At 35.9% G+C, this 144,179-nt stretch overlaps 1 protein-coding gene across 1 annotated transcript; it reads right to left on the bottom strand.

Annotated features, from left to right (window-relative positions):
• Positions 1-57,798: 57,798 nt before the first annotated feature.
• TACR3 (tachykinin receptor 3) lies at positions 57,799-142,089 on the bottom strand. The gene is made up of 5 exons (XM_047856119.1): positions 141,274-142,089; positions 106,085-106,273; positions 103,104-103,254; positions 60,682-60,878; positions 57,799-58,288 (listed from the first exon to the last, which is right to left on the bottom strand). Exons 1-5 carry the CDS (start codon positions 141,819-141,821, stop codon positions 57,976-57,978), a joined length of 1,398 nt encoding a protein of 465 aa, XP_047712075.1. The 5' UTR covers positions 141,822-142,089; the 3' UTR covers positions 57,799-57,975.
• Positions 142,090-144,179: the final 2,090 nt, after the last annotated feature.

The following is a 144,179-nucleotide window of genomic DNA, read 5'->3' as shown; positions in this document are numbered from 1 at the left end:
GATGCATAGGGGCACTTGTACCCCAATGTTTATATCAGCACTTTCAACAATAGCCAAATTATGGAAAGAGCCTAAATGTTCATCAACTGATGAATGGATAAAGAAATTGTGGTTTATATACACAATGGAATACTACGTGGCAATGAAAAAGAATGAAATCTGGCCTTTTGTAGCAACGTGAGTGGAACTGGAGGGTGTTATGCTAAGTGAAATAAGTCATACAGAGAAGGACAGATACCATATATTTTCACTCTTATGTGGATCCTGAGAAACTTAACAGAAGACCATGGAGGAGGGGAAGGAACAAAATAAGGTTAGAGAGGGAGGGAGCCAAAACATAAGAGACTCTTAAAAACTGAGAACAAACTTAGGGCTGATGGGGGGTGGGAGGGAGGGGAGGGTGGGTGATGGGTATTGAGGAGGGCACCTTTTGGGATGAGCACTGGGTGTTGTATGGAAACCAATTAGACAATAAATTTCATATTAAAAAAATAAGTTTAAAAAAAGGAAAAAAAATAAAGGATAGTCTTCTCTCATCTTCCAGGGCTGGCTAGATTTTATATTAATATCTAAAAATATAAACACGTGGCTATCCTGAATTAATATATCTCTAATGGGAACAAATCACAACATTTTACATACATATTAAAATTTAAACTTCATGAAGCCTTAAAAGAGTAACAACAAAGAGTGCTTAGTTTTAATTTTTCATCCTGTTATTCTATCATTGGCATTAAGAAAACAGTTTGATTTCCTATAGTTGACTTGTTCTGCTGTCAGAGATGAGACTGTGTTTTAGATTACTGATTTGAACGTTTTCTTCATTGCATTCTTCCTTACATCTCTGGAGTATAGAAAATAATTATTATATAATAATTGCATTGTGTGCTATTTCTTTCATTGTTAATGTTCAATGCAAGCTCCATGAGGGCCAGAACTACATCTGGCATGACCCTTACCTCATTCTTGGTATCTACCATAGTGTTTGGCTGATTGGAAGCACTGATATTTGTTGAAGAATTAATCAAGATCAAGCTTTGTTATTATTTTATTTTTATTATTTTGAGTTCTTTCTCAAACAAGATTTTAAGTTCCTCAAGGAAAGATGCCTTAATATATATATATATATATAATATATGCCTTTATATATATGTGTGTGTGTATATATATATATATATATATAATTTGACTAAATATATGCCTTATGCCTTAATATATATAATATATGCCTTTATATATGTGTGTGTGTGTGTGTATATATATATATATATATAATATATATAATTTGACTAAATAAATCAATGAGGTATGAGATCACTTTCCATCTCAAATAATAAAAACATAAAATGGAAACCCTAAGGATACATAGTCTTTGTTTTTTTCTTCCAATCTTTTATTATGACTTATTTCCTCTTGAGCATTAAATATTTGTGGGTGTTGTTTATGTTTTCAAAGTAATTTATGGCTATTTCTTTCCTCAATTTCATAAAGTAATTTATGGCTATTTCTTTCCTCAATTTCATTCATCACTATTTGATTATCCACTTCAGTCTTTGCTATTCTATTAAAATTGTTCTTCTGAAAGCACTAATAACTTCTTAATTGCAAATCTGAAGTCCTATTCTCAGTTTTTATTATGTTTTATTTCTCATCAGCCTTTGAACAGTAGACCACTCACTGAAGACCTTTCCTCTTTTTTTTTTTTTTTTTTTTTTTTTTTTTTGAGACCACCATATACCCTGGATCTCATTCACTTATAACAATTGTTGAACTCTGTCATTTTAGTGTCTCCTTCTGCTTTTTTCTTTTTCTTCTTTTTTAAAATTTACTGATCTCATTCTCGGTGGTTTCTCTAGTTGAATCAATCCACTTTCATGCTTTCAATTGCCACCTTGCATTCTGAAGATTCATAAGTATGTATCTACGTCCCCGTATTTCCAATTGTTGCTATTGAACAATTTCAGTAGATACATTGTATGAACCTCAAACTTGGCATGTCAAGATGGGAAGTTAATATCATCCCATATTCAACTACTCTTACTTCAGTATCCATCTTGGCACTGGGAATGGCATCTGTCCAGACTCCCACTCTAGAGATCATTCCCCTCTCATGTCCAACAATTAATGTGCTGCCTGGTGATGGTGTTTTTACCTTAGAGATATCTTAACCTCAGGTTTCCTTTCTTCCACCGTCACTTCCATTCTGTTTTCCAAGATAACGTTGTCTTTTGCAATAGCCTTCAAAATGATCTACTCCACCAATTTCTGCCCAGTTTATCCTTCACCCTTTACCAGAATTACACTGCCAAAACCCAAAATAGAGTGTATTGTTTCATTAGTTAAAATATCTGTTCATCCCACTTACTGATAAAATATGAACAAAAACCATTCTGGGATACTAGAATGGGATACTAGAACATTTATGAATGTTTTTAAGCTATCCCTTCTGTCCTATCTCTTATTTCTGACTGCCTTTCCACAGGCAACTTACGTGCCACCTGCACTGAATGTCTACCATTCTCCATATCTGCCAGTTGTTTTCAAGATTCTGAAATTGTTTGTTTCCTCTCCCTTCTCCCTATCCCATGTAGGCATGTTCTATTATTTATTTATTCATTGCTTGATCTGGCACATATATTATTGTATGACACTATGTGACAACTACTGTAAAAGGTGCTTATAATATAATGATGAGCAAAAGTAAGTATCACTCCTCTTGAAGTGAATTTATAACATAGTGGGCAAGGGGAGACAGATATTAAATAATGACCCTAATGAATGCAAAATTTAAAACAAAGATAAATACTCTGAAGGAAAGGGTTAGGGTACCACAATAGTGTCTTTAAAAGATTCCTGATATATCCTGAGAGGAGAAGATAGTCAGAAACGTTAACATATGAGAAAAGAATTAACTAGGTAAAAAATAGAGGGATGAGCATTCCTGACAAAGCAATTAACATTAACAAACACCTCATGATGGGAATGAAAACAACCTGTTTGAGAGACTGAGAGAAGATCTGTGTGGTTGGAAAACAGAAAGAAAGGGGACAAGAAGTAGGCACTGAATTTGGACCGTCAGGCAAGGCACCAGCTACCAAGGGTCCAGGTGTCTGGGATGAGGATATTGGCCTTAATCTTAACATCGGTGGAAGCCATCAAATGGGATTAAGCATGGCAGGAATATGTGTGACTTGATCGGATTTGGGTGCATTATATTGAGGTAATGGTAACTGAATGAGAGTGGTCAGACTCAAGATGGTGAGAAGCAGAACTTTCCAAAGATATTTAGGAGGCAAAAATCAAAAAGACTTGTTGGTAGATTGGATATGGAAAGCATGGAAGAAGGAAAAAAAATTCCCTTTTCCTTATCTAAAAAACTGCTTCTTACAACTCAGTTCAAATATTATCCATTTCAGGTTCACATTTTCTAACTCTCCTAGTAGTATTAAAAAGAGGCTAATGTCCTTCAAGTTCTTTTGGTACAATATTCAGATCTCTGTGTGGCACTTAAAATAACTTCTCTGCTGAATAACTGTCTCTTCAGACAGGGATTCCTGAAAGCAGTGACCGCACTTTATTTCTTCTTTGTGTTCCAACATGTGAGATCATAACTTTGACATAATAGATGTTAATTGAAATCCTATTGACTGATAGAATAAATTAAAATATCCCAAATAAATCCAAAATTCATTAAATCAGCACATATATTTTTAATAACAAATACAGTTTCATTTTTTGGTATACAAACTACATAGAGATAGGCTTATTTCACTGAAGAAATCAGGAGATTGTGAAATTTGAACTCTTAGGGCTGCCTGGGTGGCTCAGTCAGTTGAGTGTCCAGCCTTTATTTCAGCTCAGGTCATGATCCCAGGGTTGTGGGATTGAGCCCCGCATAGGGCTCTTCACTGAGCTTAACATTCTCTCCCTCTCTTCCTCTGCTCCTCTCCCTTGCTTGTGCATGCTCTCTCTCTCAAATAAAAAAAAATCTGGACTCTTAGAAAAAATATTTAGTAGTGTGTAATTTCAATAATTATAGAAGACTCTGCAAACTCCCAACTTTCAGTTTTCATTTATTATCCCATATCCTTTTCTAGTTCTCTTCAAAGAACTTTTTGGTTAACTGCACAAACTATATTAGCAAATATATTGACACATGAATTTTTTTAGAAATGTATTAATAGTATTTATTTCACTGAAAAATGATGTATTTCAAAGTTTTAGTAGAACTATATTTTGAAAATGATTTGTGAATACTAAAATTATGAAAATGAAATAAATGAATGAATATGTTGCAATGATGCTTAGTTTTTCAATATCCATATTCTACTTCATTGTTTTCCATACAAATTAATTATACTACCTTTAAGTACTAAATATTTTTTATATTAAGCATTTTTGTAAGGGATTTACATAATTTTAGCTATTTTTTCCATGCTATGTAAAGTATAAGTTATTGAATAGATTGTTAGATCTTTTTTTGACTGTTTGATATTTATTATGAATTTTATTCGGTATAACTTATTGAATGCCTGTTTTGTGCAAGGTGCTATTTAAGTGCTAGAGGTTCAAAAGCTTGGGAGTCTCCAGGGGTAGGAAAGAGAGACTTCCCATTTAAAGGTCAGATATTAGAGCAGGGCAAGTAGAAATGGCTGTAGGAGTGTAGAGATGGAGGCGGCTGACTAACTCTTTCTGGGGAAATCAGAGAAGCTGTCACAAAGACATATATCTTGAAATGTCATGAGGAAATAGATGTTTAGGAGGTAGAAGGAGCAGCATGGTTGAAGGTCTAGGTTGTGAACTATGTGTGCCCAGTAATTAGGAAATGCTAACTATGACAAGAGCAAAATGTTCATATGGCTTAGTGTCAGAAGATGAGGCCGTGTGTTCTTTGGTCTTCCAATAACATGAACAACAACAACAACAGAAAAAAAGAAAAAAATAATCCTTACTATTTAATTAAATAGTATTAATCCTTATCATTCAAAGAGTTAATAGTAACAATGGCAAAGATAGTCTCAACTCCAAACCATTGACCATCAGCTGAACACCGAAAATAATTAAGATATTCTAGATAGAAAATGCCAACATTCACTAAACATGCACTGTTATTTGTAGTATTAATGAAATGTGGACCCATATGAGGCAAAATGCTATGGAATGATTCATATCCTCTTAGAATCTGGGTATGGTGGTATCTCTAAAAGTAAGTGCTGTGCTTCTGAAAGATTTCTGTAACACTCCTTTTCCTAGCTTTGAGCAACAAGATCTGAGGCATAAAAGGGCTCTGGAAACATGGCAGGGTCTCTAAAGAGACTCAGCTCTACACCACAGAAACCACAACATGGCTGGGATGTGAAGGGGAGGGAGCATGTCACTGACACACCATTGTCATCTGCAGTGTAGCCTTTTACTTGAAGGAGGGCTAAATGCGGGAAGGAGGATAGTGGTGAGTGAAGAAGAGAGGATAACAGCCCTAGGTTCAACATGAGAGTGTGATTTAAGGAGCTTCTGTGAATTTACCTCCTCAATTCTGAAAAACAAAGTGAGTTATGACCCTAGGCAGAGGACAAAAGAGGTTTGGTAGTAGGACATTCCCAACTACAAAACCAGCACTGTCATTATGAACCTTTCCCTGCAGCCCACTCTTCCCATGCTAATCCCACAGTTGTGGAAATAGCCAAACAGATGTCCAGATGGAGCAGGCCCTATCTATAAAAACAGAAGGGAAAATAAAATGAAGAAAGGAACGTTAGCAGAGGCATATTTAAAGTCAAAGATAGTGATTTTATTGTCTAGCTTTACAAAAGTGATATACCATAAGCAGGTCTCACTAACATTGCTGGGGTATATATAGTGAGATTAGACTTTAGGGTAGGGCACATGGTTTGCTAGTCATTCTTTAGGTATTAATTAATAGTCCATATTTTTATGTGTTAAAAGGCAAGTCCTATCTAAATTGAAACTTCAATCTCTCTTCCATTGCAAACTCCCACTGTGTCTACCCCCAGCTCAGGCCGGCCCTTTCAGTCCAAGAGAGAAAGAGGATGTGATCTGTCTTCCCTCTTTTTTACCTGTTCTTCCACTCCCTCCTCACCTGGCTGCATTCCTTTACCTCCAGTGTCAGGGCTGGGGGAGGCCTAAGAGGAAATGCTACTATCGTTACTTGGCTTATTGTTGGCTTATTATAAGCATTGTTACTTTGGCCCTCTCTGTGGCAGACACATGAATTTTAGCTTCTCTTTGTGGCACATTTTTGTTATTGGAGAACTCTCCCCACCTCAGCTGATACCTTTGATATTCTCGTTCCTGATGCACTGACCTCCACTAGCTTCTCATGGCTCTTGTTCAATAGCTATTGTTGTGGCCTATGTCATGCTTTTTTCTGCTTTGTTCTCATAACTGCAGCAGGTTATTATCCTGGGATAGTGTCCTTTAAAAATTGACCATGCCTGGCTAACTTCTAGAGTATCATTTTGGCTTATGGAAATTATGCATATTCATGCTCCTCTATCAATCTCTAGAAGTTCATGCCTCTTTTTTCTGCAGCTTTCTCTCTCTTGTTCAGCAACCAGGAGCAGCTCAGGTCAGCTTCTAGCCTTCCAAGTCTTCCAGGCAGAAGTCAAGCTCTAATTTTTGTACCTCATCTCTAAGTTTCTTCAAAGCCTGTCATACTATCTCCTCAGTAGTAGCAGAACAAAGGCTTGCAAGCTTCTGTCCTCAGCAAAAATCCAGTCTGTGGATGAGTCTCTCTTCAGGCAAGTACCTTGCTCTCTCCTGGAGCTTCTTATTCTCCTCTGACTTGGAGGGCAGCCCACCCTTCCTCTGAGGACAGGAGGGAAGGAGAATCCCAACCTTAGCACATTATCACTACTAAGCCTATCACACCTTCCTGCAAATGCCTACCCCTGGTAGTTCTTAAACATAAATATAAGCTGGAGAGGGCAATAAGGAAGGGTCACAAAGCTAGGAGGGTCCTCTTTTTAGCAATTCTAACATTAATAGCCTATCTTTCAGTCTTAGAAAATACATTTGTTTTCTATTATGATTGTCACCAATTACCACAAACTTAATGGCTTAAAAGAACACAAGTTTATTGACTTACCATTCTTTTAATTAGAAGTCTAACGTATCTCACTGGACTAAGATCAAGGTGTTGGCAGAATTGTGTTCTGTTTTGGAGGATCTAGGGGAGAATCCACTTTCTTACATTTTCCAGTAACAAAATACCATAGACTAGGTGGCCTAAATATTAGAAATTTATTTTCTCCTGGTTTTGGATGCTAGAATTTCAAGATCAAGGTGCCCTCAGGTTTCTGACCTTTCTTCCTGGCTTGTAGATAGCCACTTTCTTTCTATGTCTTCACACAGTTTCTTCTCTGTCCATGCACAGAGGTGGGGGGAAAAAGAGGGAGGAGGTAGGGAGTGAGGAGGGAAGCGGGGAAGGGAGGGAGGAATGGTGGGAGAGTAAGGGCAGAGAAAGAGAAGGAGAGACAAAGGGAGACAGAGAGAGGTCTAGTATGTCTTCTTTTTTCTTAAAAAGACCCTTTTCCTATCAGATCAGGGTCCCACCCTTAGGACCTCATTAACCTTAATTATCTCTCTCAAGTCCCTCTCTCCAAATACACTAGGGATTAGGGCTTCAACATATAAGTTTTGGGAAACAAGTTTATAACTTGTCATATCTCGTGACTTTCTGTGACTAGGAAAGAAACATCCTCTCTTTTTAAGAACTCGTAGTGACTGGATTGGGCCCACCCAGATAACAAGGGTAATCTCTCTATCTCAAGATCCTTAATCTTAATTACATCCGCAGAATCTCTTTTGCCTTGTAGTATATTCACAGGTTTGGGGGATTAGGGCATGGAGACATCTGGGGGCCATCATTCTGACTACTACAAGAAATTCTAGATATGGGAAATGTCCAGTTGAACATTCTATTACATATGTTCTAGTCCAGTGAACACCATTTTGGGGTGTATCAATTTCATTGTCCCTGAACATTTTATGTTATATAGGGAATACATCATCTGGAGAGGATGTTTTAGGCCTGGAAGGTAGAAAATCATACTATATTAAGTTATTATATCTGTTGTATTTAGTAATTGTGCCTTTTTTATGACTCAAGGAACGTTTTCTCTCAGTTTGTGAGGCGTACGATTAGCCCACTAAAAGCATCCACTACAGGAAGCAAATAACTTCAAAAGAAGGCAATATCAAAGAACAATGCAATTTTGGAAGAGATGTGGAAGTTTGCAGTTTTTATTGAAACTAGGTTTCAATATGCACTAAACTGCGAAGCAGAGGATATAAAAGACACAAGAGGAAAACATTTTCTGCCAAAGTACTCAGCAAAACTTAAGGAGAGTGTGGTAAGCAATAGAAGAAAACATCTTGATTTATAGGGGTGTGTAATGGGTCACATATGTAAATTATCAAAGCAACAACTATGTAGATACTTGGCAGTCCCAACTTACCATCACTCGGGAACAATTAATGATAAAAAGAGAGAATTTATTGAACTACATGTTTCTGTAATTACATGGTAGGTTTAATCCTCTGTTATGTCTTGGGGATATGAACTTGCAGCTGGCTTTGCATTTTTTGGAAGGCAATTGGAGAGTGCCAACAAGACATTTCTGAAATATCTCTACGACCCATACCCTACAATGCCTAAAATTTCACTATTGTGTAGTTGCTCTTTTGGGAGTGAAGTCTTGCTCTCTCCAGGGTGTGGTAATGAGACTTTTAAAACATAAATATATTAAGTTATGAATATCTTCACCTGAAATTTAGCATATTGCTGACTTTTTTCAGGGGGGTCTAGAAATAACAAGAGAATACTATGAATTTGTAAGGGAAGGACTTCTGCAAGGGGAGATGATATAAAAAGGAGAGCTGGAAATTACTTGGGACTTTGCCTTCTTTCTTACAAAATGGGGAAACAGTGCCTTGGTTTCCGAGCTATTCAGTTTCTCCTCACTCAAAATTCAGAGCCGTGAGTGAAACTCTGAGGAGTATAGAATCTAACAGTTTCCATGTTCTTTCCTAAAACTAGAAAAGTACTGGGATGTGGGTGTTGTATTGGACTGGAAAGTGTGTTTGGATACTGGCTGAAACAAATAGGGAGTATGAATAAAGATGGAGAATTTATAACATGACACTTATTTTTCCAGCTATTTAAAATAGCAACACATATGGACAAGGACAAGATCATAACATGGGAAAAAGAAAGGGGTTAAGTTAGGAGCAATGTTTTACTTTAAAAAAATTTAAATTGTTATTATTATTTTTTTTACAATAAGACAAGAAAAAATGTTTGAGGGGTGAATTAGAAAAATTGAAATTCTCAACAAATTCAGTTTTTAGAGGAAAAAAATCACCTATATTAAATTCACTTATCTAAAGGAGATGGCAGAAGACAACTAAATATGTCTAAATAAAATTTGATTCTTGTTTTTCCTGCACTGTAAGAGCATAAATCTGAAAAAACAAAAAAGACTTTTGGTATTGGTCATGATTTCTTATAAAAATACTTAGACAAATATATATTTTGGAAGATCTACTACTGGAGTTCAGTTTTATTCAGTAGAATTGTTTCTGATTTCCAAAATATGAAACATGCTGTGGAACATGTCAGGCAGAATCTTGAAAATAGTATGTAAAAGAAAAGTGAAATCGAATTTTCTTCTAAAACATGTGTTTCCACCAACAATGAATGAGAATTCTGTTGCATTGTATTTTCAGGTTTTTTTCTTTTCTTTTTTTTTGATTATAGGATTTTGATAGATGCATACATGTGGTATCTCATTGTTTCATTTGCATTTCCTAATGAAAAAGGATAGCATCTTTTCATATATTTGTTTGTTATATGCATATCTTCTTTAGTGAGGTATCTGCTCAGATATTTTGCCTATTTTTAAATTTGGATTTTTATTTTTAAATTTGGATTTTATTTTTAAATTTGGATATATATACATGTATATATTTGCATTATATATTTATATTATGCACATATATTTTAAGATATATATATGTGTGTGTATATATATGTGTGTGTGTGTATATATATATATATATATTTAAGATATATATATGTGTGTATATATATATGTGTGTGTATATATATATGTGTGTGTGTGTATATATATATATATATATGTGTATATATATATGTGTGTGTATATATATATGTGTGTGTGTGTGTATATATATGTGTGTGTGTATATATATATGTGTGTATGTGTGTGTGTGTATATATATATATATATATATTTAAGATATATATATGTGTGTATATATATATGTGTGTGTGTGTGTGTATATATATATATATCAGCACCTGGGTGGCTCATTTGCTTAAGCAACTGACTCTTGATTTTGGCTCAGGTCATGATCTCATGGTTCATGGGATTGAGTCCAGCATTGAGCCCCACATTGGACTCTGCTTGGGATTCTCTCTCTCTCTCTCTCTCTCTCTCTCTCTCTCTCTCTGTCTCTCTCACTCTGAACCTCCTCTACTTGCACTCTCTATATCTCAAAATAAATTAATAAACTTAAAAAAGTTATATATGTATAGATAGATATAGATATAAATATATATTTTTTGGATACAAAAATTCCTTGTTTATTTTGGGTCTAACCTATATTGGATATTTGTTTTGCAAATATTTCATCCAATCTGTGGCTTGTCTTCTCATTCTCTTTACAGTGTCTTTGGCAGAGCAGACTTAACATTTAATAAAATCTAACATCAATTTTTGTCTTTCATGGATCATGTTTTTGGTATATGTAAAATCTCTTCACCAAATCCAGGGTCCTGTAGAGTTTCTCCTATGTTTTCTTCTAGAAGTTTTTATCATTTTTCCATTTAACATTTAACATTTAACCCTCTGATCAATTTTGAGTTAATTTTTGTGTACAGTGTAGACTTGTAAATTTTTGACATGGACAACCAGGTGCATAATGGTAGTGTATACTAAGATGAGAAAGACTGAGCAAATCAGTTTTGGAGTTGGAGGTTGGAATCAAAAAGTTCAGGTGTGGACACCTGGTTCTATTTGATAAACGTAGTTATGTCAAGTAGGCAGTTGATAGAGAAGAGTAATGGATTTCCACATTCCAGTAATATTGGGAAGTCCAGGAACATGATTTATACGTTCACCAGGTATAAATCAGGTATGAACACCAGGTATAAATCCAGTATGAACACCAGGTATGAAGTCAATCCTTCCTCGCCTCTCCTTCCTCCTAATATATATTGAAAAGATTCCAATTTTCTGTTTTCAGGAATTTTGTTACTTATATAAAGTATACATAGGCTAGAGCCTCTCTTGTCCGAGTCCTATTTTTATGCCTAGTCTGTGATGGAGAAGTACTATCTAGTTGGTGAAATTTGGCCTTAGTGAGACCTATTCAAGTTATGGAATAAGAGCAAAGCTTCCAGATACTGTGACACATTTAACCCATGGTGTAAACTTTTAAAGTTCTGCTCTTCCATCCGCTGGTGAGGAGACAAAAATGGAAGTTCTAGGAAAACTGTCCAGGTGCTTTTGGATTCAAATTCTTTCTATCGCAGTGGGATTTGCTTTGGCAAATAAAGAGATAACATGTATGAAGCACTTAGCATTGTACTTGGCATATAGTAAGCACTTGTTATTTATTTTTTATGGTTTTATTTATCTCTAGTTTATTCTTTATTTTTTCAAATTTTTATTTAACTTCTAGTTAGTTAACATATAGTGTAATATTGGTTTCAAGAGTAGAATTTAGTGATTCATCACTTACATGTAACATCAAGTGGAAAAGAATGGCGTAATAGATTTCTGATCAATTTAATGAGTACAGTGAAGAATACTAAAAGTTTAGCTACAAAGATATAGCAAAGAAGCTTGCTTTTGGCAACAACTGGGTATTTAAAAAGAATATTTTGGTAAAATCATGGAATTCCTACAGCTCAATTATGAGTAAGAAGCAAAGTATAATTTCTGTTGCTGTTTATGTATTAAATTAAAGAGGTACTCTCATATAATTAATTAATTATAACACATATTTGTATGGTTGTACCAATGGCTTGATTTATCACAGCTTTTATTTTTAAGGGGTTATCAGAACAATAAAGGCACTTTAACTATAACTTAAACTGTTCCAGGAATACCCATTAGTAGAAATAGTGTGAGAATGAAAAGATACATTTCTTCTTACAACTCAGCCAAAGAAGCATTTTACTGTAAGACCTCATCTCAAGAATTCCCGTGGCTTCAATTTTCTTCTATATCTACTACATTCAAATGTTTATTTCTAGCTGAAATCTCTTTTCTGAGCTCTATACCTATATAACTGCATACCTAATAAACATCCTCTACTTGAATTATTCACATGCACCTTAAACTTAATCTGGGTAAAATGGGACTCATGATCTTGCTTTTTATAGTTGCTCTTCCCTGTCTTAACAAGTTTCATGACCATTGCCATTCAGTTGCTCCAACTGGAAACTTATGAGATAGCACTGACTTTCCCACTCCTTTCGATCTGTCACTTACTTCTAATTCTTGTGTGGGTTATAAGGCTCTGCATAAAACATCCCTTTCCAATATTTCCAGTTAGAGTAGACTAAACTACTCTGACAAATAGACCCCTAACCTTAAGAGTTCAAATTTATTTCTCAATCTTATAAGAGTCCAGGGTTAATGTTCCATGTGAACAGGTGTTCTGCTCCACATTGGGACCCAGGCTGATAATCTCAGCAATCTTTAATACTTGTCTTCCAAGGCTGTTCTTGACATTGCCTGACAGTCATACTGAAGGAAGAAAAAAGAGGATAAAAGGCAGGCATGGGGTATTTTATGGGTAAGGTATCAAAGTGGAACACAATTTCACTGTCACACCAATGGAAAGAACTTAGCCACATATCACACTTCATTGTGAGGGAGGTTGGCAATTGTGATGAGCTGGACACTCACATATCCAATAACTATGGAAGAAATGGAGAAGAACTTTGGTGAATCACTAGCAGTCTCAGCTCCATTTATTGTTCTTTCCTTCTTCCTTCTCTATGGTCCAGAGACACTGAGTTTTAGTTTCTTGATTGTTCTTTTCTTCCCTGAGAGTTTTGCTCTTGCCATTCTCTCTGCTTTATATGTATTCATCATTTTCTTCACAGCTTAAAGTTATTATTCAGTCCTAAGAATATGTTATGTTCCTATGGAAAGTTGTTGTCTCCTTTGTAACACTAGGAGAACTTGTAATCACTTTAATGACTGTCTGTCACATTAGAGTATAAGTCTCAGGAGTAGAGGAACTGTCAGTCTTGTTCTTCACTGAATCCCCAGGATCTGGCACATAGCAGATGCTTAGTAAATATTTCTTAAATGCATACATGGATGGATGAATGGATGGGTGAGTTAGTACAAATACAGGTAAACTTAGAGATGAATGGGAAATAAACTGATACAACTCCAGTGTGAGTGAAGCCTTTGGTTTTCTCTCTAAATGCTATCTGTAAAAGCAGGGTAGCTATTTGCAGAAAGAAAAAATTGAGGATTTTGATACCATTTTGGATATATCGACAAAGAAAAATGATGAAGGGAAATTGAGAAAAAGAAAAATAATTGTTGAACAATGTTGAATATTTAATTGTGATTGAAAACCATAGCTCTGTAGTGGTAACTAACCATTATGATTTTCTCTGGCATCTTTTAGTTTCAGAGAAAATGCATTTTGGTATAAGTTTAGCGCTTTACATGATAAGGAAACTGAAGATCAGAAAAATTTAAGTAAATGGCCTGAGGATGTACAATTACCAATCAGAGGAGCTTTGGTTTATACCCAGTCTGTCAGAATTCCAGGATAGAGATTGACAAAGCAGGCTGGAAGAAGTGTGAATGTGACAGGAAACTAACAGTGCTGGGGAGTGTCTTTGACTTGAGTAAAGAAGGTCTCATGGATGTTTAATCAGAAAAGGAATAGATAGTGGTAGAGGTATAAAGATAGGTGTGCAAATTATATTTTCAAATCTCAGATCAGGAAATGAATTTGGGAAGATGATGAGACCTGGAATAGAGACTTTAAGTGTTTTGTCAAAGCGGAATGAGAGTGAGGTTTGTTAGATGGCTGTCCACAAGGATATTGTTTTTCAGAATAATGACTCTGTGGAAAGGCTATAATCCAGATACCAAAGTCCTTGATAAATGTGGCATAAAGAAGTGGCATAAATGATGGTGATAATGACGAGGAACACAGAGCATAGTTTAATTTTCAAGGACTCACACAAAGAGGGGTTTTTGGATGAGTATCAAATGTAGTGAGAATGAAATGTAATGAGAACAAATACTGAAGAGTAAGATGAACATATATCCTCACTATAAAATGCAGGGAGAATTAACAGTTTCTTTTAAGGAATTATTGAGCAAAATTATATCATTATAGGAGAGCCAGGTTACAGTTAGGGCTAAGAGGTGGAGGAAACTATTAAAATCATAGAGAAGTTTCTTTGAAATAGGATGAGATTCAATGGGGTTCCAGTGAAAAGATGTAGAAGTAGAATCAGCAAAAGAATGATAGCTCTGAGAAGGAGAAGATATAAATTAGAGGGAAGGTTTGAAATGTGGATTATAGATCAAGGGCACTAGAAAGGCAAGTAATACAGAGGAAGATGGAACATACTTGAAAGTAACTAGCCTCAGGGTTCCAGCTGGGCTTTGATGGAAGTTGTATTCTTGCTGCTACGTATCTGGATACAAGCATTCCTGGGAGCTGAAGAACAAGAGATGAATTGTAATATAATACTAAAGAATCTAGAGTGAGAAAAACTTGTATAAAATGTGAATTAAATTTTAAGTGGAATTAAAATTTAAAAGGGCATGGTAAGTTTGAAGGAAAAATAAGAAAAATAAACCATCTATTTTATAAATTTATCTTTTGTGTTACTCATTGACTTTACAGTGATCAAGGTGGCCTTAATGTTCTCCTCAGCTAGACAGAATTTAAGGCAGGGTTCTTTCTGTCTCTATGCCCCTCCCTCTCACCCTGGCCCTTACAGAATCTACACCCTAGAGGGCCTTCCCTTCCCTTTTCTTAAAGCATTCAATTTAGAACACTTGTAATTATAAATTCTTCCTCTGCTCCTTTGAGATGTAAATATTTATTATTTTTTTACTATTTTTCTTCACTTTTAAAAAAATTTTACTATTGAGCTATAGTTTGACATACAATGTTATATTAGTTTTAGGTGAACAATATAGTGATTCAACTACTTTATATATTAGTACTCGCTATGATAAGTGTAGTTACTGTCACCATACAATGTTAATTATAATATTATTGATGAGATTCCCTATGCTGTACTTTTCATCTCTGTGACTTACTTATTTTATAACTTGAAGATTGTACCTCTTAATCCCTTTCACCTATTTTGCCCATCCCCAACCCCTTTCTCCTCTGGCAAACACCATTTTGTTCTTTATATTTATGAGTCTGTTTCTGCTGTTTGTTTTTTTAGGTTCCACGTATAAGTGAAATCATATGGTATTTTTCTTTTTCTGACTTACTCTACTTACATTAATACCCTCTAGGTACATTCATGTTGTGGTAAATGACAAGATCTCACTTTTTTTTTATGGCTGAGAAATATTTCATTCTCTCTCTATATCCCATCTTCTTTATCCATTCATCTATTGATGGACACTTGGGCTGCTTTCATATCTTGGCTATTGTAAACAATGCTGCAGTAAACACAGGGGTGCATATATCTTTTCAAATTAGTGTTTTCACTTTCTTTGGATAAATACCTGGTAGTGGAATTACTGGATCATATGGTCATTGTGTTTTTAATTTTTTGAGGAACCTGCATACTCCTTTCTGCAATGGCTTTACATGTATATTTACATTCCCACCAACACTGCATGAGGGTTCCCTTTCCTTCACATCCTTGTCAACACTTATTTCTTCTCTTTTTGATACCAGCCATTCTTACTGGTGTGAAGTGATTCTCATTATAGTTTTGGTTTGCATTTCTCTGATGATGAGTGATGTTAAGCATATTTTCATGTGTATGTTGGCCATCTGTGTGTTTTCTTTGGAAACATGTCTGTTCAGTTCCTCTACCCACTTTTTAACTGGATTGTTGTGGGTCTTTTGGTGATAAATTGTATAAGTTCTTTCTTTCTCCCTCCCTCCCTTCTTTCCTTTCTCTTCTAAGATTTTATTTAAATTCAAGTTAATTAACATATAATATAATATCAGTTTCAGTACTAGAATTTAGTGATTCATCACTTACATATAATGTCCAGTGCTCATTACAAGTGCCCTCCTTAATACTCATCACCCTTTTAGCCCATTCCCCACCTACCTCCCCTCTAGCAACCCTCAGTTTGTTCTCTATAGTTAAGCATCTCTTATGGTTTCCCTCTCTCTCTGGTTTTATCTTTTTTTTTTCCATCCTTTCCTCCATGTTCATCTCTTTTGTTTCTTAAATTCTACATAAGAGTGAAATCATGTGGTATTTGCTTTTCTCTGACTTATTTCACTTAACATAATACACTTTCTAGTTCCATCTACATCATTGCAAATGGCATGATTTCTTTCTTTTTGATGGCTGAGTAATATTCCATTATATATGTATCTAATTTACCCACATCTAATTTTTCTATTCATCAGTCAGTGGATATTTGGCTTTAAATAATTTGGCTATTGTTGATAGTGCTGCTATAAACATTGGGGTGCATGTGCCCCTTCAAATCAGCATTTTTATATCCTTTGGATAAATACCAAGTCGTGTCATTGCTGGATCATAAGGTAGTTCTATTTTTAACTTTTTGAGGAAATTCCACACTATTTTCAAGTGGCTTCACCAGTTTGCATTCCCACCAACAGTGTAAGAGGGCTCCCCTTTCTCTGCTTCCTCCACAATGTCTGTTGTTACCTGAGTTGTTAATTTTAGCCATTCTGACAGGTGTAAGATGGTATTTCATTGTGGTTTTAATTTGTATTTCCCTGATGCTGAGTGATACTGAGCATTTTTTCATGAGTCCGTTAGCCATTTGTATGTAAGTTGTATAAGTTCTTTATATATTTTGGATATTAACCTCTTATCAGATATATCATTTGCAAATAACTTCTTCCATTCAGTGGGTTGTCTCTTTATTTCCTTTGCTGTGCAAAAGCTTTTATTTTGATGCAGTCCCAATGCTTTATTTTTCTTTTGTTCCCCTCACCTAAGGAGGTGTAAATCTTTTTAAATGCCTGTTGCCAGTTTTGACAGTACCAGAACTATCTTATTCAAGGACCTGGGAGCCATTTCTTTGAAATGTCATCATTACAGAAGATGGCGCCCCCATCTCCTCCTCTCTGTAGGAAGGTGGGTGCCTAATTTCAGTGCATACTTTTCTCCAAGTTATAAAACTGTCTCTTATCATGAAGAGAAGAAAAAGTTTGCTTTTTCTTTTGGTGAGATCCACTGGCAGACACCGATGACCAGTGTTTTCCCTCTCACCATGCTAAAAAATGGCCCCACCCTTTGTTTCAGGGGGTTGAGCACAGACTGACTTCTGATCTCTCATCCTTGTTACAATACACTTAACTAAAGTCTTCCTTAATTGTTTAATTTTGTTTGCTGGAATTTTTTCCAACAATTATAAATTGTTTCTGTCATTACTCTAAAGACTGACTTTTGAAAAGTAGACAGTTTCTTAACCCTGGGCAGGAAAAAACAACTCAAAATATCTTAGGAGATTTGATTGCTCAAAGAAAAGTTTCCAAGCCTGCTAGAATTTCTGGAAGCTATTTTCACAGGAAAACAGGGTATGTATGTATCCAAGTAAGCTTCTTTTCCTGGGCATGTAAGAATGCCACAGAATACTTACTTACAAAGTCAAGAATAGACATTTGCCTTTGGATTACCAGTATTGACCTCCCACCATTCAGTGAGTCATCTAATGGGATGATTACACCTTCCCCCAAGTCGGTCTCTAAGAAATTTTGTTGCTTTGCCAGTGGACACCACTAACGATGCATTATTTCTTTTACAAATCACCCTCACCTTTATGCTTTTCCATAAATGACAAATCAGGTATTTTGCCACTGCTTGACTGTGACAGCCTTTACCCTGTTTATAGAAGCAAAGTTTAGGGTAATGTATGTTAGAAAATTTATCAAAATTTATCAAAATTTTGATGGAGATGGTTACATTAGGAAGCTTCTTGGAATCCTTGTCTTGGAACTTTTGAAAGTGTGATTTCGATATTTTATAGGTCATAAGTGCTAGTAAAACAACTTTCATCAATGGACGTTAATTTTCTTCTCAAATGTTTTCTTCCATTGAGATAATATATATATATTGACATATATATATGTCCCTTTGTTAGGGACGATGAAGCTTATATGTACTAGATATTAATTAGGGAAATGATTTAATCATCAAATATTTGTGAACATGTAAGTAGTCCTATTATATTGATATGAACCTTGTCCTTAAAGAAATAATAATCATAATAACAACAATACCTATGAAAGAATGACTATACATTATGTTGTGCTAAGTGCTTTACACATATTATTTAACTTGCACAACAGATACTTGAATCACACATACACACACACACACACACACACACACACACATTATATAATATATTGATATTTTTCCAGTAAGAAAGCTGAGGTTTAAAGAGGTCATATAAGTCACCTAAGTTTACATAACTAGGAAGGAAAGGCTGAAAACACAGGTCTATTTGATGAAAAGTTGGGCTCTACATAATGCTGCCTACCTGGGGTTTATATTTGAGATACAATGAATAAAGAGGTAAATAAGTATTTATGTTTCTACTTTAGAAGTATGTGCTTTTGCTTTCCCAGCTTTGGATCATTAATGCTCCATCAGCCAAGTGCAGCATTACCATCATCTGACATCAAGTGGGAGTCCTGGAGGTCAGGGTGCTTGGGATAAGAGCATTACTCACCTGGCTCCCATGCTTCCATTGGTAAGAGTGAAGAGGAGGCCTCACAAATACAAGATTCTAGTCTCTTCCACTGCAGACAATTGTAAACTCCATGAGTTTTTTTCCCTTCTTCAATTTAGCTCGAAGAGGAGGCTAGACACCCATTGCCCTCTCGCTCAAGAGGCCAACCACCATAATGCTCTCTACTTATACAGATTTTTTTCATTTTTATGTAGCTTGAGGTTGTCAAAGGACCTGTTTGCATAGCTCTTATTAAGTTTGATGTGCTTCTCACAATGATTCATCCATTTTATCCAGCTTTGAGGCATCAGCTGAAATGTCAAGATAGCAGGAAAAGGTCTATTCTATATCTCAATGCACTTCAGTTGTAAATCTGTTCCACCTTATCCTCTAAATACACAACCGTGCTTAATTTCCACTTCATTTTCTTTAAATATAAATAATTCACAAAGGGAAAAACTGGAAAAGAAAAGATAAAAAAGAGATTAGAATACAAACTCACACTAAAGCAAAACAAACCAAATTTAAAACTAAGCCTGTCAGTCTATGAATAAAATGTCACAGAACTGGAAAAATGTCTAAGAATAAAGGATTAGGTTATAATCTTTAAAAGCCATTGAGATATTATTTTAATTGTTTTTTAATCCTTTCTATCTTTTTCTATCTTTTGTTCTACAGGGTTGAGTTTTATAGAATTCTCCCACAAACCAGAGAGATTAATGTACTTGGAGAGGCTAAAAAATCAAACTCTGGGTGTGATCTCCCTAGGAAACCATTTGGAGCAAGCTACTGGTCTGTTCTACTGTGAGAGGTTTTTTTTTTTTTTGTAGGGAAACATGAGGGTCAATTTCTAAAGCAAGTCTGATTCAAATTTATTTGAGGGACACCTGGGGGCTCAATCAGTTGAGCATCCGAATTTGGCTCAGGTCGTGATCTCCCAGTCCGTGGGTTCCAGCCCTACTTTGGGCTCTGTGCTGACAGCTGGAGCCTGGAGCCTGCTTCGGATTCTGTGTCTCCCTCTCTCTCTGCCCCTCCCCCTCTTGCACTGTCTCTCTCTCTCTCTCTCTCTCTCTCAAAAATAAACATTAAAAAATTTTTAAATCTATTTGAGAACATTAGCTGCTTTTGATTCTCTTCAGACTCAAAATGAACTCAAAAAGCATTTATTTTCTCTGTAACTGCCTTTAGGTTTATAATATTTCTATTCTGGTCTTCCCAGTGTCCTGCGAGCATGACTACACAGGACAATGGGCCCCAATTAGGACTACGTGACACTGATGTCTGCATCCATTTGGGATGAGATTTTGACTACTCTGTGTGTGAGCATAAGTTTATTTCTCTTGCATAAATAGCCAGGAGTGGGATTAGTACGTGTGTTTTAACTTTTCATAAAGTTGCAAACTGTTTTCCAGAGCGGCTAAGCCTCATGCATATCCTCTGTTACTTGGATTTTTTTCTCTGTACCAGTCATATGCTGAAAACCAGGACCTCCCAAGAATAAAAGAATTATGTTAATAAGGACTATGCTGGCAGTGGGATGGAATTAGGAAGAAACAGCTTTCCAGAAGTGAGTTCCTTAAGCTGCAAGCAGTATAGCTGTGGAATGTATACATCCCTGATTTTCAAGTTAGTCCAAACTTCAGGTAGGGACATAGTCACAGTGTTCAACATCCAAAAGAATGATGCAAATTTCCTTTTATAATAATAAATAGCACAAGAAGTGTCATCAAGTTCCATGTATTGTTATTCTTGTTATTCCTGTGTAAGAGTATATTGTTTTTTAATTTAATACCTCAAGGCTTGGTTCAAGATCCCACCATACATATTTAGCAATAATTAGGGTTTATCTTGGGATTTATTAACCCAAAGCATTAAAAATTTGTAATTATAGAAGTATGCGTCATTTATAACAGTGTTGCTTTGCATGGAGATCCTTTCATTCAAATTAATTAGCGTATGTATAATGTTCAACAGTTTTACTCAAATTAATTAACATATGTATAATGTTAACAGTTTTACCATACAAAAAGCTGTTTGGTAATGACCTCCTCTCATAGGAGAAGAAACATTTTGGCTCAACATTACTTCTCCCTGGGAATCCTTTAGCTCTGGAGGTCTTAAGATGCCCAACATGAGGTCTAGAGAAATGAGAACTGAGTACCAGTTGTTTGAGTTGTGCTCTCATCTATGGGAAAATCTTGATAATGATTTCTGATAATCTGCCGATTGGGGTTTAAGGCACAAACTTAAGGCCATCAGCATCCTTAAACCTTTTACTTGTTTTTACTGCAATTTTCTCCCAATTCACTATGTTTATTTGAGGCTTCAAATCACTTTGTTCTTGTTGCACTGATGCCTTCCCCCCCTTCTCTCTGGTTCATTCCTTATTTACCATGTTTGAGGGCAGAGCCCAAGTGAAGCTTCACAGTGAAGCTTCCAGTAGCTTCTCTCAATCATATTCGGAATAATTTATTTTGTAAACTGATCATGTGATCTAACTTTGATATCCATTTAGTGAGATTATTAAAATACTATGTAGTAAGGACACATAAAAACTAGCCATAATGCGCATATAGAACTAAAGAAAAAATACTTGCTTCCAATAATTTTTAGTCCTTCCTTTTTTTCTGCATAACAGCATGTTGGATTTGGCAAAAAAAAAATGTTGAGAATAGGGACTATGTCAGTCCTACATTTAGGTTTTGCTGCATAATGTGGATATTTAAGTTTAATAGCTTTCCCTGTCTTGACTGTTTGACTTCGTAAATATCTCTATTCTATCCTTGAAAACCCATGATGATTCTAGAAAAGCTACTGACTCGAAATGGCATAGTATTTGGTACTTCATTCTAAATTCAGCTTTTCTGTGGCCACTGTGGCTGCCTAATTCCCTTCCCTCTTCTTTGTGACTCTCCTAAAGGCTTTTGGCAAACTGCGTCTTTACCCCAATCTCCTTAGAGTCACATTAAGTTTAAATAACATAAAGCTCTTTTCCCCAGCAACTATTTTCCCATCTCAAAATTACATCTTTTGCAGAATGAGGTTATCTAGGGAAGTATCTGTTAATACATATCAGCTCAGATCAATATGCACACTTAAGTAGTTTTCCTAAGTAATTAAAGGAATAACTTTTAACTTTCTGTGAAGAAAATAGTTGCTGAGTTAATTTGATTAGATACAGGGAAATAATTGTGTTTGCAGTTATTAAAATTTTTCCATGTAGTAAAACTATGATTCACAGATCTGCTTAAAAGTCCATCATATAGTTCTCTTAGTAGAAATTGTTTTAGTACAAACTAAGTATAATACTGATCCTAGTGATACAACATAAGTTAATCTGCAAAGATCATACATCTTAGTTCAGTTTTAGGGCATCCCTAGCAAGATGGTTTTGATTGATTAATATCAGCTCCTTGGCATTAGCTCTGGAATTTAGTGCTCTGGATTTTAAATGCCAATAATTTCTTGATTTTTGAAACATCCAGTTTCTCTGCTCTAACTTTTATTTGTTTTTCTGGGGGATAATTTACTTGGTAGAATGATAATCTGTAAATATTATTTTCCTTCAATAAAACTGCTCTCCTGCAAGAATAATTATTTTTAATTGGGGGTTATAATCCAATGCTAACATTGTTTATTTTGTTGCTCAAATTTTTTATCTTTAGTCATTGGGAGCTTCTTCAGGTTGTCTTCTGTATATTTTTTGAAATATCAAATTTTCCAAGCTAATCTTGAATTTTCCCTGACTTCAGACTTAGCATCAGGTCTTTTCCAAGGGGAAATAAATTCTTCATTTTATTGGAGAATGATATTTAGAGAGCATTATCTGGGCACTGGGTGTGCTCATTGCTGTTGGGGTGTACTGCTACTAAGGTCTCTAAACGGACAGAATAAGGAAATATTTGTATGTCTATGACTATGTATACACATATATCTGTACTTGTTTGTCTTTGTGTTTATATAAAATAATTATGTATTTACAGTAATATATCCAACTCTAATGCAGTACCAGAGGGTTTATTCTAGCCTTCCTTCTTGCTTATTTGTAACTTTTTTTTTTCTGACAGTGAGTACCCTGACTCTCATTATCTACAGTTTATTTAATTATTATTTATATATTGATATACATACCTATACATGGCACATATATATTTGTGTGTATATATACACACACACATATATACATGTATATGTATACATATGTATATGTATATATGTATATGTATGTGTGTGTGTGTGTGTGTATATATATATATATATATACACTATACCTATGTAATATACCTATTACACTGTGTGTGTGTGTGTGTATGTATATATACATACACACACACACACACACACACACAGTATAATAGGTCCAGAATTGCTAACCTGTATTCCTGTGAGAATCAAATTTGTCATTGATAATATAGTGTTTAGGGGTACCTGGGTGGCTCAGTTGGTTAAGCATCCAACTCTTGGATTTGGCTCAGGTCATGATCTCGTGGTTTGTGGGATCGAGTCCCACCTCAGGCTCTCTAGTGACAGCACAGAGCCTGCTTGGGATTCTCTCTCTCCCTCTCTCTCTCTGCCTCTCCCCTGCTCATGCGTGTGCCTGTGCACATACTTTCTCTCTTTCAAAATAAATGAATAAAGTTAAAAAAAAAAGAATACAGTGTTTATATATAGTTTTTTGGGGTCTTTAGTCTTGCAGTATCCAGTCAATATGCTCTTTTCCAAAATTACTTAGATAAGCTTCTCTCCCCCACCCCAATCCCCAAATGCCCTTCAGTGAGGTTACACCAGATATTTGCAATGCAGTTAGATTAATTTCACAGTCTGCTTTCTATCCTGGGATCTCCCAGCAGTCTGTTAATTTTTTAAAACATTGTATAAAGTAAAGTTTATTCTTTGTGGTATACTGGTTTCTTGAGGGGGGAGGGTGACAAAAATACATTAAGAGATGTGTGCACCACCACAGTACTACACAGGACAGTTCCATTACCTTAAAATTTCCCTTGTACAGCCCTTTTATAGTGGGAATCTCCCTCTCAACCTCTAGCAATCACTGATCTGTTTTTCATTTCCATAGTTTTGCCCTTCCAGAATGTCATACAAATGGAATCATGTAATTTGTAGGTTTTGGGTTTGACTTCTTCTACTTTGCAAAATGCAGTTAAAGTTTCTCCATATTGTTGCATGAATCAATAGTTCATTTCATTTTATTGCTGAATACAGAACTCCATTGTATGGATGTACCACAGTTTTAGTTTGTTTGCTTTTACTTTTGTTTTTATTTATTTATTTACTTGTTTTTATGAATTTACCTGTTAAAGGACATCTTAGTCATTTTTAGCTTAGGGCAATTATGAATAAAGCAGCCAAAAGCATATGTGTGTAGGTTTTTGTGTGAACATAAGTTTTCAATTCACTTGAGTAAATGCCTAGGAGTGAAATTTCAGGTTGTCAGATAAAGGTTTGTTTACCTCTGTAAGAAACTGTCAAATAGTTTTCCAGTTACTCTATTGGTTTGTATTTCCACCAGTAATGAATGAGAGTTCTTATTGCTCCATACTGGCTTTTAAATGAGTTAAAATTCCTTTTATTTTATACTGTGCACAGTCTAAAATCACACTGCAACTAAGCTGATATAATATTATTAAAAAAATGTTTTATTGAGTAGTGCCTGGGTGGCTTAGTTGATTAAGCATCAGACTTCGACTTTGGCTCAGATCTCATGGTTCTTGAGTTGAAACCTCACTTTGGGCTTTGCGTTGACAGTGCAGAGCCTGCTTGGGATTGTCTGTCTCCCTCTCCCTCTGCCCCTCCCCCACTTGTGCTCTCTATCACGTATGTGCTCTCTCTCTCTCTCAAAATAAATAAGTAAACTCAAAAAAAAAGTTTTATTGAATAAAACGACACAAAGCAAGGTAAATTATTAATATCTATAAAACTAAGGGAAAGGTAACTTGCATCATATTTTTGTGTTGTTATTTATAGTTTTATCCAGTTTCTTTGGAGTGGGCTGCTCTCTTTTAAAACTAATGATCTATAAGAAAAACTTTTTTTTTTAATTTTGGAATTAAATATTTTTAAATCCTAAAACAATAGCAGCTCTACATAAAATGTAAAATTTAGAAAAGTTTCCAAAAAAATTAAAAACTATTTTTACAAAACAAGATTAGGCAGTAAACTTGCTTGTTTTATTTCTATGTAGGAAATAAAAAGGAAATATGAAAAAATTTGGAGATTTAAAAGTAATGATTTACTGTGTGATAATGAAGTTATAGAGATTATGGCATGTATAATCAAAGAACATAGTAAGAATACAGTAGAGGTACTGAGAAAAAAATGAGTTATATCTGAACACGTAGACTTTTATGCCTTAAGCCATACTTTAGAAAACTCTAGAACATAACAGAATGCACAAGCATGCTTTCCATTAGCTATCAGAGTGATGATGTCATCATGCATCATTTAATCTCCAGAAAACACTACCATACATTTATGAAGAATGGGAGTGAAATGGGCAACTTACATTTTCAGCTTATTATGAAAATAGTCATGTGTCTGTCCACTGCTACACACTGAGAACTGCTGTTTTAGGCTGTGACTAGCCACTGACAGGTTGGATTGAAGGAGAAATATAGGAAAGCAAAACTAAAGGTTTAAATTCTTAGGTGTCTTAGTCATGGAACAGTAGCAAAGTGAGAACCTCTTAGTCTTAGTCTTTGTTAAAATAATTAAGAGACAAAGTCAAAACCACTTTGTATATCTGTACTATTTGTTTTTACTAATAGAGCCCATGAACTTTTTTTTCTTCCAAGATTTTATTTAACTTCAAGTTAGTTAACGTATAGTGTAGCATTCGTTTAGGAGTAGAATTTAGTGATTCATCACTTACATATAACACCCAGTGCTCAACAAGTGCCCTCCTTAATACCCATCACCAATTTAGCGCCACCCCCCCCCCCACTTCCCTCCATCAATCCTCAGTTTGTTCTCTTAACTCTCTCTTAAGAGTCTTTTATGGTTTGCTTTCCTCTGTGTTTTTATCTTATTGGCCCATGAACACTTTGATAAACATGTATTATCAAAATTTGATAATGCAATAGAGTTTTGTCATCAGTAAGCAGGTAGGCCAATAATCTGTTATCTAAACAGAATGAAAGGGGTGTTACTAATTACTATGCAGAGCCAACAGATGCAAAACAGGTTTGTCCCAGGGGACAAACCAGAATATAAAGTCATCTTATCTTTGAAACATATGTTCTGGAGCTTGTTGGATTTCTAAATCCGTGAACACTGTAGCTTATACATTTCTCACATTAAGACTCAGTAAAGTTTAAATTCCTGAGGGTTGCTGAATTTTTATGATAAATAGCAACATTTAAGCAATGATGAGATTTGAATGCTGAAATTTTGGTTGGCTCACTCAGTAACTAAGTTACTTCTGTATATCATTTCGACATAATTGAATCTATTTTATATACGATGGAATTGAATGAAATGAAATAATGAAAAGCATTATCTGGTCCTAAATTATATGTAGGTACCATTAGTATGTTCTCTTGACTGTGCAAAGGCTTCACATCAATGCCAAACATACAAAATAGGTGCATACCCTTTGTGAAAAGAAAAGACCAGAAGTAGGAGAATGAATCTTTAGCCCAATAACTTATTATTATTGATGTTATTGTTATTTTGGTTATATGTAAGTGTGTTATATTAAACAAGAATAATGTTGACAGTCTTATGAAGAAAAATATTTAAGATTGTACCTTTATAAAGGTATATTTGGTGGCAGAGATAGCCAATGAAAAATGATTTGATACAGTTTATCTCTTTTTTATCTACTAGTGGCTATAGACCAGGGCAATTACCTTGAACAGAAACAACAGAATGAAATATTTATGAGGATTGGTTTAGAAAAATCTTTGGGAAGTAGTTACTGTTTTTACAATGTTTTCATCTGGGTTTTGCAATGCCGAGTGATTGTCATGTGTGGTGTTTGTTCCTTTAAGAAGGAAGGAATCCTCCCCAGACAAGTGGAGAGCTGACACATGGACATGAAGGAATGGTCTCAGAGATGCCACTGTCTTGCTTTGCGTAGTCTTGAGCCACTAACCCACCTTTCCTTCAGTTGGTAAAGAATGGATTATAGGAATATTGCACTATTCCCCAAAAGCCATTGAAATGAGTAATTAATAGGAATTATTACAAAGCAGTAGTTTCTGTTTTGTAGCCCTCCATGGGCCTAATTATCCACTTTCCAAGTTGTCTAGGATCCTCACATTGCCTTCTTTCTTATGCTGCATGTCTTTTTGGATATTTCTTCCTGAAATAATGCTTTCAATGGAGAAAGAGAAAATTCGTTAGTCTACAGCTTTTTTTTTTTTCAGTCAGTGAGGTTAATATCCAACATTTACTGAAAAACTAATTAAGGGTATTTGAAATACAATAGCCATTTCTTCCCACCTTCTTGAAAGACTGTTTTCTAGTCACATTCCCCCAAAACTCTCATCATGAAGCTCTCCATCTACAAAGTACTTTATCCTGCCAAGCTTTGGATCAGGGGGTGGTGAGCTCATTTCTTAAATCATCCTCTACCGCATCTGAATTCTTTCATAGAATGTCACATTTAAAGCCTTTATAAACAGGTTCTAGCTCTGTGGGTTTTTTTTTTAATTGTAAAAAGTAATAAACTGTGATAGATGATTATTTCAATATACATGGCCTTTAAAAAACTTCATTAAAATTCCATTAAATTAGTTCAGTCTCTATAGTTTGATTGAAATCTGTGGATCTTGTCTTTCTTTTATTGACTGTTATTCTTTTTGTTTGTTTTTTTAACTGCTTTTTGTCTAAACCTTTTGAAGAAACCTGCTTTCTTTGGGAGACATTTTATTAATGAATTAATTAAAAATGTTTATCTTGTGTGTGTGTGTGTGTGTGTGTGTGTGAGAGAGAGAGAGAGAGAGAGAGAGAGAGAGAGAGAGAGGGAGAGTTGGGGAGGGGCAGAGTGAGGGTGAGGGAGAGAGATTGAATACCAAGCAGGCTCCCTGCTGTGCAGAGCACTAAACAGGGCTCCATCCCAGGAACCCATCCCAGAGACCATAAGATTGTGACCTGAGCCAAAATCTAGAGTCCTACACTCAACTCAACTGACTTGAGCCATCCAGGAGCCCCAAGGAGACATTACCTTTACAGTGAGGAAAGGTAGTATAGTGGTTAGGATGTGAGCTCTGGGTCCAGACTGCCTAGGTTCAAGTGAGGATATTAATTGGGCCTTCCTCACAGGGAAATTACAAATATTAAATAAGTTAATTCATGTAAAATGCTTAGTATTATGACTGATACGAAATAAGTATTTAATAAAATTTATTGAGGGCCTACTATAATTCAGGGCCGGTGATGTAAACACTTAGGGATATAGCTAAACTAAAAAGAGAACACATCCTTAAGAACTGAGTTTAGAAGGTGAAGTGCACATTAAAACAAATAAATGGAATGGAATGCAAATGGAAACTGCATTGTACTGACATCATACTGGTTATAGAGGAGGTATAAACCTGAGTGGTTCTTCAGTCTTCCTAGAGGAGGAGTATTACAACTAATCTTGAACTTCGGCTGGATAATGAAGAAGAATCGGCTGGCCTCTGTGACTTTGGAAAGACAGAGCAGGTGGCATACTGGGCAGGTGGGGTCTGTGATGCCCTTGCTGGAGTCATTCCTAGGGACTTGCCCAGGGTCCACTTCTCAAGCATTCTAATGATTTAGAAAGTTCAAGGAATTAAATTGCTTTTTGCCCAAACTAGGTAGAGTAGATTTATATACTTTTTTCAGTAGAACCCTGACCAATATAGTGACTTACATATATTTTTTTCCACATTACTTTTAAAGAAATCATACTTCTGACAACTGTCTGCTCCTAATCTTGGTCATCTGTTTGCTGTCAATCAAGTAAGGTAGGCATCACATCTATACTTCTGAAATGCCAAGTCATTTTCTGGATCATATTTTTAAAATGTATTTTAAATATACATTAGTATCTATTTGTACATTTCAAAGAACTTAACCTTAATGAACTCCAACTTGCTTAAATGTAAAATATAGACACTAATATCTATTATATATTATATATATATAATATGCATATTATATATGCTGTGAAGAGACAAAATAATTGTTTTCATCAAAATGCTTTGAAAACTGCAAAGGACTAATGTAAACATTAGACACTAAACCTATTTTTTTCTATGATCAAATCTTCAGGAATTTTTTGTAGTGAAACACATAAAAGGTACTGTTTCTGAGATCACATAATTAGCAATAGAAGCAGACACAAAAGCACATGCATTAACCTATGGAAAGGCTAATAAATATTTGACAATCTAAATGGAAATTTAATGTGCATCTATGTTATAGTTTCATTTTTCTCTGTATGTGTGTTTGGAAAAGCATATTAATGAAAGCATTAATTGAATGAATTAATTAATGAAAGCGCTAAAGGGCGTGATGGCAGGCTATGTCATCCTATTTTCCTGAGTGAAGAGCTAAGGAATCATATAGATACTTCCAGTCTTTAAATATTTTGCATTTGTTTTCTGATCACTCCAGACATTTTCTTATCTTGAATTGTTAAAGTAATTCCTCTGAATTTGTATGAATTATTTTCTTGTGTTTCTGTTGTGTGAATCATTTCTTTTGTGGTGTTAGGTTTTGAGATCATTTTTATCGTCTAAGAGTCATCTTAAACATGTTTGTGTGGTTCTTTTAAGATTCTTATTGTTTTTAACATTTCATGATGGACCAAACAGGAGTATATTCAAGTCCCTTCCTGCTGAACGCAAGCAAATGATTTCACTGCTACAAGTACCTCAAAGGAGTTTCCAAGTAACTTTTTAAATAAACAGCAAATACAACCAATAATTGAGTTCTGACTTAGATTCAAAAATGGTATCAGTGATGTTAATATCTTTGGTATCTTTTAACTCATTTTCAAAAATGTTTTCTTTTTCTTTTTATAATGTAGCTACAGCCATATAAATCCTTATTATCTATTTTCATTCCAGTAGAAAACATATAAGCACCAAGAACAAAATTTGGATGAAACTGGTATTGTATTGAATCCCTGTTAGAATATTTAATCACATAGTCCATCAGAGATTGACTCAAAATACTTAAATTGTGAGTTCCTTTGAAGGAATGCTTGGAAAGGATTTTGAATATCCTTTTACTTGGGCAGGCAGCATTCAAGGAATGCAAAAACAGTATGTGACAGAGACCAGCTATTTCCTTTTATCTTTCTTTCTTTCTTTCTTTCTTTCTTTCTTTCTTTCTTTCTTTCTTTAATTTTTTTCAATATATGAAGTTTATTGTCAAATTGGTTTCCATACAACACCCAGTGATCATCCCAAAAGGTGCCCTCCTCAATACCCATCACCCACCCTCCCCTCCATCCCACCCCCCCATCGGCCCTCAGTTTGTTCTCAGTTTTTAACAGTCTCTTATGCTTTGGCTCGCTCCCTCTCTAACCTCCTTTTTTTTTTTCCTTCCCTCCCCCATGGGTTTCTGTTAAGTTTCTCAGGATCCACATAAGAGTGAAACCATGTGGTATCTGTCTTTCTCTGTATGGCTTATTTCACTTAGCATAACACTCTCCAGTTCCATCCATGTTGCTACAAAGGGCCATATTTCATTCTTTCTCATTGCCACATAGTACTCCATTGTGTATATAAACCAAATTTTCTTTATCCATTCATCAGTTGATGGACATTTAGGCTCTTTCCATAATTTGGCTATTGTTGAGAGTGCTGCTATAAACATTGGGGTACAAGTGCCCCTATGCATCAGTACTCCTGTATCCCTTGGGTAAATTCTTAGCAGTGCTATTGCTGGGTCATAGGGTAGGTCTATTTTTAATTTTCTGAGGAACCTCCACACTGTTTTCCAGAGTGGCTGCACCAATTTGCATTCCCACCAACAGTGCAAGAGGGTTCCCGTTTCTCCACATCCTCTCCAGCATCTGTAGTCTCCTGATTTGTTCATTTTGGCCACTCTGACTGGCGTGAGGGGATATCTGAGTGTGGTTTTGATTTGTATTTCCCTGATAAGGAGCGACATTGAGCATCTTTTCATGTGCCTGTTGGCCATCTGAATATCTTCTTTAGAGAAGTGTCTATTCATGTTTTCTGCCCATTTCTTCACTGGGTTATTTGTTTTTCGGGTGTGGAGTTTGGTGAGCTCTTTATAGATTTTGGATACTAGCCCTTTGCCCGATATGTGATTTGCAAATATCTTTTCCCATTCCGTTGGTTGCCTTTTAGTTTTGTTGGTTGTTTCCTTTGCTGTGCAGAAGCTTTTTATCTTCATAAGGTCCCAGTAGTTCATTTTTGCTTTTAATTCCCTTGCCTTTGGGGATGTGTCAAGTAAGAAATTGCTATGGCTGAGGTCAGAGAGGTCTTTTCCTGCTTTCTCCTCTAGGGTTTTGATGGTTTCCTGTCTCACATTCAGGTCCTTTATCCATTTCGAGTTATTTTTGTGAATGGTGTGAGTAAGTGGTCTAGTTTCAATCTTCTGCATGTTGCTGTCCGGTTCTCCCAGCACCATTTGTTAAAGAGACTGTCTTTTTTCCATTGGATGTTCTTTCTTGCTTTGTCAAAGATGAGTTGGCCATACGTTTGTGGGTCTAATTCTGGGGTTTCTATTCTATTCCATTGGTGTATGTGTCTGTTTTTGTGCCAATACCATGCTGTCTTGATGATGACAGCTTTGTAGTAGAGGCTAAAGTCTTGGATTGTGATGCCTCCCGCTTTGATCTTCTTCTTCAAAATTAGTTTGGCTATTCGGGGCCTTTTGTGGTTCCATATGAATTTTAGGATTGCTTGTTCTAGCTTCGAGAAGAATGCTGGTGCAATTTTGATTGGGATTGCATTGAATGTGTAGATAGCTTTGGGTAGTATTGACATTTTGACAATATTTATTCTTCCAATCCATGAGCACGGAATGTTTTTCCATTTCTTTATATCTTCTTCAATTTCCTTCATAAGCTTTGTATAGTTTTCAGCATACAGATCTTTTACATCTTTGGTTAGATTTATTCCTAGGTATTTTATGCTTCTTGGTACAATTGTGAATGGGATCAGTTTCTTTATTTGTCTTTCTGTTGCTTCATTATTAGTATATAAGAATGCAACTGATTTCTGTACATTGATTTTGTATCCTGCAACTTTGCTGAACTCATGTATCAGTTCTAGCAGACTTTTGGTGGAGTCTATCGGATTTTCCATGTATAATATCATGTCATCTGCAAAAAGTGAAAGCTTAACTTCATCTTTGCCAATTTTGATGCCTTTGATTTCCTTTTGTTGTCTGATTGCTGATGCTAGAACTTCCAACACTATGTTAAACAACAGCAGTGAGAGTGGACATCCCTGCCATGTTCTATTTCCTTTTAATAGAAATTATTTGTTTCCTTAAAAAAATCAATAAGACAAAGGTAAACAACCACCACTGTATCTACTAGTAAACTTTTCTATAAAAAAAACACAACCTCCAATAGCTCTAAAATTAGCTTAAAATAACAATTTATTTAGCTCCCATTGCCTCTGGGTTGTTCTGATCTGGGTTGGCCTTGCTGATCACAGCTAGGTTTACTTAGGTATCTATGATCAGCTGGTGTGGTGGCTAGGTCTGACTGGTTCTGTATGGCCTCAGTTACATGTTTGGCAAATGCCTGGAATGACCAAAGAGCAGGTGGACCATATATCTCTCCACATAGGTTTTAAATGCAACAATAGGCAAGCTCTATTCTTGTTCCAAGCATTAAAAACAAATTCTTGGCAACCTTCTACTTGCATAATAATGCTTGCTAATGTTACATTAGGTGAAGTAACTCACATGGCTAACCCAGATTCAAGAACTGGAGAAATGGACTCTTCCCTTTGATGGGAGGAGAAGAGTTGGTAGCCATTTATGCAGTCAGTTTCAACATCATTCAAAACTCTTTGAAAATACAATCACTCTCCAAATTTCTATACAGCTACATGCACAAAGCTTCAATGATCAAAGTATTAGTAATAAAGTAGATGACCTTCTATTGACTGAATGTGTTTCCCTAAAATTCATATGTTGAAACCCTACCCCTTAAGGTAATGGTATTAGGAGGTGGGACCTTTGCGAGGTAGTTAGGATTAGATGAAGTCATGGGGGTGAAGCCTTCATGAATGGGATTAGTACCCTTATAGGAGTCACCAGAGAGCTCACATCTGCTCTCTATTATATGCCATGTGAGGGTACAACAAGAAGTCAGCAGTCTGCAATACAGGAGAGAGCTCTCATCAGAGCCTGACCATGCTGGCACCCTGATTTCTGATTTCCAGCCTCCAGAACTGTAAGAAATAAATTTCTGTTGTTTATAAGGCACTTAGTTATGGTATTTTGTTATAGCAGCCTGAATTGACTAAGACGATGCCCTTACTGCTGAGAAGTACTTTTCTCTAACGTTAAGTCAAGACACTTATTGTAGAGAGGCTGCTATTAAAATAAACACGTTAATGTGCACACCCTGAGCAGTTAACTAAAACTTAGTTCTTTGCAGAGGTTCGGATGAGAGTTAGTTTTTCAAAAGTTAATGTAGGTTAAGTCCATAAAAAAATAGATACACTTCCTGAATTGTATTTCCTTCTAGAAAGAAAGTATATTCAGTGATAATAGTATAGGGAGATCTTTGTGTAATATATTAATGTATTACATACAACATGTATAATCACATATATTTTATTTTCTCTAACAATTATTAGGATATTACATTACAGGGTTTAAAATTATTTTTTAATATCTATGTTTATTCATACTGATGGGAACATGTACAAAGTGGCCATGATGGGAGAGATGGAAGTATGTCTGGGCCTAACAGTATACGTCTTGACTTATCTAGGTGGATGTAGCTTTGCTACTGTTGAATGTCTAACTTTCCAACAACCGAAACCAATGTTGAGCCTCAAATATTGGAATGGCTGAATAGATTGGGCCTTTTCACTCTGAAGCTCTTTTGAGAGGAATATATACATACTGCAGGTAATGGTTTGCCTGCAGGGTCTCAGCCATCACCTTTATCTGAGAGTATAGTGTTTGATCCACTGTCATAGAATTCTCAGAATTCTTCATCATATTGGATGAAGAGACCCAATTTATAGCAAGAGTGTATGGAAATACACCCATGAACATGGAATTCACTGGTCATATGACATTTTGCACCACCCAGAAGCTGCTGCCTCATAGAGGGTTTTAATGGATTGCTGAAGGCCTGGTGAAGTTCTGTTTAAAGACAACATTTTAGTAGCATTGGAAGTCATCCTCTAGATCTCAATATATACCATAAGTAAAATACTTTTCTATGGTTTTGATCTTCAAAAAGGGCAGTACATGGATCTGGGAAACAAGGGGGTCTAAGCAGGACCCATCACTTGCCATCATTCCTATTGACCACGTTGGAGAAATTTGGGTGCCTCGTTTCTAGAACTCTGGGTTATTGAATTATAAGCCATAATTCCACTTGTGTCCTCTGTCCTCCTCCTGGCAGAGGTAACTAATTCTTATGATCAGGACAGAGTATGGACATTATTACAAATTGAGGGCAGGAAGAAATATGTTTGACTAGCAAGCAATCCACTCAGTACTCCCCTTCTTAGTACTCTCCTGCCCATTTTTTTTAATAGTCAAATAGTTTATTTTGTTTATGAATATGGGTCTTGAGTCAGCCCAGGTAGGCTGTTCTAACACAAGTTTTCTCACGCTGTTGTGTTCAGATAGTGGCTAGGGCTAGAGTCATCTCAAAGGTATCTTCACTGATGTGTTTGGGGCATAGTCTGGGGAGACTCAAATAGCTGAGGGCTGAAATATCTGGGAGTCCTCAGGCATCTCTCTCTCTCTCAACAGCCCATTAATTTTTGTTGCTGTGTGCAAAATTGCTGTTGCTCTACTTTTTTGAATGAATACACCACAATTTATTTATCCATTCTACTGCTGATGAGCATTTGGGTTGTTTCTAGCTTGGGGCAATTATGAATAGTACTGGTATAAGCATTCTTTTTTTTTTAATGTTTATTTTTGAGAGAGAGAGTGAGTGAGAGAGGGGTAGAGAGAAGGAGACAGAGGATCTGAAGAAGGCTTTGGGCTGTCAGCATAGAGCCTGATGTGGAGCTCAAACTCACAAACTGGAGATCGTGACCTGAGCTGAAGTTGGATGCTTAACTGACGAGCCACCCAGGTGCTCTGGTATAATAAGCATTCTTAAAAAAAATTTTTTTTCATGTTTATTTATTTTTGAAAGAGAGAGAGACAGAGTGTGAATGGGGCAGGGGCAGAGAAAGAGAGATGCAGAATCCGAAGCAGGCTCCAGGTTCCCAGCTGTCAGCACAGAGCCGAACATGGGGCTTAAACTCACAAACTGTGGGATCATGACCAGAGCCAAAGTTGGACGCTTAACCAGCTGAGCCACCCAGGCACCCCTGGTATAAGTATTCTTGAATGCATTTCGTGGTACACATATGGGAACATTTTTAAGATATATACCTAGGACTGGAACATTACAGGTTTAAATTGAAAATTAACATCTTTCAAAAACAGTTCTAGTGTATGTTTGAACAAAGTAGTGATAAAAGTTTCAACAGCTGTTTGCTTTGCTTTCTTTCTTCCAACTGTCTCTCCTTCTACCACCAACACAAGGGTTTTTTATATCCCTCTGATCTGGTGCTAACCACAGTTGTAAAATGAATCATTTGCCTTCTCGAATTTGACCGTCTTTTACATATAAATAAATGAAAAGTATTTTTTCTCTGGATGAAATTGTTGATTGTGTCAACATTTTTCTGTAGTTAAAAACTTTTCTGAGTTGTGCCTGAAACTTATAAAATCTTTTTCTTGGGATGGTAGTCAATCCATCCATCATCCATCTATTCATCTATTCATTGTTTAGCTCAGTGGGCCCAGTGTAATCATAAGAATCTTATAAAAACAATATGTTTGATAGAGACATTAGCATCATTCCCCCCTGTGATGGGAGCAAAACAAGTATGACTACTATCATTACTTCTATTCAGTATTTTACTGGAGTTCTTAGCAAGTATAAAAAAGCTAGAAATAGAAATAAATGTTAAAGAACTAGGAAAAAAAATTGTTATGGTTTGCAAGTGATATGGTGCTGTTTGTAGAATATACAAAAGAATCTGTAGACATATTTTTAGAACATATGAGTGAATTAACAAGGCTATCCAGATGCAAAATCAACATACAAATATCAATTTTATTCCTATGTACCAGAAACAAATAGGTATAAGATAAAATTAAAAATTGATACCATTAATATAGTGTCTTAAGATACCTAGTATTTACGAATAATTCTAATGATTTCTGCACAGAAACTTACAAATTATTATTGAGAAACACAAAAGAAACTTAAAGGAATGGAAGTATATATGTTCATAAATTAAAAACTCAATATTGTTTAGGTGTCAATTTTCCTCTCATTTATTCTTATATTCAGTGCAATCTCAACTAAAGGTGAACAATTTTCCTGTTAAAATGACAGGCTAATGCCAAACTTTAATGAACCTAGAGTAGCCAAGACTGCTGGAGGGATTTCACCTAACACATATCGACTTACTAAAAGCAATAGTATTAAGACAGTTTGGAACACAGATAAATATACCAATGGAATAGAACAGAATCCAGAATGATATGTACACATATTCATACTGCCAGAAAGTGGCATTTCAATGTGATGAGGCAGGAGAAAGATGGTCTTTTTAATAAGTGGTGCTGAAGCAATTAGATATATGTAAGAAAAAAAATCTTGACACATACTTCACACCATACACAGAAATCATTCCATACAGATTCCAGATCTAAATGTCAAAAGTAAAACAAAAAAGATTCTAAAAGAAATCCAAGGAGATTATGTTCATAAATTTGAGGTAGACAACCATTTCTTTAAAGACACAGAAAGCACTAACCATAAAGGGAAAGATTGGTAAATAGTAGTATATTGAAATTAAGAACTCTTATTCATCAAAAGATATTAATCAAATCTTAGAAAATTCAAACCACACAGTAGAAGAATATATTTAAATGCACATAACTGACAAGGTACTCATACTTAAAATGTATAGCTATCCTACAAATCAATTAGAAGAAACAAGCAATCCAATAAAAAATTGAGCAAGGGTCTCAAGAAAGCACTTCATAAAAGAATAGATTAATATTACCAATACATTTTTAAAAAGGTGCTCAACTTCACTGGTCCTAAGTAAAGAATTAAAACAGTAATATAACTTGTCCTGGCAGGGGCCAGGTCAGCCATTGTGAAAAAGATAACTCAAAAGTTGATGAGGGTGTGGAGCAACTAAAAACAATAGGAGAATAAGTTACTGCAACCACTTTTAAAACCTGTTTGGCAGCATTTACTAAAGCTGAACATACATATGCCCTACAACCCTATGACCAATATAAGGTTTTTTTGACCAAGACAAATATAAGAATACCACTTGGCATCACTGTTCGTAATGACCCAATACTGGAAACACCCCAGTGTTCAACCATACAATATAGTATGATAACTACATACAGTGGAGTACTATACCACATTAATCTAACATACCAATTTTCAAATCTCATACAGTAAAAGAAGTTCCCAGTGACTACTTTCAAATGTTACTTAAGTTTTGCTTCCAATGTTGAATTTTATTTTTGGTCGTGCGCTATGGATTTGACATAGTCTTAGAACAAGAATAGAACAATTTCTGTCATCATATAATAGATCCTATGTTGTATGTTGGAGATGGTGTGAATGGAAATAATTTGGGGAAAAATGTTCAATGTCTGTTTCTGATAAATGTTTGGTTTTAGTGTTGTACACAATTTCATAGAAAAATCATGTTTCATGATGAAATTAATCTTTCTGTTGTCAATGAAAGTTTGTTCGATACATGTCATGATCATTTCTCAGTAATGTAAAATGTATAGCATTTGTAGCTCAAAAGGATGAGGGAAGTTGAATTGCGTTTCAGCTTTTTGAAACTGCGTAATAATTTTTCCACTCTTTTAATACCAAGCACCTACATAAATTTTCAGTGTAGCATTATAGCACTGTGACTTTTGTATATTTCTACACAATTGTCCTGAGCCTTAAGCATTGTTTGAGAGATAGTATTTAATATAAATAATAAGATTATAATCCAGTCAAATGAGCTGTAAAGGGAAGACTTTCTCTCATAAGTACTTCTTATTAATAGCTTACTTATTTTGCTATTATTTGAAGGGTGGATTATAACTAGAAGCTGGCAAGGAAATTATACAACTTCTGTTCAATCTTCTTAAAGAAACTGTCTAGCAACTGAGTAATCTGAATGAATTGGAGTTTGTGATTCTGATTTACTTATTTCTGTGTGTTGTCTCAAATTTTATTAGAAGCTGACTGAAGCAGATAGTTATTATTATTATTATTATTAATTATTATTATATTCTAGGAATTTCTTAGAAAAATAAAAGTCACCGTATCTAATTTAATTCCCAGAAAACCCCTGTGAAATCGTTATCATTCCCATTGTACTGAAGAAAACTAAGATTCAGAGAGATCATACATTGGGATTTAAACAATGGCCTGTATGAATCCAAACTTTATGCTTTAACAATTGCATTCCTTTGTTTAATTCATTTGTTCTTTTAACCATTAATTTTTCATTATATGTCAGTCATAGCTCTGGATCTGAGACTGCATTGGTAAATAAGCCAACCAAGATTCTTGCTCTCATCAGCTTTCAGTCTGGTAGCGGAGACAGATATAAAGGAAATGAGCAAATAAATAAACAAGAAAGATATCAGATAGTGATAAATGTATGAAGGATATTAAAAGATGATGATATGATAAGAGATTGAGAGATCAGGGAATATTTCTAAGAGGAGATACAATTGTAACTGAGATCTGATTGACAGTAATTAGCCAGCCATGACAAGATCAGAAGGTACTCTTTCCAGGCAGAAAGAGCAACTAATGTAAAAGCCCAAAGGCAAAAATCTAGTCCTAGGGACAGAGGAAGGTTAATATGGTTGAAGCAGAGTGGGTGATGTAAAGCATAAAGCAAGATGAATCAAAAAGGCAGGCAGAATACAATCATTTAAGACTTTGTAAACTAGGGAAATATTGTATATTTTAAGTGTGATGAAAAACCACTGGAGTTTCTTTAAACTGACTGTTGTGTGAATGGTGAATTGTTTATGATCAGAGTAAAGGCTAAGGATCCAGCTCCGTGGTCACTGTAGTGATATAGGTGAGCGATAATGTTAGCTAAATGTAGGAAGTAATGCAGATGGAAAGAAACAGTTTTTAAGACAGAGTTGACAGGACTTTTAAACTGGTTAGTTTGGGTAGGAGGGAAAGAAAAGAATCAAAGATAGCTTACCGGCTTAAGCAACTTGTTGGATGGTAGCATCATGTATTGAGATGTAGATCAGAGGAAGAGTTAGTTTTGGGGGTGTTATGACCACCTCCGATTGGTCCCATTGGTGAAGGAAGGATCCTATCCCCAAAACCTAGGAGATGGTCAAACGTCCTGATACTGGATGGATGAGATTGACAGCAGTTTATTAGTCATGTATTCTTAGCCCAGGGGAAGAGGGCACTGCATGCTAGATTAGGCCATATAGGTGTTGTACTTGGGAGCTGGCTGAACCAGACGGGCTGTGGAAGGCAGGCCTTGTAGTAACAAGAGGGTGCAGGGCCCATTGGTTCCTGCAGAGGATATGATTAGCTTGTTTGAGGAATTTCATGGGCCAGCTGGGAGGTGAATCTGTTAGGTTGAAGACGAGGTGGGAGGGGTGCATTTGGTCCAGCTGATCGGAGAAGTACTAGGGGAACCTTTCCCACTGGGTAGGAGCACTTCTGGAAAGAGCAGAGGAGCTCACAGCTAGACTTTTGGGACCCTGTGAGACTTGAAGACATCAAGATATCACTTGAAATGTTAGTTCTTATAATACAGGTGGGGCATTGAGTTCTTTTGACCATATTATATTTGAGATGCCTGTGTGAAGATTCCATTCATGTAGAAATGTCAAGTTGGATAAACACAACTAGAACTGGAGATAATGATTTAGGAGATAGAGATATGTATCTAGAAGTCAGAATTGGAGGTAATGATTTAGGATATGTAACTAGAGATCAGTATTGGAGGTGATGATTTAGGAGATAGGGACATGTTAAACGATAGGTCTGGGTGGGAGAATATATAGACAGAGAAGAGAAAAGGGCCCAGGATTTAGCTTTGGATACATTTCCACATTGAGAGGAGTATCAAAAAGACCAAGAAGAGTAGCTGGAGAGAGAGGGAGAGGGAGAACGTAAGGGTGAATTACCATAATCCAAGAGAAGCACTTCAAGAAGGAAGTGATCATATGTGACAAATGTTCCTGAGTTGTCTTGTAAAAGAAGTAATCGTTGGATTTATAACCTGATAATCTTGAGCAGAGAGTATCTGTGGAGTTGTGGGAAATGGGGAGAAAATTGGACATTATTTACTGGTCCCCATTTATAGTTCAGCGAAACCAGTGTTGTCTACTGGTCTCTAGCATTTTGTTATTGTTTAATTTTGACAGTAGCAACAACAAAAAATACCCAATGGAATCTGAGCCACATGCATATAGAAAATAAGCATTCATTTTTTTTGCATGGGAAGTTAGCCTTATCTCTCTTTCAGAGGCCACTGTAAGAATTTGTGAGGTGAGTATTTATCACATGAGAAATTGCAATAGGGCAGAGGTACAGCAACCACCACATGGCCCTGCTTCCTCTCATGTCACACTCCCTCAATACCTACGCCAGAGCCTTGCTCACCTTTTGGTTTCACAAGCAAGACAGGTCCCTGCTTCAAAAAATTGGATACACTTTTATCTGTGCCTGAAAAAATAATCTCCCATTTTCTTCTGGATAATCAGGATCATCCTAGGTTTCTGTTTAAATGTCTGTTTCTCGGGAAAACCTCCCTGGCCTCTCAAATTAGGTTATGTTTCCTTCCTAAGCATTCTCATTGTGATTTTTTTCCCTTTACAACTCTTCAATGGTCATGATTAAATGCATACCCAGGTAATTGTTTGAGTACCATCTCTTCACTTGTCCATAAGTTCTAGGAAGTCCTGATCTCTATTTTGTTCTTAATGATATTTGTAGTGTTTGGCACAAATCCTAGCATAGCATGAATGAACAGTACGTGTTTTGATCTTTTCTCAGTCATAAGTAGAAGTGGAAAGGATTCATTTAACATTTAAGGATAAGAACAAAGCCCATTTCAATTTTTTTTTGTTTTACCTATGCCTAAGATGACTTATTGGACTAGTTTTTTTTTTAGAATATTAGTATTGTTGGGGCGCCTGGGTGGCGCAGTCGGTTGAGCGTCCGACTTCAGCCAGGTCACGATCTCGCAGTCCGTGAGTTCGAGCCCCACGTCAGGCTCTGGGCTGATGGCTCGGAGCCTGGAGCCTGTTTCCGATTCTGTGTCTCCCTCTCTCTCTGCCCCTCCCCCGTTCATGCTCTGTCTCTCTCTGTCCCAAAAAAAAAAAAAAAAAAAAGAATATTAGTATTGTGTATTCAACTTTGCTCTTTATAAAAATCTACTCAAAGTTTGAACTGTCATATTAACTTAATAATAATAATAATAATTCCAAACAGGGCCACCCTAATTAATATAAAATTATGCAACAAAATAATTCTGTCTATCTATCTATCTATCTATCTATCTATCATTATTTTAATATTGCATATGTCTCTTAAACAGTAATAAATGACAATTATGGGAAGGCTTTGTTAGTAATAGAATAATGCCTCAGAGTTACTTCATGCGTGATCCTCACTCCAGCTTTGACTCATTCTGAACTTGATGTCACTCCATTCCAATCTCTATGTGTCTTTCTTCCACCTTAAGCCATTTATCTCTCCACTCAAACTTGATCCTTTTCTTTTCCTTCATCTCATCCCTGACGTTAAGAGGTTAGTGTCAGACATCGAGTGAACACATATGTTTTATTTTTTTTTCGTTTTATTTATTTTTGAGACAGAGAGAGACAGAGCATGAACAGGGGAGGGGCAGAGAGAGAGGGAGACACAGAATCGGAAACGGGCTCCAGGCTCTGAGCTGTCAGCACAGAGCCTGACGCGGGGCTCGAACTCACGGTCCGTGAGATCATGACCTGAGCCAAAGTCGGACGCCTAACCAACTGAGCCACCCAGGCGCCCCTGAATACATATGTTTTAAATACCATGGTAATGAAACAAAGCTAAATATTTCATATTAAAGTCTTCCTGAAATAAACATAAATTATTGCATTAATGTTTCTGGGTCAAAATAAAATGTTTTGTATCCAATAAAGCCAACGGCTTATACCAATAATGTAGAAGAATAAAAAATCTATTTCATTGCTTGTAATGATTCAGAAAATTCACTTCACACTGAGTTTGATCTGAAATATTATAGATAGTAAAGGCCTTGGTCATTTGTAATCAGATTAGTGTCCATTCCTATGACTTTGATGAATGGCTGGAAGAACCTAAGGAGAATGTGAGGAAGATTTGAGCACTTCTTTGGTTGTGTGAATCTAAATTGATATTGTAAAAGGTAACTGGCTCTATCTGGCAGGAGTAATTTATTATTTGGCATATTCAAACCTCAAGGCAATTTTAGTGTTGCCTAATGATGTACCATCATCTTTACTCTTTTTTAAAAAAAATTTTAAAGTGTTTATTTTTGAGAGAGAGAGAGAGAGAGAGAGAGAGAGAGAGAGAGAGTAGGGAGAGGCAGAGACAGGGAGACACAGAATCTGAAGCAGGCCTTGGCTCTGAGCTCTCAGCACAGAGCCTGACGCAGGGCTCGAACCTACAAACCGTTAAGATCATGACCTGAGCCAAAGTCAGACACTCAACTGACTGAACTACTCAGGGGCCCCTATCTTTCTTTACTCTTAATTTTGAAGGTAATTTAGAGTTAGTGGAAAAAAACTTGTGGATTGTTTAGGCCTCTTTCCCTCTGTGCACTCTGATTTCTATGCTTGACTTTTTCTTCTCTTTGAGAATGCCTATTTATCCTTCAGGATCTACCTCCAGCATCACCTGTGAAAATTATTCTCTATCCATCTCTTCTTTCCTCGTAATTCTTCCAGGTAGGCAGAGGTGCTCTCCTCAGTCTGTTCCCATGGCACCTTACCATATATTTTTTAATAATTTATTTTGTTGTAGTGAAATTATTGTTCATAAATGACTGGGCTTACTGTTTTGAGGATTCAACAAGATAGATGCTACATTTATCAACAGTGTCTTAGTAGCAGATAAGAATTGCAGTCTGAGGAAAAAAATAGAGAAAGCCAATAAAAGAAAATGACATTATATAATAGCCTTTTTTGTGATTCTGTGTTCTTCAATTTCCTGAATAATTGTTTTTCCATGGAGGAAATTAATGCGCCGTTTAGCCAATATTCTGATATTTTCTCCAGTTCCCTGTGAGTTTTGCTAAAACAACTCTCCTGATTTGGAATCAACCCTGGGATACCCTCAGCTTAGAATAAGAACCAGAACGGGAGTTTATTCATCAGGATAACTAGACCTCGTGAAATGTCTCAGCATCTTATGGATCAGCATCTTCTCTGAAACACCATATATTTTGAGAGGTTTGGAAGTAGTAGTTCATCTACTTCAAAACTGCCACATAATATTCACACTTTAAAGATTAAAATGTCAAAATGTGTCAGGGTTGTTTGTTTCCTAAGATTATTATTAGAGACAGACATATACAACCTTTACTTCACCAAGGTCATGTGGCTGGATCTCACTCTACTAGTCGAAGGCATAGGTAGTTTTTGGAGTCAGACTGCCTGGGTTCAAAGTTAAGTTTTACCAGTAGCAAGTGATTTGGGCAGGATGTTTAAAATTTCTGCTTTAATTTCTTTATTACTTTATAAGATAGTGTGAAAAATTAATAAGCTATTCATGACTAAAAATATAGACTAAGTGCTCTAATTGGTAATAAGGAGGGTGAGGGTGATTGAAGCTGGTGATGAACTTGATTTGCTGAAATAAATACATTAACTTAAAAATAAATCTCCTACTAAATTGGGCATGCTTTTCTCTTGCCTTCTCACAAATATTTGCTGTTCAAAACAGACAAAATAAGAGGAATAAATTGAGCATCCTCTAAGTCTATGTTGAAAGGAAATCTTCATGGCCTCGGTAAAATATTATGGACTATTGTGAATGGTCTATACTCTAATAGTCTATATACTCACTATATTCTCTGAGGATGGTCATAATAATAAACTGTATTATTATTACATAATGTGTAATTATATTTTGCTAATTATGTAATGTTTAGATATTTTTAGTTGCTTTCACTTTTATCTATAAAGGGCTGTCCTTCATAGTCTGCTTTTCTGTTATCATATGAGGTAGGTGGGGACTACCTTTTATATTTGACCATGATCTCCATGGACTCTGACAGGCATAAAAAGGAAATAGTTGGTTCATGGATGCATAAGTTCCTTTGATTTCTGAGAGAAATCGGGAGATGAAATCTGAGAGAGGCTAAGCCAGGAGAGGAAGCAGACATATCTAAATTTAAGGTAATAGGTTTCTCAGCCTGAGGAGAACAGCTAGCATGTAGACCTTAGTTGTCATACTCAGGGTCAAAAGAACTTGCAAAGAGGTTGCTTAATTTTGGTTCACTAAGAATTTGAACCTCCAAGTCTGAAAGAAGGTTTCCCATAATCCGAGAACAAAGAAGGATACTTCCTATAAAATCTTTCTTGCATGCATACTCACAAAACTTGAAAACAACTTTTTCCTAAATATTTAAGTCTTCTAAATTAAGAGTTCCATTCTTCAATGTTCATATAAGACTGGTTAAAATATTTGTTAATCGCCTAAGAAAATATAGCACCTTTCAGTATGTAAGAGTAAGCGATTGAATTACAGACCAGAATATTAAGAAAAACTTACATGTAATTAGTGAAAAATAAGTGTAATGATTAATGATTTTGCATGTTTATTTACATATAAGGAGCACTTTTACTTATTTTATGTTTTAATACCCATAGTCAATAGTAGAGGAAGCTAATGATATCTCATTTTTCCATTTGAGTATATACATATGTTTGTCGTGCATGTGTTTTTATTTTATTTATTTAAAAAATTTTTTAACATTTATTTATTTTTGAGAAATACAGAGAGACAGAGCACAAGCAAGGGAGGGGCAGAGAGAGAGGGAGACATAGAATCCGAAGCAGGCTCCAGGCTCCGAGCTGTCAGCACAGAGCCTGATGCAGGGCTCAAACCCACGAAATGTGAGATCATGACCTGAGCTGAAGTTGGACGCTTAACCAACTGGCCACCTAGGTGCCCCAGGTGCATGTGTTTTTAGACATGGCAGCCATTACAATGGGATACTAAAAGAGTCCACTGCCAAGAGAAGAGGTATACCCAATACTTATCCTCTGGAATTTCATCACTGCTAAGGACCAATGCTGGCTGTGTGCTTCCCATGCTTCCCTTTTCTGAATTTGAGTTTGTAATTATGTTCATTCTGTCCCTTCTCCACCATTGTATACTGGATGTGGAGTGGAGCAGAAGGCTTGCCATTTTAGATTGTCGATTGCAGGACCATGAGTAACCCTATCCATATCAGATGGAGAGGACTGTACACCACCAGGATATCCTGGTCTTTGAGCTGGACACAGTAACTGGGTGCCATTTTGTGATGTCTACAGTGGGGTGTGTGGGGGTATATTCTGTGTTGAGCACTAATGTTGCGCATAGATATTTGATGATCAGATGGGTAATCTGCAGCAGAAGCTAGATTTCCATCAAAGAATTATGCTGCCCTGTCACAGTGCAAGGTTGTTGCTAAGAAGCAGCTGCCTAACCAAGGTCTATATTTCTCTGGCTCTCTTGCTTTAGGTGGTACCATGCGTCTAGTTCTTGTCAGTGGAATATAATTAGGAATGAGGTGTACCTAAACTTTCCCACATGCCTTGATTCAAGAAAACTTACTCACATTGGAAGCTGAGTTTAGAAAATACCAAAGCCGCAGAGGAAAAGAGCTTAGTTCATTGAGAGCCACATACTCTAAAAGCAAGAGTTCTATCTTTGGACTTCATATGAAAAGTAAAGTGTTTAAGGTAAAGTTTTTGGCATCATACATTTAATTGATCATTACTTAATGCAAATATGTATTTGGTATTTAAAAGTCAAATTATCAAAAGAAAAATTATTTAACTTTTATTTTCTGATGGCTTTAAGTTGACTGTATGTTTGTAGAACTATTTTCAACTTTTGTCTGTAAGTGAATGCCGCATCTGATTTTTAAAACTATTCTTCATTTTTTTTTATTGAGGTAGTTGTCAACGTTAGTAAATTCATCATAGACCTATGTTTTCCATACTATAATCTTGTTCTTTAAGTTGTAGAGGACTAAGAAATCATTTGTCCCTCTGGTTCCTCTTAAAGCTTTTCGGTTTGTAGTCAACTATCTCTTTATCATTCCCACTGTAAGCATTCGCAGACCCCACCTTGGGCTAACATAAGTGTAGGAAAAAGGCAGAGCACTGACTTGGCCAGGGGTGGTATGGGACAGAGGGAATGGATGAGATGCAACTGGAAAGGAAGAGATGGAACTCCTGTGTAGCAGCAAGGTCTACCCTGGTGAGTAGGGAGGTAACGTTTCACAATTGTTTGGACCAAATAGTCTGGATGACTATACTTAAGTAAACAAACACTTTTATTCTGACCTATACTCACAAGGCCTTGAATGAAAGGGTAAAGAGTGTTGTGTAGGAAATTGATGCTCTTTTTGATCTCTTGTGCCTTTATTATGTAAGCAGAGAAAGTTTAATTTCAGCCAAATCCTTTCATTTTTTAGTAATTAGCCATATTTGTCAAGATTGTCATTTTAGCATGAATTCTTTGAATATACAAATATATTTTAAGGTATGCAAACTGTCTTTGAGATGTCAGGGTCCTTTTCCTAGTAGCCAACATTTTTAAGTCAGTTTCTCTTGCTTAAAAGCCTCATTCTACTCTTCATTGATCCAGGGTCTCTATTGGACCCCCCACTAGGTCAGTTTCACTTGGTTTCTCTTTGCTTAGTTCAGGTTCTCAGTGGCTTCTTGGGCGCTCAGAATTTGTTGGTGTCATGATTGCATATTTTGATATCAATTAGTCAACCATGCATCCTGCAAACTCTCTCCACCCACTATGCTTACTTATGTAAGACTTAATGGTGCTATGTTAAATAAAGAGTCATTTACTTTTGGGGTCTGCCTTTTAGGAACACAAAGCTGAAGCTTTCCATGTTTTAGTGTTTTCCTTAGCCTGGTGCATAAACATATATGCTCAGGGGATAAATTCATTAAAATACCATTTGTCCTCTCAGGCCACCTAAGGCCACCCACACAGATCCACTCTTGGGCTATTTGGAAGTTGGAGGCAGAAGGGACCCAGCAATTGAGATCTCTGGTACAAATGAGAGTTCTGATTTAGCACACAGAACCATATTCTGATGCCTTTTCATTTATACACTAGGATCTTTGTCTGTAGCTTTTCCAATACACTTTAAAAGGAACTACAGTTGTCTTGTTATAAACTGAAAATAGCATTTTATTGGTAATAAAGTATAAATTAATCAAAAGAGTTCTTCACCTAGTCCTCCTGAAATCTCAGACTGGGAAGGGTTTCAAGTTCATTAGGAGGAGTTTGGGTCATTCCTCATTCCTTGTTTGTCTTGTCAGAGTCATAGAAGCTATTTTAATTAAACATATATTTATGAAGGTGACATTATATCTAGACAGCAACTATTTAATTTCCCCTAATGGTGATGTCATCTGCCAATCAGTAGCCAAATATTCTAACCTTTAAAAACTGTATCAATTGTTCTTCATGTTCGCTAGCCACAGTAACAATAATCTTGAAAAGAGTGAAGAAATTTCCTGAGAATTCAATTAAAATAAACAGCTTCACCTTTTTCCTCAGAATAATGCTCTTGAAAATTTTGTAAAATATGGTTAACAATAGCCATAAAAATAAATAACCGAAATAAAAGGAAAATTGCAAACTGTGCTTGTAGTAAATAAGATATTTACATAACATTTAAATACATTTTCTTTCCCCAAGGCACCTGTAACAGACATCTATCATTCTTACTGAATACTTAGCGTGTGTGTTTGGGGAATTTCCACTTATAAGGCAGAGCCTGTCTCCCATGTTATAAACAGAAAATCTAATAGTCCTTTTCAACTGGGCTTGGAGCTAAGGGCAAGCACCCAGCCTAGGCTGTAGCAACTGGATGCAGCCACTGTGGGCTTTGGATTGAAAGCTTGTGAAGCAAAGCAGCAGAGATGCAGGAGGACCCATTCCAGTGGAGGTGTGGCTGCGGTGGCACCGACATGCGATTAACAGAGGCTAAAGCAGCAGCAATACTAGCAGCAGCCTTGGGTGCCTGGTTTTGGTGATGAAAATTTTGTAAATGATAATGATTGTGCCCAGCAGTTCTGGTGGCAGTATTGCCACTTTAACGGCTCTGAGATGTTCTTTTGTCTATGGCCAGTGACTGCATTGCCCCAGGCCTGATGTTCCAGCTCTCAAAGAGAGTTTGTGAGTTACCTTAATGTGTTTTACAAAATTCTTTTTGACTAAGATTACCTGAATTCATTTCTTTTTTTTCCCTTAATTACAAAATATTTTTTTAAATCTTTGTTTTTGAGAAAGAGAGAGACAGAGCACAAGTGGGGTGGGGGTGGGGGCAGAGAGAGAGGCAGACACAGAATCCAAAGCAGGCTCCAGGCTCTGAACTGTCAGCACAGAGCTTGATGAGGGGCTCGAACTCATGAACCTTGAGGTCATGACCTGAGCTAAAGTCAGACATTCAACTGACTGAGCCACCCAGGTGCCCTTGAGTTCATTTCTATTGCTTGTAACTAAAAATACCGAATCACTGGATTACTTTTTATTATATGATTGGAAACCTATTGCAACATGCTTCTGAGTCTAGGGTAAATTTTATCTATGGGCTGGGATTCTCTGAAGGAAATACTTAAGTTCAATTTCAGGGTCTTTTGGTTCCTGGACCCAGTTCCAATGTGTGTGTGTGTGTGTGTGTGTGTGTGTGTGTGTGCGTGCGCAAGTGAGGTCTTCCCACACAACACCAAGCAATTCTCAGACACTAGCAGGGAGTGTCTGAGAATTCAACTCAATTCTGACACTGTCTACCTGGAGGTAGCATCAGGATCCACAGGTTAGAGGCTCGGTCCTATAAGACTGACTGCTTCCCCAACTGGCTCCACCTCATATGCCAGTCTCAAGCCAAGGTTGCTACCTGTGTTTCTTACCCTTTGGTGACAGACTGGAGTTTCCAACAACCCTCTCCAATTCAGGATGTCAATTGCAAGTCCTGGTTGTTACTTATATTTCTGACCAACTGGCTGTAGATCAGAGGTTCCCATTACCTCCTCCTGGGGTTCAATTAATTTGCTTGAGCAGCTCACAAAACTCAGAGAAATATTTCACTTACTAGATCACTGGCTTATTATGTACTTATAAAGGATATATAAGAACAACCAGATGGAAGAGACGCATAGGGCAAGGTGTGAGGAAAGTGTGTGGAGGGTCCATGCCCTCTCCAGGTGGGCCACTCACCTAGTGGAGACTGTGTTCACCAACCTGGAAGTTCCCTGAATCTAGTGCTTTTGTGTTTTTATGGAGATTTCATTACATACGCATGATGGATTAAATCACTGGCCATCAGCAATTGATTCAACTTCATTCCCTCTCCTCTCTCTGGAGGTAAAGGGTGGGACTGAAAGTTTAATAATGTGGTTAGTTCTCACGGCAACCAGTCCTAATCCTTAGGTGGAGCCCAAAGTCACTGCATTAACATAACACCTCATTATTGCTCTCAGAATTTAGCAAATTCCAAGAGGTTTATAAGCTTTGTGCTAGCAATGGGACGTAGGACCAAACACATATTTCTTATTATAAATCACAATACCTCATAGGATAATGGCCATAATAAGGGAAAACATTATAAGAAATTCAGTTGCATTTGTAAAAGAAGAACCAATCCTTCCACTAGTTTGTAAGGTCCTGTTAAGGTCTGTTCAACCAACAGTTTTTCTTGCTGATTTGATGGGTTTTTCCCTTTGGGCTCTTCTAATGATATAGTATATTGATATTCCCATTAGATTTGCTCCTTGAAATCCTTATTCCTTTTTGTTCAAACAGTTTTATTGATGTATAATTTATACCTGGTTAAAGCATACAATCCAGTGGTTTTTAGCCTGTTTACAGAGTCGTGTAGATAACACAAAAATCTAACTTTAGAGCATTCTCATCATTCCCCAAAGAAACCTTGTACCCACTAGCAATCACTACCCTTTTCCACTCCTTTCTCTCCCCTCCAGCACAAGACAGCCAGGGAACAGCAAATCTGCTTTCTTTCTTTCTAGACATATCTATTCTGTTCATTTCATATAAGTGGAATCATACAGTTTGTGGTCCTTTGTGACTGTCTTCTTTCACTTAGTATAATGATTTTGAGTTTCACCTATGTTTGTAGCACCATTATTATTTCATTTCTTTTTATAGATTGCCAAATATTTCATTTTATTGAAATATCATGTATTGTCTATTCATTTGTCAGCTAGTAGGCATGTGGATCATTTCCCCTTTTTGCGAATTTGAATAATTCTGCTATGAATGTCTGTGTACAAGTTTTGCGTGGACATGTTTTCATTTCTCTTGGGTAGATACCTAGGAGTGGAATGGCTGGAACCTATGGAAACTCTACATTTGATGTTTTGGAGAATTACCAAACCCTTCCACAGCAGCTGTACCATCTTTCACTCAACTCAATTTCAGTATATCCACGTTTTTGCCAAACTGTGCTATTGTCTCAATTTTAATTATGGCCATCCTAAGTGGATGTGAAGTGGTATCTCACTGTGGTTTCCCTAGTGACTAATAATGTTGAACATTTTTCATATGCTTTTTTGGACATTTTTATACCTTCTTTGGAGAAATGTCAATTCAAACCCTTCAACCATTTTGTTTAAAAATTTTTTTTAACGTTTTGTTTTATTTTTTGAGGGACAGAGAGAGACAGAGTGTGAGTAGGGGAGGGGCAGAGAGAGAGGGAGACACAGAATCCCAAGCAGGCTCCAGACTGAGCTGTCAGCACAGAGCCTGATGTGGAGCTTGAACCCACGGATTCATGACCTGAGTTGAAGTCGGATGCTCAACCAACCTGAGCCACCCCACAAACCCTTCATCCATTTTTAAACTGTTTTTTTTGGTCTTTTTGTTGTTGAGTAGTAGGAGTTCTTTATATATTTTGAGTATGAAACCCTTATCAGACATATGATTTGCAAATATTTACTCCCATTCTGTAGGTTGTCTTTTTACCTTGTTGAGAATGTCCTTTGATGCTCAAAAGTTTTCAATTTTGCTAAAGTCCATTTTATCTATTTTTTTGTTGTTGTTGCTCATGCGTTTGGTGTCATATCTAAGAAACCATTGCTGATTCCAGTGTCATGAAAATTTACCTCTATGTTTTCTTCTAAGAATTTAATGCGTTTAGTGCTTATCTTTAGGTTACTGATGCATTTTGGATTCAGTTTTGTATTTTGTATTGTAATTCTTTGCATCCTTATTCTTTTCTTTTTTGTGAATCCAGTTCTCCTAATTCCATTTGTTAAAGAGATTATTCTTTCCCCATTTAATGGTCTTAGCACTCTTGTCAAAAATCAATTAGCCATAGATGTACAAGTCTGTTTCTGGACTCTTAATTCTATTCCGTTGGCCCAAGAATATGTCTGTTTTTGTGCCAGTACTACACTGTCTTTATTACTGTAAATTTGTACTAAGTTTTGAAATTGAGAAGTGTGATTGGAGCCCTTCAACTTTATTGTTCTTTTTCAAGATTGTTTCATCAGTGTGGCTACCCTGCAATTTCATATGGATTTGAAGGTTGACTTTTCCATTTCTGCAAAAAAAATGCTGTTTATAATTTTAATAGGGATTGAATTGACTCTTTAGATTGCTTTGGGTAGTATTGATGTCTTAATACTAAGTTTATTATTTGTTTGATCCATGAACATAGAATGTCTTTTCATTTATTTGTTTTTAACTTCTTTTGGCAATGTGTTGTAGTTTTCAGTGTATGAGGTTTTCACTCCCTTTAGTAATATGCTGTTGGATTCAGTTTACTAGGATTCTGTCAAGGATTTTTGTAACTATATTCATAAGGGATATTTGTAATTTGTAATTTTGTTTTCTTGTGATTTTTTTAATCTGGCTTTGTTATCGGGTTAATGCTGGCCTCATAGAATGAGCTGTAAAAGTAAATATTCCTCTTCTAGTTTTTGAAAGAATTTGAGAAGGCTTGCTGTTATTTTTTCTTTAAATGTTTGCCAGCTGTTCTTAGTCTTTTTGTTTTTATTTATTTATTTATTTTTTACTAATTCCATCTTTTTACTTGTTATAGGTATTTGAGATGTTCTATTACTTCTTGATTAACCTTAGGTAATTTGTGTATATCTAGGAATTTGCATTTTAACTAGATAATCTAATCTAGTATTCTTTTATCATTTTCAGTTTTGGTTTTAGTTATTTGCATCTCTCTCTCTTTTTTCTATGACTGTCTAGCTAAAAGTTTGTCAAATTTGTTGACCATTTCAAAGAACCAACTGGTGGTTTTGTTGATTCTCTCTATTGTGTTTCTATTCTTTTATCTCTGCTCTAATCTTTATTATCTCCTTCCCTTTAGTAGTTTAGGGTTTAGTTTGTTCTTATTCTAACTAGAAAGTGTGTAAGGTCGAGCAATTGATTTGAAATATCTCCTCTTTTTTAATGCAGCCATTTGCACCTGTAAATTTCCCTCCAAACACTACTTTCACTGCGTCTCATAAGTTTTGGAATATGTTTTACTTTTCATTCATCTCAAGTATTTTCTAATTTCCCTTGTGATTTCTTCTTTGATCTTTTGATTGTTTAATAGCATGTAATTTAATTTCCACATTTAATTTATGTCCTGATGCTTTGGATATGTGGTGGTCAGGTGAAAATATCCTGTTTCTTTTTTTCTCTTCTGTTTATGGCAAGTTGGTAAGATAAGGTAGGGGACACTTGGTTTCTATCTGAGTGGGACAGAGGAATGGATCACAGCAACTCTTGGAAATGGGTAGGTAGTGAGGGTCATTGCTGACTCCTGACACAGAATTATCTTTGGGCATTCTTCTCAAAGCACATGGGAGAAGGCGTTGAGAGAGCAGTCTGTGGAGCTGCCCAGGAAGCCTACAAAGAAGTTTTTCTGCATTCTCAGCTATCAGCTGGTGGGACTTAGGTTTTAAACTTGTCTGTTGGTTGTTAGAGCTCTGAAGTCATGGCTCTACAATGCTATGTTATATACTCAACTTCATACTGTTTCAGCTCCACATTCTAATTCACTTGCTCCTGATATCCACACCGAATATTTTTCTACATTTTGATAACTTTTCTTTCTATAGATTTTTTTTCCTGCATCAAGTTAACTTAGGAAAGCTAGATATTTTTAATGAGAAAAGATAAGGAAGGATAGTTCTGAGGGTGAGTGTGTTCAGACAAGACAGGACCTTCCATAATATATGTTTTGCTAGCCAGTAGGAAAATATTAGGGCTGCTTTCATTTTTAATCCTATTTTTAATATTTTACAGAAAAAAAGCAAAAGCAAATCCGTCAGATATTACCACATACACAAAGGGTATGAATATATCAAACCCTATTCAGTACAATTACCACAACTTAAAAATGCTTTATTCACTAATTACAAACTTTATACTCATTTATTTCTTATATACACAGAGTTTTCACCAAGCTATTTTACAACACACAATCACTGACCTTGTACAGAGAGCTGTTGTACTTTATTCTTCATTCCTGCTTGGCCCTAAGGGAAATTATTACAATATCATTCTATATGACCAGCGTCATGCTTCATTTCCTTAACTTTTGGAACACTATTGACAACAAGTGGGATCTCAACTTGTTACTGTTAAACCGGTGAGAAGTTGTAACTCTCCTGCGTTTGCATTGGATGGAATCATTTACCAGACACGAATCAGAGGTTTTCTGCTGAAATTCTGCATCAACAAAATTCAAGTTCAGATTAGAGCTGGCCAGCATTGATTTCTCACATTTATTTTGTGCTTCTGAGGTTTGATACTAAGCTCCCTGGCATTCTTCTATGTGCTTTGTAAGAGTGGAGGTCACTTTGAAGTTGGTCGGATCTCTGCTGATAAGAGATTGGCAGGATCTGGAAAGGAATACAGATTTGGCTGCTGGGTCAGAAATGTCACCATCATGAAATTGGGAGATGGAATAATGCAGCAGCATACTAAGCTTACTAAAAAAATAAAAGCTCTTAGATAGGATTCTACAATAATCATGTTGCTTTAATTTTTTCCTATGCAAGTAATTTCAAAAACACTTCTTCCAGATGCAAAATAATGAAAATACAACATTAATTATTTATTTATTTTTGTCTTTTATAAGTATTTAAAATGATGCAAAGCTTCTTGATTCTCTCAGGTTTTTCCCAAAATATTTTGTATTTTTCTGTCACTGATCTAAATCCAAAATATCCTAGGATATTTTAACTATCTCCCTAGTATTTCTAGCCAGTTTTTACCTTCAAACAATGAAAAAGATTTGCAGTGAACTTTAACCTCAGAAGGTAGGGTGAATTTTGGAGAGAAATTATTCCAAGCCCTGACAAATGTGAAAGTATCAACATAGCTTTATTTAAAGTGACCTCTACTGAAAATTACTTCCATGTGTATTATTGTATAATTATCAGTGTCAGAATTCAGACAAAAGGGCTAAAATCTTCTCTCTTTCATACTGTTCTTGTTTTATAATTATTTTTTAAACTTTTGACCTTAAAAAGTTCCGCTTTATAAGTTTTCATTTAAGAGTCACAAACAGTGAGTTAATGATGTCAGTTTCCCCTTAAAAGTGTTAGAAAGGTACTATCTGGACCTCAGGTATTTCTGTCACACTCAAAGGATGATACTTGCTACACCCAGCAACAACAAATCTACTGAAAAAGACCAAAAAACCAAAGCCAAACCGAACAAAACAAAACAGCAGATTGAAGGACTATTTTTCCTTAGATGTTTTAGCAAATTATACTAAGTGCTCCTACTATGTGTGAAGTCCAAGAGTTATGTTTTTCACCCTATATTTGGTGGTAGCTGACTACAGTGAAACTGAAGGCCAAACTTCACATCCACATTCTGCAGCTAAAGATGGTCCTGTGTATCTAGAATGTTAATTAATGCTAGTCTCATAATCATTTGTAAGTTTAAGGAGATAATGTGTACTTTAAAATATTAGACTTTTGTTGACACTTTGACATTGTATGATAAGCATTTACATGTTTTGGAATGAACATTTAAAAACATTATATTCAACAATGAGATACTAAATAATGATAAATTTGCTTATCCAAAGCATGCACACAAGCTTCATAGTGTATTGAACTGTTTGTGGCAACCCTCTAATAACCATTGACTATTTTAGCATTCAAGTTTGAATTTAGTTCTTTGAAGTTACATATATTGAGATGATTGTATTTGCATACTCGTGTCTTTATGTATGTGTGTCTGTTTATCGGTGTAATCAGAAGAAATCAGCTTACATACATGGTGGGGTTGTTTAGACTTTGAACACTTTGTAACAATCAAATATTTCTGGCTTTCGGTTCAAAATAGGAAAAAGGATTGGAAAATTTACTTTAGCGGTGGCAACAGACTGTGATTTCCTCTTGAATAATTGCTTTTATCTTGTTTTTCAAAACAATAGTTGACTCTATATTGATGGAGGTATAACAGTCAGGGAATTATTTTAGCTGGATAGCTTTAAAAAAAACTAACTGAATATTTTAGACTTTCTGAAAAGTTTGTGTGGTACATCCACATTCTCAGAAGGTTTCTGCTTTTTTGAGGAAGATTGACAGTATCTTTAATCCAAGGAAAGATGATTTATAAGCACTGAGGTCTGGAAGATAAATTCTACACTTAAAGTAGATCTTATTTTGTTATGGCTCTCAGAAATATGTCAGTAAATTTTCGTGATAGTAAATAGATGCTTCCTCAGGACCATTAGGTCACTTCTTTCTAGGGGGTTTCTGAATTATTTAAATAGACAAAATACACCTCTCTGTGGAGTTGTGTATATCATACTCTTGTTTGCCTACTATTAGTTCACATACATCCAAAATATTGTCCTGCTTTCTATTCTAACAGTTGATTCACCTTTCTACATATGTTTATTAGTATATACAGGTAGTACATAGACTTTCTTTTCTAAGGATTTTCATTTGAGTATATCTTCTGATACTTTCCCCTAGTCCTTACACATTTTTCAGTGGGAGGAGAAAGAGGATAAAGATGCTCCAAAATTGATAAAGTTGATGTCCAACTTCTTTGTTTCTCTTTGAGTTCTGGGGGAGAGACACTTCTTTGGTGCTGGTAGATATTCCTGTCTGCCATAATAATTATGAGTTTCTATCTTTAATTCTTGCCTACAAAAATTGGTAACCCAGTTTCAGAGACAATTGGGATTCTCCCCTTCATTAGAAGGCATCTTTAGTGTTTTATAATCTGCCTATTTTCTTTAAAAATTTTTTTTTAATGTTTCTTTATTTTTGAGAGAGAGACACACACAGAGCGAGAGCAGGAGAGGCGTAGAGAGAGAGAGAGAGGGAGACACAAAATCTGAAGTGGACTCCAGGCTCTGAGTTGTCAGCACAGAGCCTGATGCAGGGCTCAAACTCACGAACCATGAGATCATGACCTGAGCCGAAGTCAGATGCTTAACCGACTGAGCCACCCAGGCGCCCCTATAATCTGCCTATTTTCTAAAAATTTTTAAGTATTTGTGAAAAATAAAGAGGATCATAGGAATTTGCTTTGTCCTTTTAAGATCCTAACTTTGACTATTTCTTAGCTTGGTATTTTAAAATATGTAACGGTCAAAAAGTAAAGGATTTTTTTTTCTTTTGATGCCACTTTCTCAGAAAAAATAATAAAAAGAGTGACATGTATGTTGTATAATAATTTTACTAGATTTCCTTTCCAGTTACATTTCATGGAGAAAAATCTTTAAATCTTTAAAATTTTTCATTCTTCCAAATGAGTTCATTTGAGTAAAGATTTTCATTAATTCCTACTCTTTGAGGCTAATTTTCTTTCATTCTAATGAGAAAAATGAGTCATTTAACTTTTTTCTGTTTTATTAGATGAAAATGTTTAATTTATATAGATTTTGTTGTCACTCACCACAAACTTCTTTAATCTTTTGGAAAAATCATATGTCACTTTAGTGTCACAAATACATATGCAATTTTAAAATTCCTTTTATTTTTAAAAAAGTTTATTTTGAGAGAGAGAGGAAAAAAAAATCATGAGTGCAAGTGGGGGAGGAGCAGACAGAGAGAGAGACAGAGAGAGAGAGAGAGAGAGAGAGAGAGAATCCTAAACAGTCTCCTCCCTGTCCATGCATGGCCTGACTAGGGGCTTGAACTCACCAACAGTGAGATCATGACCTGAGCGGAAATCAAGAGTCTGATGCTTTAACCGACTGAGCCATTCAGGCACCCCTGTAATTGCAACTTTTAAATGAGAAAAATGGAACATTTTAGAAGTATTTTTCAGATCTATGTTTAGTTTGTTGCATGTAATAATTTGGAATTTTCAAAGCATAAATTAAGAGCCCATTTTATTTTTGAGGGGGTAAATCTCTTAATAGTGTCTTTGTTACATTTCTCTGCTACCTTTCTCAATTGAAGCAAAGCTGCTCCAAAATTGCCCTCTGTTTCCAGAGAGTAGGTAAGACAGGACTGCTAAACAGGAGAATGGGGGCTTATGCTGGCACCATGATGCCCTAACGCTAGTCTTGCACTTCAGAAAATGGATTTAGGAATATTCATCCACGGAGGTATAGGGTGAACTTATGAAGCTTGACGTGGTGGAGGCAGATTTGGAATTCCTGCGGGAACAGCCACTGAAACTTGGGTCTCTTGGGGTTGCTTTCTTCTTTCGACTGGCTTTGGAGTTGTCTGGGTCACTGGGCTCAAACACCACTGTCACGGACTCCATCCTGGTCACCGTGTAAAGGCTGCTTTGCCGAGTCGGGTGAAACCTGGTGGTCTTGAGCTCCAGCTCATCATAGCTAGAAACTTCAATGAAAGGGCACCAGCGAAATGCTCTCTTGAAGCCAGCTCGAAATCTGAAGAGAAAGAAGCAGGCCACAGAGAGAAAAAGCCATGTTTTCAAGTGGAAATTTCCTTCAATTGCCACAGAAAACCCTATTTAAGGCAATTAAACACAATCAGTTTTTGAATTTGATTTTCTAGTCAAACTCTTAAAATGTATGCCGCACTATTGGTACTAATCTTTTAAGTTTTCTTCATGAATTGACTCTTAACTTCCTATGAGTTAGAAGCAAGTCATTGAATAGTAAAGTTGTCCAGCATCAGGTAATCCATATGCCAAAGAAACAGTGTACATTTCTTCAGTAATTTATACATCTGCATAAGTGTACTTGAATTAGGCTTGCCAGTTAAGGCACTTAAAAATGATGCATTTGAAAATAGCTTCTTTTAGAAATGATTACACATTTATAAATTAAAGTCTCATTTAATGTTAGAATTAATTACTAACCTTGATGGTTTTTATCTAATCATATGTGAAAATACAAAATCCTTTGCTTTGTAAACCATTAAGTGAAGTTGATGAAAAACAGATGTACTCCTTGTGGGGTGGCTTGAATTGATATATGCTTTATGCAGTTAATGAAAGAAAAGAAGAATTAAGTAATTAACAAACGTAAAGCACTGCATAGTGGAGGCCAACTGGAAAGAGAGCCTAGGATTTAGCTTACAGTTACTTACATGAAGTTCTGTTTCTAGTTGTGCTCAAAACACATTGGTTTATTTTTTTTTTTTTAATTTTTAAATGTTTATTTATTTATTTTTGAAAAAGAGAGAGAGAGAGAGAGAGAGAGAGAGGAAGAGAGAGCACACAGGCAGGGGAGGGGCAGAGATAGGGAGACACAGAATCTGAAGCAGACTTCAGGCTGTGAGCTATCAGTACAGAGCCCGACACGGGGCTGAAACCCGCGAACTGTGAGATTATGACCCGAGTCAAAGTCAGACGCTTAACCGACTGAGCCACCCAGGTGCCCCAGAACACACTGGTTTATTAAGGGAATTATCAATCTTCTGAAATTTAACCATGCCCTTCCATGTTCTGACCATTACAACCAAGACGATTTTATCTGGAAATGACATTTTATGATTCTTTCCAGTCTTAAATCTGACTACACTCAAATACTGCTTTTTAAAAAGTTTACTTTAAAAGTAGCTTTTCCTGGGGCGCCTGGGTGGCTCAGTCGGTTGAGCGTCCGACTTCGGCTCAGGTCATGATCTCACAGTCAGTGGATTCGAGCCCCGCATCAGGCTCTGTGCTGACAGCTCAGAGCCTGGAGCCTGCTTCGGATTCTGTGTCTCCCTCTCTCTCTGCCCCTCCCCCACTCATGCTCTGCCTCTCTCTCTCTCTCTGTCAAAAATAAATAAACACTAAACAAATATTTTTTTTAAGTAGATTTTCCTTAGCGTCTGGGTGGCTCAGTAGGTTAAGCGACCAACTCTCCCTTTCGGCTCAGGTTATGATCTCACAGTTTTGTGAGTTTGAGCCCTGCATTGGGCTCTGTGCTGACAGTGCAGAGCCTGCTTGGGATTCTCTCTCTTTCTCTCTCTCTCTCGGCCCCTCCCCTGCTCATGCTCTCTCTGTCTCTTTCAAAATAAACTTCTTAGAAAAAATTGAAAGTAGCTTTTCCCTGGCCACCTCAATTTCTTCAGAACTCATTTCCATGGAGGCTGCACCCTCTCTTACTCACTGACCTCATTATATAGGAAGGAGGGTTGGAATTCTCCTTGCCCTGACTGTTGCTTCTAGAACCCTCGCAGCAACATCCTCTATTTTGAAATGTATTTACAAAACATCCTTCTTAATAGAGTCTACTCACATATGCCATCATCTTTTCATTTTGTAGAAATTATCTGTACATTTCTATGAATTATCTTAATTTCTTTGAACTGGGCATTTTTTTTTTCCTGCGCAGACAAAATTCTGATGGGTTTGGAGGCAGAAATAAAAATTTCCCAGTTAGAACTTCTAAGCATATTGTTTTGAGAATGTAATGGTTAAGGTGGGATACTTCATAAAGTAGGAGGAAGTCTAGAAAAAAAATCATGCTCTGTACTCCTGTCAGTGAATTTTTCAATTTTTCCTTCTTTTTGCATTAAAAATTCTTTTTAATATTTCTTTATTTTTGAGAGAGAGAGACACAAAGCACAGATGCGGAAGGGGCAGAGAGAGAGGGAGACACAGAATCATAAGCAGGCTTCAGGCTCTGAACTGTTAGTGCAGAGCCTGATGCAGGACTCGAACCCACGAACTGTGAGATCATGATGTGAGCCAAAGTCAGATGCTTAACCAACTGAACCACCCTGGCACCCCTTACTTTTGCATTTTTAGTGCAAAAGGGGGAACAACATTATATGCTTTCAGCTAAACCAGGAGTGGCAAGAAACTTGCATTTAGTAATTTTGCTTTTACCTTTTATTCAAACAGCAGTAGATGATGGGGTTGTACATGGTAGAGCTCATTGCCAGCCAAAAACTAGCCAGGTAGACCTGCTGGATGTATTTCCATCTATTCAGCTGTTGATAGATTGCTGTGAGGATGAAGTAAATATGATAAGGCAGCCAGCAGATGGCAAATGTCACCACGACAATTATCATCATTTTTACAACCTAAAAGGAAAGAAGTAAAGAGGTCAGTTTTGGAAAATTCAAAAAGTCATTAAATGTACTGCAAATCATATTTTTCTGCCAATATAGTTAAATACATGGCATGCTTAAGGCTTAGTATTAGAAAAGTAAGAGGTAATACAGGGACAGCTGCCTAAGGTAAGCCTCAAGAAAGCATGCTAATGTCACTAATCCTTCTTTACCTAGCCCACATGAATGGGTGGCACTAACTCAAACAGAAACAAATGTATCTTAACTGGCATGAAGACAATAAGTGTTTACAAAAATCCAAAGAGTTTAGGGGAGAGAGGAGCAAGATTTGGCTGTGCTAGCCTGCACAGTAAAATAGCAGAGATATTATACCTAGACAAACTGCTGCATCACTGGGGATAATTTAGGCTGTAAGAGCTGGGCTGGTTCCTCAGTATTTATTATAGCCTGACTATAGTGAAGACTATTTGGTTTTCTTTACTCTCATACCATGCTCATGAGGCAACCTTCTGAATATTAATATGGTTTCTCTTATAATCTGATATTGGGGAAGGTTTCTCTGCATAGTGATGATGAATATTCACATTAGTCTGAGGAAATATCATTAACTTTAAATTTGTAAATAGGCAATCATCTGGCTTATACATTAGGTCTTTTGGTAAGCATGAATCATTTCCTCGGTTTCCACACCTCTGAAGCAAAATATTCTAGAAAGCCCTGGCCGCAGAATATCAACCTGTATTTCTCTACCTTTAGGCCTTAAGTTCCTAAATGGCAAAGAGAATGTCTTAATTATCTTAATATCCCCAGCATCTAGCACAATCCCAAGTACATAGCTGAACATAAACAATTAGATATAGAATGAACGAAAAATGAATGACAGTGTACAATTTGCAATAGTGGGTTGAATGAGAGGATGTTTTATGTGTCCCTAAATAAAATAAAATCTGTGCATTGTCTGTGACTATAAGAAAGGTAAACTCAAAGTAGCTTGGCTTTGTGTGGAAAAGGAAATAATACTACTATCCTATGATGACCTCATTTAACATTTCTCATTAGCAATCTCTCTACTAAATTTGTTCATACTTCTTTTGGCAATATGGAAATAGTAAAATGTTTAGAATAATATATGCTAAATAAACTAACTTGGGAGCTTACCCATAACAGATCAGAACACAAATCAGAGAAAGTCTTGACATAAATGACCTATGGGGCATCTTAGAACTATGGAAACACACTATTTATGACCTGGCTTGTCATTTCTCTGCAGGCTAGGGATTCAGATGAAATGTTGGCAAGGTTAAGAGTCAGGAGAGATTCTAGAACAAGACAAATCATGAAGTGGATCACTGTGGAAGGCAAAGCTTTCCTAAGGGTCTCATCACTCTAACATCCACGTGACTAGCATTGATCTGATGGACATTGGTCATCAGAGCTGAAGATCCAGGTCAATAGCTCACAGAATGTCATCACTGGCTGCACCATCTAAAGCCTTTTTTCTCAGTGCTCTTTAAACTGCATTTCCACCCCCTGAAAAGCTATGTTCAGATTTCTGCATTTATCTCTCCTATTTCTCATTCATGGATTTGTGGCATACAAGTTAAGAGTTATATTTTATTACAATTCACACTTATACAATAACTTATTAGTTGGTTTTCAATGTGTTTTAAGAAACTGAGGCAAAGACCAAGAGTTTTGACCGCTATGGTTCATGAAACTAGGCTAGATTTTATTTATTTTTTAATTTTTAAGTATATATTTTTTATTTTTTTATTTCAAGAGAGGGAATGGGAGGGGCAGAGAGAGGGATGGGGAGAATCCCAAGCAGGCTCCATGCTGTCACTGTAGAGCCTGATGCTGGGCTCGAACTCATGAACTGTGAGGTTATGACCTGAGCCGAAATCAAGATTCAACCAACTCAGTCAACCAACTGAGCCTCCCGGGTGCCCTTAGGCTAGAGTTTTAAAAGTAAGATTTTTAATTCTTTTTTCCCCCTTGCCTACAGTTAACATTTATTGAGTGTCTGGTAGGTCTCAAAAACAGTGTAGAGAAAAATAATGAATAGAGGACAATTCCTTATCTTGAAGAAGCTTACAATATAATGAAAAAAATGTAAATTAAAAAATGCATGAATATAAACATGTATATAAAATTGAAATAATATTTATAAGAACTTACTAGTTTATTTTAAGCAAGAATGACACAGTGCATGGTAACTGTAGTCTCAGGGGATGTAAGAGGAATGAAACAAGTTCTATTGCCTTTTTATCTTGAACATATGAACATCATACTATTCCTTGAACATGATAGGCAAGCTCCTGCCCAAAAGTATTCTCCTTCCAGAACATTCTTCCCGTAATTATTCCCACTGGTAACACCCTCATCTCCTTCACGCCTTGGTACAGCTGTCACTTTCTCTGCTACTCCTATTCTGACCGACCTGTTTAAAATTGCAGTCTGCCTTTCCAGTTCCCAACCCCTTAGCTTGCTCTTTCTTTTCAGTTTTTTATGTTTATTCTTTACTTTCTGTCTCCTCATGCTAGAATATAAAAGGGCAAGAATTTTCTTCTTACTTTGTTTGTTGATGCATTTCAGGCACATAGGCTGGACTTCACATATAATCAGCTCAAAAAATGTTTTAAATTAATGAATGAAAATGAATACAAAATGAAAGAAACTAAAGGACATATAGTTGGTTAAGAGATGTCCATAATTTTATCCAGTCATTGATTACTGGTATCATTTGTCCTCCAAGTTTAAAATGGGCATGCATATATAAAATGAGCATGACATTTTATTGCTGTTTCATATTTCTAGGCAAACAAATTCAAGAGTATGAGCATACAAACAATATAACCAATATATTTTTTGGGGTGCATGAAAGCATTAAATTTTATTCTGAATAAGTGTTAAGGGCAAAAAAAAATCTGTAACAATGTGAACAAGGTACAGGCTACTATGTTAAATATGGTATGAACAAATATGCATAAACACTTCTTTGAATGCTTTTTTGCAGGCTGACCACAAACTCCCTATGCATGAAATTGTTTTCCAATAATAGTTAAAGACGTACAAAGGCTATCAGAGTCTTTTACGTGACTTCCAACCACGTGGAAGAAGTCCATAATGGGGGAAAATTAAAGTGTAAGTGGAGAATTAAATGAAAATGCCTCTGGAAGAGAAGTTTCAGATAACTTCTAATTCACATATATAGAGCCTTACGGACCTTGATATAAAACATTTCAAAACTTATTTGACAATGTTTAGGAAAAATCTAAAAGACCCTAAAAGAAAAGATCTTTCACAGTGAAACACGGCTATAATATATTTCATTCATTTATTTCTATAAAATACATTTTGACTGTTAGCTTCAGTCTCTGCTCACAAAACCTTGTGGAATTATTTCTGATATCAAACTTTCAGGACCCAGGTTTAATGTAAATGCAAAAGTGGGGTCTTGGGTGGGAGTAATTGCATTACTTTGTGAAGTGCCAAAGTCATGAAATTGTAATCCTACTCTTTAAATTGCTAAGGAAAAGAACACTTTGAAACACAAACCATGAGCAGTGACAGCTGTGCACATGCTGTGAGCAGTTCCCCTGTGTTTCATGGCTGGACAATGGCACTAGAACATAAATACTAGGCAGGAAAGGCATTCAGTTGGTAGACTTCCTAAAAATCCCGAAATTTTTAGGCAAGATAAAGAGACTGAAATGGAGATGATTCAAATCTTTCATCATGTCCTAACAAATTTTGTTGTGACTTGATAAAAACATTGATTGATGTTGAGTATTACATGAAGCTGAGACATGCGCCTGCCTCTGAGACAAGGGGATTTGTTTTCCATGGCAACATGGACAGTTGTGGCTACCCACCACTGTCCTTGACACAGACATTTCTTAGCAGGAGGAAGAAGGGAGGTGTGACAAGCAAACATAGGCAGGATAGAAATGCATGTCTTGGTTAGTGAAAATGAGCTTTGGGCACCTTTTCTTAGTGTATCAAAGGGGAAAAAAAATCTTTGATTTTTGTATCCTGTACAGGTTAGACTGGAATGCCTGCAGCTGTTCTTATCTTTCATATTAAATTAGTGTAGGGTGGATGATTTTGAGGTTTAGGTCATAAAAGAAAAAATGTTTAAGTCTAGGAAATGAAATAAAATACTGCCAACCGTAAAAAAAATCTAGGAGTCATATTCTTCAGTGCAGGATTTATTCTTTATAAATATCCGAACTGGAAATTACCAACTCCATGTGAGAGCAAGTTTCTTGTTTTGATTAGAACCTCTTCAGAACGTGCATTCTGGAGGACCATCCCATGGATCACACCCTAACACTGGCCCATGCCTTTTGTCTGTGCAAATGTTCTTAAGTAGACCATTATATTTCTTTAAGTCAAAATTTCAGGCCTGTTCATTCTAACCACACATTAGCAAATTAAAATGATATTCTCAGGAGCAAGATATGGAAAAAAATTTCAATAACAGCATCAAAATTTAAGGTACCATTTCATGGGCTACTTAGGCTGAGCTTTTGCTACTTCTGTTTCAAAGACTAGTCTTAAAAAGTTCAGTCTCAAGTGAGAAAATAAGAACTAAGCAATGATAGCTGTGAAAAAAGTGCAGGTGGTCCAGAAGCCGAGTTGAATTTTGCTAGCATGAGAATGGATGAGAATATGGGCATACTGGGTAAGTGCCATCCAAGAAATGTGACACTTGTGCCAACTCCAAGTAACATGTGCATGCAATTAACGTTAACTTAGAGTAATGCCTATAAGAAATTATGTCAAGGGGATATGTTTAGAACTTTTTATCCAAAAACAGCAGAATACACATTCTTCTCAAGTGCACATGCAACATTCTCCAAGACAGATCATATGATGGGTCAGAAAACAGCCCTCAATAAATATAAAAGAATTGATATCATACCATGCATATTTTCAGATCACAATGCTATGAAACTTGAAATCAACCACAAGAAAAAATTTGGAAAGTCTCCAAATGCATGGAGGTTAAAGAACACCCTACTAAAAAAAAAAGATTGGGTCAACCAGGCAATTAAAGAATAAATTTAAAAACATATGGAAGCAAATGAAAATGAAAACATGACAGTCCAAACCCTTAGGGATGCAGCAAAGGCAGTCCTAAGGGGGAAAATACATTGCAATCCAGATCTATCTCAAGAAATAAGAAAAATCACAAATGCAAAATCTAACTGCACGCCTCAAGGAACTAGAAGTAGAACAACAAAGAAACCCCAAATCCAGCAGAGGAAAAGAAATAATGAAGATTAGAGTAGAAATAAACAATATAGAATTCTCCCCACCCCGCCCAAAAAAGAAACAAAAACAAAAACAAAACCAATCTACCAACCAAACAAAAAACCCCACAGTAGAACAGATCAATGAATCTCAGAGCTGGTCTTTTGAAAAACTAAACAAAATTGATAACCCCCCAGCCAGACCTCTCAAAAAGAAAAGAGGGAGAATAGATAGATAAAAATCATGAATGAAAGTGGAGAGATCACAATCAACACCACAGAAATACAAACAATTATTAGAGAATACTATGAAAAATTATATACCAACAAATTAGACAACCTGGAAGAAATGGACAAATTACTAGACACCCACACACTACCAAAACACAAATGGGAAGAAACAGAAAATTTGAAAACGACCCATAACCAGCAAAGAAATAGAATTTGTTATCAAAAATCTCCCAACAAATAGGGGCACCTGGGTGCCTCGGTTGGTTAAGCGTTTGACTTCAGCTCAGGTCATGATCTCATAGTTTGTAGGTTCAAGCCCTGCATCAGGCTCTGTGCTGACAGCTCAGAGCCTGGAGCCTGCTTCAGATTCTGTGTCTCCCTCTCCCTTTGTCCCACCACCTCTCATGCTCTATCTCTCTCTCTGTCAAAAATAAATGAATATTTTAAAAAATTTAAAAAAAATCTCCCAACAAATAAAAGTCCTGGGCCAGATGGCTTCCTAGGGGAATTCTACAAGACATTTAAAGCAGAGTTAATACCTAAACTTCTTCAACTGTTTCAAAAAATAGAAATGGAAGGAAAGCTTCCAGACTCATTCTATGAAGCTAGCATTACCTTGATTCCCAAACCAGACTCCACTAAAAAGGAGAATTACAGGCCAATATCCCTGATGAACATGGATGCAAAAATTCTCAACAAGATACTAGCAAATCAAATTCAACAGTATGTTAAAAGAATTATTCACCATGATCAAGTGGGATTCATTCCTGGACTGTAGGGCTGGTTCAATACTTGCAAATCGATCAATGTGATGCTTCATATTAATAAAAGAAAGGATAAGAAACATATGATCCTGTCAATAGATGCAGAAAAGGCATTTGACAAAATACAGCATCCTTTCTTAATAAAATCCCTCAAGAAAGTTGGGATCGAAGGAACATATCTTAACATCATAGAAGCCACATATGAAAAGCCCACAGCTAATATCATCCTCAATGGGGAAAAACTGAGAGCTTTCTCCCTGAGATCAGGAACACAACAGACATGTCCACTCTCACCAGTGTTGTTCAACATAGTATTGGGAGTCCTAGCTTCAGCAATCGGACAACAAAATGAAATAAAAAGCATCCAACTTGACAAAAAAGTCAAACCTTCACTTTTCGTGGATGACTTGATACTCTACATGGAAATCCCTAAAGACTCCACGAAAAATCTGCTAGAACTGATACATGAATTCAACAAGTCACAGGATACAAAAATCAATGTACAGAAATTGGTTGCATTTCTATACACCAATAATGAAGCAACAGAAAGAGAATTCAAGAAATTGGTCCCATTTGCAATTGCACCAAGAACCATAAAATACCTAGGAATAAACCTAACCAAAGATGTCAAAAATCTGTATGCTGAAAACTATAGAAAACTTATGAAAGAAATTGGAGAAGACACACACACAAAAAGGAAAGACATTCCATGCTCATGAATTGGAAGAATAAATATTGTTAAAATGTCAATACTACCCAAGGCAATCTACACATTCAATGCAATCCCAATTAAAATTGCACCCAATTAAATTTGCATTCTTCTCAAAGATAGAACAAACAATCCTAAAATTTATATGGAACCACAAAAGACCCCAAATAGCCAAAGTAATATTGAAAAAGAAAACCTCAGTGGGAGGCATTACAATCCCAGACTTTAGCTTCTACTACAAAGCTGTAATCATCAGGACTGTACGGTATTGGCACAAAAACAGACACACAGACCAATGGAACAGAATACAGAATCCAGAATTGGTCCCACAAATGTATGGCCAACTAATCTTTGACAAAGCAGGAAAGAGTATACAATAGAAAAAAGACAGTCTCTTTAGCAAATGGTTCTGGGAGAACTGGACAGGAACATGCAGAAGAATGAAACCAGACCACTTTCTTACATCAAACATAAAACTAAACTCAAAATGGATGAAAGACCTAAATGTGAGACAGGAAACCATCAAAACCTTAGAGGAGAAGACAGGCAACAACTTCTTTGACCTCAGCCACAGCAACTTCTTACTTGACATGTCTCCAAAGGCAAGGGAAATAAAAGCAAAAATGAACTATTGGGACCTCAACAAGATAAAAAACTTCTGGCCTGCAAAGGAAACAATCGATAAAACTAAAAGGCAACCGATAGAATGGGAGAAGATATTTGCAAATTACATACTGAATAAAAGGTTAGTATCCAAAATCTATAAAGAACTTACCAAACACAACACCAAAAAAACAAATAATCCAATGAAGAAATGGGCAGAAGACATAAATAGGCACTTTTCCAAAGAAGACATCCAGATGGCCCACAGACACATAAAAAGATGCTCAACATGACTCATCATCAGGGAAATACAAATCAAAACCATTTTGAGATACTGCCTCACACCAGTCAGAATTGCTAAAATTAAGAACTCAGGAAATAACAGATGTTGGTGAGGATGTGGAGAAATGGGAACCTTCCTGCACTGTTGGTGGGAATGCAAACTGGTGCAGCTGCTGTGAAAAACAGCATGGAGGTTCCTCAAAAAATTATAAATAGTACTACCATACGACCCAGCAACAGCACTACTAGGAATTTATCCAAAGCACACAGGAGCACTGATTCATAGGGGCACTTGTACCCCAATGTTTATAGCAGTGCTTTCAACAATAGCCAAATCATGGAAAGAGTCCAAATGTCCATCAACTGATGAATGGATAAAGAAGATGTGGTTTATATACATAATGGAATACTACTGGGCAATGAGAAAGAATGAAATCCTGCCATTTGCAACAACATGGATGGAACTGGAGGGTATTATGCTAAGTGAAATAAGTCAGTCAGAAAAAAACAGATATCATATGTTTTCACTCATATATGGAACTTGAAAAACTTAACAGAAGACCATGGAGGAAGGGAAGAAGAAAAAATAGTTTCAAACAGAGAGGGTGGCAAACCCATAAGAGACTTTTAAATACAGAGAACAAACTAAAGGTTGAGTGGGGGGGCGGGAGGCAGGGGAGAGGGGAAAATTCGTGATGGGCATTGAGAAGGGCACTTGTTGGGATGAGCACTGGGTGTTGTATGTAAGTGATGAATCACAGGAATCTACTCCCAAAACCAAGAGCACACTGTATACAATGTATGTTAGCTAACTTGACAATAAATTATATTAAAAAATAAAATAAAAAGAAAGAAATTATGTCAAGGGGTGCCTGGGTGGCTCAGTCAGTTGAGACTCTTGATTTCAGCCCAGGTCATGATCTCCCATTTTGTGAGATTGAGCACCATGACAGGCTCTATGCTGACAGTGTGGAGCCTCTTGGGATTTTCTCTCTCCCTTTCTCTGCCCCTTCCCCATGCGCATGCACTCTCTCTTTCAAAAATAGATAAACTTAAAAAAGTACGAAATTATGTCGAGCCTAACAAATGAAAAAGAAAACTATGTGTGTATGTGTACAAATATGGAAAACATTTCTGTCTATGTGTGTGCATGTGTGTGGTATTGTACTCTACTTCTTTACGTGTTATTGGTCATGCTTCATTTTTAGTGTGTTTTCATTTTTTCCATTGGAAACTTAGACTTTGAGAACATTGTAAGATTTTGGGCTTATGATTATCTAAAGCCAAAGAAAATGATGCAGCCATAAAAGGGAAGATGAGATGAAATTAGAAAAGGAAGTACATTATAGCAAGAAGAATAAAGACTGATGTTATGGGATCCTGGTTAGAGATGGAAGTGAATGGAGGCTTCTTATGGACCAAACTGTGATCCCCCATTTTTAAAAAATTTATAAGATTTATTTATTTATTTATTTATTTAGATATAATTGATATATACTGTGTATGTTTAAAATGTACAATGTGATGATTTGATGAATTGAGAGATGATTACCACAATAAGTTCTCTCTCCCCACACGTAGTTACTGTTTTTGTATTTTTGTGTCTGGTAAGTACATTTAAGATTTACTAGCAACTTGCAAATATATAACCCAGTATAGTTAGCTACAGTCACCATGCTTTGCATTAGATCCTCAGGACATATTAATTTGGTAGCTGGGTCGGTGGGAGACCTGCAGGAGAGGCATTCCCAGTTGCTTGTGGATGGGCCTCTGGTGGAGTCCATAATGGGTTAGTAGAATCCAAGTGCTTCTGATAATAGGTTCCATTTACCCTGCTTGCTGTTTTCCCAATCACTCACCAGCTTCCTAGTCCTGCAGCTCGTGATCCAGTTCTCTGGATGGAGAGAGAGAGAGATGTGGGCCTTTTCGGCAGCACCTGCAGAGCTGGGGTAGTGGATACTCACTCACTCACATGCTCTCATACCCCCTCGGGAGGAATCACCTCTGAGAAAGACTCTGTTGGCATTGGGCTGGGTCACTTTTAGGGAGAGGCAAATTTCTCTTAACTTACAGCCAAGGGAGCTATAGCCAAGTTCTCAAGGGTATAGAGATGTTTCTGGGTCTATAGGTGGGACTTCGTTTCAGCCTCCTGGATGCAGGCCTGCCTTCTCAAAATGATTCTCCTCTTTCTGGGACTGCATCAGAATAATCAAGAGTGTCCTATTTGGATCCTTCAACTCCCCAAAAGGCACTTTTGCCTGTGGATAGATGCCAAATTGTTACTGAGTAAGGATATGACAAGACATGTCTTATTTGGTCATCTTGCTGATGTCACTTTTCAAAATTCCTATTGAAGTCCTAATCCCCAGTATGTCAGCATGTGACTATATTTGTTGATAAAGTGTTTAAAGAGCTAAGTAAGTTAAATGAGTTCATTACATTGAGGGCTAAATCAGTATGACTGGTGTTCTTGAAAAAAGTGACTAGAACACTGACACACAGAGGGAAGACCATGGGAAGACAGAGGTTTGCAGCAGTCTGCAAACCAAGCAGTGAAGCCTGAGAAGAAACCAACCTTGATGACACCTTCAACTCAGACTGCTCACTTCCAGAACTGTGAGAAAATGCATTTCTGTTGTTTAAGCCACCAGTCTATTGTATTTTGTTATGGCGGCCTAAAAAGACAATAATGGTGTTTGAAATGCTGATGATGCTAGGTAATATGGCTTCATGCCAGCAAAATAGGAGGCAAAATACTATGCAGGGTCCCAGAAAATGGAGATTTCTAAAGAGGTTTGGATTGCTTGTAGAATTGCAAGAAATTAGCAATTGCTATTAGCAATATAGAATTCCTTTTAGCCATATTGCTTATGGCAATATAGCATATATAGCAAGATAGGCTAGGATCTCTACATCAGTTGATCCTCTCTTAGGTTATAGATGGTCTTCCTCATGAGCACTGTTTTCCATGATAATTCCTTTGTAGCAGAAATAATGTCAAGCACATAGAAAGCTTGCTTGCTGAATGAGATGATAGATTTTTCTTGGTTTTTATACAATTCAAAATCCAATTGATTAAGGCAAAACTTCTTTGTTATCACACTTAGGTGTTCACCTCTGAAGGAGCAGGGCCGTTATGGCTTATAGATTAGAGGAAGAGAATTAAAACAGAAAATAGCCAGAAAACAATTTCTATAGTTTAAAAAAACAGTAGAAGTAGATTTCTTTACCAGCATTTCATGGGTATCCAAATAATCAAGAGCAATTTTAACAAAAGCTTTTTTAAAAAATTTTTTTAACGTTTATTTATTTTTGAGAGAGAGAGACAGAGTGCAAGCAGGGGAGGGGCAGACATGATTACATTACAAAAATGTAATAAAAGTATACTGTTCACAACATATGGACAAAACACAAAAATACTAATTCATAATGGACTATGAGAAGGTGGTCTGATAACGAGAATAGAGTCTGAAATTCTTTGATCAGTATCTTGTGCTGTTACCTACCGAGAGGGGCTGGGTTGTTAACATTTTAACTGGAGGGCAGTAAAGAGCTCGTTCCTGACTCTGCATTTCAAATTTCTCCCTTATATAAAACTCTAGAAGATACCCCAGTATTTTCAAACTAAACTTGTGCTCTGCTTAATGACGTTTTCATCCTACCTTTCAAAACTTCTATTCCCTTATTACCTTCCTGCTCCAGTTTCTGTTGACACAGACTGTGTGCTACAGAATGCAATGCCCAGCACGAGTGCTGTAGAGTATGCATCGGCCAGGTAGTTCTAACACTCACTTTGAGACTCAACAAAGGAAAATCGTGCTGATAGCAACATTGTCCTTTGAGAGAGGCAAGGCCAGCAGATGCATTTGTGGGTAACACTGATGGATGACCCAGTGGAGTTGTGTTACAGGCTTAGTAACAGGCTTAGTGCTTTTTATACTCATTAAGAAAAAAACAAAAACAAACCTTTCAAATGTATGAACTTATCATGATAAACCTTTCACCACATAGTTTCTTTATTTTATGAATAAGAGACTTAAAACCAAGGAGGTGGAGTGTTTTCTCAAGATCACAAAGACAGGTTCAGAGCTAGGACTCCTGGGTCTCTTAATTCTTCATTGGCTAAGGACTCATTTTGCATACATTCTGCTTCTCAAAACCTTTAGAAAAATAGCCCTTGCTTCTTTCTGCATTTATATGCTCAGGGGATGTGTAAGTAAAGGATAGTCAAACATCCATTTTTGCTGAGGATCTACCCACTTGAACTTAATGTGAGATGAGACATTTTCCTAAAGCTAGAAGATGAAAGAGTGAGAAAAGAAGTTGGAATGGTGGAGTGGGCCGGGAGCAAGAGGTTAGAATTCGGTTTGTCTAATGCAATGTGAATATGGACAGATTTATGTACACTAAAACTATGAAATAGGGATTCAGTACTACAAATGTTTTATGTGCTCATGTGGTACCATTTACTTCGATATATTTCATTTATGTAGAGCGTGTTTAAAGACAAACGGAAAAGAAGTATAAGTTCTTAACAATGCTGTATTCTTTACACCCGGTAGCCATAAAGTAGGTCTACTGAGAAGACTACTTTAGTCCCAAATAAATAGTTGCTGTTAGGATTTAAGACCCTTTGACATTCACAGAAGGGGAGAGAGTGAAGAGAATTTTTTCCTCAGTTACCTTTCTGGGGAAGTGAGTGTAAAAGAAAAAAACAACTGCAACCAGTTGCCATAGGGCAACTCCTTTTCTGTGCCAGGAATTTCTGGGGTAGATCTGGTATCTTGGGAGCATGCCTGGCCAGGAAAAAAGGCTAGGCTGACATCATTTGCCAGACTGAGAGATTTTGTCTTCCTCTATATTGACATCACTTGTCCTTTTAAAAACACACTGTTACTAAGGGGTGCCTGGGTGAGTCAGTCACTTAAGCATCCAACTTCACCTCAGGTCATGATCTTGCAGTTCATGAGTTCGAGCCCCATGTTGGGCTCTGTACTGACAGCTTAGAGCCTGGAGCCTGCTTTGGATTCTGTGTCTCCCTCCTCTCTGCCCCTAACCTGCTCGTATTCTGTCTCTGTCTCTCTCAAAAATAAATAACATTTTTAAAAATTAAAATCAAATAAAACACTGTTATTAATACATTGTGGTCTGAAATGTTGATCCAGCCAGTGTTTTAAGATACTTTTGCAGTTGGTTTTTTATCTTGAAGGTGTGCACACTTTAATTGCTTTTTGAAACCGTATAAATCTAGAATGTTTAAAATTATGTTTTCCAATATCAAATCTAGTAGAAAATAAGATCAGCCACTGAAAATTAATATTTTTCTCTATAATATATGATAAACTAAGAAAGCATGGCTTATAAATAATGTTATTATCCTTATCTGTAGTTACCTTGAAATAAATCTTTGTGATTTGCACATGCTTATCACTTTGCCTAGAGTGCCCTGATCTGATACCTTTCCATGTAAACTTCTCTATCCATTTTTTAGGAGGTCACCTCAAGTTCACCTCTCTCAGTAGCTTCTCTCATTTCTTCATGCAAGTAGTGTTAGATGCTGTCTAATTGACTTAGCATATCATGCTTATATCTTATAACACAGATACATGTTACAGTCAACCATGCTTCTGTTTCCTTCAGTCCAGATATGGGCATATGCATTATACTTCTTTGTGTCTCCAGAACCTAGAATAGTTCTTGACATTGAATAATTACCTGTTGACTGAAGTTATCTGATTTTCCCACTCATTTTATAAACACTTTAATTGTAAGAAGCATATTTATCTTTGTTTTACCAGTGTTTTGCCCTATTATGCATGTAATAAGATTTCAAAAATATGTATTTTTGAACATGGAAGGAAGAATTTCATTTTCTTTTTTCCCCCTTATGCTGTGCTTTTTATTCCCATGCCCTATGCTTTCCATAACTGGAAGCCTGTATCTCCCTCTCCCCTTAACCCAGTTGCCCATCTCCTCCTTCCCTCCCCTCTGACAACCATCAGTTTGTCCTTTGTAATTATGGGTCTAATTCTGCTTCAAAAATATTATTTAAGTGAATAAAACAAAAATGCATTTAAATATCTTATATCTAAATTAAAATAATTATTATTGCCCCTGACTTTTGTGTTTAGCAAGATATTTGAAAAGAATAGCTATTTGAACCATGTGATGGCACAGCCTTCAGAAGGAAGTCAATTATTTTTGCTTATCTAATTTATTGTACACTTAGATTATGAATGTTGTACAATAATGCCATTTTTCTAAAGAAACCAAGGCCCCAGCCTCTAGAGATACAGTGCTAAATTAAAAAAGAAAAAAAAGTGGGGCACCTGGGTGGCTCAGTCGGTTAAGCATCGGACTTCAGCTCAGGTCATGATCTCACAGTCTGTGAGTTAGAGCCCCACGTCAGGCGCTGTGCTGACAGCTCAGAGCCTAGAGCCTTTTTAGGATTCTGTGTCTCCCTCTCTCTCTGCCCCTCCCCTGCTCATGCTCTGTCTCTCTCTGTCTCAAAAATAAAAAAAAATAAAATAATTAAAAAAAAGAGAAAAAGTTATCTATTTCCCCACCATTTACATCCTATTAATGAGACATTTATTAAACAGTAAATATAAAAATACTGTGAAATTACAAATTATGATAAGTTCTATAGAAAAAAAAACAATCAGGGGCACCTGGGTGGCTCAGTCAGTTAAACGTCTGACCTTAGCTCAGGTCATGGTCTTGCCGTTCTCGAATTTGAGCCTCACGTTGGGCTCTGTGCTGACAGCTCAGAGCCTGGAGCCTGTTTCAGATTCTGTGTCTCCCTCTCTCTCTGTCCTTCCCCTGCTTGCACGCTTTTGCTCTCTCTCTCTTTCTCAAAAATAAATAAACATTAAAACAATTGAAAAAAAAGAAAAAATAATCATGTCTAGATTTGTAGAATACTATGGAAGGTCTACTTGAGGAAGCACTATTTAAGCTGAAACCCAGAGGATGTACAGACAGATGAATAAAGGGCACATCATTTTAGGCCCTGATAATAGAGTGTAAAGACCAAAACATGGCAGATAGCTTGATGTGTTCAAACAACTAAGAGCCAGTGTTACTGGAACATGGTGTGTGATGGCAAAGTGGTACAGAACGAGGTTGGCAGAGTAAGTGACAGCAAGGTCATGTAGGACCGTATAGCTTATTTTTAGGATTTGCAATTTCCTTTATTTATTTTTTGCAATTTCCTTTATTTATTTTCTTAAGAATATTGGGAAGCTACTGAAAAATTGCAAGCTGATAGTGAGTTGATTTACATTTTAATATTTATTTATTTTGAGAGAGAGAGACAGTGCTCTTGGGCTTGCATGAGTGGGGGAGGGGTAGAGAGAGAAGGAGGGAGAGAATCTCAAGCAGGCTCCACACTTACAGCTTGGAGCTGAGTTGATTTATATTTTAAAAACACCATTTGTAATATACAACATAGTGGCTATATTACTAACACTGTATTGTATACTAAAAGATGCTAAAGGAGTAGGTTTTAAAAGTAATCACAAGAAAATAAAGTATTTTTTTTACAAGAAAAGAACTTTTAACTATATGTGGTGATAGATGATAACCACACTTAATGTAGTGATCATTTTGTAATACATACAAATGCCAAATCATTATGCTGTACACTTGAAACTAATAGAACGTTATATGTAAATTATATCTCATTAAAAACTCACTGTGGCTGCTGAGTGAAGAATGAATTTGGTGTGAACAAATGCAGACCTGCAGAAGTGAGTGGGAGAGACTGTTGTGGTAGACTTGTTGACCATGATAGAATCTTGGAGAATTATTTCGATGGACACAGAGAAAAGTACAGAGATGGGAGATATCTTAGGGAGGAAAACCATTAGGATTTAGTAGTGGATCAGGTGAGGGCGAGAGAGCAAGGAGGGGGGCAGTTTAAGAATCACTCTTCTTAGGAATTAGTATCTGGGTAAATGGAGGTGTCATGCACTGGTATTTGGAAAAGTCAGACATGGAGACTCAGAGATCAGTTGTGTATCTTATATTTTTAAATACCTGAGAAATACTCAAAGCAAGGACATCAAGTATGTAACTGATCACATAAACTTAGAGTTCATAGAAGTAGTATTGATTTATAATATGCACTTCAGAGTCAGTGATCTATAGATGATATTTAATGTCATGGGAATGAATGAACATAGGAATGAATATAGGAATATAAGAATGAATGAATTATATATATTAAACGTACTCATATATATGAATTAATTATATTTGTGTGTCAATATACATGTAAATATATATATTTCCTGTTGGTTCTGTTTCTCTGGAGAACACTACTACAACTATGACATCCACTGTGCTGCACAGCTCACTATTATATACTACATATTTCCCTATTTTTGGCTTTCCTAGAAGCAGCCAATTTCTAAGCATTTTCATATAAAAAATGTATTTGATCTAAGAGAGAATACATTTTTTTTCCTGATTATCCAACCATTTGTAATCAGTTTAGCTAATGGCATTATGGCATTGCTTCATACTTAATTAATTATTTCTGCAAATATATTGAACATTTTATATGTGTGGTCTTGGTTCACACAGTGAGGAAGGCTGAGTAATGCCATGATTGCCATGTGCAGGCTGGAGACCCAGGAAAGCTGGTGGAGACAACTGATGTCTCAGGTGGTCAGACAGAGAAAAATTCAACTATCCTCTGTTTTTTGTTTTTGTTTTTTCCAGACTCTCAACAGATTGGATATTCACCTACACTGGGGTGGGCCATCTGCTTTACTCAGTCCACCAATTCAAATGTTAATTTATTCCAGAAACACCATCAGAGACACACCCAGATATGTTTAAGTAGATCTCTGGGCATCCTGTGGCCCTGTCAAGTTGATGCATTAAATTGACCATTACAGTAGCATAGCCTTCATATGCTCTTGGATTTGACTTTGATATGCCACGAATAGAGTAAGTTAGATACATGTCTGTGTTGTTCACTGCATTTTATTTCAATGGTGGCTACAGAAACTATTTCCACACACAAACTTATTTTTGTAGAATGTGATCTTGTGTCAGGATAGATTTATTTACACCCTAAGGCAAATATAAGTCAATAGAAGCTTGTGCTTTTGTCCTTTAATAGCAGCAATGGTAAAAAAAAAAAAAAAAAAAAAAAAAAAAAAAAAAAAGAAAAGGAAAGAAAAAAGAAATGACTTTTCTTTGTAAGTAATTAACTCAAAAATGTAACAACATGTTGTACTTTTAGTTTTATAAGACAGTTTAGGAAAGAGGATAATACATACATACATACATACATAAGTACATATATACATACATATCTCAAAAAATAAAAGTAAAGGACAAACAGTTGTCTCCTAAGTTGAAGGGAAACTAAAATTTGTTGAGAAATTGTTATCTGAAAAGCCTATGCTACATGCACTGTGTGAGTTACCTCAGTTTCACTAATCCCAATTGGTACATATGGGAGGTGCCTGGCAGTGTTTTAATTACAGTTAAATGTCAAGTAGGTATGCATTTCTTCTCTAACAGGGAGTATTGTCAAGAAGTAGAAGAAGCTGATTCTGGAGATAAAGATAAATAAAGCATTCTTTTTTTTTTTTTTTTTTTTTGAGTTTATTTATTTTGAGAGAGAGAGAGTGGGGGAGGGGCAGAGAGAGAAAGAGAAAATCCCAAGCAGGTTCCACACTTTCAGCACAGAGCTCAACGAGGGACTTGAACTCATGAACCATGAGAACATGACCTGAGCCGAAACCAGGAGTATGACACTCAACTGACAGACCCCAGGCACCCCAATAAAACATTCTTGTATACAGTAAGTTCTTGGTTATTCAAGTGAATGAATTCATATCGCTAACCTAGACCTCTCCTCTAACCTGTTTTTTTTCCCCTCATAATCCTTAGATGTTTTGTATATTTGTATTTTGATCTATTTCTTCACTTCTCAATGGTGGCACCTTTTTTAAAAGTTGGAGTTTTACATTTAAAAACCATATATTTAGTCTCATATCATAATTAATGATCTTTTGTGTTTTAGTTCATGAAGTATAGCTTATTGTTGGTATTCTGCTTCTTGTTTCTAAGCAGCTGGGTTCTCTATGGTTTGTTTTTATTTCTTTTTTTAATTCTTAAAGATTTAAAAAAATTTAAAGTAATCTCTACACTTACCATGGGGCTCGAACTCACAACCCTGAGATCAAGAGTCACAAACATATTGTACCAACTGAGCCAGCCAGGCACCCTTGCTTTTATTTCTTTTATCCAACTCCAGGCTCTGTTCATCCTTGCCTGTGAAGATAAACTGGAAGTGTTCTCTTCAAGCAGCAAATCTGCTTATGTGTTCTTGGAAGATGCAGAGGGTAGTCTGCCCCACGTGTACATAATGGGAGCTTTAACATTCTCACAGTCTCAGCAATGATGAGGTGTATTTCACACACCCCCCTGAGCTCTGCCCACTGTCTTATCTCAGTCGCTGCTTCACTCAGGAAAATTAGCAAGTTGTAGATGAGAAGGTAGAGCTTCAGGCCACCATCTTCCCCCGGATAGATGATTCATCGGGATGTCTTAGAGACATCTCAAAATTTTATGTATAAAAAAAGCTTCCATTCTCTTCCCTTCTTCAAACCTGGTTCTTCTGTGAATGTCCCTATCTCAGTAAGTGACACCACCGCCCATCTAGCACTGGAAGCCAGACATTCAGAAGACATGCTTGTTTCTTTGTACCCCTCATTTTTACTGCTGCATTCATTGCCGAGGCAAATCCTGTTGGCCAAGTCACCAAAATATGTTTTAAATCTCTTCATGGCTTTTCATCTCTACTGCTATAGCTTCTGCAAAAGTTACCATTATCTTTCTCCTGGTTGAATGTAATAATCACCTACACTGGTCTTTACTTCCATAGCTAGAGTGACTTAAAAAAAAATGAAATAGATTGACTTTCTAGTTAAAATGATTTCCTCATCATATCTGCAATAAATAAAACCAAATCTTCTTTCTGTTGCTTAAAATTTCTACCGCATTTTGCTTCTGCTCTGTTCTCTAGCCTTACCCATTACATATTCTCCTTGGTTCTTTATGCTCCAGCACTCGTCTTTCTCATCTTTAAACACGTCAATCTCCTGTTCCAGGTATTACTACCAGTACATCTTTTCATTATTTTGTTTATCTAGGAGGTCTCTCTGCTCTGCTTGAATGCAAATCCCATGAGGGTCTTGAACATTTTAGTTTTGTTTATCCCTATATCTCTAGAATTTAGAACAATAATACATACAAGACACGATTACGCTTTTTCAGATAAATAAATAAATCTATATGTGAATGGAATAGTATTTAATATGTAAAATAAAATACAATTTAAAATAAAATAAAATATAAAGTATAACATATATATTTTAGAATTTTTTAAAAAATGAAATAATTGGCATTCTTATAGATAGTCCAAGGCTGTGGCAGTCTGAATAAAATATACCTTTATCTTCATAGAGAGAGAGCATTATAAAGTTTCTCCTTGGATTCTCTCTATATTGCAGAACTAATTAATATTATACGGATAATTTTGCACTGTGCAAAAATAGTCTTTAACATTGTCATATTTTTAACAGTGATAGATGGTGCTAATGCTAATGAGTCTTCACATATGCAAAGCGGTTATTATTTAGTCTCACAACATGGGTATGGAGATAGAAGAATGGATGCAGAGCCAGGAGATAAGAATTCTAGTCACACAGCATCACTAGCAAATTATCTGTGTGATCTTGTGCAAGTTATTTAATCTCCCTAAACTTCAGCTTTCTCGTAGGATTGTGAGGAAGATTATTTAAAATAATGCTTTTAAAGATTCCATGGGGGAAAACTGTCAAAACTACTATGATATTTTAATAGCTGATAATAAAATAATAGTGTTAGCTCAGGCTGCTATAATAAAATATTGTAGACTATATGGCTCAAATCGCAGACATTCATTTTCTCATAGTTCTAGAAGCTACGAGTCCAAGATCAGGGTACCAGTATAGTCAGTTTCTGATGAGAGTCCACTTCCTGATTGTAGGCAGCTACCATCTTACTGTGGTCCCACAGGATTTCTTCTTTGTATGTTCACAAAGAAAGAGAGTGAGCTCTCTGGTGTGTCTTCTTATTAGGACATTAATCTTATTGAATCAAGGCCCCATCCATCCTTATGACCTCATTTAACCTTAATTATCTCCCTACTGGCCCTATCTTCAAATACAATCATATTAGGGATAGAGCTTCAAAATGTGAATTTTTGGGGGCTGGGGGGACACAATTTGGTCCTTAGCAATAATAAATGTAAGATATTATATTTTCAATTGCTCATTTATGGATGTGTTTAGTTCTTTTATTTTCTAGACTTTTCCTTTGAGTTGTTAATTATCTATTGATATTTTCTAGAAAGTAATGTTTTTCTTTTGATATTAGTTTTAATATTTATATTAATACATCACAATTCATTGCTTGGCCTAGGAAGAATGATTTCCAAATTTGGAGAGACCCGAAACACAGAATTTATTTAAGGAGCTGCAGAGAGGAATTCTTTCCCTGATATTTTAAGGATTTATTAAGTTGGTTCTATTTAGTGTTGAGGCCAAAAAATTTTAATCATTCATCAAATGCTAATCAGTGGTGTATGTTTAAGCACAGACTCTCTGGAATAGTTACAAGGAAACCTTGAAGACTTCACTGCACAGAAATATATATGGTGTCAAGAGCACTAGACTCTAAGACTTGATTTAAATCTAGGCCTTGTTCAGAAACAGCTCTGTGGCCTTCAGAAAATTACTTAATCTTTCTTCATATAAATAGTGTTACTAGGAGGGAAAAGACAAGAACACTCATCATGCAGGGGGTTGTGATGTTTAAATGGAAACGTGGATGCCAGGCTCATAAGATACTCTGGGCATGCTGAGATATTCATTTTTATTTTATTCCCAAATCTGACTAATTTATATGTGTGTTTTAAATCATTGATACACTGGCCTAAATTGACTATGAACATGCCTTTTTTAAAGGCAAAGAGAGGCTATGGCGGCAACAGGGGGATAATGGGTAAAATGCAGACTGAGTACTAGAGAGCCAAGAAATTTTGTCAAATTTTATAACAGAAAATGTGCAGCTCTTTTTTCATTATAGTTAGAATTTCATTATAGTTTTTTCATTCTAACAGAAAAAACAGCTCTTTTTTCATTATAGTCCCTGTTATTCGTGTATATATGTGTGTATGTGATTGTGAATGATAGAGACAGAGATATTAAGAGAGAGAATAAAACAGTGAGAAGTGGCATCAAATCTATGTTTTCCATTACGGTGAAAGAAAATAACAAGCCTAACTATTTTATACTTAACAGTGGCTTTGCCATTTCTCCAATATAACATATTTCTATAAAATAACAGGATAAAATGTATCCCTTGAAAAGCTGTCCTATATTAAACACTATTATATTACCAGGAAGAAAAAGATTAATAAATGTTCTGTTGTTGATACTTGTTTTAGCTTTACCACTGGAAAATTAGTAAAGTGAAACTTATTTAATCAACTATTAACTGAACAATAAAAACATCATAAAATTTTTAAAAAGTTAAAAAACAGTTTGACTGTAATGACCATTTAACTGTTAACCATAATACATAGAACATAAAATCAATTCAAGGCATATAATCTCAGGATTTTTTCCTATTACTATTTGGGCTTTCAGTTGGTTTGTGAAGTTTATCTGAGAAAAAAGAACATAACCTATGTATCTACTCCTTTAGATGCATGAGTAACTTTTGGGAAAAAGTGATATTCTCTGCTCTAATGATTCCAGAAATATATTCTAAAATAGAAAATTTAAGTCTTCTTCATCATGTGTCAGGAAAATTGGAAGTGATCTAGAAAATTAAATTTTGGGGGTTCAATTAGATCAGTAATGTCAGAAACTAATGACTTGTGTTAGAGGAAACTCCTAGCTGGGATATTGGAGAATATGAAATGAAACATTAGTCCAAGTTTGTGGGTCACTACATAGTACAAAAGGTACAACCAAAGATAAAGGACAGGACGTATATAAAGATGTTTCCAAAAAAAAACCCCACTAATATATTATGTAATTTGTATATAATGTACACAAGTATATATAGAGGGTATATTGTATCGCATACAGTACATAGACAGTAGCTTGTATATGTATACACACAGGTACACATACATATATGTGTGTATGCACATAATTCATTTTTCCCAAAAATAGTTATAAATTCTTAAAAAAATATAAACAACAGTAACAACAGCAAAACTGTTTCATAACACTGGAGAGTGATCAAAAGGAGAGTGAACATGCATATATGCATATATATATATATATATATATATATATATATATGCAAACTTTTCCTAAGTCCTTGGCAGTCCTACACTCACATGTGCAGGACCAAGGCTATGAGCAATTTGGGAGGTAAACAATAGCTAAAAGGATGCAAGAGTGAAGAGATTTTAGCAGCCACTTCTAAAAGGGGAGACAGAATTTTAGAGTTTGAGTCTCACCAAATTAGACAGTCTCAGTAAACATCTTGGGTTTTTCCAGAAGAGCTAGGCCTTAAGAGTAAATGCTATACCCACAGTTAAGAGATTAACCCTAAAACTAAGGGCAAAACTAAAATAGATTTACCCTAACAAAGTATAAAACCAATTTCCACAAATTTGAATGATCCACCAGTAATTTAACTGACCGCGAGAAGAAAGCACAGAAGTTTTCAGATGAAGATAGTAGCATACAGAGTCTCTTAACATCCTATCTCATGATATGCAGTATAAAACCAAAAATTATTATATAAGCACATATAAAAAATGTGATCCATAATCAAGGAAAAGAGGAGTCGATAGGTTCGGCAGTTCGCATATAAGGCCTGTAAATAACTATGATAAATATGTTAAAATAGTTACAGGAAAAGGTGATTTTAATGAATTAAAGGATGTAGGCTCTCAGGAGATATATCAAAACTGTTACAAATGAAAATGTTATAACAATACCTGAAATCAATACAAGGTATTAGATATTTCAATTATGACTATGTGAATACTGATAATTACTTGATAATACTTGATTCGTTTTGTCAGTATTTCATATCACTTTCCAAAATTATACTCCTATAATACGATTTTTTTCTATCACTACTAGAAGAGAAGAATAATTTTCTTAGAACTTTTAAACTAGCAAAATCATTGAAGTGTTGAGTTCCCATTAATTGCTGCTATTTTTGACTGGAGTCTATTCTTGTTAGCAACTTATAAAACATGAAAATTAGTGTACAATGTCTTATCAAAAATTAAAACCAGATTTGGAGAGCCAAAATGAGTCATGATCTTTTAATATTTGAGTCATAATATTAGAAGACCATGATTCACTTGAGTAATGGCTTAAGACACATAAGCAAGCAACATATAGCAACCTTTGATTCATTTGAAATATTCTATTCTTCACATTATGTATAAACTTTCACATATGATAACAATTATTTTTAAAGTAATGACTCACTTGAATAAAGGAATAGCAGAATTAAGCTATCATCTGTCCCCACTTTGAAAGAATTATGTTCATCAGGCATCCAGGAGAAATGTCAATTATTAAAGAAAATATACCTTGAGACCTCATGAAGCTTATAGGTAGAGAAGAAAAATGAGGAGTGAAAATTATGCAAAATATTGAAAGTTCAATGTCTATGAATTTAGAAGTATCAAATTCTCACTGTTTTTCAATCTTCTTTCAAGGGAATTTGGTCATCAGAAAAAAAAATCCAAGGAAACAGCTTCATTAGTTCATTTTAAAAGCATTTATAAGAGTTCCTGAATTATGCTAGACACTCTCTAAATTGTTGAATATCTAAAGATGAATAGCACATGAACGTTGCTCTTCAGCTTTGTAGAGTTTGTTGTAGGAGATAGTTAAGCAAATGGATATTTTCTATATAATGTAGTATAAGTTGCATGCTAGAGTTTTCCATATGATATTGTGAGTGTCTGAATGCAAATTGGGGTGGAGGTATCAAAGAGGCTTCCTACAAGAAGTGGTTGTGATACAATCAAAAGACAGAAAGGAAATAGCCAAGTGAGGGGAGCAGAAAAAGAAGGGGTGAAAGAGTAGGGGATAAGAGTGTCCTGGTCACAGAAAATAAAATATGCAAAATTTATGCCTTACTCTAGTAGTACAAATGGTTTGACCCACTTGCATATAGTGTATAATATAAGACGTGCTGATGACGAAGTTGGGAGGAGTAGATGGAAATGAGATTAGGGAGGGGCAACATGCAGTTTATAGGCCAGAGAAGCCATTAAAGGATTTTATGGAGGGCATTAAAAAATTCAGATCTTAGATCACTTTGAAGACACTGGAATGGATTTTATCTGAGTGAGACTTAATGGAGGCAGGAGGTTCTTTCGTAGGCAAGTATATAACCTGGGGAGAAATTATGTATATCTAAATAAGAGTAGAGCCGGAGCTTACGAAAGAAGGTAATCTGAGTGCTTTCAGAGTTAATTTGACCTTGTTATTGATTCTATTTCGGTTGATAAAAGGGAGATGTTACAGATTATTTCCAGGTTTTGTTGTTGTTGTTGTTGTTTGTTTTGTTTTTTGTTCTGTTTTGTCTGGGCCATTTTACAGCTATTAGTAATATTCTATGAACTGGGAAAGAAGAATTCAGAAATAAAGATGATTATTTCATTTTGACCAGCTTATTTTGAAACATTTATTATATTACACATAGGACTGGGGTGAGAGATGATTAATAGAATTTTAGTCTGGAGCTTACAGCCTGGACCTCAGAAGAAAAGTCTAGATATGGGCATAATGTAAATGTAGATTTGAAGTAATTTTCAAGGTTGTTGACGTAGATGAAATGATCCCAATAAGACAAAAGCTATAAAAATAAGAAGGATGGGCCTCTGGGGTAAAGGGTAGCATTTAGAGGTGGCTAGAAGAAGAAAAGCCAGATAAAGACACTGAAGAGGAATGGTCTGAGGCAAGAAAAGAGACAAATAACACAGGAGAGACATGGCAAGTGGGAAGTGATCAGAGATATCTATTTCTTCTATCTGGTCAAGGACTGAATATATCCAATGAATTTAGCAACAAACATGGCAAAAGTAACTTTGGCAAGAATAGTTTCAGCAGAATAGTGTGTTGGAAGCCACAAAGCTTTAATGAGAGGAGTATAAGATTGGTTAACAAGAGGAGGAAGTGGATGTAAACAAGAGATGGAAGAGATATGAGCATGCTTGAATTTTGAGGGGAGTCATAGTAAAGTGAAGGATGGTTTAATTGATGGAAGACTGCTCTTGAGAGGAAAGTGCAAAGATCAGAGCCCAAGTAATGCGTGGATAAAGAACATGAGAACACTGTGACCAGAGGAAGTTCGCGGAAGCGTGATGAAGTGTGTAGACGATGAGCCTTGTGAGTAATAAGCTCCACCCTGAAGTGAATCCAGATAGAATTCCGGGAATTGTTCAGTACTGCAGAAGAGCTGTGTTGCTGTGGAGCTAAGATCAAGGAGCAATCAGACCCAGAAGTGACCATTGTTAAGGCCTTAAGGGAATGGCATTTACCAGCTTTAAGGAGCCATACTTCCTAAAATTAAAATGAAATGCATATTGAAGTTTGAATCAGAATGATTTGGAAGACAAAAATCAGTAGAAATGCTTTAAGGCCATTTGCTGGATCCACCTGCTCTCAAATTGGAGTATAGCTACAACACTCTTAGGAAAAGGATTCAAGGGGGCACTTGGGTAGTTCAGTCAGTTAATTATCCAACTCTTGATTTCAGCTGAGGTCATGATCTCATGGTCAGTGAGACTGACCCTTGCATCAGGCTCTGTGCTGACAGTGTGGAGCTTGCTTGGGATTCTGTCTCTTTCCCATTCTCTGCCCTTCCCCTGCTTACTCTCCCTCTCTCACTGCACCTCTCCTACATGTGTGTACTCTCTCTCTCTCTCTCTCTCTCTGAAAAATAAAATAAAAGAAAGAGATTCAAAATGAATAGATTCATCCTTTTCTTCTCAAAATTAATATAAACAAAACTAGAAGCTAAAAGAAAAACCTAGAAGCTTCTTTTTTTTTCATCCAACTAATATAACCTGGTACTTTAGTTGGATGAAAAAAGATGATTGTGTGTGAGGCAACATATTGCAGAGAGATAAGAATCTGATCTGTGTTGTTCAATCACCCAAAGACAGGGATGCTGTGACTTTTTTCCAAAACCTTTAGAAAATATTAACAACTTCACATGCTGGAAAACAGTTCCTTTTGCTTATGGCAAAATATTTTTTGGTTTTTTATATAATGGATATAATCAAACAGCCATTTGTGTATCACATATGTATTAAGAAATGAAATCACTATAGCAAAACATTCCTGAACTATGCTTCCTTTTAGGACTATGGGACTTGAGGAAGGTGTGGGTAAAAACCTTCACATCTGAATCATTTTCTCAAAGTTGCCTAAATTCTAAAATGTCTTATAGGAAGACAGGAGATCAATAGAAACTGAGTTATAAGGTCTATGGTTTCCCACTCAGTGTATTACAGGTGATCTCCAAGTAAATGCAAGTTGATTTATTAATTGTCTCCCAGCAGTGGAATTAGAGCTCCCTGTACAGAGTCCTTCCTAGTAAAAATCCTTGGTCTGGTAAAGAAATGTTCTGTGAGATGTCCTATGAAATCTTATGGCTAGAATGTAGCCTGGGGTTATGATGATGGAGACCTGGTTTATTTTCTCAGTCAAGTGAACAAAGCAGTGTCTTCTAGTTGTCCATGAAACCTTGTTTGAAAATAAACCAGTCTGTGGGATTCAAGCTGGATTAACTGTGGTATATAAGCTTATGACCATCAATCATCAGTTTTCAATTTCCAGTGAGGTGCTGTTAATATAAAGGAAATTACTATCTCATACATGATCTTCCACCTTTTATTCAGTATGGATAGCATTGAAGGACCTGTTGTTTATTCTAATTAGTACTGGAATTCCTGTTCTCTTCTGGTATGCAACTGCTATTCTATCCATTGTTTTCAGTTCTTTTAAGATGCTCTTTTCCTATACAGAATTAATATGTGAAACGTGTGCGTTCCTTTAAGGTGTTGATGTGAAAATCATTCTTCTCAGCTGGGCTTAGATGGCTGTGGCAAAAGGCTTTAGAAATTCCTATTTCAGAGATTTGTATAATGCTGCCAGATCATGTTGGAGAATGATAAAATAATGAGGCAGAAATAATCTGAGGATAATACCTGAGAATGAAAACATAAGAAAAATTCACAATGTACGATTTCACCAGTTCTAAATATTTCCAAATAAAAACAGATTAAAGAGAGCTTTGGAAGGAATATAAGTGTATTTATGTATTATGTATTAAAAAAATACATAAATTCAGAAATACACTGAGGAAAGCATATAGAAGTACAGAGAATCATGGTCCTTTAGCATTAGCCATCTACACAAAGGAGTAAAGTCTCTCTGAAATCTTTTCAGAGATGAAATGAAAATAAAAAAAGGAGCAGAAAGACATCTGAAAAAGGCTTAGAGCAAATAATTAGAATCACATACATAAAGGGTTTATGCAACGTACTGTGACAGAAAACAATGATGACGACAACAACAACAACAACAACAACAACAACATTATCTTTCTATTTGTAACCATCTCCTGTCTTGGAAGGGAGCAAAATTGAGTATAAAGAAGTACATATTGTTTGCTGAGAAGGGTAATAGACATAGATGGGAATTTGCCAGTTTGGACTTATTTGAATTATAGGAACAGTGCTACAGTTTGAACTAAATTTGGGACAGTGCTAAATTTGTCTTTAAAAATTGTGGATGCATTGGTATTTCTGGAGCAGAGAAATGGATCAAGCAGGGGCTGCAAGAAGGAAAGGTGGAGAAAGAGAAGATAAAGAGGGAGAGAGAGATGTGCATAATTACCTGGTTGCTGACTTGGGAAGACAAGCCAAAGGAGTTTTATGTTTTAAGAGACAAATTCTCCCTTTCCACCAATCTACAGTCCTTGGGAAAATTTACATTTTTCATTCAGAACACACGAGAAAAAGTGATATACATGAAGTTAGTTGAAAACCAGGTCACATAACTAATGGTCAATGAAAATGGGAGATTACTGGGAACTGGCTCTCATTAACCATGGGTGGGAGGGGGGAGTAAGAGTCATAGATCACTGGGTTGGGGGGTGCAGGTATCATGCCGGGCACTTTGAATCACTGCAAAGATTGTGTAAAGATGGGAAGGTGAAATAGTTTTAAAAGGAACTGTTCCATTGAGGGTAGGGATGAAAAAAAAAAAAAGGGCTGGAGGATGAAAGGGCTCTCAAAAGCAAACTGCCAAATAAAGATGAAAAAGAGTAAAATGTTCAAGTCAAACAAACACAAAAATGGTTTCGACTTTTTCGGTTGACAGTAAGCCTATTGAATGAAGTGGAGGGGAGCACTAACCTAGCCATTCTCAACTTGTTAAGGAACTTACATCTTTGTAAGAGCAGAAATAGAAATACTCCTTGGTGCCAGCAAGTTCCAGAACCCTGAAATGACTTAATCAGAGGATTTCTTTCTAAAAGTTATGAATAACTTCTTTGTTAAGGGCCGAATCATGCCCGCCTCCCAAATTCATGTGTTAAAGTTCTAACCCCCAGTACCTCAGAATGGGACTGAATTTAGAAACAAGGTTTTTAAAAAGCTAAATAAAGTGCAGTGAAGGTCATATGGGTGGATCCTAAGTTAATATGACTCCTGTCCTTACTTAGATACTGAGGGAACTCACCGGAAGATTCTAGAGGAAGATGGTCATCTATAAGCCAGGGAAAGAGACTTTAAAGAAACCAAACCCTACCTACACCTTGATCTCCAGGCTCCAGGGCCTCGGGAAAATAAATTTCTGTTTTTAAGTCACTTAGTCTGTGGCTGTTAATTATGGCTTCTCTATCGAACTCATACGTTTTCCTTGCACCTTTCTCCCCCACATCACCTCAACACTCCTAAATCATACCTGGCAGATATTTTGAAATATAACTGATATGCATATTCTGTTACCTAACCAAGGTAGATCCACGGTGAGCCCTATACTTACACATGTGGAATTCACATAGCTGCTCCTCCAGTGGCTGAAGTGGCTAATGTAATCTGATACCTTGTACTGGTTGCCTCCAGCAGAGAGAGAGCCCTTGATTCTGTCAACCCCTGTGTCCTAGATGTCAACCAAAGGGGCACTAAGAAAGAAAAGCTTGTTCTTCAATGTATTCTTTGGGTTTTTGGAAGGCAGTTTTCTTTCTTTCTTTCTTTTTTTTAGGAAAAAGACTTACAGCTGAAGTTTACCAGCTGAGGGCATGGGGCAGAATGGGAAGTTTGTGGAAATGTTTGCTAGGCTAGCAAGTCTGCTATGGAGATATGAAAAACTTAAGCATAAAAGTATACCCCTGCTACCCATCATTCTGTTAACTGAACCTCTTGATTAATTATTTTACATGGTCAGGCAATTTATATTTGATATTGATAAGGGCTGAATTGTGTCCCCCTCCCAAATTCATGTGTTAAAGTTCTAATCCCCAGTACCCCAGAATGGGACTGAATTTAGAAACAGGGTCTTTAAAAAGCTGAATAAGGTGCAGGGGTGTGTTTTTCTCCTTTATGAAAAGAGGCATTTTTTTTCTAGCATAGTTTGATACTAAAGGGATTTAGAATTGTATAATGAGTATTATATGCATAATACAAAGTCTTTTTACTGACTAGACTTCTCAGCTTTTCGGAAGAATCTGTACAATAGGGAAAGTCCTATACCATATTTTACTTGAGGCTGGGCTGAGAAATACTTTTATTTAATGAAATATGAAAACTTTTCAAGAGCAGTTTAACTCATTCAGCAATAGATAAGTAGACTTCATTTTTAGTGCTGAGGATATTAACATAGTTCTGAAGACACTGACCTTATTCTGCAGATTTAGACTCAAATCTTTCCTGTGTGTGCTGGGACGAGGGGCAGAATAGCAGGGTGGAGCTCAGGAAGTCTAAATTCCAGACCTCGTTCTTCCCTTCAATGATTTTGACTTTTAACAAGTCACATCAGGTGACTTCACATTTTATAATCTATATAATCAGTAGGTAGCTGATTCAAAACCTTTTTCTTTCATCCATCCATCCATTCATCCAGAGGCATTATGCTAAGCACTGAGGATACAATGGTGAGTAAGGCATATCTCCTACTCAGTATTCTACAATAGATCAGAAGCTTTACCTGTGATAAAATGACCCACATTTGTTAGGAACACTACAAACATAAGTTTAAATTAATTTTAATCTACTGTATTCTTTCAATACTCTGTTTTCTCTTCAGATCATATAGATCATTTGCCTTTTTAATCTACCTTATTCTTTCATTCTCTACTTTTTAGAATACTCTAAAAGTACTCAAAATTAAATACAGCTTAATTCTAAAATTAAATATTGTAAATGGTTATTACATAATATGTCATTGTTGGCAAAGTGGATATTTCATGTATGCACACATAGCCTGGCTAAAAGTTTTTAAGTTTACATTAAAAACTACTCAAGCATGTGAAACAGGAGGACACAGCATTTAGAGATGGACGTTAGTCTTGGGAGGGGGAAGAGACATTAATGTTTATAGAGATTTACTTTATCAGATAAGAGGTGGAAAACATTGAAATAAATTCTAACAAGAATCTTGTCAGCCTCAAAGCTGTATGTACTGAAAGTGGAATGAAAAGTCATGAATGAAGAAGAAAATTATACATTAAAGAACAAAAACCAATCTATTTCCAGATAAGAGATTCCATGTAGAAAGATGGAAGATTATGTCAGCACTAAATTAAAACAAATCTAACATAAAATTCCATGATGAATGGAACATTCATGGATAATTGAAAGGGGTGAGAGGTACTGTGAGTTACATGGACAATAGAATAAGACTGATTTAACTTATGGAAGGGATTTGTTTTTTTAACATTTATATATTGAGCATTCATTGTATAAAAAGCTAAACAGTGTTAGAATGGTAACATGAATTATTTCCCTTCTTTTTAAAATCTCTTTTACTGACATTAAGCATAATGTACTCTAACTGTATAAAGGGAGATAGGATAGCAGTGGGTTATTTCCTTGACTTAAGTGTTAGTTTAGGATCCAAATAAGATTCCTCTACTCACTTAATACATAATTTTAAGCAAGTTAAACTCTCTAAACCTTGGTTACATCAGCCGTTAGGTAGTACAGTAGAACCTCAGAGTTAGTGAGACTATTAAATGAGATCATATACATGACTCATGAGTAGGTAGCTGATTCAAAACCTTATTCTTTCATCCATCCATCCATCGATCCATCGATCCATCCATCCATCCATCCATCTACCCATCAGTGCTTAAGCTTCTGATCTTATTATAATTAAAAATAGTTAACTAAAGAAACATTGAGTATCAATGTTATCAAATCTAGATTTTATAATCCTAATGGCCATTTATTTCAAAAATGAATAAAGTAACAGAGGTCCATGCTAGCTTATTTACTATGAATTTGAATGAGAGGACTTCTGTCTTCATTTGAATTGCTTAAAAAAATGGCCATCTGGTTTTATGAGCTCATTTTCTTAGGGTTTAGGTTAGCTGTATTTGCTTTAATTTTTTTTTTACCACAGGTATCCCAAGTTAGCTCTTGTTCCAACAAATGGGGTCTTTTGAAATGGAAGCTGGAGAAAGTATATAAATATGAGTCAGTACCAATCAATCTGTCACCATGCTGAATAAACAGCTAGAGTCATCCCCTGCTGACAAAGTGTCAGAAGCTGAAGACTACACATGACTATTAACACAGCCTGTATGACAATGATGCAAAATTAAATAGGAATAGAAGAAAACAGGTGATATTCACTCTCTTACTTTTGGAAGCACAAAAATAGCTGCATAAATGATCACTCGGCAATTCATTTCTTTCAAAGAATGTTTTACTAACCTGTTATTAAGCAGTTACCTCTAGTAAAGAGGAACAATGCTATCAGTGGAATTTTCTGCATTGGTTGAAAGGTTTTTTAAAATGAATTGGAAATAATAAAAAGTTGAAATAAAAGAAATGTAAATAGGAGCAGGTAGTTCTGGCAGAAGGAGTTTTCTCTGCAGCTCTGACTTGGGCTTCAGTAGGTTGTTGGTGTGGAGAATGGAAGGAAGGAGCAAGAGAGATGAGCAGAGGAATTTGTGCTCACGATGCTCAGTAGGTGGTTGTGCCTATATTCACTATTATTATCCTTCAGAGGATGTGATATAATGTTCTTCTTATGAAAATTTGGGGAATTTTTATGATTTGTAATGATCAGAAACACATTTTTAGTGCACATTTTTACATATCTAAAGTAGATGCCTCTTCAGTTGGGTAACTGCATGCAGTCTTAGTTTACTGATGAATTGTTTATTAAGAATTAATTTTTAAGTTGATTGCTGGTACTAGAAATAAATTTTAAGTTGACTGCTGGTACTGGGAAATAATTATTTTTCCAAAACATTGTTATATATTTTGGTTAGTTTAATCTTCAAATGCCTTTTAACTCAGAATATGTCAATAAAAATGGGGCACCTGGCTGGCTCAGTTGGAGGAGGGTGTGACTGTTGATCTCAGGGTTGTGAGTTCAAGCCCCATGTTGGGTGTATTATTAAATAAATAAAACTTAAAAAAAAGAATGTCAGTAAATAATATAATAAGGTAATTCAATTGTATTATTGCTAATTAAACAAATCAAAAAATAAGTAAAGAACTACTTTATCTTATTTACTTCCCCCCTTGAGCAACATACAGAAATGATCAGTGTAATAGGTTAAGAACACATTCTCTAGAATAAGATTTGCTGACTTCAAGTCTTTATTATTCAATAGATGAGGCAGTTCCTTAACCTATCTATTGACTGCTTCTTCATCTGTAAAATGAAATAATAATAGTTCCTTCCCCATGTGGTGGTCAGAATTAAATTGGCTAATCTATTTAAAGTACCGAAATCAAGTGTCTGGCACAGAACAAGCACAATAAATGCTTGTTGCTTTTATAAAGCTACCATAAGCATTGTTCTTTTTATTGGTGATCATAATTAGGTTTATTTTTGTCTCACGAATAGATGAAAGTGAGAGCAGACTGGAATCGCATATTCATGAGCATTAGGTACCAGACACTTTAATACATACATTATCTTGATTAGCCCTCATCAAAAAGTTTCTAGAAAAGAAAAAGTATTTTGGTATTTTATAAATAAGAAATGGAGGGTGAGAGATTAAGAGTCAGAGAACCAGTAGCTGACAATCCAGGAATCAAACCAGCCGATGTGACTCCACAGTTCATGTTTTGTTTTGTTTTTCCCATTAACCCTGAACAAATATGTTACATGTGTTTGTTTTAGGTATGATGTCAGAAATGCAACGAAGTCATGATGGCCCTTTTGTTACAAAGAAATCTTTACTTATGGCTTAAGAAACTTAGCAAAAATAAGTATATATGTGACACAATACAGTTGAAATACACAAGACATGTAATAAGAATCAAGAATAGAGAAAAAATATTTCAAATATCAGAATCCTATAAGCAAAATGTTAAAGGAATCTTATTTTTTCTAAGAATCTAATGGTAGAATTGCTAATTTTCTTCAATTCTTACTATATTATCACAGTAAGTGAGAGTAAACACTGGTTGTATAATAATTAGTTGGTTTATTGTTCCTTTTTAGAGCATCACTGATAGGAATATGGCAGTCACTACCCAGATGTGATGATTTAAATTTCATTTTACATTAATAAAATAAAATAAAATAAAATAATTTTCATTTCTTGTTATAGTAGCTGTACTTGGTGTTAATTCATTGGATACATGTGGCTAATGACTACCACATTGGACATGGCAGATATGGAACCTTTCCTTCATTACAGAAATTTCCATTGGACAGCACTATTCTAGAGTAAGCTCGGATGTGTAACAGAATGACCAGGCAGAAAACTTTAATGAGCAAAATATTGGTTAAGGGTAGCTGCCAATTCTGTGCGTTGAACGTAATGGAAGGAATGGTTATCTTGCATTCCATAGCACTAAATGGGATCCATGTGTACAACTACCAGCTGTTTAAGTTTGGGCAACGTTCACCTTCCTAGAGCTTTAATTCCCTCATTTGTTGAATGGAAGGAAATGCCTTCCATGAGGCCTACTTACTGTGGAAATTATGAAGGTCAGTACAGACAATATATAGGAATGTACCTTGTATAATACCAGTAATAGACATAAGGTATCATTCTGAAACCTGGGTCTTTCAACTAGTTCTCTAAAAGAACACAGCCCTAAAAACTTGTGTCCAGGATTCAAGTCCAAGTTCTGCCACTTACTAGTTTTATAAGTTTGAGACTTGGTTTCATTTTCTCTGTAAAGCAAGAAAAATTCATATAGCTATTGTGAGAATTAAATAATATGTATGTGGAAGGAAGTCAGTGTAGGCAGGTGGACGGATGGATGATATAAATGAAGGGGATTAAGAGCACAGACACAATGTAGGTCAATATTATGTTTAAAAAGACAAATGGCCAACTTTATACCTCTTTAATTTGCTACCACATGATGCTTTCTGATCTCTACAATACTGGCATGTATATTCATGGTAAAGTGCCTAAAGTAACAGATATCAATTACTGAGAACAGTTCTTTTTTTAAAAATTTTTTTAACATTTATTTATTTTTGAGACAGAGAGAGACAGAGCATGAACGGGGGAGGGTCAGAGAGAGAGGGAGACACAGAATCTGAAACAGGCTCCAGGCTTCAAGCTGTCAGCACAGAGTCCGACGCGGGGCTCAAACTCACGAACCGCAAGATCATGACCTGAGCCGAAGTCGCACGCTTAACCGACTGAGCCACCCAGGTGCCCCACTGAGAACAGTTCTATGAGCTAGGTACTTTTTGGAGACTTAACATGTATTGCTTCACTTAATGTCTATACAACCATATGGATATTAATGCATTATTATTATTTTCACTTCATTTTAAAAGGGTTGTAGCCTCTCTGGGGCTCAGGTAGTTTATACTACCCAAGATATGCCCCAGAGTCAGCATTTGAACTTGGCACACTAAGAATCTCTGCTCCCAGTCATTACATTCAATTGTCTCAAGTAACATAAAAGAATGCCATTGGTTTATCCACTCATTAACCCTTTCTGTTTCTCCTTACTAAATATTTATGGTCCAGTTCTCCCAAAGTTAATAAATGTTATCATCTAATTCCAAAAACAAAAATCATTTTTAAATAGACAAAATGTTTTTATAAAATTTTTATGTAAAAGTAAACAAGTAAAAATAGCTAGGAAGATTCTGGAAAGAAAAAAGACAAATGCAGTGGAGAGTTGCCCTGTTAGATATTAAAATACATTATAAAGTTTCATTAATTTAACCAATGTGGTGATGAGCATGAACAGCTCCATAGAACAGAATAGAAAGTTGACTGAGTCTCAAACACATTTGAGGAATTTAGAATATGATAGTTGTGACATTTTAAGTTAGTGTTGGAAACGATGGGTTATGCAATAAATAGTGGTGGATACAACAGAGAAGCATCTAGAAAATAAAACTGGAATCTCAATCCACAACTCATATAAATAAACTTGAGCTGGATCTAAGTTTTAGATAACACACATCAGTAGATGAGTTTTATTCAATCTCATCTGTCCATATAGAGAGTGATTTTGTAAAACCTATAATAATTGATACTATGCTCATGTGTACATTTATGTGTTTGTGTGTCCTGAAGTATTGAGAATTGTAAGACAGTGGTCCAGTTTCATTTTTTTGTATGTATCTGTCTAGTTTTCCCAATATCATTTATTGAGCATGCTCTCCTTTTCTTATTTTACATTCTTGGCTCTTTTGTTGTAAAATAATCAACCATATATGTGTGAGTTAATTCTAGGCTTTCAGTTCTGTTCCATTGATTGATGTGTCTGCTTTAATGCTAATGCCATAAAATTTTAATTACTATACATTTGTAATATAGTTTGAAATTAAGGATCATAATACCTCCATTTATGATACCTCCAAGTTTGCTTTAGCTGGCTATTCAGGGTTTTGTGTGTGTGTGTGTGTGTGTGTGTGTGTGTGTGTGTGTGGTTCCATTCGTATTTTAGGATCGTTTGTTCTATTTCTGTAAAAAAAAAATCCTATTGGAGTTTTGATAGGAATTGCATTGAGTCTGTAGATTGCTTTGGGTAGTATGGACATTTTAACATATTAATTCTTCTAATCCCTGAGCCTGAACTTTCACTTATTTGTGTTACCTTTAATTTCTTTCATCAATTCCTTATCGTTTCAGTGTACAGGTCTTTACCTCCTTGGTTAAATTTGTTCCTAGGTATTTTCTTTCTTCTGATACAATTGCAAGTGAGATTTTCATTTTTCTTTCTGATAGTTTGTTATCAGTGTATAGAAATGCAACAGATTCCTGCAGATTGATTTTGTAGCACTTGTTATAGATTTCACACACTAAACTTAATTTTCCTGTGAGAAATCCATGATTTCTGAACCTGGTCCCAATCTTCCTGCACCTGTGATTGCAGAATGAGAAATATTAATGGGTAATCCATAGAGAAATCTTTTCAAGTGATTGCCAAGCACTGAAGGGCTGTAGATATTTCCTCCTAAAGTGCCATCTTTTCAAAAAGGAGTAAACAATTACTCTTCTTGAGTATTACTGGAAAAGCAGAAATAAATATATAGAAACTTTTCTAGGCTTTAAAAAATGATTCCTATCCACTGCCACCCATAGAGAACAGGGAGAAGATTTAATCAAAGGTTTTAAACCAAGTGGCATTTGCAGTCAATGCAAAGCTCAGGTGCAGGAGGCACTCCTGATTGCGGGTTATAGCCCCAGGTGGGGTAAAAGTTAGTGAACTGAACAGGTATTTGTTTTCTTTAAGCTTCACTGTTTCAATTAGAAGTACTTCATGGTAATATTCTTCCTATCTACCATAAATTTCAAGTATTTTTTTACTTTGTTTTGATCTTTGTTCTTTTTCTTGAAGACAGTAAGGTTTTTAAAGACCCAATCATATAAATATTCATCGTGTCCTGATGGACTAAAATATTTAGATAATTTTCAAAGTTAAAAAAGCAGATATGTTCTAATGATTCTCATTGATCCACCAGCCAAAGCACAAACTTTTCTCAAAGTGCCTGAATGAAAAATTGTTGATAAATTATCAAGAACTTCTATATAAAAGTGCTTAAAATATTTTTATTTATAAATATAAATATTTTCCTCCTTATACTGCATTTGATTTTAATCTAGAATAGCAGTAAGAAAGGGATTCATTAAATTTTAGCTTATGATCAGAGCTATCATTCTAGTATAGATTTTTTAAACTGCAAATGTATTTTAAATCAGCTTGTGAGTTATGCATTTGATATTTAAAAATTTTTTAATGATTATTTATATATAGAGAGAGAGTGTGTGCAAGCAGGGGAGGGACAGAAAGTTGGAGATAGAATCTGTACCAGGCTCCAGGCTCTGAGCTGTCATCATCGAGACCAACATGGGACTCGAACACACGAGCCGTGAGATCATGACCTCAGCCAAAGTCAGATGCTTAACTGACTGAGCCACCCAGGTGCCCCTGCACTAGGTATTTAAAATATGACTTTTTATATTCCAACATAAAGAGATACAGTTTCAGATTTTGGTGTATAATTGTTATGACTTCAAGTAGATTACTTTCATACATGGTATCTTAGCCAGGGTTTTAAAGGTAACCAAAATCTGTGGCTATATCCACCTGTAAGTAGAATAAAGTAGACCAGGGTCAGTTTTTTCTTCTAGACACTAAATTATTCTCACACTGGAATGTAAGCATTAGTATAACAAGTTCAGTAAACAGGATAATGTTAGAAAAACATTCTGTCTTAAAACTTTGTAAAAATATTTCAAATTCAATTTTCAATTTGAATATTATAGCAACGTAATGTATGAAATAGTACACATTTCCTGAAGGAGAGCTTTGGCAAGAATATTAACCAATTACTACAAAAATAATAAAACTAATGAGAGCCAAGACTTTTGGGATTGTGTGGTTTTAATCAATACTTTATAATTTGCTACAATTTGAAAATACTCTTGTTTGAAGTGCCGAGATTCTCAAAGGATACAAAAATGCTGATTCAAAGGGGCACATGCACCCCAATGTTTATCGCAGCACTATCAACAGTAGCCAGATTATGGAAAGAGCCTAAATGTTCGTTGACTGACGAATGGATAAAGAAGATATATATATATAATGGTGTGTGTATAATGGTGTGGTGTGTGTATATATGTATATGTATATATATATATATATATATATATATATATATATATAATGGAATATTACTTGGCGCTCAAACAGAATGAAATCTTGCCATTTGCAACAATGAAGATGGAGCTAGAGTGTATAATGCTGAGTGAAGTAAGTCAGAGAAAGATAAATATCATATGATGTCACTCATAATGTGGAATTTAAGAAACAAAACAGGTGAACATAGTGGAAGGGAAGGAAAAATAAGAAGCAAAAGAGAGAGGAAGGCAAACCATAGGAGACTCTTAACCATAGAGAAGAAACTGAGGGTTGCTGGAGGGGTATTGCGTGGGGGGATGGACTACCTGGGTGATGGGCATTAAGGAGGGCACTTGTTGGGATCAGCACTGGGTGTTATAGGTAAATAAATCACTAAATTCTACCCCTAAAATCATTACTATATTATATGTTAACTAACTTGGATTTAAATAAAATTAAAAATTAAAAAAAATAAAGTGCCAGAATTCTTCAGTTAATCACTTTATTACGTTAAAGGTACATTATTATTTCAATATGTATTTTTAAATAGTCTTATATTGAAAGCCAATAGGTATATAACATACAGTAATTTAAAATCTAGAACATTTACTATAAATTAAGGATATCTGGTTGTGCAATGAGGTATACAATGTGCTTTGAAGTTGTAAAATACACTTATATAGGAAAGAGTTTGTTAGTGTGATTGTTACCATTTTTTGGAAGACTAGTTCTATATATGTGACTCAAATATCAGACAATCCTTCTAGCGTTTAGTGAGCTTTGTAGAGTCATTGGATTTTAATAGTGATTTTCATTTTCAGCACTCCAGTTTTAATGAGGAAATATTTCCAGAAGTATTAACTTATTTCTTAGGACTAATATTTAGTCTTTTTACCTGGTGTTGGCTAGAACTAGTAGTAGTATTTTCAAACAATATATATATACTTAGGTAGGACATATGTAAAGATTGAACAGGGAAGTTAATCTTCAATTATCTGAAAGTTTCATATTAGTTTAATGTTTGGATTGATACATTCTCTTTAACATCGACATAGTAATTTATTTTACTGACTGTTCTTCAGAGAATTTAATCAATGTTTGAAATTGAGCACAATTTCTGCAGATTGGGGGAGAAAGAGAAATGAAAGCAATGTTTCTCAATAGTTGCAAAGATTTCAGTGATTTGACTAAAATTTCTTAAGCTTTCATTTTTTCACGTATTTGGGGGTTCCACTACTCATTTATTACCAGGAGGCTGGCTGAGAGTTTCTTATGGAGTTGTTTCCCCCCATGGTCATGATGAATTTGCACTGTTATAACCAATACTCTCTTGTTTAATCTCTGAAATCCAATCTGTATTATCAAAGATTTATTCTCCAGAAGATGGCGTATAATTAAAAATGCTCATCCAGAGCAGGGTTTATATTTTTGACCTAAGTTGTCGTATTAAAATATAAAAATCATATGGGGCGGGGCACCTGGGTCAGGTTGAGCATCTGCCTTCCGCTCAGGTCATGATCTCCTGGTCTATGAGTTCCAGCCCCACGTTGGGCTCTATGCTGACAGCTCAGAGCCTGGAGCCTGCTTCAGATTTTGTGTCTCTCTCTCTCTGCCCCTCCCCCACTCATGCTCTGTCTCTCTCTGTCAAAAATAAATAAATGTTAAAAAAAATAAATAAAAAATCATATGGGGCACCTGGGTAGGTCATTCGATTGAGCATCTGACTTTCGCTCTGGTCATGATCATGGTTTGTGGGTTTCAGCCCAACATCAGGCTCTGTGCTGATAGCTCAGAGCCTGGAGCCTGCTTGGATTCTGTATCCCTCTCTCTCTGCCGCTCCCCTGCTCGTGCTGTGTCTTTCTCTCTCTCAAAAATAAACATACATTAAAAAAAACCCAAAACATATGATTACTAGATAAAAAACTATATTCCAAGCCATATCAGACAATATTTTAATTTTGGATACAAATAATTAAGAGGAAAGCCAGCTCAATTTTGAAATTTTAAATTTTTAGACAAAATACTGATGATCATACTAATACTGATGATCATACTAATAAATGCCTGTGAACGAAATCCAGGGACAAGTTGATTTATTATGAGAAGTTCATGGCATGAATGCCGTTTTGTATTATTTTAGCCCAGAACACAATCTCAGAGAAATATGGACTGGAGCTTTTAAATGTCTGGCTTTCTTAAAATGTTCTAGAAGGGTCACTCTCTCAGTTTGAGTTGATATTCATACTTTGAAATTGAAGAGTAATGAAATAAAAATTAAATATTTATGCCTTACTTTCATCAGGTATATAAGGCCAAAGACAAAAATATTCTCTCTTGCTTTTCCTGTCCCTGGGACTCAAATCAAAAATAAAGAGGAACAGTTAGATTAAATTTTCATTTCTTTCTAGAAGATATCACATGTATATGAGAAAAAGAGAACTATAATCAACAAATACTGGGCTTATTTTAATTTGTTTAGGAGTAAACAGGGAAAAAATGTGAAAAAAGAAAAAAAAAAGATGCCTAAGCCATAAGAAGGAAATGAAAGATGAGAAACTAGGTGAGTAATACAAAGACAGACATTATTCTGAAATCCGTATCAGTTATTTAATGTGATGAACCTGAAGTATAGCTATAAGAAAATAGTACCTGCAAAGAGTATCTTGCAATATGAGCAAGATGTTAGCAAGTGAGGGTTGAAATTACAAAGTAGAAAGAGAAACTATTAATTTAAGGTCACCATGTTGTTGAAATTCTTCTAGTTTTAGAGGCTTTTTTTAAATTTTAAATTTTAATGTTTTTTAGATGCTAAAGGCATGATTTAGTTGTTTGTGTACTTCATTAAGGTAATTTTTTGAAAGAGAAATAAATCCATAATATTATAGGTTGAAATGAGTAAATTAATGTGAACTTCATGCTTACTCTTTTCTTTCCAAATACTAGAGACCATGGTGAAATGTTAACTGAACATAAGTCTTATGTTCCACTATTTACCGATAACAGAGGAAAAACATATCAGTACTAAAATAGAATCAAATTTCTACATTAGATTTTAAAACCTGATTGATCTTTGTTAAGTGAGTGTTTGTAGGTAAGTGGTTTTTAAATTGTTGAGTGTTTTTTAAGGGAAGTGTCCATGTGGTAGGTAGTAGTTCTACATAAATAAGTGAATCGTAAATGGAATAAATAATAATTGGCATAATCAGTATGACTCTTATCTTTGGGAAAGCATTTCTGATTTGCATTAGGAATACATCGACTGAAAAGAGAAAGATGGAATAGATGACTGTAAGATTCTTTTTAACTCCACACATTTGTTTAAAATTTCACATATTGAGTCACATGATAGTAAAAACATCTTAATGAAAAAAATAATCCTAGTAAAATGTCAACATAATAATCTTTAGAAGCTTTTGTTTCATGTGAATTGTTCAAAAGTAAGCTTTTTCATGCACCCAATAAGTTGTAGAAGAATATTAATGCAGCTCTCATCTCTTAATCAGACATACATGATGGCTGTGTACAGATGGGGATGAGGGAGGGGAGGGGCGGGTTGGAGGTTGGGGAGGGGCAGGAGGCGTGGGAGAGGGATAGGAAGATGGATATTAGGAAACTATAGCACATACTAAGAAAAATCCTGGGGATAAAGGAAACTGCTGGATGATTAGAGGGCATCCGAGGCATTCTGTTCAATAAAGGATAAAGATAGCTACAGCTGCAGAAATATAATCACTGGGCTTAAAGTGAAATTTCATAAGTTGCAGGTGGAGTAATTGAGAATACTCTATAAAAGGTAAATAAAAGTCCTGTAAGAAAATGACTATTCCAGACCGATTCTGTACATGGATAGTGCTTATAGAAGACAAAAAGAAATTAAAAGAAAGAGTTGATAAAAAGAAAGAAAACAAGACAAAAAAATAGGAGTAAAGCATTAAATCATATTATATTAAAATGTCATAACTAGGTTTTTTCCCTCTGATGAGCCGCTTACACAAATGCTGGGTAAAATTATATGAACAGTACCTTTCTTTTAGCCTTTAGCTGCTCATGGTACTTGTTGCAGGTGTCTCCTGGGATCTCTCCTCCCCAAAGAGTAATTCCAACAATGGTGTATGTGACACCCATGACGAGCAATGGAAAACAGTACACCAGTACAATGACAATAATATGGTAGCTGCAAGAAATAAAAACAAACAAACGCAAGCTGAAGATCATATTGAGATGCAATATGTGGGGAACTTTGAATTCATTTTCTTTTAAATCATAACTGAAAATTCCAAAGATTATTTCCACATTTTCTCCAAGTCCTCATTTCACAAATTTATCAAAATATCATGCTCTTGTCTACTATATTTGTCCGAATGCTACCAGCTGATCCTTGCCAATCTTTGATTCATATACAAAAAGTATAGCTGCATTGCAGTGCTAATTTAAACTGCCCATGCTCTCCTTGCCTAGAGGTTCTGGACGAATGCCATTTCTCTGCTTGGTAATTGTTGAGCTAACCTAATTAAATTTATCATCAGAGACAAAAAGATGAGACAGAATAAACAAATCAACTGACAGGTATTTTCTCATATGCAAAATTATTCTATATACCCTTGCAACATCAGTAATATTTGAAATAAATTGTTTTTATCCAAAGAAAAAAATGTAACTAGATATTCTAAACCACACTGGATCCACAAGATATATGACTATAATTAAAAAAATCAGGTAAAGGGCGCCTGGGTGGCTCAGTCGGTTGAGCGTCCGACTTCGCTCAGGTCACGATCTCACGGTCCGTGAGTTCGAGCCCCGCATCAGGCTCTGTGCTGACAGCTCAGAGCCTGGAGCCTGCTTCAGATTCTGTGTCTCCCTCTCTCTCTGGCCCTCCCCCCATTCATGCTCTGTCTCTCTCTGTCTCAAAAATAAATAAATGTTAAAAAAAAATTTAAAAAAAATCAGGTAAAGACATTTACATGCATTTCTAATGTCATGACACATTTGATAGCATTATTAATTTGGTAAATAACATTCGGGTGTGTTAATCACATCAGTGTCAAGATGCTATAAATTAGCAAACTAAATTCTACGTTTTTATAGATTTAAGTCAAAATGATAAGGATGTAGGGGCACCTGGCTGGCTCAGTCAGCCAAGCATCCGACTTTTGCTCAGGTCACGATCTCATGGAGACAGATCCTCTGTCTCCCTCTCTCTCTGCCCCTCCCCCGTCTCTCCCTGTCTCTCAAAAGTAATAAATAAATATTTAAAAAATTGATAAGGATGCAGTTGGGGAGGAATAGAAGGGCAATTGATAATATAACCACACAATTAAAATTTGTATAAAGTTTTGTGTAGTTTCCACTGTCTTAGGAAGGCTTTAAGGAAATTAAAGAATTCGGTATACTAGTCTTCTCAATACCTGTTTCTTTGTAAAGGGAATCTTAAACCTCCTTGCCTTCCTGATAGCTTTTTAAGTATTGAGTTACAGTCAGTGGGAAGCGATTCAGTCAACAAATAACTTGATTTTATTATTATGATTACTTTTATTTTGTTATACAGCTAAGATTTATTAATATCAGATAGAATAACAGTATTCAGTTTAATAACTATTTCCTGCTTTTCCTTCAATTAAATACTTCCTAATATTTTTCTTTAAAAATCTGGACTCTGGGAAGTCAGAGAAAAACAAATACCATATGATTTCACTCATATGTAGAATTTAAGAAAAAAACAAATGAGCAAAGGGGGAAAGAGAGAGAGAGAAATTAAAAAAACAGACTCTTAATAAAAAAAAAAAACCCAAACTGATGGCTATTGGAAGGGAGGTGGGTGAGAAGGGGTGGGTTAAAAAGGTGATGGGGATTAAGGAGTGCACTTCTCATGGTAAGCACCAGATGATGTATGGAATTGTTGAATCATTATATTGTACACCTGAAACTAATATAACAATGTATCTTAACTAACTGGAATTATAATAAAAACTTAAAAACAAATCTGGACTTTGGGTAGAGAAGTTTGATAAAGTGACTGCTTTAAAAAATGACCCTTATATTAAACGTCCTATTTCAGCTCAGGTCATGATCTTGTGGTTTGCGAGTTGGAGCCCCATGTCCAGCTTTGTGCTGACAACTCAGAGCCTGGAGCTTGCTTTGGATTCTGTCTCCCTCTCTCTCTGCCCCTCCCCTGCTTGTGTTCTGTCTCTCTCTCAAAAATAAATAAACATTAAAAAAATTATAAAAGATTACCATTGTATTTGCATCATTGGTTATTTTTTAAAGAAAAAATAGGACACTGCATTAGATTTTATTGAATTAAAATTTAAATTATCGGAATAAAAAATGCAAACAGTTGCCCAATTACTTTTTTTCCTTTTGCTTTTCTTAAGATGTGTCCAAAATATGAAATACCAAATTCTATTGTGTAACATTCATAATTATTTTCCAACCTAGTGTTTATGTTTCTTTAATGCTAAAACAAAGGAGCACAACCAAGAACCTACCAGAACTGCCTATCCCTAACCAGGACTTTAAAAGGACAATCAGCACCTTTGGGCTTCAGTTCTTCCTTTCCCATTCTTTTCTCAATTAATAACAACCCTGCTTTCCTTTGTGCATTGCTTTCATCTCCAGGGATTTTATCACTTCCTCCAGGAAACTCTCTAGAGTTACCCCATATAAAAGTCATCTCATTTTTCATGTTAGTAACCTTTGTAATTTATAAAACTTATTGACCATACCATATTGTAGTATTTTAATCTTTTTTTTTTTTTAAGATTTTAAGTGATCTCTACACCCACTGTGGGGCTCAAACTCACAACTCTGAGGTCAAGAGTTACTCTACCAACTAAGCCAACCAGGCACCCATGTATTCTAGTACTTCAATGTGTCTCTTTTCCCAAATAACATATGGACCCTTGGGGAAATGTTTATGTTTTATTTGCTTAATTGTTGCTCCCAACCTATAGTTCTTTAAGTGTTCAATAAATTGAATTGAAAACCACAATAGAGAATTAACTTACGTGAAATGTTGTTTAGGACCCTCTGGCCATTGCACGTAGCAAAGAGTACGGCCTGGCATGACTTTAATTTTGGAGTAAAGACACTGAGGGAAGGCAAGTAGAAATGCTAGAATCCAAATACTTCCAATGACGATCTTGGTTGCTGTGGCAGATAGTCTGGGTTTCAAAGGATCAATAATGGCCATATACCTATACAAAAACAAACAAAACCATTTTGTTGGTTCTCTTGCTAGCAGAGTTAAAAATGGAGTTTCAAAGGAGTTATCTGTCTCTGGTAAGCAAGTTGATAAGGATTTTGCTTTGTAGAGGCAGCATGGAATGATAATCATGGCATAGTCTTAGGAATCAGGCATACTGAGGTTTCAAATCCTATTCTGTCACTTATGCAAACTTTTTGAACCTCAGCTTTATTATTTTAAAAATAGAAACAAGAACATTCACCTCATAGGGGTGAAGTCAAGATCAATAGAAATAAGGTAAGTGAAAGGTATTGATTATTTGTGCTGTGCCTTGCACATTATCAGAATTCATAAATGTCTGTTGAATGGAACTGGAAAAGTGCATAGTAAATGCTTAAAAATAGGAGTTCTGTACCTCAAGACCTCCATTTTTCTTCTGTATGTTTAACTTTTTAGAAGAAAATTCTGGAGAACTAATATGGATAAACCTATCTGACAAAAATGAGGAATCCCTTATAAAGGATATCATCAACAACTCCATCTAAAAATATCGAGACAAGATCAGGATTCAGATAATAATAAATAAGTCAAGTTTGACTGAGGCTATGCCTTGCTGTTACCTCTAAAATTGAATTCATGGTTTACCATGAAAATCTTCATAGTGCCTGTGTAACTATGTATAACATAATAGTTATAGAAAAATATACTTGAGACTCTCAAAAACACACATATGATTTTTAGAGAGCAAAGTTTTGGGAAATTGGAAACTCTGAATATGGTAACAAAAATCAAGTTTTATTCACTTGTTAAAATATTAATAATATGTCTGGGAGAAACAATTGACAGTTTCAAATTGGATAATATGCCTAATTGCCAAATTCTGGCTAATAGAGAAGAAAATTAATTTGAAATTATACACAAAATTAATTATATTTTTACATTTCTATCAACAAAACATTGTTGAAATTGTTTTTGCTATTGACCATTATGTGTTTCTCAAATATATTTTGATTTCTGTAAATTTTTCAAAGGCAACAATATAATCAAAGAATGACTATTACTTAAGTCCAAAACATTTTAATTTTAAGAATAAATATTTCAAGATAAGAATAATTTTTTTTTAATTTGCTTATTGCCCTCTGTTTTATGACTATTAGGCAGAATTGGATATAGATAGATATATTGGAACTTACCTATGTACTACTCATCATATTAACTTTAGTTGAAGTTTACTTAAAGGAGATATCCTTAATTTATTATGTATGACAGCTAATAGGTAAAAATGAATGTTAGGTAAAAAAATCATAAAAACAGTACCATAGTTTTGGAAATAAAGTGAACCACACAATGAAAATAAAATGCCTATGTTTGTTTGTTTGTTTTCCAATATATGAAATTTATTGTCAAATTGGTTTCCATACAACACCCAGTGCTCATCCCAAAAGGTGCCCTCCTCAATACCCATCACGCACCCTCCCCTCCCTCCCACCCTCCATCAACCCTCAGTTTGTTCTCAGTTTTTAAGTCTCTTATGCTTTGAAAATGCCTATGTTTGAAATTGAAAATTGTTTTATAATTTACCTCTTATGCTTATGTTGGTGAATAATAGCAACATTTCCTGACTGCCAACCATAAGCAGGCAATTTATTATACACATTATATATATTTAACATCCCAAACAGTCTAATCAACCAGATAATATTATTATTTCTGTTTTACAGAAAAAGAAACTGAAGCTTAAATACATTAAGAGATTGGTCAAAATGACCCAGATGGTAAGAGCTGGAATTCTAAAACAGTTCTGCCAGTCTCCAAAGTCCATATGGATACAGATGAAGACTTTGAATATGGCAGTTCATATAAGGAATTGTGGAAGAGAGAGAAAAATATTCAAGGTAGATGCCGTCCAAAGAATCCTATTTTGCCTCTGAATCTGAAAGCGTTTATGTGCAATACTAAAGACAAGAGTCAAGCATAGAAAGGGAATAATTATAGTTGGGTATTTCTGTTTCCACTGCTGTTGGTTATGATTCACCACAGCATTTCTCTCATTATATTAGCTGGTTGCTTAAGGAGTTTCTAGAGTCAAGCACAGCACTTATCAATAAATTTTGTTGTACTGAACTGAATATTCTTCAACTCTATCATGATATTTTGCTTTTTTGCTTGCCTGGAAGTTTATGAATGCAATTTGGATGTTTAGAGAGTTGATTTTTTTGAGACTGAAAAGAGAATTTGACTGGCATGTACAGTGTTAAAGTCCTGTATTACTATTACAGCACAGATAATTCAAAATAGTACAAGTTGCTTCTTGATTTTGATGTTAAGTTACTCTATATTACAGAAATTATTTCCAAACAGATAGAATATTGTTTTGTTGGGATTATATGAAGACAGTCAATTTATGTTCTCATTAACTAACACTTCAGTGAAGGCAGAAATTTAGGAACTTCAAGCTGACATTTTTGTCATTTCTGGTGTGATCTGTTATTCATTCAACCAAACATTTATTGAATGCCTACTGTGGTATATGAAACAATAGTAAGGAGAAATTACCTTCACAGAGCTCACAGTCTAGTGAAGTAGACAGATAATAACCAAGGAATGTAAAATAAACAAAATTACAAATGTGATAAGTGTTAAAAGGCAAGGAATATATAGCCAGGTGAATGCATTTACTGGGAAAAACATATTTAGGTTGTGACTCAGTCTTTCCTAAGACAAGTCATTCTGGGTTGAAATTTGGAAAGGTAACTAGGCAAGGTGGCAGAGGAGTAAGGGTTGCCAGGAAGATTTCTGGAAGAACAAATGACATGTGGAAAACTCCTGCATAAATGGTGAGTTTTTATTGGTTGAATTGTGTCCCTCTAAAAAAGGTATGTTTAAGTCCTAAACCCCAATACCACAGAATGTGACTTTAGTTGTAAATGGGGTTTTTATATAGGCAAGTGAGTTAAAATGAGGTCATTAGGGTGGGCCCTAACCCAATATGACTGATTTAAAAGAAATTTGGGAATAGAGAGAAACATATGGAGAATGCCACATGAAGATGGAGGTTTGACTGATGCATCTAAAAGACAAGGAATGCCAAAGACTTCCAGCAAACCACAGAAAGCTATGAGGAGGCAAGGAAGGATTTCCTTACAGTTTTCTGAGGGAGCATGGCCCTTGCCAATCCCTTGATTTCAGACTTCTAGCTTCCAGAGCTGTTAAAACAGTAAAATCCTCTTGTTTCAAGTCACTCTGTGGCACTTTGGTACAAGAGGCCCAGGAAACCAAAGTGAAGGGTAAGGATGGGGAAAGCATTGTGCACGTGAATAAAGACTACTGTAATGGAAACAGAGTGTGAAGGAGGAAGTGGTCTGAGATAGAATTGTAGAGCAGGTCGTAGATTTTTTGTCCTATGGAGAAAAATCAAGGTGATCAGTCAAAGGAAGAGAATAATCAGACTTTAGTGAGGAGATTTTAGTATTAATTGAAGGAAGGAAAATAATGCAAGCAGTGGGAATAAGTAAACTGGCTATTGTTTTGTTTTGGGTGAGAGATGATTGCTGCTTGAAATAAGGTGTTACCAGGGAGATTGAATTATGGTAATGGTTTGAGGAAAATAAAGGAATGTTAAAACATTGTAGAAAGGGAGAGCCAGTTGGCCATAGAAGTAGGTACAGTTGCCAGGCACTGCTGACAAGATTAATTTGAAACTGGTAATTAGGAATTCATTGGGGCATCAATATTTCCTGTTCTGTGGCTCTCTCCAGCAATAACAATTTGCTCAAAAGTAGGCATGAAAAAAGTGGATCCTTAGGCTCATCCAAATAAATATCCTCTGGACCTTGAGAAGAAATAATCCAATCTGCGATATAATATCACTCAAATGATTGTTAGTACTTTATTTCTCCTTTAAAGAAATACATATCTTTGATATGATCACATTAGCTTTTCCAAGGTTTTTGTCTGAGCTTCTCACTACCATTCTTACCTTTACTAAACAGATTCTCAAGTACATTAGTGCCTTTAGTATGATCATTTGATATGTAATAGCTAAGATTGGATTCTTCACTCTTTCAATTAGCATATCACTCAAACAAGTTTAAAATTATGTTTTATAGAGTCTGTAATTCTCAGAAGCATCCACTGAAAGCTCCTATTTTAAATGCCATCTTTTATCAATTTTCCTTTCCATTCTAAGACAAGACCACATTCTTTTACCACTTACTTTTCTGATATAATTGAAGGGTCTTTTCTGGTTCTTTGATGTCTAAACAGAATATTTCGACATACCGTTACTTACTTTCAATAAGCAAGCCTTTTCCATGTGCGATTGTTCTTGATATCTGGTATGATTCTTCCTTTTGTTAGCATTTTTAGTAAGCTCTGTTTCTGGATTTTTATATGCCTCTACACATTTTAAAATTTTGATATGAAAGACAGTGTACAGCCTTCAGATATGCACTTGATTAACAATGCAAAGAATATTTGCCTCAAATGATGTGGATTTTGCTGTTTTCCAACTTGCTTCCAGTCACGGTAGACAATGTTTTAGGCTGTAAAGCCCATATATATAATGTGGTCTGCCTATTGTCTGTACAAAATAAAGATTCGTTGTAACAGCTGTTCATGACCCATACTGTTTCAACTTCTGGCCTTTGGTGCTAAGGCATTTTCTGCTTTGAAAAATCACTAGAGAGAAATATAATCTTTTTTGAAATGGCATTTTGCAGACAAATTTTATTTATGCTTTTTCATAAGTATTTTAAATAAGAGTGAGCCAGTTAATTATTTTGTCATAACTATTGTCTTAGTGAATTTTGAAGGGAACAAGTATTTATTAAAATAAGCTTGTATATACATACATTCAAATATATGTACACATATAATAGGAACTTCAAAATATTATCAAGCAAGAAACAAATAACTTGCTTATTTACCCAGATTTTTTGATTTTTATAAGTAAAATTTACAGACTGGCACTTGAAGAAAATTAGATTTAAAAAATAAAGTTTCAAGGGTGCCTGGGTCAGTTGGTTAAGTGTCGAACGCCTGATTTTGGCTTAGGTCATGATTTCAGGTTTCCTGAGATTAAGCCCTGCCTTGGGCTCCATGCTGACAGTGCAGAGCCTACTTGGGATTCTCTCTCTCCCTCTCTCTCTGCTCCTCCCCCGCTTGAATGCATGCATGTGTGCTCACTCACTCCCTCTCTCTCAAAATAAATAAATAAAACTTAAAAAAATTTTCAAAATAAAAATAAAGTTTCAGAATAGTGAAAGTACTTGACTTTCATTTTATATACTTTTGGTTTAAATTCAGCAATTAGATTTACCTATTCATTTATTAATTGACTATCAGCTATTTGTTTTCAATTATTTCTTGAATGCTTTTTTCCCAAGATTTTATTACATTCTTTGACCATATTGATAAATAAGATAGATATGGTTCCTACTCTTGTAGAATTCAGAGTCTAACACAGAAGAAAGACATTATTCAAATAATCACAAAATATGTAAGAAATTACTACCTAAATGTTCTTTGGGAAACATCGCCTCTTGGATATTTGGTTAAACTTTCCATGGAGCTTTACTGTAATGGCCAGTGTGAGTTCAGCACCTTCCCCCATGATTTCTAAGTGAAATACAATCTAACCTATTTGGTACCCTCTGTTTCCATTCTTGAATCTGTATAAAATACTTTCATGTCACCCATTATGAACCTGAATGCAAACTTGTACTGTCATATGATTTCCACAACAAATCCAATTATATAAAGCATTTCAGATTTCAAAATTTTATTGGATTTAGGAATTTAGGGGAGGGGAGAATACACCACCACTTTTTATCCTATGATTCTAAACTTGACTTTTCTTCTCTTTGTTATACTCATTTTATATTCTGCAATTTTTAAAGAACTCTACATGTACCATGGGTGACCCTGTCATTTACAACCCCTTGACAAGTTTAGCCCAGTTTTGCATTTCTGTCAGTAGGCTAGTTTATCTAGCCCAATCCTTTAGGAAGTCTGCAAAATTATCTCCACTGTGTACACAGTGTTAAGAAGACATGTACTAGTAATCATAAAGCATAAAATAGGCAATTTGACCTAGTCTGGGGTGTGGGTTGAAATGATGGTAGAGATAATAGTAGGTTTCTCCGAGGAAGCAACATTGGTTTAGAACAATAAATAGGAGTTAATTAGAATTGGTATTTGAAGAAAAAATGGAACAGCAAGTACTGAGGTTGGAGGAAGCAAGAGGTATTTGAGAAACTAGAAAGGCCAGATTCTCTACAGCACAGAGGAAGGAAAAGCAAAGATGTCAAATAAAGCTGGAGAGGTATTAATCATGACTTCACTGATATATATCCAATATGTATTTAGGTTTTCTTTTTTAACAATAAAAGCAATAATTGCTAACACCTGTACCAGACTCTATTCTAAGAGCTTTATATATAAATCAGGTAATCTTTAAATTCTAATTATTTATAATAATTACAAAATGATTTATAATAAAATGCTACCTCATTAGTGAGTACCACATAAAACAATTTCTCCTCAACATTTCAGACCTCAATTTAGAAGTAGTTTTCTATATTAACAATATAAAATTTACTGTTAAAAATTATTTTATGCTATTTATATTATCTCTGATGATAAATAATTTCAAAATCAGAAAATAATAGGTTATTTCATCTATGAAATACCATAAATACTGTAAAACTATAAACCCTTTTTTTAAAGTCCAATTTACTAATATTTTGTGTCATCTCTATATTGTCTCAGAAAATTAAGGGGAACATATATAACCACTTCTATATATCACTTTGAAAGTGCTGCTTTCACAAAGTCATCTTTATGTTATCAATCATATATTGAAAAGTTAACTTTGTTAAGAAACTGGTTCCTGGGGTGCCTGGGTGGCTCAGTTGGTTAAGCATCTGACTTCAGCTAGGTCATAACTTCACAGTTTATGAGTTCCAGCCCTACATCGCACTCTCTGCTGACAGTGTGGAGCCCGCTTCAGATCCTGTGCCTCCTTCTCTCTCTCTGCCCCTCCCCTGCTAATGCTCTCTCTTTCTTTCTGTCTCTTAAAAAATAAACATTAAATAAATTATATATATAATATATATAGAAACTAATTCCCCATGAGAATAGTTTTGAACTCTTGGCAGATTATTTTCTTGAAAGCAATGCTTTCATTAAAATATATTTGAAGCTGAAAAGGACTTATATTTTTAGTATTCAATATTTTATACAGATAACACAAAACACTAGATGTAATTGTGTATAGTGTAATTATACATGATATTCTATTTATACTATAAGGTAATATGCTTCCTAAAATGCATCCAAAGCCCTTTTTCAGGTCAATAAGAAAAAAAAAATCAATCCAATTTTATTTCATTCTATAAGGAAAAGAGTTTTTAGATGAAGAGAGAATTCAAAAGTTTGCCCCAAAATGGAGGAGTTAGAATAAGAGCTAAAGAAACTCCTAGGTAAGGGCAATAGACAGGTCATATTATAGTCAATGGGTAAAGGAAATGAAATTTCTTAACCAGAAAAGACTTGAGACACTTGCAAGCTTTAGTCAAATGTTGGGGCACCTGGGTGACTCCTGATTTTAGCTTAGGTCATGATCTCATTGCGATATTGAACCCCAAGTTGGGCTCCACGTTGGGCATGGAGCCTGCTTAAAAGTCTCTCTCTCCCTTTCCCTCTACCTCTCTCTTTCTCTCTCTCAAAAAGAATATATACAATATATAATACATAAAATATGTTATATATTATATAAGTATATAATTATTAAAATATATAAATATAAAATAGATATTAATACACATATTAATATATATGTGTTTATATATTTATATTAATTTTCATTAATATAAATATAAAATAAGTATTAATACACATAAATGAAGAGCTATAGTGTAGATAGTAGAACAGTTTTAGATTGCTACAGGAGGTAGAGCTCAGACCACATTTTCTGGAGAAAGATGATCACAACTCTGTAGGGCACAATGGACTGTCTCCAGTGGTAATACTTTTTTTTTTTTTTTTTCCCTCTGTTGTTGAAGGCCCTGAAGAATCAGGAATAGAATGAATCACTACTTACTGAGTGAGTTAAGGGATTATAAACTTCAGGTGAATTGTTGAAATAGATGAAAGTAGTCTCCCGCATAACTTTGAGATTATAATTTTAATCAGAGGGAGGTTGTCTGAAAACTAATTATGGTTCCAGGCCCTTATAATCAGAATTATGACAAGAAGCAGATTGTTGGGACAACCGAGTGAAGTAACTTAGTTTGTGTAATTTGCAGAGTACTACAATATGACTTATATATCAAATAGTATTGAGCCAAAATTTCCTTCCATCTATTAGCTTCCCCTTATAATTACTTGGCTTTCCTTTTATATGTCTTTTATATACATGTGATTAAGTAAAACCACATATTATAACTGGTACTGCAAATCCATAGTTCTGGCAGACAGTTTTCTTTTTTTAAAAAAATTTTAAACATTTATTTATTTTTGAGAGACAGAGAGAGACAAAGCATGAGCAGGGGAGGGACAGAAAGAGAGGGAGACACAGATCTGAAGCAAGCTCCAGAATCTGAGCTGTCAGCACAGAGCCCAACATGAGGCTCAAACTCACAGACTGCGAGATCATGACCTGAGCCGAAGTCTAATGCTTAACCAACTGAGCCACCCAGGCCCCCCTGGCAGACATTTTTTTTTAACCAACAGTGACATTAAGAGCTTTATGAGAATGGATGGAAATTATTTTATATATACCCTTTTACAGTGTGAATATCTTCAGAAAAAACATGAATATTACTATGCATATATGAAAAAAAGCTTATGTTTCAATAATAGGTTTTTCATTTTTGGAAAATGAATACTTTTTTGAGTATACTCATTATAAATATTATTTGTATATATGTATGAGTTACTCTGAACCTCTTCTTTTTCTCATTTCCTTTGCACAATCATAAATCTTATCAGTCCACCTTCTGACATCACCAAATCTGTTCTGTTCCTCTCTTCCAACTCTCAATGCCTGGGTTATTGCAACATCACCATAATGGGTTTCCTGGATGCTACTCTTTCTTAGCTTTCTTCACAATGTCTTTCAAGTTATCTTTCTAAATAATTTCACTGTTTCTTCACTTTTGACAGGATTAGCTGCAATTCTGCACACACTTTACTACAGTGGCACTAAATATCTTAACTGGCACTAAATATCTTAACTTTTGCTGAAACTTGCTATGTTGTATAAGTCAGAGCTCCAGGAAAAACAATGGCACACTTAAGTGGGAAAACTGAAGAGAGTTTAATAAAGAGGTCATTTACAAAATTAAATAAATAAGCCATTTACAAACCCCATTTTACAAAGTTGTTAAAGGAAATCAACTTGAAATGAATATTCCTGGGACTAGCAACAGCAAGGAGTTGGGAGGCATGGGTGTCCTCCTGCCCAGGTCTCAAGGATGAAAGGATGCTATAATCTGAACTGAGGAGATGAACACTTGGGGGAGTAGCACTTGACAAGAGATATGGATACTGTTTTGGACTTAGCCAATTTGCAGCAATCCTGAATGGAAGGAGAGTGGATACATTCCAAAGTCGCTCTCCTCTCTTCCTCCCATCTCCTTCAAGTGTCTCCCACTAGGCAAAGCCAAAGAAGAGGCCAGAGAGCAAGGGACCCTTTCGATGCATATAGTCCACAGAAATATTAGCCTGGGAGGAGGGGACAGAAAAAAGCATAGAATAAGTAGAGAGAAGATCTGACTTGAAAAATAGAAATTGTCCAGCTCACATATCCTTTGACAATTTCATGTTTCTCACATGGTAGTTTCTTTGCTGGAATGATTTCCCTCTCGCTCATACATACATTATTGTAAAGTTCTACGACTGCTAAACTTCTAGGCATCCTGCAGTTTCCACTCAGATTACAGAATGATCACTGTGGATTTCTTCCCTTCCCTCTGTCCAGAGTTAGTTTTTAACCTTCTCAGTGCTCCAACAGTATTATGCTCATACTTTGATTTGAACTCATTGGAGATTCTGATTTATTCATTTCTGTGTTCTGTAGCACCTGACAAAGTATCTATAGGAGTCAAATGAGAGCTGAATACTGACTGCAAATGGCTATTGCATATTTGGACAGTTGAATATTTGACTACTTCTAAGGTTATTGAATATTTGGATAGAGTGAATAACTGTTTACAAAAGGAGACTTCAGCATGTATGCATTTTTTTTAAAGGAATAGTTTCCTTAACTTTACTAAATGGGAATAATAGAATATGATCATGAGGTTAAAATGTCATTAAATAACACAGTATATACAAAGAGATGTAGATAATGTCAGGCACAGTAGACACTCAATCTAAATCATCCCAAACTATGTTGAATAAAATGAAATTAACACTTAGGACAAAAACAAAAATAAAAAACCAGCTAAAGAGGTAAGTTTGAGATAAAAACAAACAAAAAGAATTAACATGGTTCTTAAAACTTGTGATTGGCATGGAAAGAAAAATAAGTTTATGCCAAAATTCTAATCTAAAGATTGGAAAATCTTTTGATATTGTCCCTAGCTCTCTAATACAAACCTATCCCATCAGGGTGGTACAGTATATCAGTTATTTCTTTTCTAAATCTCCATCTGAAACATATTTCTATACAGAGAGTAATGCAATTTTCTACGCAACTTCAATAAGAACAACTCCTGCTCAATGGTTCAATGATTAAATGGGAACATTCAGTGTTACACTTGGAGATTGTTAAATTTCTTTGCGTGTACTAGGAATTAATTCCCACCAGTTTTGTCTAATGTGGATCTACACCACATCAGACTGCTTTCCGAAGTAAATACTGGCATGTAGCAGCTCCCCTAGATTATCCTTAAAATCATAGGAATGATGACACTCACCAAGCAGGAGGATTTCCAAATCTGTGAGTATTTACATTGTGATGATGTAAAGGCTTATTTACCTGTGCAAATGGAAGAAAAACAGGCAATGGATAACCTTTCAACTTGGATAATAAAGATGGAAAATGAAGGCTTTTTCATATCTTATTTTTCTTTTTAATTATATTTTCATTATATCTCATTAAGGTAAATTGTGCCCACATTATTCAATGTTAGGAAGTGATAGGAGAACAATTTAAAAATGTCTTCTGTTCATCCATTCAGCCAGTCGTACAAGAAATATGTAGAGTGCCAACTATATGTAGTCAGTATCCTAGATGCTATGAATATAGTAGGAAACAAAATAGTAGTAAACATTGTGAAGGAAAATAAATTAGAAAACGTGGATAGAAAGTAACATGAGGCTACTCTTTAGATGGTGATCACTCAGTTCACACATGAGATACACTGAGAAAATGAAAATGTAGTTATTCACTTTTTTGTAAGAGTTGCTTCTTTCTCCTCTTACAATGCACCTGTAAATATAAGATAATTTTATCTTAATAGTCTTTCTTCCTTGTGGGCCATAACTGTAACAAGTCTTCCTGAACAACAATATGCCAACAAATTAGGAAACTTAGGTAATATTGAAGAATTCTTTTTTTTTAATTTTATTTTTTAATGTTTATTTATTTTTGAGAGAGAGAGACAGAGACAGAACACAAGCAGGGGAGGGGTAGAGAGAAAGGGGGAGACACAGAATCTGAAACAGGCTCCAGGCTCTGAGCTATCAGCACAAAGCTCAACGTGGGGCTCGAACTCGGGAACAGCAAGATCATTCCTGAGCCAAAGTCGGACACTTAACTGACTGAGCCACCCAGGTGCCCCCAAATTGAAGAATTCTTAAAAGGGAACAAAAGACTGTATACTCAAAACTCTTCCAGTAAACAGAGGAGGAAACACTTCCCCCTCTCATTATGTAAGGTTAGTATTACCATGATACCAGAACCAAAGGGTGCATAAAGGTTCAAACTTCTAGTTATAAAATAAGTAAGTCATGAGGATGTAGCGTATAGCATGGCTACTATAGTTTATACTGTTTACATAGTTGAAATTTGCTAACAGAATAGATCTTAAAAGTACTCATCACAAGAAAACTATTTTAACTGTGTGGTGATGGATGTTAACCAGACTATAGTTAATATAATTTTATACAATAAAATTTTATAATTTATACAATATTATAAATATTGTATACTTTATAATTTTATAATGTATACAAATGTCAAATTGTTATATTGTATACTCAAAACTAATATAATGTTATATGTCGGTTATTTCAGAAACATACGAAAAGTATTATCCATCGTGGAAAAGTGGGTATTATTTTTGAAATTCAAGTTTGATCTGAAAATTGATTAATGTAATATACTATAGTAATAGGATAAAGAACAATGATCACATGATCATGACAACAGATGCAGAAAACAATTTACCAAAATCCCAAATCTTTTCAGAATAACAACTCTCCATATACGGGGAATATAAAAAAACTTCTTCAACTTGATAAAATGCATTGATGAAAACATCTACAATTAACATAATACTTAATTGTTAAAAATTTAATTCTTTCTCCCTATAATCTGGAAAAAGGCAAGGATGTCCCATTTCATCAGTTCCATTAAAAGTTGTACTGGAGGTTCTAGCCAGGGTAATCAATCAGGCAGAAGCCAAACAAACAAAAATAAAAGAAAAAATAAAGAAAAGAAAAAAAGGAAATAAAAGTCACCCATATTGAAAAGGAGAAAGTAATGTCTTTATTAGCAGATGGCATGATCTTCCATGGTGAAAATCCTCAGGAATCCACAAAAAACAAAACTCATTAGAATTAATCAATAAGTGCAGCAAGGTCACAGGATACAAGTTCAATCAATTGGATTTCTACATACTAGCTATGCACAATCTGAAAATGAACTGAAAAATTCCATTCAGTAGCACCAAAAATGAAACCATTATTACATTACATGTTAACTAACTTGGATTTAAATAAAATTAAAATAAATAAAAAGCCGATCTTAAAAAATTTTGGAAATGCAAATCTCCTAGAATAGTCAAAACAATTTTGAAAAATAAGGACAAAGTTGAAGGACTTACACTTCCATATTCTAAAACCTATTACAAGGCTACAGTAATCAAGATAGTATAGTACTGGCAGAAAAATAGACATATAGATCAATGAACTAGAAATACCAAGGGTCCAGAAATAAACACTTATATTTATTGCTTGATTTTTGACACATGTGCTAAAGCAACTCAATGGGGGGAACTGTAGTCTTTTCAACAAACAGTACTGGGACAATTGGATATTCACACAAGAAAAGATGATTTGTCCTGTTATCTCACACTATACATAAAAATCATCTCCGAATGGATATCATATACAAATGTAAGATCTAAAACTATAAAACTATCAAGAAAACACATAGAACTGAATCTTCACTATCTTGAAGTAACTAATGATTTCTTAGAATTTACCACAAAAGCACAATGAAGGGAAAAATGATATACTGTAGTTCAGCAAAATTAAAAATTTTTGCTCTTCAAATACACCATGAAGGAAGGGAAAAGACAAGCCAAAGACAGGGAGAAAATATGTGTAAATAATATGTCCAATTAAGGACTTGTGTCCAAAATATACCAATACTCTTACAATTTAATAAGAAGACATATAACCCAATTTAAAAACAGAGAAAACAGGGGTGCCCTGGTGGCTCAGTTGGTTAATTGTCTCACTCTTGATTTCAGCTTGGGTGGTGATCTCATGGTTGGTGAGTTTGAGCCCTGCGTCGGGCTCTGCACTGACAGTGTAGAACATACTTGGGATTCTCTCTGTCTGTCTCCCTCTCACTGCCCCTCCCCTGCTTTCTCTCTAAACAAACAAACAAACAAATAAATAAAACTTAAAAAATAAAAACAGAGAAAACAATTTCAAGTATACACAAAAAAACTAGATATTGTATGATTCCATTTATACCAAATTCCAGAAAAGAAAATCTATAGCAGGAGAAAATAGCATAGTAGTGGTCTAGGTATGGGTGTGGATCAGGCAGTGACTACAGTTACAGTGAGGTTTTTCTTTGGGGTAATGAAAATGTTCTAAAATTAGATTGTGTTAATGGTTACATAACTAAAAACTTATGAATAATTATTGAATTGTGTACTTAAATGACTGTATTTTATGGAATGTAAATTATGATTCAATAAGGCTATTCAAAATAGTATCTCAACTATAAGAAAATCCAATTGAAAAATGGGCAAATGGTTTGAACTTCACCAATGAAGAAATAAATATTAGTGAGAAGCACATGAAGATGTCCAACATAATTATCCACTAATGAAATGTGAATTAAAACCACACTGGGATACAGCTGTACACACACTAGAATTGCTAAAATCAAAACAAAAATTCTGACAGCATCAATTGCTGATGAAGATCTGCAATAAGTAGAACTCTCATATACTGCTGGTATGAATACAAAATGGTACAGCCACTGTGGAAGACAGTTTCATAGTTTGTTTCTCTTTTTCATTGAAGTAGAGTTGACATACAATATTATATTAATTTCAGGTGTACGTCACAGTGATTTCACATTTATATACATTGCAAAATGCTTACCAAGATGAGGGTAGTTACTATCTGTCACCATACAACATTATTATAATATTATTGACTGTATTTCCTATACTGTGCTTTACATCCTCATAACTTATTTATTTTACAACTGGAAGTTTGTACATCTTAATCCCCTTCATCTATCTCACTCATCCACCCACCCACCTCCCCTTTGGCAACCACCAGTTTGTTCTCTATTTATGAGTCTGTTTCTGTTTTGTTTGTTTTATCTTTTAGATTCCACATATAAGTGAAGTAATATGATATTTGTCTTTCTCTGTTTGACTATTTCACATAGCATAATACCCTCTAGGTCCATCCATGTTGTCACAAATGGTATGTTTCCATTCTTTTTTTTTCCTTTTCCTTTTCCTTTTTTTTTTTTTTTTTTTTACAGCTGAGTAATATACCATTGTATACATATACCACATCTTCTTTATCCATTCATCTACTGATGGACATACAGGTTACTTTCATATCTTGGCTATTATAAATAATGCTGCAACGAACATAAAGGTACATTTTTTTTTCATATTAGTGTTTTTGTTTTCTTTGGGTAAATACCCAGAAATGGAATTGCTGGATCATATGGGAGTTCTATTTTTAATTTTTTGAGACATTTCCATACTGTTTTCTATAGTGGCTGTTCACCAACAGTGCACAAGGGTTCCCTTTTCTCTACATCCTCACCAACACTTGTTATTTCTTGTGTTTTTGATGACAGGCATTCTAACAGGAATGAGGCGGTAGCACAACTTTATACCTTTATCATAGGGTGCAGCAATCTCACTCTTTGTTATTTACCCTAGAGAAATGAAAGCTTTTGTTCACACGTAATTCTGTGCACGGGTGTTTGTAGCAGCTCTATTCACAATTGCTCAAAACTAGAAACAACCCAAATATTTTCCCAGGGGGGATGAAAAAACTTTGGTACATACACACAATGCAATATCCTCAGCAATAAAAAGGACCAGGCTTTTGAAGCACTCAAAAACTTAGATAAATCTCAGAGATGGTAGTGAAAGTATCCAGTGTCAAAGCGTATATATTATATGATTATGACCAAACTACAGTGGTGGATGATAAATCAGTGATTACAGGAACTTAGGCCAGGGAGAGGGTATGAATACAAAGGTATAGCATGAGGGGAAAAATTGTTTTGTGTTCTGTTTGTGGTGGCTGTTAAAGGAATCTATATGTGCATTAAAAGTCCTACATTTGCATATCAATTAAAATCAGTTTTACTGCATGTGAATTTTGAAATGAAATGAAGTTATATAGTTGGAACTTAGATTCCCACACATCACTGAAATCAAATTTGTGATTTCTAATAATATTAGATATTCTTGGTATAAAAACATTTGTACAGTGGAGGTTATCATGTAAACATTAACTCCCCCAGAAAAGATTGGCTGTGTAAGTATCACAAACATTAGACTTTAAGGCATGAAGTGATACTAAATAGAAGAATGGACATTTAATAATGACAAAAAGATATATTTAAAAGGAAAGCATAACAAAACCTAGAATTGTATTAACATTGCTATAAAATATGCAGAGCAAAATGGACAGAACTAAAATGAAAAATACATTCTCATAGTTGGACTATTACATACTTCTCTCAGTAGCTGATAGAACAGAAAACAAAACAATGACTATAACAAAACCTAGTAAAGATGAGGAAGATTTGAAGATGATTAATGAACTTCATAAAACTACAGAGGAAAGTTCATCATATCAGACAATGTCAACAATTTTCTCCATCTCCATTTATTTTGAATCTTTATATATGTGGTGCTTGTAGGATTTTTTTAAACAACCTATCAGAGTGTTTTTCCCTGAAAATTAACAAATCAAATAGTTGAACTGTATCCAAATAGCACACAAATGGGAAATACTATACAAAGGGTCATTAGATATACTCTTTTATATAACTCCAGAGATTTGCAGAAACAGGTACATGTAAAGAAACTCAGGATGAGTTCTAAGGAACTGGTTATAGAAAAGGCAGAACCATTGTCCAGGCTTCTATGGAATATATCAACAAAATAACAGAGTAATGAGAAAGCATATGAACATTCAGGTCTCACTACAAAATGAAATTCTGGAAAAATAATCTTATCCTGCTTTAGAGAAGGTTACAGTTTTTCCCCAGATCCTAGGGTATGCGAAGAAAATACAAATTCCCCACAATCCTCCTACTGAAAGACAACATTGCTATATATCCTGGTTCATTTCTCATTTCCTTTATGCGATTTTATTTTTGTGTATGTGTATTTATTCATATATCATTATATAATTATATTTTTTATCTATTTAAATAATTACCTACATTCTCTTTAATCAATATTTTATTGCATGCTCTTTGAATATAAATATTTTCAAAACACTATTCTTAATCACCATATAATAGCCTAAAACATGCATAAGAAAGTCTATTTCTGACCTATTGTAATGTGAAAAAATTACAAACAATGAATCATTCTTTGCAACTTTATTTTTTATGGATAGATACCTACAGGTAAAATTGTTGTGCTTAAAGTAATGAGCAATTTCAGTATATACATTACCAAATTGATTTCTTGAAAGGTTGTTCTGATTTCTATTTCTACCTGCTTTTTTCTTTAGCACTGTATTAATATAAAATATTTGTAGGTGTATGTGCATTTATTTCATTATTGTGAAGATAAATATTTTTCATTTATTTATGTAATAGTTTTATTTTTAAAAATTTTCATGTTTTGCATTTTGCGTTAATATTATCTTATTGAGATAACTGGGTTTTGCAAGATGGCGGCTTAGGAGGATGCTGGGCTCACCGCATGTCCTGCTGATCACTTAGATTCCATCTACACCTGCCTAAATAACCCAGAAAACCGCCAGAGGATTAGCAGAACGGAGTCGCCAGAGCCAAACGCAGACGAGAGGCCCACGGAAGAGGGTAGGAAGGGCGGCGAGGCGGTGCGCGCTCCACGGACTGGCGGGAGGGAGCCCAGGCGGAGTGGCGGCTCGCCGGCCAAGCAGAGCCCCCGAGTCTGGCTTGCAAAAGCGGAGGGGCCTGATGGACTGTGTTCCCACAACAAGCGCGACTTAGCGTCTGGGAGGTCATAAGTTAACAGCTCTGCTCGGAAAGCAGGAAGGCTGGAGGACAAAGGGAGGGAGAGCTGCTGAGCCCCCTGACGACAGAGCTCCTTTTGGTGGGGAACAAAGGCGCTCGCCAGCGCCATCTGCCCCGCCCATCCCCCAGCCAAAATCCCAAAGAGAACCCGTTCCTGCCAGGGAACTTGCTCGCTCCGCGCAAACACCCAACTCTGCGCTTCTGCGGAGCCAAACCTCCGGCGTGGATCACCTAAGGAGAAGCGATCTAAGCCTGCCCCTCCTGCCCCCGTGCACCTTGCCTACCCACCCCAGCTAATACGCCAGATCCCCAGCATCACAAGCCTGGCAGGGTGCAAGTAGCCCAGACGAGCCACACCACCCCACAGTGAATCCCGCCCCTAGGAGAGGAGAAGAGAAGGCACACACCAGTCTGACTGTGGCCCCAGCGGTGGGCTGGGGGCAGACATCAGGTCTGACTGCGGCCCCGCCCACCAACTCCAGTTATACACCACAGCACAGGGGAAGTGCCCTGCAGGTCCTCACCACACCAGGGACTATCCAAAATGACCAAGCGGAAGAATTCCCTTCAGAAGAATCTCCAGGAAATAACAACAGCTAATGAGCTGATCAAAAAGGACTTAAATAACATAACAGAAAGTGAATTTAGAATAATAGTTATAAAATTAATCGCTGGGCTTGAAAACAGTATACAGGACAGCAGAGAATCTCTTGCTACAGAGATCAAGGGACCAAGGAACAGTCACGAGGAGCTGAAAAACGCTTTAAACGAAATGCATAACAAAATGGAAACCACCACAGCTCGGCTTGAAGAGGCAGAGGAGAGAATAGGTGAACTAGAAGATAAAGTTATGGAAAAAGAGGAAGCTGAGAAAAAGAGAGATAAAAAAATCCAGGAGTATGAGGGGAAAATTAGAGAACTAAGTGATACACTAAAAAGAAATAATATACGCATAATTGGTATCCCAGAGGAGGAAGAGAGAGGGAAAGGTGCTGAAGGGGTACTTGAAGAAATCATAGCTGAGAACTTCCCTGAACTGGGGAAGGAAAAAGGCATTGAAATCCAAGAGGCACAGAGAACTCCCTTCAGACGTAACTTGAATCGATCTTCTGCACGACATATCATAGTGAAACTGGCAAAATACAAGGATAAAGAGAAAATTCTGAAAGCAGCAAGGGGTAAACGTGCCCTCACATATAAAGGGAGACCTATAAGACTCGTGACTGATCTCTCTTTTGAAACTTGGCAGGCCAGAAAGAATTGGCACGAGATTTTCAGGGTGGTAGACAGAAAAAATATGCAGCCGAGAATCCTTTATCCAGCAAGTCTGTCATTTAGAATAGAAGGAGAGATAAAGGTCTTCCCAAACAAACAAAAACTGAAGGAATTCGTCACCACTAAACCAGCCCTACAGGAGATCCTAAGGGGGACCCTGTGAGACAAAGTACCAGAGACATCGCTACAAGCATGAAACCTACGGACATCACAATGACTCTAAACCCATATCTTTCTATAATAACACTGAATGTAAATGGACTAAATGTGCCAACCAAAAGACATAGGGTATCAGAATGGATCAAAAAACAAGACCCATCTCTTTGCTGTCTAAAAAAGACTCATTTTAGACCTGAGGACACCTTCAGATTGAGAGTGAGGGGATGGAGAACTATTTATCATGCCACTGGAAGTCAAAAGAAAGGTGGAGTAGCCATACTTATATCAGACAAACTAGGCTTTAAATTAAAGGCTGTAACAAGACATGAAGAAGGGAATTATATAATAGTTACAGGGTCTATCCATCAGGAAGAGCTAACAATTATAAATGTCTATACGCCGAATACCGGAGCCCCCAAATATATAAAACAATTACTCACAAACATAAGCAAACTTATTGATAAGAATGTGGTAATTGCAGGGGACTTTAACACTCCACTTACAGAAATCGATAGATCATCTAGACACACGGTCAATAAAGAAACAAGGGCCCTGAATGACACATTGGATCCGATGGACTTGACAGATATATTCCCAAAGCAACAGAATATACTTTCTTCTCGAGTGCACATGGAACATTCTCCAAGATAGATCACATACTGGGTCACAAAACAGCCCTTCATAAGTATACAAGAATTGAAATCATACCATGCATACTTTCAGACCACAATGCTATGAAGCTTGAAATCAACCACAGGAAAAAGTCTGGAAAACCTCCAAAAGCATGGAGGTTAAAGAACTAAAGAACTAAAGAATGACTGGGTCAACCAGGCAATTAGAGAAGAAATTTAAAAATATATGGAAACAAATGAAAATGAAAATACAACAATCCAAATGCTTTGGGATGCAGCAAAGGCAGTCCTGAGAGGAAAATACATTGCCATCCAGGCCTATCTCAAGAAACAAGAAAAATCCCAAATACAAAATCTAACAGCACACCTAAAGGAACTAGAAGCAGAACAGCAAAGACACCCCAAACCCCGAAGAAGAAGAGAAATAATAAAGATCAGAGCAGAAATAAACAATATAGAATCTAAAAAACTGTAGAGCAGATCAACGAAACCAAGAGTTGGTTTTTTGAAAAGATAAACAAAATTGATAAACCTCTAGCCAGGCTTCTCAAAAAGAAAAGGGAGATGACCCAAATAGATAAAATCATGAATGAAAATGGAATTATTACAACCAATCCCTCAGAGATATAAGCAATTATCAGGGAATACTATGAAAAATTATATGCCAACAAACTGGACAACCTGGAAGAAATGGACAAATTCCTAAACACCCACACACTTCCAAAACTCAATCAGGAGGAAATAGAAAGCTTGAACAGACCCATAACCAGTGAAGAAATTGAATCAGTCATCAAAAATCTCCCAACAAATAAGAGTCCAGGACCAGATGGCTTCCCAGGGAAGTTCTACCAGATGTTTAAAGCAGAGATAATACCTATCCTTCTCAAGATATTCCAGAAAATAGAAAGGGAAGGAAAACTTCCAGACTCATTCTATGAAGCCAGTATTACTTTGATTCCTAAACCAGACAGTGACCCAGTAAAAAAAAGAGAACTTCAGGCCAATATCCCTGATGAATATGGATGCAAAAATTCTCAATAAGATACTAGCAAATCGAATCCAACAGCATATAAAAAGAATTATTCACCATGATCAAGTGGGATTCATTCCTGGGATGCAGGGCTGGTTCAACATTTGCAAATCAATCAATGTGATACATCACATTAATAAAAGAAAAGACAAGAACCATATGATCCTGTCAATCAATGCAGAAAAGGCATTTGACAAAATTCAGCAACCTTTCTTTTTTTAAAAAATTTTTTTTTTCCACGTTTATTTATTTTTGGGACAGAGAGAGAGCATGAACGGGGGGAGGGGCAGAGAGAGAGGGAGACAAAGAATCGGAAACAGGCTCCAGGCTCTGAGCCATCAGCCCAGAGCCTGATGCGGGGCTCGAACTCAGACCGCGAGATCGTGACCTGGCTGAAGTCGGACGCTTAACCGACTGCGCCACCCAGGCGCCCCTCAGCAACCTTTCTTAATAAAACCCTTGAGAAAGTCGGGATAGAAGGAACATACTTAAAGATCATAAAAGCCATTTATGAAAAGCCCACAGCTAACATCATCCTCAATGGGGGAAAACTGAGAGCTTTTTCCCTGAGGTCAAGAACACGACAGGGATGTCCATTCCCTGTTGTTTAACATAGTGCTGGAAGTTCTAGCATCAGCAATCAGACAACAAAAGGAAATCAAAGGCATCAAAATTGGCAAAGATGAAGTCAAGCTTTCGCTTTTTGCAGATGACATGGTCTTATACATGGAAAATCCGATAGACTCCACCAAAAGTCTGCTAGAACTGATACAGGAATTCAGCAAAGTTGCAGGATACAAAATCAATGTACAGAAATCAGTTGCATTCTTATACACTAACAATGAAGCAACAGAAAGACAAATAAAGAAACTGATCCATTCACAATTGCACCAAGAAGCATAAAATACCTAGGAATAATTCTAACCAAAGATGTAAAAGATCTGTATGCTGAAAAGTATAGAAAACTTATGAAGGTAATTGAAGAAGATTTAAAGAAATGGAAAAACATTCTGTGCTCATGGATTGGAAGAATAAATATTATCAAAATGTCAATACTACCCAAAGCTATCTATACATTCAATGCAATCCCAATCAAAATTGCACCAGCATTCTTCTCAAAACTAGAACAAGCAATCTTAAAATTCATATGGAACCACAAAAGGCCCCGAATAGCCAAAGGAATTTTGAAGAAGATCAAAGCAGGAGGCATCACAATCCAAGACTTTAGCCTCTACTACAAAGCTGTCATCATCAAGACAGCATGGTATTGGCACCAAAACAGACACATAGACCAATGGAATAGAATAGAAACCCCAGAACTAGACCCACAAACATATGGCCAACTCATCTTTGACAAAGCAGGAAAGAACATCCAATGGAAAAAAGACAGTCTCTTTAACAAATGGTGCTGGGAGAACTGGACAGCAACATGCAGAAGGTTGAAACTAGACCACTTTCTCACACACCATTCACAAAAATAAACTCAAAATGGATAAAGGACCTGAATGTGAGACAGGAAACCATCAAAACCCTAGAGGAGAAAGCAGGAAAAGACCTCTCTGACCTCAGCCGTAGCAATCCCTTACTCGACACATCCCCAAAGGCAAGGGAATTAAAAGCAAAAATGAATTACTGGGACCTTATGAAGATAAAAAGCTTCTGCACAGCAAAGGAAACAACCAACAAAACGAAAAGGCAACCAACGGAATGGGAAAAGATATTCGCAAATGACATATTGGACAAAGGGCTAGTATCCAAAATCTATAAAGAGCTCACCAAACTCCACACCCGAAAAACAAATAACCCAGTGAAGAAATGGGCAGAAAACATGAATAGACACTTCTCTAAAGAAGACATCCAGATGACCAACAGGCACATGAAAAGATGCTCAACGTAGCTCCTCATCAGACAAATACAAATCAAAACCATATTCAGATATCACCTCACGCCAGTCAGAGTGGCCAAAATGAACAAATCAGGAGACTATAGATGCTGGTGAGGATGTGGAGAAACGGGAACCCTCTTGCACTGTTGGTGGGAATGCAAACTGGTGCAGCCACTCTGGAAAACAGTGTGGAGGTTCCTCAAAAAATTAAAAATACACCTACCCTATGACCCAGCAATAGCACTGCTAGGAATTTACCCAAGGGATACAGGAGTACTGATGCATAGGGGCACTTGTACCCCAGTGTTTATATCAGCACTGTCAACAATAGCCAAATTATGGAAAGAACCTAAATGTCCATCGATTGATGAATGGATAAAGAAATTGTGGTTTATATACACAATGGAATACTACGTGGCAATGAGAAAGAATGAAATATGGCCCTTTGTAGCAACGTGGATGGAACTAGAGAGTGTTATGCTAAGTGAAATAAGCCATACAGAGAAAGACAGATACCATATGTGTTCACTCTTATGTGGATCCTGAGAAACTTATCAGAAACCCATGGGGGAGGGGAAGGAAAAAAAAATAGAGGTTAGAGTGGAAGAGAGCCAAAGCATAAGAGACTGTTAAAAACTGAGAACAAACTGAGGGCTGATGGGGGGGTGGGAGGGAGGGGAGGGTGGGTGATGGGTATTGAGGAGGGCACCTTTTGGGATGAGCACTGGGTGTTGTATGGAAACCAATTTGACAATAAACTTCATATATTGAAAAAAAAAGAATTTTGAATTTATTTTATACCACGTAGTTAGCTTATTGGGAGAACCTACCTACAAATATGCATTCAATTTGAAGGTATAAAAATAAGTACACATGGCAGTATGTCATCTTTTAAACTCAACAGGTTAATTCATCTGGGAATTCTGAACTGTGATTAATAGTATTTATCCAACATAAAGACTCAATTTTGTGAGTATTTCATTTTCTTCAAAATTGTTCCATATGCCTATTTGAAAATCTCCAAGTCTTTTTCTTCATAGATAATTCAGCTTAATGTTATAATCATTCATTAGGTTGGTAGAGTATTTAAAATGTTTTGTTTTTATTTAAATGCTAACTACTCATAGTCAATGTATTAGGAGATATTTTCTATTGCTCTTTAAATGAACTTCAAAAATGCTTCTACAATTTCGATTATTTTCTGCTCTAACACTCTACATGTGCTTTCCCCTATTATGTGTTCTCATGGTTACCACGAACTTTATTATCCATTCATTCAGTTGAAATACAGATCTAACCTAGTCCTCATGGAACTTACAACCCAGTAGGACAGATAGACAAAAAACAATAAGCAATAAAGATCAGCTAATTATATGGTATTTTAGAAGGTGATGCATGTGATTAAGAAAGAATAAAGCAATTTTAAGTAGCTTAGTCATGGTTCAGAAGCAGTACAGGGAATGGGCAATATGGCTATCTGAAAAAAGCATGTTTCACATAAAATGTAAGATCCTGGGGGCACCTGGGTCGTTCAGTTAGTTAAGAGTCACCCTCTTGATTTCAGCTCAGAGAACCATGATCTCATGTTTTGTGGGATTGAGCCCCGTGTCAGTTTTTACACTAGCAGTGCAGAGCCTGCTAGGAATTCTCTCTCTTGCTCTCTCTCAAAAATAAAGAAAATAAACTTAAAAAAAAAGAGTGTAAGATCCTGAAGTAGAAATATGCCTTGTATGTTGCTGAAACAGTGAAAACTAGTGATGGTGGAGCAGTAAGTGAAAGAGATAAGATCAGAGAGTAACAAAGGACTAGTTACTTATAGACCACTGTAAGAACTTTGATTTCTACCCTGAGAGAACGGGGGAACCAGTGGAGAATTTATTGAAGGGGAAATGATCAGATTCATTATTAACAGGATCACTCTGGTGGTTGCATTTAGAAGAAACCAGAGGAACAAGAGCAAGAGTAGGAAAATGGGTTAGGTGAGACATGAATTCACTCAGACTAGGGAGGCAGCAGTAGACATCTTAAGAAGTGATTAGATTCTACGTATATTTGGAAAATAAAGGTGCTAGATTTGCTGATTGATTGGATATGGAGTATGAAAGAAGAGATGAGGCAAGATTACTTCCAAGAGTTTTGGCCTGAGGCTCAGATTTTGACCTCAGAAGAGTGCAGGGGTAAGTTTGGAGGAATATCAGGAACTCAGTTGGGATGTAAACTCTGGGGCTATCTCAGTCTCAGTAAAGTCTGAGCTGCCTGTTAGACATCTGAATGGTGAAGTTGAATAGGTTGTTGGATTTAAAATTCTGAAATACAGCTGAAGGGTTCAAGATAGATATACTAATTCAGCGTTTCATTAGGGTATGGGCCATACCTAACTTGTTTATTCCAATGTGCACCATACCTACGTTTAGTAGTTGGAAGGTACTCGAGAAGTATCTGTTAAGAGAGTAACTACAAATATAGTGAGTTATGTGCTGGTAAATGTTTAACTACAAGAGCTCTGAGGGGAAAAAAAATCAAACAGAAAACAAAACTTCTGATTTCTAGTGTCTTCAGATTTTCAAAGTGTAAACTTTAACCATGATTTCAAGCTACAAAAGTAATATCACTAAATGCTGAGTTGGGAAGAAATGCATGCAATTGATTCCCTCTAGCCAGCTCTAGAACACTGAGCCCACTTGCTTGCTTAGTGATATAGTCATATACATATTTTCCTTACTTTACAGGTATGCATAAAAGATAATTTTAAATAACCTTGATACTTGAGCAGATGGGAATAAAGATATCTGATAGATGATAAAAAAGCTCAAAATGAGGGATTTAAGAAATATTTAAAAACCTATGTCACCCACCGGGCTACAAGTGTGCTGTTTCGAAGGGACACATGCACCTCCATGTTTATAGCAGCACTATCAACAATAGCCAAAGTATGGAAAGAGCCCAAATGTCCATCGATGGGTGAATGGATAAAGAAAATGTGTTATATATATACAATGGAGTATTACTTGGCGATCAAAAAGAATGAAATCTTGCCATTTGCAACTATGTGGATGGAACTGGAGGGTATTATGCTAAGTAAAATTGGTCAGTCAGAGAAAGACAAAAATCATATGACTTCACTCATATGAGGACTTTAAGAGACAAAACAGATGAACATAAGGGAAGGGAAACAAAAATAATATAAAAACAGGGAGGGGGACAAAACAGAAGAGACTCATAAATATGGAGAACAAACTGAGGGTTGCTGGAGGGCTTGTGGGAGGCGGGGATGGGCTAAATGGGTAAGGGACATTAAGGAATCTACTCCTGAAATCATTGTTTCACTATATGCTAAGTAATTTGTATGTAAACTTTTAAAAATTAAAAATAAAATAAAAAAAACCTATGTCACATACCAAACTAAATTTATCCTTGTACCTTTAGCCAGGCTTTTAAATTATTCCACACAGCTGAGATATTGTTATACAATTCCTGGGAAAAAGACTTCACAGCCTATAAACTAATCTGTTATAATGTTAATAGTACTGTCTTGCCAGAGATTTCTTCATAAATTTGAATTCAGCTTAGAAACTGTGTTTAATAATGTTGCCATAACACATCTACCACAAAAATGTCTGTACAAAGGTTAATCAAGTTGTTGTTCTATTCTGGAGTCCAAACTGTTTGGCATATACCTTAGAGTCACTATTGGTTCTTTAAAAATATGTATTTTAATTAATATTTAAAAAACTTGTATTGTGGCAAAATATAAATAAAATTACCATTTTAACAATTTTTTAAAAGTTTATTTTTTTTTATTTTGAGGGAGAGAGAGAGAGAGAGAGAGAGAGAGAGAGAGAGAGAACTGGGAAGGGGCAGAGAGAGAGGGAGAGAGAATCCCAAGCAGGCTCCATGCTATTAGAGCAAAGCCCTATGTGGGGCTTGAACTCACCAACCATGAGATTATGACCTGAGCTGAAATCAAGAGTCAGATGCTTAACTGACTAAGCCACTCAGGCACCCCTGTTTTCTCTGTTTTTAAGTGTACATCTCAGGTATTAAGTATATTCATATTGTTGTGCAGCCTTCACCATCAATCTCCAGAACTTTAATTATTTGTTTCATGTAAAAGAAGTGCATTTTGTTATAGATCATTAAAAAAGAAAAGTACAAAGCAAAATAAAATTACTGACAAAAGTCTCACCAATCAGAGCAAGTCAATCTTATTGCACGTATAGAATTATATTAGACTGTTAATCCATAGTCTAAAAATTCTTCATGTGTTAGAGATCCTGCTGAGTCTCAATGGGATTCAAACTCTGTGTCTAATGAAGTGGTAGGTCTGCCAACCCCAATTTTATATTTTGCAGAATTTATTTAATGTACCAGTGATCATACCTCAATAAAAATGATTTATGTTCAGAGTGATGAGGCATGGGGGAGAGGAGGTATGGACAATTCCTCATCCTGGACATGCCATTTATTGTTGAGCCCTAGGGAGAGAAAGTTGCAAGTAGAAGATGAAAGAATATTAGTCATTAAGAAATTGTTAATGGAGCAAAGATTAGGGACAAGATCATTCTTCCAAAGTCTCTTTCAACACAAATAATCGTAACAAAAATTTCAAGCCGAGGGCAAAGTTTGTGACTTACGAGTTTTGCAGATTTAGATGAAATTTGCCCGAAACAACAATCTGGAGTAGGACTTGGCTTCCCCATCCAGAGAAACTGTCATGGTCTGGACCAATGTAAGGATGCTGATTTTCCTTTCTTTTCTTTTTTCGCTAGTGTGGGATGGGGGGAATAGAAATGCTAAAGAGGACTACTGATGAACTGTTTGTCAGACCTCCCTAGGGACTCTGAAATCATTGGAGACTAGTAAGAAGGGGTTTATAAGGAAAGGTTATAACATTTTAAAAATTTTGGATATTTATGCTAATGTTACCACATTAATACATGTGTACCTGGAGACTTGAGAGGACCTATGTTGTATTCAAATGTGATTTAAAAACTGAGAACAAACTGAGGGTTGATGGGGGGTGGGAGGGAGGGGACGGTGGATGATGGCTATTGAGGAGGGCACCTTTTGGGATGAGCACTGGGTATTGTATGGAAACCAATTTGACAATAAATTTCATATATTAAAAAAAAATAAAATAAAATAAAGAAATGAAAAAAGAAAATAAAAAAATAAATTTCTACATGGAATTTCATTTTTAGATGCCTCATTATTTACTCTATCATTTTCTTTTGTTGGAATTTTTAATGTTTTCAGTTCTTTGAATTTTAGTTTGAAAAATATCCTTGAGGGGTGCCTGGGTGGCGCAGTCGGTTAAGCGTCCGACTTCAGCCAGGTCACGATCTCGCGGTCCGGGAGTTCGAGCCCCGCGTCAGGCTCTGGGCTGATGGCTCAGAGCCTGGATCCTGCTTCCGATTCTGTGTCTCCCTCTCTCTCTGCCCCTCCCCCGTTCATGCTCTGTCTCTCTCTGTCCCAAAAATAAATAAAAACGTTAAAAAAAATAAAAAAAAAAAAGAAAAATATCCTTGAATATATTGGCAAATTGAACTCTTGAAAAATTTTGACAAAATATACACAACTGCTAGATTAAACCATATGAAATAGTAATTGACATTTTAAATGATAAAAAATGGCAGTTGCATAAGGTTCAACCTAAAAGTTTGTGTAAAAATGCCCTTTTCACTACATATGTGCCAATGTCTGATAATTTTAATAGACAAAGATTTATATCTCATTATTTTAATTTCCATTTGTTTAATTACTCTTCTGATTCATTTATTCAGAAGTCTGGACTGTGTGCTTATCATGTGCAAACCGGTATGACAGGCATAAGGATACAAAGAGCACTCAGATCAGAATGCAACCTGTGTTCATGGTGTTTACAAATCTATTAGAGGAAATTATTAATCACATAGTCTTAAATATAAATATGAATTTTAATATGTGAAAAATGCCATGACAGGCATATGCTAAGAGAGTCGATAAAGGGACATCTATTTAAATTAGAAGGCTCATAGAAGGTTTCCCTGTGAAAGTGACATTTGAGCTCTTATCTAATAGATAAGTAGAATAGAAGAGTACACTTTATAAGAATAAATAGAAGAGTACACTTAACTTATGAAGAATTGTCAGAGGGGAATTTGAAATGGTGTACTGTGTTCAAAGATTTTGTGGCAAAAATATAGCATCATACATTCAGGGACTTGAAAGAGGATAGGAGTGGCTGGAACAGAGCTTAGGCAGTTGAGTTATAGTATGAGATCAAATTGGACAGGTCAAGAAATCAGTCATTATTGTCTGGCTTAAGAATATTTTTTTTCTCACATGAGCAGTGGGAAAACATGGTAGGAGTTTTAAGCAGGGGTGAAGAATCATGTTCTTAGATATATTTTGAAAGCATCATTCTTTTTTTACAATAGGACCATGATGGTAGCTTGGACTTGGGAAGTGGAGACAGAGACAGAGAAAAGGTAATAGACTTGGGAGCTATTTGAACAACTGAATGGATCCTTGTGCTGTGTCTTGAAATGGGAAACAGTGGAAGAGGAAAATGTTTAGGGGTAAGATAACATGTTTGGTGGAGTTTAAGGAGCTTTTCAGACATCCAGGTGGAAATCTCAAGTAGATAATTGAATATACATGACCAGAGCTTGAAGAAGGTTTAGATACAGGACTTTCAATTGTGAGCCGTTTATTTTTTGAGTTTTAAACCAAATTTATGTATTATCTATTAAAAATTAAAGAACATTATAGAGTAAGATAAATTTCTAATTCTCATATCAAATAATGTCTAAGATTTATAATTTGTTCAATAAATGTTTAGTAGTTTGTTAAATTAAAAATGACATAATAATTTTGGGCACCTGGGTGGTTCAGTCATTTAAGTGTCTGACTTCTGTTTAGGTCATGATCTCATGGCTTGTGGGTTCTAGCTCCACATCAGGCTCTGTGCTGACAGCTGGGAGCCTGGAGCCTGTTTCAGATTCTGTCTCCCTCTGTCTCTGACCCTCCCCCACTTGTGCTCTGTCTCTCTCTCAAAAATAAATAAACATTAAAAAAAATTTTTAAGTGACATAATAATGTGACATTATTTTAGTAATTTAAGGAAAGAAATCTATATTTATGCATGTGTATAATTTACTGTACACCAGTGTGTATATACATCATACATATATGTGAGATATATATAAATATGTCATGAAAATGAGAGCTGGATATTTGGAATTTTTGCACTGTGAATATATGCCCCTTAAAATGAATGAGTGACAAAATACATTGCAATGAAAGACTGGTATAGAGGATATATAAGGATCAGAGATTAGGGGCTGGAATAAAGATGATTTGGAGAGTTTTAGCTGTGTATTACAACTTTGAGTTATCTGCTTCCCAAGGTATATCCAAAGTTCAGGTGAGGAAAATACTTCTAGCAGAAATGTGATTTATCCTTTCTTATAATTTCTTCAGTGCATCAAATCTGGCCACCTGGAAACTGTTCAAATAGAGATATGGTTCCCTGAAGACTTCATTCACTGAATTCTGCTTTGGCACATGCCTCTAGCTCACCCAGAGGAACACTTAACAAACATCTGTAGGAAACCTGCTTTTGCATTGTGACAATGTTGTTGAGGACAGTGTCTTCTTTATTACCCATACAAAGAATTTCTTGAAACTCAATACTAGAAATCCCTTAGCCCTTAAGGAATGTGTATGTATTATTTTTATAGATAGTGTAAACTATATTACTAATTGTATTCTTTTGCATGTATATTAAGAGTCTCAGACATATTTCAAGTTCACCTTTCATAAATGATTAGGACTCTTTCTTTCATAAATGTTAGGACTCTATCCATGTTACAACTTCACACTGATTTTGTTTGTATTTTCTCTCTTTATTTTCTCCAGTCTTAATTTTTCATTCATTTATATTTGTCTACTGTATAGATTGTTATGCATTTTTATAATCCAAAAGGAAACCAATTTGATAATAGAAAAAAATGGTAACTCTTTATTCAAAAGTGAAAAATAAAGCCATGGGTTTAGATGAGTTTACTTGGGGAGAGAGAATAAAGTTAGGACAAAATCAGGTCCAGGATTTAGCATTGAGGAACCTATATATTTAATCACTACATAGAGGCAGAGAATCAGAAATACAAGCATGGAAGACAGGCCAAAGAAGAAGGAGGGGACCAGGGAAATTGGAAGCCAAGAAACAGTAGCCACATGATAGGTGGTGGCCACTACTGAAAAATCAAGGAAGTTGAGGACTGAAATGCCCCCTGGATTTCACAACAAGCCTCTCTAGATAGAGTGTTGGGAGATGAAATCAGATTTAAGTAGCTTGAGGAGCAAATAGCAGGTGAAGAAACGGAGATACAGAATGTAAGCAACCCATAAATTTATGTTTGTTAGACATTTTAATTTTTCTTCTATCAACTCAGTTTATGACTTTGGTTCTTTTCACATAGTACTATATCTTCTTATTAGTGTGTAAGAATGTGTTATATATTTTAAAGGTTTTGTTTTTACACTAGGTCTGTTAAATATGCTGCAAATTCTTTTTCAATATATTCTTTCCCATTATGGTGAATATAACCTTAATATCAACTGGAGTTCTGCTAGTTATATAAAAGCATTTGTGATGACATATGCTATGATGATCTGATGTTTTACCCATTCGATTAATGTATATTTATTGCTTTCACTATGTGCTCATGACTAATTTTGTAAGAATTTGCAGTATAGGGGTGCCTGGGTGGATCAGTAGGTTAAGTTTCTGACTTTGCCTAAGGTCATGATCTCACTGTTGGTCAGTTTGATCCCCGCATAGGGCTCTGTGCTAACAGTTTGGAGCCTGGAGCCTGCTTCAGATTCTGTCTGTCTGTCTCTCTCTCTCTCTTTGCCCCTCCCACACTCCACACTCATGCTGTGTCACTGTCTCTGTCTCTCTCAAAAATAAATAAACATTAAAAAACTTCAAAAAAATAATAATTATCCATACTTGGTGTGTCCCTGGATTTCAAGAGTATAAGGTATTTTTTATTATTTTGTTAATGTTTTTGGACTATTAAATAAAACATACTGAATTAGTTCCTTAAGGTTTCCAGGTAAGAAACAGTGAATGTCATTTTAAAAATTCTTTAATTAAATATTCCAATTAATACTGGCCTATGAGCTTGGAAATTGTTCTTTACTATATATTAATAAACCTTCCTAGAGCTTCTAACTTGATCTCAAAAATGCACTTAGAAAATGGGAGAAAATATTATCTGTTTTTTAGTATTCCCATATATCAAGTAGTATATGCCATAAATGAATCAAATGACAATATTTTTATATATTTCCAATATCTACATTCTTAATTAAAACAAAGGTAATATATATATATATATAAGATGTGTTTATTATACATGTAAGAGATATAATATATATATAGTTATATAGTTTATGTACTATAAATAAGCACTGAATTCTAATTTAAATGAAAGTAATAATTTTTGTCTAATTAAACCCTTCAATCATCAGAATTCCTTAGGAGCCGTAATAGCGTAGAGGCTGAGAATAGCACAGGCCCTTGAGTGGATTACAGTGGTTTGAATCTCGGCTTTATTGTATGATCTTGGGAAAGCTTAGCATCTTTTAGATAATTGTTATATTTAAATGTTAAAATTCAAAATGGCAAATTTGGGAAGGATGGTGAAGAGAAACGGTGACCTTGTTGGCAAAGAATTCCAGTATGTGTGTGTGTGTGTGCACGTGTGTGTGTATTATGGGTGTGTAGGGATGCTGAAGTAGCCTTCCAGGCAAAAGGAAACTTTGTAGAACTGAAAGATGGTTTCTAAGCCAATAAAAACTGTTTCTCAGATTCCGAATAAAGCAGAAGGTAATGTGTCTCAGGATGAGACCAGAACCTGTGATCTCACATTCAGATCGTTAGTACAGATACTAATATTATACAAAAAAAAAAAAAAAAAAAAAAAAAAAGTGGAAGTAGAAAGCAAGCAATTCTCTCAGTGCAGAATGAGTACCAAACACTTAAAGAAATACGCAGTGCCTTTTATTCAACAAAAGGCGCCACGACTCACCTGAAATATCTCAGAGGAGGTCAAGCATGTAAACTTGAATCTATAAAGTAATTGCAGATATCACAGGACTACTTTTCCAGTTCATGTTTGATAAGACACTAGTGCAAAAAGATTTTGTGGAACGGTAAACTTTGGCAATTCTAATAACTTATATGTCTTATTTTATTCTAAAAATTTTCTTAATGAGGTTTTTCTGTATTTCTGTATTTCTTTTCATCAGTGGTCTACCCAAAGTCTTACTATAAATTACAGTTTTTAAAAGATTTTCAGAATCTGAGCTGAGCATGCTTCAAATTTTGTTGCAAATTTCATGCTCCATAAATTTTGTATTGTTTTGGTGATTAAATAATGTTTCTACTAAATAAATAGTAATGAATAGTAAAATATTCATTAATTTCAAGCCAGTGACTGAAATAACATTACATTATCAATTAAAGCAATTCCAAGACCACTTCAGACTTTGTATAAATGGAAAAATACCCCTTCTGACCCCTTAGGCTTGAAACATCAATTTCACACACACTAAATTTTCATCAAATTTCATAATGAATTATTAGTATCTCAAGAAGAATATTCAGGAGAATTTTATAACATGATATGCTAACGTCCCTCCTGATCACATTAAAAGTCACATGCTTACAAGTAATGGGTTAGAAAGGAACCCAAAACAAAACAAAAAGGCAGATGCTCAAACCAAAGGAACATTCATTTCTATCTTGGTAGAGCAAGGTCAGAGGCAATTTCCCCTGTTCCTCAACTTGGAGCTGATTTTTTCAGTTCCTTCTTTACACACACTTCTGACCCCACAAAAGTGAAAGGGTGAGATACATGTAGACGATCAGGGATAAAGGGAAGATTAGCAGTTTCAGAGGCTTTTGAAAAATGTGATTTTGTGCTTATTTATCCTCATTAGTGGCACCTAACCATTCCTCTTTCAGTTTAATCCTCTAAGCCTAGCATGTGAAAGTAGTTTGTGCTCACTGTTTCAAAATGGTAAATGCAGAGGATGGATTTACGGAAAGAGTTGGTTTTGTCTTATTTTTTCTCATAGTAGTGGCTTCATGTAGTGAGAATATTGTCTCATTTTATTTTGAAACAGTTTTGTTGATATAGAAAGAAGCTCGCTTTTCTTTTCAAAGTTGAGGACATTGAGTCTTGAAGTTAAAGTCACTTCACCCCCACACATCCCCCGTGAAGCTGCCAATCACAAAACAGGGACGGGATCAACTGTTACTGATTTTTTTTAGAATAATATTGAATTAGAGTATAAACAGCTTTCAATAATAGGTAGGGGTTTACCATTGTCTTGACACAAGTATGCATAGTTCATAATGTTCAATAGGAGAGAGCAAATACAAACCGAAACTTTAAAAATTTAGATACCAGAAAAGTATTGGAGCTTCTTTTAATTGCTTAAGAATCTCAGAATCCTCACTGTAGATGGGGGAACATTCTAAAAAATTACCTTAAATAGCTATGTATAAAGTGGTGTGTATTGTTTTGTAACCATTTATTATTTGGGATTTTGTTGTTGTTGTTGCCCATTATCTGAAACATTAGATTGTATGTAATCTTCCAGGCACAGGGTGTATCCAGTTTATAGCCTCCCCAGATTATTAAAAGTGAAATCTAACCCAAGACCCTGTAGAAACTTATAGCATACAGCAATCTTTTGGAGAGGTATTATTACCTCTGATGGATGTTCCATGACTGGGAGGCCAAACCACTATTGGCTTTGGAGCAAGGATAGAGAATAGGATGGGTGGGGATGAGGACCAGCAGACCAGAGAGAGGAAGGAAGGATGGAGGGTGACTCATTGTCCATTTCTCTGACAGAATAGTGACTTACAGAGAGAAGGAAGACCAAAAACTACATTTTACAGAGAACGTAAGTTTTGCAGCAATTGTTTGCAGCCATTTGGGAAAGCTCGTATTAAGTGTTTCTAGCTGAGTTTGTCCTACTTGGAATGACAGACTTTCCCTATCTCTCTCATTGGTCTTCTCAGTCCCTCCAGATGCCATTAATAGAGATCAGGGGGCGTTGAGGGAGAATGGGGGAAGCCATGGAAGCAGAAACTGGTTCAGCCAGTTGGGGCATTATCAATGTGTTCGTGACTTCTTTCTCCAAGAGCTCTTTCCTAGTCCCTTTCCTTTTATCAAATCCATCTTGTCACCCTGTCATTGGTAACATTGTCCCACTGCCCAGCTTTTCGCTCTCCCTTCTCCCTCCTTCCTCCCTATTCTCTCCTCACCTGTCCACGGCAATGGCCGTCATAGAGTAGATGCTGGCGAACACCGCTGTGATGGGAAAGAAGTTCTGGAAGCGACAATAGTTGGCGCCGAAGTACCACTCGCTGTGAAGCGCATAGATGAAGTTGACCAAGGTGTTGAAGGCGGCCATAGAGGCGTCGGAGAAAGCCAGGTTCACGAGGAAGTAGTTGGTAACGGTCCTCATGCGTTTGTGGGCCAGGATGATCCAGATGACGATGAGGTTCCCGAACACCGCCACCGCCACAACCACGCCGTATGCCAGGGACCAGAGCGCGATGCGCCAGGACGGCTGCACGAACTGGTTGGTGAGGTTGGCCCGGGGTTGCGAAGGCGCCGGGGAGGCCGCGGGCAGTCCTAGGGCAGAGGACGAGGCCGAGAGGTTGCCAGCTTGGACTAGCAGGTGCAGCCACTCAGCCTCAGTCGCCCCCGGAGCGGCCCCTGCCGCGAGCGCAGCGCTCAGGTTCCCGGGATCCGCGCCCGCCGTGCTCGCGCGGTCGGTCCAGTTCGCGGCTGCGGAGAGAGAACCCATCGAGGCTGGTCTGCAGCCCTGATCTCCCCACTCACGGACGCCAGCCGAAGGTCTTCTCTGCTTCCTGGTCCCTTTGCTGGTGGGCAGACCTCAGCGCCGCCTGGAAGCAAGGTAGAGAGGCTACCGCAGCCCTTGATGGTTAAGAAATGCTTTGAGCCAGCAGGTGATGGGTAACGGGGGAAGCACTTTTTCCGAGGAGTTTGCGTCTCTAGCCGGCCGGAAGGATGAGACAGTCGAGAAGCGAGTTGTTAGGAGCTGTCACCTGCGGGGAACTCCGGGATCGCCCCTGCGCGAGTTCCCGGGCACTGGCTGGATCACTGAGGTTCAGGCGCTGCAGCGGGCTTTATAGTCTCTTACAGTCCCGGCTTTGGTGACGTTGTGGGGGCCGCGGAGCTGACGAACCCCTTCGAGGGCTACGATTGCACTCCTCTCCTCCGTCGCCCCTTTTGCATTTCATTCATTCGCTACTGGTAGCCGCGCAGCAGGCGCTCGGCGCGGTGAGACGCTCTGGAAAGACTGCACTTTCTCAGCTGTAATTAAAATCTGTACGAGATTGTTTTTCCTCTTTTAACTTCAAGATATTTTTACTGAGGTCTGTGTTCTCAGACATCTATTGTGGGCTGCTCGTTTCTAAACCAATTAAACTATTCACCTCTAGGGCGAGGGCACGATGCGGAGAGATTTGTCAGAAAGAGCTTGTGTGGCTATTACCTGCCGCAAGCTGGGGGCACAGCTAGACGCGCATTTTGTTAGGTGTCACTGGCTCTTGGAATTTCTCCCCACTTGCTGCTTGTGTGTTTATGTTCTCACGTACCAGATCCCTTTTCCTCTCGCTCCCATTTGCAAAGTCTACCCGTTTCTCCTCTTCTAATCTCCGTCACCAGAAACCAGTCTCCTCCGCCTTCCTCCCTGGCAGAGACTATGGATTCTCCTGGAGGATTCTGCTCCCGTTGGAATGTCGTCACCCACCGAGGATAGATCATCGATTTTCTTGAAATACGATGAGGAGACTTGCATCTTTTCATTTCCCTGGCGTGAACATATCTTGTAAGCAACTTAAACATGTTCATTTGGTTATACGGCTTTGGACATTTGGCGCCTTGGTTTTCCGGCCTGTCGTGAGGACATATTGATAAGGATGCGTGACAGTAACCTTAGTGTCCTGTGCAGACCAGAGGGCCTGACTTCTGAGCTTTGGCTGGCAACATGTGAGCAGCAGGGCTCTGTAGGGTACAAGCAAGAGGAAGTAGTCTGTGCTTAGATGGATGTTACAGGCAATTTATTAGTATGTTCCAGAGCAGAAACTCTTCTTTATTATTTTCTTGGGGTCAGGAATAAAGGGAATTAGGGCTAAACATATTAGCAACTCCCCCAAAACATTGAACTCTTTGAAATTCAGTTTTCTCATTTGAAAATGAATATTTAAAAAAATCAAATTTACATAGTTATAATTATATGGAGCAAGTAGTTTCAACAACAGGAGGCAAGAGGGAGACCTTAATAAATGTTAGCACCCTTTGCTGTTGTTATCATTGCTCATTTTATCTAAATGTTTTCAAGTAAGATAGACTAGCATAGCAAGTTTTACTTGCTTCAAGAAAATGTAGTGTATGATTTGTGAACATTCTGTATTCTTTAGTTTCCTGGTGTTAGAACATACTTCTCAAAAACTGCAGTGATCATTGTTCTTTTTTTAATTTTTTGATGTTTATCTTTTAAGAGAGAGACAGAGTGTGAGTGGGGGAGGGGCAGAGAGAGAGAGGGAGACACAGAATCTGAAGCAGGCTCCAAGCTGTCAGCACAGAGCCAGATACAGGGCTCGAACCCATGAACTGAGAGATCATGACAGGAGCCGAAGTTGGAAACCTAACAGACTGAGCCACCCAGGCACCCCACTGCAGTGACTACTGTACAAATAGACTTAGGATGATTGGTAATGATACTGTTTTCCTTATTGTAATTTTTATGATAAACAAGGTACTATATAGAAATAAGTTTGAAGCAACCTGATAATAAATATATTATACAACTCTGCTTCAAAATAAATGCATGCTGAAAATGATAATTATCAAGTTATTATTTACTATTTCTTCTCAGTGAGGCCTATGAAAATATGTGATAAATCATAAGTGAATTTGATAAAGATTCCACATGTCCTGCTTACTAATTCTAAACTAAACCATTTTCTTTTGAAAGGCAGATTATTTCTTTCTGCCAATTCACCATTTAGAAATTACTTGAGTTACAAATGAAAACTTCTTTCTTCTCTAATGAAAGGAAGAATTAAAAAAAAAATTTTTTTTTGTATGACATGCACCATTCATCAGATGAGTCATGTGGTGACTTGGTAATAATTAT

Source organism: Prionailurus viverrinus, chromosome B1 (genome assembly GCF_022837055.1).
Source record: "Prionailurus viverrinus isolate Anna chromosome B1, UM_Priviv_1.0, whole genome shotgun sequence".
Taxonomy (NCBI): Eukaryota; Metazoa; Chordata; class Mammalia; order Carnivora; family Felidae; genus Prionailurus; species Prionailurus viverrinus.
Note: the sequence above shows the minus strand (reverse complement) of the source record. Positions and strands in the feature narration are given on the sequence as shown.

Coding starts and splice junctions, on each gene's coding strand:
- TACR3 (XM_047856119.1), bottom strand. CDS start 141,821: ATGGGTTCTCTCTCCGCAGCCGCGAACTGGACCGACCGCGCGAGCACG. Junction 103,255..106,084: donor GGTCCTAAACAACATTTCAC/GTAAGTTAATTC, acceptor TATTTCTTGCAG/CTACCATATTATTGTCATTG. Junction 58,289..60,681: donor TACTGCTGTTTGAATAAAAG/GTAAAAGCAAAA, acceptor CTTTCTCTTCAG/ATTTCGAGCTGGCTTCAAGA.